Here is a 144,179-nt window from a genome sequence, read left to right on the forward strand (position 1 = left end):
ACTAACTTTTTTTCTTTTTTTGCATTTACCTTAGGTTTCCTAAAGTAGCCCAGCTTGATTCACTAATTGCAATTTAGTGTTTCTTACTTTTGCTAAAACACAGGTAGCTAAGAGTCTACAGGTACACAGCGTTTAGTGTATGATTGGAGGCTGTTGTTCAACAGGTTTGCAATACTTACTTTACAATCTACTCACAAAGAAGCATGAAATGACCTTGAACCCTTAATACCACATTACATGGCGGTGGCACATAAGCTCTTTAAATTATGTGCAGCACCACAGAAACAATACTAATGTAAAGACATTTGGGAGCTTTTCCTGGGGTACACACGCCTTTCCTTTCTCAACAGCATCACACAATTTGCAGCGGTTAATATAATTTTGTAGTTTCATTTTATTGTTATTTCTACGTTCATTCATTCATTTGGCTGAATTTGTTATTGTGGCTCAGTCTGTCTGTGATGTAACTTATTGTGATGTATTGAGGTAGTTCTAAAGGAAGCTTCAGCCATATATATATATATATATATATATATATATATATATATATATATATATATATATATATATATATATATATAATCAGTTTGATATGATATAAAATCATGTGAAAATCAGAGCATCCATATCATCTGTGTTTAATAACTGCAGTTGCCTGTATATCCTTGCCAGATTGATGCACATACATTTGCCCAAATGTATTTTCTTTAAAGTAAAAAAAAAAAAAAAAGCAATGATTCTAAAGACGTCATGGTCATTTCACCTTTTCTGTAAGAACACGATTTCTAGGTTGTGTCCTAGTTTAACATGTCAGCACTGCACATTTGCTAATGAGCGCTGAACACAAAGTACAGCTGAATCTGGTGGGATAAAATGTCATTTTGACCTGACAATGGCTATTCATTTAAAAAAAAAAAAAAAAAAAAAGGTTGTTGAAATGTCTTCAACCTGTGTCGATGGATCATTTGACCAACATATATTACCGGCCTGTCAGCCATCCTTGTTGTGCCTAACGATGCTGCGTTGTGCTCACACAGGAGTACGCAGTTCAATATATTTCTATTTTCACAGATGCAACAGTTCCCACATTCAGTGCCCTAATGAGCATTTCTGGCCTCAGGACAGCGAATGTGGGATTGAGACAAATTAAACTTCATCCTCGTGGTAATGAAGGAACATGTCAGTCACTGCAACACTGTGGCTCGCTGATGTGTTTTTAATAGTTTTTGGACAACAATGGATCTCTGCGGCACAGACGGAACTATCGGGCTTTGGATGCTGGCAATGCTTGGTCTCATTGTTTTTCTGCCAAATGCTGACAAGAAGAATGTGGAAAAAAGATTGCCAGCCTTCTCCTTGAAATTCTGCTACTGAACCCCACCCTGTGTAATGAAAATGTATTTCTGAAATAAAACGCTTCCTTGTGATCTGCTCATATACTGACAGTCCCTGTGCATTTCCTCCTGCTTGTTTTTCAGATCTCGTTAGCTGTGAGCTGATCATGTTGACACACAGGTCAAAACATATTATGACCAGCAGCCATCAGGGAGCCCAATCCCCTCAGTAATGCTATTAGGACAGCATGAGACTCTCAGGGTGCACACATCATTAGCTTCTATGCAAAGGTAAGCAGAGAGCAGGCAGTCGCTCCTCACTTCTCACTCCTGCAATTATTTCATATAAATGATGTTTCTTTATGTTGCTTTCTCAATCTGTTTAGCTGCCAGAAACCTACACAGATTACAAACACACAGTGGCTATCAACAGGAATATTCAAGTGCTTTAACCTCCAATTTCAACAATAAGGTTGAGAAAATGTGACTAAAAAAACTGTGCAAATTGTTTACATGCATGCAAAGGAAGGATATGAATTCAGCAAAAGTGCTTCAGTGTTTGACATTGCTTTATTGCCAAACAAAACAATGGCCATTGTCTGCATAGTATCTGCAGCAACACAGCAATGCCATGATTAAAAGCTGTGCTCAAAGACTTTGCTCGTCATGTTTATTTTCCTAGGAAAATAGCCTATTGGCCATTTTTATTGTTATGCTTGTCCTCCAGAATCAGATGTTCAACATGAGAAATAATGACTATCGGATAAGGCATTAAAGAGTTCAGACGAGGATGTTCTGCTATCATGGACACACTCACAAAACACCCCCACAACAGCCTTGTGTTTCCTTTCACCTATTTCATTTTTCTCATATAACATTCATGATTCATGTTTGACCTTAATCAGCTCTCTTCAATTCCATTTCAGGCGTTGGGCAATTTAGAAATGTAATGCCTACAAATGTGTGTTGTCTGTGCATGATAATTAATGGATCATTAAAGCTGCACTGCTCTATCTTTTAATGTTTACAATCAGACAAATGACAACATGGAAAATGAAAAGTGTTGCTTGTAGAGATGAACCCATAGATTATTATCACACAATTATGCGGTACTCCGTTCCTTTTTTTGTAGCGTTTTAGCATCTTTCAGTGTCTTGTTTTGGTTTTACAGGTGCATCTCATATAATTAGAATACAGTGGAAAATTTTTCATATTATTCATCAGACATTGCTTAAATGAAAATTGTATACATTCTATCAATCAACCAATCTTTATTGGTCATTGCACACTTTCATAAACAACGAAATTTCATTTGAGCTGCCCTGCCAATGACAGCTCCGGCTGCTGCGCAGACTCACTATATGTAATTTGGAATATTTCAGGACTTTTATTTGTTTTAACTTTGATAATGATGGCTTACCTGTAGAACAGGTAATACAATCCTTAATATTTTTCCATCACCAAGACATGCAAACTCTACACGACCCCAGGCCAAGATTTGAACCTCGGACCTTCTAGCTTTGAGGCAACAGTACTAACCATCATTCCACCATGCCACCCCCACGTTAACTAGATAAGGGAAAATGTTGCGTTTACAGCTTGTTTTGATGCAGCTAAGTGTAAATAATGAAACAGTGGTTATGGACCACCCCTTAAACAGGATAGTACAATGATCAATACTTTTTGCTTGTCTGTAACAGAACACAAAGTCTGATATTGTGCATAAATGTTGGGTGCACAACACACCCATCCTCCACCCCAACCTCCATGCCCTTTCATTCAGGAAGCATAAGAATGCTGTACTTCCTGCATTAGCAGCTGGATTCTGGTTGAAAAAGTTGCTAAACAAGGTAAGGATGAAAAACAACTAAGAACTTCAACTTACCAAGCAAATCAAAAATCATCACTATTAAATTGGATATTCACTTTCATATTGCATTGTTAAGGACTTTAACTTGTCATATCTTCAAGCCCTCCACAACCCTTTAGTTTTGTGGTATAAAAACATTATTTTCATTAACATATACACTTTTACAGACATTTATAGCACGAAAATTTCAGAATATGAGTCATTCTGAGTTTCTCTTTTTTCATCCTTTCCCCAATCTTTAGTATGCATCACTACAAACATAGTGTTTAGTGAATTCATTACTCATTCATGCTTATCTCTTGCTTTTAATCCATTTCTTTGCACTTTTCATATTCTAAAGCCCACTTAAGCATATTGTTGTAAATTGAGTGTTGTGACTAATCAATGTGACTGCAAAGACAAAAAGACAAGGCAGATAAACCCTGGCGTGTCATGATGAATTGAAAAGATCTCAAGTGCACTGAGAGGATTGAAAGCCCGTTCTGATGCAGACTTGTCATGTTCTGTGGATGAAGTGCTGAATTAAATTCTGGAAAGACATTCCTTTTTAAAACATACACTGTTGGTGGAAAAACAAAAGCTCACTCTCTCAAAGCCTCTTCCGAATGGAAAGACACTTCAGATTAAAAAGGATGGACACAAACACGGCAGCTGGGACAAAGAGGTGCCTCTAGTATGACAAATGTCAAACACAATGCCAGACAGAGTACTTTAACTGATATGTAGGCCATGAAAGTGTTGTCTCAACACTCCACGTCAGTCACACAGTGCAGTTTATAACCTACAATATATTGTTGGAGCTGTTGTGGCAGAGCTGACACATATTTACAACACATTCACCAATTAGTAAATAGGAAATCACATTGCCAAATGTATTCAGCGCCTTTACTCAGCATTCAGTTTGGCACCTTTGGCAGTAATTACAGTCTCGAGTCTTCTTGGGTGTGACGTGATAAGCTTTGCACACTCCCTGCCTTTTTACTTTGCAGATCATCTCAAGCTCTGTTGGCTTGGATAGGGGCTGCCAGTTGAGAGTCATTTTCAGGTCTTTCCAGAGAGTTGTCACAGAGTTTTCCCGAAGCCACCCTATTGCTGTATAGACCTGTGTGCTTAAGATCATGTTGGAAGGTGTTCCTTTGGTCCAGTCTTAGGTCCTGAAGGCTCTGGAGCATGTTTTCATTTAGGATGGAGCTTTCCTCCATCTTGACCAGTCTCCATGTTCCTGCTGCATGATGCTGCCACCACCATGCTTCATCATTGAGATACTGAGATTTTGAAATCTGAGATCATATTGGGCAGGTTGATAAGCAGTGGTTTCCCTGAGATGTGAGGCTTAGGACTGAGGCAAACGATTTCAGTTCTGCTTGTTTTTTTTCTTTCTTTTTCTTTGTTTTTTTCTGCAAACTTGAAGCAGGCTTTCAAGTGTGTTTCACTGAAGAGAGACTTCTGTCTGGCCAAATTGGAGGAGTGATGGTTGTGCTTTGAGATATTTCTCCCATCCCCTCACAGAATCTCTAGAGCTTTGGCAGAATGATCATCAGATTCGGGGTCACCTCTCTTAATAAGGCCCTTCCCCCTGATTGCTCATTTTGACCAGGCAGACATCTCTAGTTCAGTTCTGGTTGCTGCAAACATCTTCCGTTTATGAATAATGAAGGTCACTGTGCTCAAGGGAACCTTTAGAGCAGCTGACTTGTTTTAAACCTCCTCCCTGTCCATGCTTCGAGCACAGCTCAGTTTCTGAAACTTCATGGCTTGATTTTTACACTGATATTCACTGTCTGCTGTGAGACCTTATATACACAGATGCGTCTTTCCCAATCACATCCAATTTACCAAATTTACCACAAGTGGATTCCAATCAAGGCAGGAACATCTCAAGCATGACCAGGAGAAATATGAGGCACCTGAGTTAAATTTCAGGTATCATAGCAAAGGGTGTTAAGATTTTCTTTACCGGTAATATAAATTTTCAAAAATGTCAAAAGTTCTGTTTTGTCACCATTAGTGGCAACTTTCTATTACATTGATTGGGGAAAATTGAATGTTCAATTGTCGGCTAAGGCTGCACAAGCGAAGGATTCTGAATACTTTCTTAATGCACTGTAATTCAAAGGAGCTCTGTAAGAGTCAGCAAAGTGCGAGTGCCTTTGAATGTTAATAGTGTAGATACACGGTGCTTTTAAGACCCATCCTAAGGTCTCAGCATGAGACACACTCGCTCCCAGTGTAGGCCTCCCGAGTGTACATGTCAAACACACTTTGAAGTTCTTAGCAATCTGGCAAAAGTGCCTGTTAGTACCTCGGCAACACCGCTGCACTCCTGCTGCTAAGAAGTCGAGAAAGGAAAACAGGCAGGGAAGAAAAGAAAGTAAAGACAAAAAGAAAAAAAGGCAGGAGGAAGAGGATTCGGGGGTGGAAGGGATGGAAGATTGTGTGGGCATCTGGTCCCCGAATCCCCACAAAGTTGTTTTGATCCTCAGGTATGAGGGTGGGGGTATAGGGGGCGTCTGTCTGTGTGCATCCCAGCGGGCTTCTTTGTTCTATCGCTGAAGCTTCTTGCATACTACATTCTGTCAAAATAACAGTTGGATAAACTTCCAGGAGGCAGCAGTGTTAATGAGATGATGCTGGTTGTTGATGTAGTCTGGAATCAAGCAATGTGACATGAGCTCTAAAAAAAATTTGCATAATCCTCAAATGTCACTTTGTTTATTCTTTGTTCACTTCATTCTTTGTTTTATTAAATTTCTATTGTGTGTTATACTTCCAATGTAAATCTCAAACAAGCAATGGAATATTTTGAAACATATCAACAAATGCTCCCCCAGCGGTATTACATTTTTTTTTCTGAAGCAACAGTCTTTGTTGTTGGAGTCCATCATTTTGGACTGTAGCAAGTCACCACAACTATTTTACAGATTGTCTTGAAAGTTGTTGTGGATGTAAACAGAACCTGGATCATAATGTTTCTGTTGACCCATGGACCTTTACACTTTTGACATCAAATTTTCCCACTTCTATGGTACACAAGGTTATATAATATGGAGGTGACTCAACCACGACCGGCCACAAAAACACTTGATTTTCAATCAAAACTAGATGGTAAACGTAATTGTAGAAGTTATTCTCATAAACACCAACATCAGTCCCGATAAAACCAACACAGATAAAATGCAAGCACCAATTTAGTCTTACACTCCTTTAACATAATTAGGTTCACAATGGGCAGTTTATTTTTATTTTTTAAGGATTAAAAAATCAATGCAATGGAATCAGAAATGTCTTTTTTATTCATTGCAACTGACACCAGTCAGTGCTGGTTTTCATTAAGATTGAAATTTCATACTTGACCTTGAGAACAGTTTTCTTCTCTTTTTCTCATTTTTCAATCTGAAAAGAAAAACACTCTTGCTTATTAAAAGTAAAGTTTATTCTGTCAATGGAATGTACAAGGTCTGTAACTTCAAAAGCATTTTCACAAGCTCTGCTTTTGAACATACTATTTATCTCTTTCACATAACACAGTACACACATTTGATAAACTGTGGCAAAACTCCTGGCCAGTTGATACGAAAATGTAACTCGGATATCTGTGATCCTCTGAGAATAAATCCTAACTTTAATAATTCCCTGACCTCACCAGTGATGCCACCAGCAGGTCAAAGTTTTCTCAGAACATTTGCTACAGATGTTCGTGTTACCCTGGAGCTGAACTGTAATTTGGACTTGAGAGCCTTCATCAAGGGAAAATGTAGCTTTAGTCACTATTTTGGATCATAACAAAACTGCAAAACTTAAGACATTCACAACAGCCTCAGCTATACTTGGTGTTGAGTAATTACCACCAAATATGAGTATATCACCACAGTGGTTGTGAGTGTATTGGCATAATGGCATTAGCATTTTGCCTAAAGCACCACTGTGACTTTGTATAGCCTCACAGAGCTGCTAGCGTGGCAGCAGACTGTTGGTCTGGTCCTCAGGAGCTGCTATGAGATCAACTCTGTCCACTTCGTTCTCTTCATAATCTTTTAATCTAACACCAAAAAAAAAGCCCCGCTGTAATGCAGTCATAATGTTATAAAAAATATAGGCAACGATGGCAGCGTGTTCAACTCGAAATCTTTAAAAATGTATCAGGTCCACAGTGTTGGCATGAATCGAAGCAGACAGACTCACTAATGAATAGTCATCTTGTAGGTTGTAGTATTGTGGGATAAAAATCCTTCCAAGGTAAGCTGTAATCAGGCTAAAGAAACACATTTCATAATATACAGACATTAACATTGTGAATAGGCTCTGTGTAGAAAACAAATCTTGCAAAGTTTGCTCATGAAAGGTCCAAAATGTTATAACATATCAAAGAGTTATTCATTATTTAACCCAAAGCATTACAAAATATATTCTATAAAATATTCACTTTGACTATATTAAAGAATGATAGTATTTCACTATAATACAATATTTACTAGAATAATAGAGAGTTATTATTTATATCAAATATATATATTAATATAGCAGTGATTCAATATTTCTTTAGCACCCATCTCGTGAGACACTGTTTTTATTTATCTATTTTATTTTTCTCCCTCAATAAACAAGATGACTATTCGAGTGTGGGCTTTCAGTCTGTTTTGATTTGAGTGAAGCCATGGGTGTTTGGTTAAGCTCCATCCTGAGGGACAAAGCTCACATTTCAGTCTCACTACACACAAACCTATACAGACCACTAGGTCGGCTTTTAAAATTAGTTTTATTTTAACACCGCTCTCAAATACGCCTCTGCAAAGTTTCCATGAACTTTGCTCTCCCCTATAATAAACAACCCTGCTCGATCAATTTGGACTCAGAGAGGCCAAGACATGGCAAGTGTCACACAATGTGTCACCCACGCTGCGATCCAATGCTGAGGCGCTTTCACAGATCGACAACAGAGGACTTCAGGAACAAAAACTACTCTGAGATCAAAAGCGAGGGCATCGCTGAATCAATGTTCACCAGACGACACCAAGACACAGCTGCTGTGTCAGATGGACTCTCCGGGCTGCATTTTTGTCCTCATCCCTAGTGCTCTTAATGCTTTTGATTGTGATTTTACATCAGCAAAGCAGATTCCAACAGCGCCTCCATGGAGACCCGGCTTCTCATCTCTCTTTAGAAACCATGTGGCTCTCCAACTATTTCTACTGACTGCAAACACTTACTACTTTTGATTATGTTCCCACTGCGCTGTGTCCTCCTCTCAAGCAGGCCCAATCAACCTGCATGTCTTGTATGTACACACACACACACACACACACACACACACACACACACACACACACACACAAATACACTCACTGCCCCTGCAAGCATAATATAATTGGACAAAGATTTGAAATAACAGCATCTCCCAGTGGAGAGATAGTTTTTCTCCTGGCAGCAGTGAATTGATAATCCGCTCTGTAAAATACTCCTGGGGTCCTCACTCTCATGTGGAGCTGCTGCTGAATTGGTAGAGGCAGCATTCAGGGACGCAACACTCAATTCTCCATATCTCACATCGTCTAATCCTAATTGCCCCTGGCTGCAGAGCCACAAAACAGCAACATGCCAATAACGCAATTAATTACATGACACCAACTCTAATTTATTTGTTACCATATCCACAAATCTTGAGCAGTTTACTGCTGCGAGGCAGACTTGGAACGTTTTCTTTGATAATCTGAGAGTTTCCCTCACTGATGTAATGTGGCACTGTCATGACAGCATGTCACTGCCTCCCCAATAATCTCTGGAAAAGGTTGCCGTCTGGATGCCATTTTTGTCATCCCAGCTTTAAGACTGATGGCTTTATTTGACTGTAGGGTAGAGAAGGTTGAGTGTAAACTATCGGAGGAAGCAATAAATATGAAGCCTGTGCTAACAGTAGCGCTGCCACTGTTGGAGAACCAAAGGAGAAAAGGGATGTGTGGGAGGAGGTGAAAGACCTATCCTTGGAAAAAAGCCAAAAAGCACTCTGGTTCATTTTTCCACAGGTGTAATTAGGTGTGCATCTGGAAAACAGTACGAATGCGAGCACCGCTATACACACACCGAATAACAAAGGGCACACAAGCTCAGTGTCAACAGCACTTGATGATGGAGGGTCTGTTGAAGACGGGCAATAGTGAGGAAGCTTCCCCATCGGAGAGTAGCCCAAGAAACTGGTAATCCTTTTGCATTGTGAGATGAGATACTGTAGTTAGCCAAGTGACCTTGGCTCTATGTGAGAAGGATATTGCCAGAGGGCTGTACGCATCATGCTGGGAGATATTGCTATTTGGCGCACAGATACTGCAGCTGAAGCCCAGCATGCATCACACTCTCTGTGTTAAAAAAAAAAAAAAAAAAAAAAACACATTCTTGTGAGTTTTTGACTGTTTGGTTTCATGTTAGTACAGAACATGTTTGCTTTTTTTCTGCTAAATGTTATTTCAGTGGAAATGATTGTTTTCCGCCTGTTATCTTTCTCTCACAGTGAAAACAGACCAGATTTTCCTGCTCTCTCAGGGTGTTCTAAACAAATGTGAGCCAACCTTTCAGCCCCAGATATTAAAATTAATTAACTTACGCTTCATTTAACGTGCCTGACACTGTACCAACTTCAGACATGGAAAAATCACAGGCAAAATTAAATTAATTCAACATCTTACCCTTTTCCCTAAAATATTCTTAATATATATCCACTTCCCCTAGGGCTTGTCAGACAAGGTGTCAGCACACTGAACTCACTGCTGTACCAATGCATTGCAGGTTTTATAGACTTCTTCAGACACTTCGGAGTGTGTGAGTGGCTCGAGACAAGGAGAAATGAACGTCTTGGCTTCTAATCAATGATGCCTAATGACAAATAAAATGATGAAATTGCTGACTGCAGCCTGTACTGTTTCTCTGACAAACACCCTCCTTTATTCACCACTCATAGCTGTAATAGAAAATAAAGCTCATTTGAAGTAACAAAGTTTGAGACCACAAAATCTATCTTCCATTCATTGTTAATTGAACATCTCCAGGCTAGCATTTGAGGGGACTTGTTAATGCTCACAGTATTGATTGCCCTGTACTGGGGCTTCACAGTAACATTGGCAGCACTGCAGAAAGTGCACAAATCCAATCTTGCCCCCCCTTTTTTTTGTAATTGAAAGCTGACATTATCCCCCACATTAAAATTTCATGACCTGGGGACAAAGGCACGCCTCTGAAAAGTAAATCAGCCAGCATTGTCAATCGAAGCATGAACTAGTCGATCTAATTCCCAAAAACTTTTGGAAAAGTAACCTTCAAAGCAACTTTGCTACATGCAATAGGCCTACATAAAGCTTCAACTGACATTTCACTAAACCCCTCCTTAGAGCAGCGATTGTCCAATCGTAGCTGTGCAATGGTAACTGTCAAGGTTTAGATTTAAAACTGGTTATTTAAAGAGTTTAGAAAATGCTGTCTTTTTGTCCTTTCCAAAATCAAAAAGACAAAACTCAACTGCATCATCATACCAGTTAAAAACAAAGAATATGCACCTGCACAGTCAGTGTGTGAGACGTCAGTGTGGCAGCGTCTGGTGTGTAAACTGCATCAAAGGAATATACATCAGAGGGAGAATCAGCCACAGATGGTGATGTTTGTGTGTCCCAAATCCGATGCCCTGACAAATGTGGTAAAGGCTGAAGTTATGATTTGCAACTTTTTAGGACAACACAACCTGCCGAGATTGAGCAGCAGCCTCCAGAGCTGAGAAATGAAACCAGTAAAGAAGTACCAAAAACTCCAGTTCCTCAAATGGCCACTTGTTGCTGTCTCGAAAAAATGAGTCAATCCCCATAGGCCTCCATGTTAAAATGTCCAACTTTACAGCAGAAATAAACATGTTTACAGCCTGGTATACAAAATGGTTTTGGTCCCATAGTTAAGTACAGCTAGCTTTGTTGTTCATGAGAAGTACAGGTTGATTTTTTTCCATTTGTTTCAATTGTATTAAGGCTTAATTTCTGCATAATTAAGGGTGTGGCCACTTTGAGTGACAGTTGGGTTGTCATCAGGGGATAGTCCTCCTCATGACCTGTTTGCATGACCTGCCTCAGCTCCACTCAAGGTCCATGTCTTAGATCAGTTTTGAATAAGCTAGAAGTTAAGAGCACTGAGCTTCAAAACCTCTCTACAAAAAACCTTAAAGATGCATGGACTGCATTTTTACTGCAATCTGTGGCTGATATCTATTCAGATCACCTGACTAAACTTTTACCACATACATTACTGTTCAAAAGTGTGGGGTCAGTTAGAAATTTTATTTTTGAAAGAAAAACATTTTTTCAATGAAGATAACATTAAATGAATCAGAAATCCAGTCTAGACATTGTTAATGTGGAAAATCACTATTCTAGCTGGAAATGGCTGATTTTTAATGGAATATCTCCATAGGGGTACAGAGGAACATTTCCAGCAACCATCACTCCTGTGTTCTAATGCTACATTGTGTTAGCTAATGGTGTTGAAAGGCTAAAGGTAAGTGTCCACTAGATCCAGCAATGTCCCGCATCCCATTCGTTGTCTATGTGAAACGCACCGAGTTGCATGCTGGTCCACTTAAAGTGCATTTCAAGCTGCATTCCGGTGCATCTCCCCGGAGCAGGCAGCAGCTCATTTGCATAAAGACTCGAGTTCTACCTTATACGAATTCAATGGAGGTTCGATGCATCGCAAAACTTTTGTCAAACGTCTAAACTAGCTGTCGTTTAACTAAAACGAGGCAAGATTCAGCAACTGCACAGGTGATTTCTTGCCTCAGATGCTTTCAGAAATACTTTTCGCTGACGTGTTTTCGAAATAAAAGAGAAAGCTTGCGGCTGAGCGACCATGTTGGTCTGACACATCTACCAGACTGAATGTCTGAAGGCCTGTCATTGTGACCAGCTACCGCCCACCAAGTGTGCGATTTTCAGATGCAGCTTTTACATGCAGGAAAAACAGATCTACTGGACACGTAGCATAATTGATGATTAGAAAACCCTTGTGCAATTATGTTAGCACATGAATAAAATTGTGAATTTTCATGGAAAACATGAAAATGCCCAGGTGACATCAAACTGTTCGATGGTAGTGTATATGTTTATGGTGATTTTTTGCCAATCAATAATAATTTTATGTAAACATCCATAAACAATTCTGAATGGGATAAAATACATAGGCTATCATTTACAGACATTTTGTATGAATTGACATGTATTTTTGCTGCACTTAGCATTTCTGGCTAACATATTTACTGTTGACAGGTGGAACTAAGCACTACTTCCACAGCCAAGGAGCAACCTCAGTTTCTGGGTTAACATTACAAATTATATTAAAAAGTAATAGACGGAAGTCACTGAAGACAAACTGAAGCTTGCTGACCTCAGTAGAGTGAAATTATGGTCTATATCAGTCACACCTGTGCTTTTCCAGCCAAAATCTCTGCTGTCAAAAAGATCTATTGTGGACGTCGGCTGGCATGGCTTCACCGGAATACTTCATGGAGCTGAGCCATTGTAAACAAAATTTCTATCAACTGTGCTTTTCCTGACAGAACTGCCAAGAGGAAGGTCCATTTCCTCAGTGTAGCTCTGCCACGTTCTCTTGGATATTGGGGGAGTTTACACTTCAGCCAGATGTCGAGATTTCAGTGGGAGATGCAGGGAAATTGTTTAATATTTAGAACATGTTGATTCACCCCTCCTCAGTCAAAACAAGAAATGCGTGTAATATCTTTTGAAGATGTTATATATGAGCATTAATCTTGCTGTAACACATGTGAGCTATTAAAGTCCAAGGGTTTATAAATTAATTCATCGTCGTGGAAAGGTGCCACATATGCATTTAAAGAGGTCACTTCCCCAAACAAAACACATTAAAGATAATAAAAGAGTTAAATCCAGCTTATATGTGTGCTGACTCAGCAGTTATTAAGGGGGGGGGGGGGGGGGGGGCTCATATGAGCCTGGTTCTGCTCAAGCTTTCTTCTTGTTGAAAGGGAGTTTTTTCTTGCCACTGTCACGTAAGGGCTTGCTCTGGGGGTTCAGGCATATGGGTTCTGTAAAGCATCTTGAGACAATCTGAATTGTAATTGGCACTATATAAACAATATTGAACTGAACTGAAAATTTAATTATATTTTGAATTGTCACAAGGTGCCTGAACTTTGTATGTTCCTATAGAAAGAATTTCCACTATAAATTGATGCAACAACAACAAAAAAAAATTGGTCTATAAAAATTCCCATGCTCAGAATTTCATGAGGAAAATGAAATAAAATCCACATATCCAATGACTTCAGCCAAATTTGGAATCTGAGGTTTTTCTCATGCACAGCTGGACATTTGCTCTAGTGGTTTACCATCATCCTGATAAGTGTATAAGCCTTCAAACAGAGTTGATGTTAAGTGAGAGTAAATAAAGAGCCTGTTCTTACATTTTTCCTTCCTTCTTTGACTAACTTTGTTGGTCTCCTCAACTGTCTTCCTGTTTTTGCACAAATTCAGCCTCAGCCTAACATGCAGTCACTAAGTGCATACTAGACATCTGTTAGAGATTATACATGTCGAAACAGCTTAAAACAATAAAAATTGCAGTTACGTATGGAGCTAACATTACTTTGATTAGCTAGGTTGCTACAGGTGAAAACACCTGCCAGTGACAGTTGTGATATTATAGCCAAAATCAGTTTTGTGGTGTCTTGACAGCTCCAGATAGCAAAAGTTTCTCCTTTGTATTTTATTATTGGCATAAATGTAGGAATTGAAGGTAGAGGGAATACAAATGAACCATAATGAGCGCCTTTAATATTTTAGGCCCAATTTTATGAGTCAGTTTCTAAATTCGGTGCAAAACGCCATGGCAACAAATGCCACCATATGCACCATCAAAACCACAGATGTTACTATAAGCAGGAAAAAACATGATTTTACAGTGCATCACTCTATTTCTATTGCCCTGCTTCCACTTTACCCAGGCTGTCTGCTCCTCCATGCACACTCCTCATGCACTGCAGCTCTACTCCATCCCCACCAGCCCACTACACACACACACACACACACACACACACACACACACACACACACACACACACACACACACACACACACACACACACACACACACGCGTGCACACACTGCCAGCAGCCGTCATTCCACTGTGTATGTTCAGCTGGCCTGTCAAGTCCCCATCCAGCCAAGTGCCCACCCATCTGTTGAACCTAAGACAGCATGCAAATCTGAAACTAGAGAGGAAATGTTCTATCAAACGATGAACTTATCTGCATGCAAACAGTGGCTTCCAGGGGCCTCTGGGGTCCCAGGCCCACTATGCTGCAGTGTTGGAGGCGAAGCAACACTGATGTAAGATACAGTCCTGGCCTTGATTAAGCAGTTCATTATTACTCCATGTATTGCTTTTTTTTTTTTTTTTTAATCTGAGTACATTATGTTTTTATAGTAATTGATGTTGGTAAAAAATAAAAAATAAAAGTTTATTCATTTGATTTGTTTTAAAAATTTCATGTTTATTTTATAAAGCCAGTCAGCTTCAAACATATTGACTTTAAGCTCCTCTCTGGTCCTTGATTAAACCCCTCACAACTCATCTCTGTGTGAGCTACATATTTGGAAGTGTTTTTGCTTTGAAATTAATCCTTTAAAATAGACGTCTACACTGTTGCCTTCCCCCTGCTGCAGCTCGAGCACACCAGCTCACCTACTCTGTTCAACACTGTAAAATACTCTATGCTGCATAGTGGCAAATTGGAATAATGGAGTAAGTAATTCAAATTGAAAAACTATTCTGAAGAAGAATAATAATAGCTGTCTTTCCACTTCAGGCAAGAGGTGGCACCGTATTTTACAGGAACGCAGTTGACCTTTTCAGACCGAAACCCTGAATGCACCACAATGACAAACATTACTTACTGCAGTTTTATGGGCACGTAGGAAATAGAACAACAGAGATTTGTTACGTTAGCCTACATGGCAATTTTTAGGTTGAAGATGATAATGTTAGACAAAAGAAGAATGATACTCGACGAGGACATCTAGAGGGTACAAATATAGCACCTGTTGTCCTCTCCAGTTAGCGTTTGTCCTCACTGAGTTTAAAGAATCAGATTTGCAACCGGCAGAGCATTATTTCAGGGCTGCTCAGAAGTACTTATCTGGGGAAGGTACTTTCTTTTACCCCAAAAGCAACCCTGAAAGAGGTTCTACACAGTGCTTCTTGCAGTTAGAATACACACACACACACACACACAAAGATTCAGTCTGCCCTAAGACAACAGTTAAGTTCCTACAGTGGAAAACTCAATGATACAGAAAGCCTCACAGTGTAAACTGAAAGGATGGGTCCCTTAGGTTTGTTTTGTATCAAAGTCCAGATGTCTGAAACATGTGAATGCCCAGCCATGGCACTGATTGCTTATTTCACTCGGGATGTCTTTTCCAGATTATCAAAAACACATACAGACATGTTAACAAATTTAAAAACTTGACTTTCACCAGAGGGGGCTTTCAGCTTTGTAATGTGTTTCTATGCACTCAGAACTCCTTTCTTAGGGGACAAGAAGAGAGTTCTCTAAGGCCTAGGAATAGAACAGAATATAATAAAATAGAATAATACTTTATTGATCCTTTACAGGAAATTATTTTGTTACAGCAGCATGTAGACATGCAAACAACCCACAAACCCAACAGAACACCAACACTAATAGTCATCAATATGACCATATACATAGTATATGAGCTAGACAAAATAATAAAAGTTAAAACATATGCACAGCATGTACATCAAGTTAAAATATTAATGTGAATTGAAAAGCCTGATTGCAGCTGGTAGGGGGAGATGAGTCTATGGCTGAAGGTGCTCTGCCTAAACACCTCTGTAGTGGATAAAAAGCATTGCTCAGTAATATAGAGTTCAGTTTCCTGAGAATTCTCACCCCAGCCACCCGTTGTACTGATTCCAGCTCAACACCATTTGTGGAGCTCGCCTTCTTGATCAGCTTATTTAGCTGGTTTCTGTCCCTGGAGCGAGCCCCCTCCCCCCAACACACAAACCCAAAGAATAAAGCCCTGGCTGCCACAGTCTGGTAAAATGTACACAGAAGAGGCCTGCTGATGTTAAAAAAAATCTTAACCTTCGCAGGAAGTAAAGTCTGTTTTGGTTCGTCTTGTGCACTACCTCCATGTGTCTGGACCAGTCCAGCTTGTCGTCCAGCTGCACTCCCAATATATATACAAAAAAAAATAATTACTCTTTGGATTGATAAAAACTGACAGAGAAAATCAGTTGCAGACATTTGATATGAAACTCTTCCTGAGCAGCAACGGCATTATGTTTCAGTGGCATCAGGAGGGAGAAGGTAAGCAGTCACCCAGCTGAGGGCACAAATCAGATCAACAAGTCTCCTCAGGCCTGAGGCTATTATAGCTCAGTGGACTTTAGTTTGGGTGAGTTCACCCTGCTCACTGCAAATAAGTCTCTCTATTATCCTATTAGTCAGTTACACTTATGGAAACACTTGTATTGATCCTGTGGGTGAAAATCTACAAAAACAGATATATGATGGATCAAGGGACACTATAGGAATATTACAGTGGGTGAGTAGAATATTAGGTGTCATCAATCTGGGCTTGTCACTCTTTGCCAGTGTGTGTTTAATAATATAAGACGTGAAATTACAGTAAAAGAGAACGAGGAAAGATATGAAGTTGGTCCATAAATGGATGAGATAAATTCTTTATTACTATATAGGTTATTGTTCATTCTTGCAGCACTAAGCTGCAGGCGAACACCGGGACCTGGTCACGCATGTCAAAAGAAATAAAAAATAAAAAATCCTGATGAGAGTGTGTGTGAGTGAGGATGCTGAGGGGCGTAGCAGTGCTGTGCCCCTCATGGTCAGCGCTCAGGAATTAAAATGCATGCTTCTCATTGCCTGGGAGCGAGGAACGGTGGACCCATACGCCAGCAAACTGTTCCCAGCCATCCGCCTCCTTCGCGGAAAACAAAAAAGAAACCCAAAACGCATGGATGTTCCAGTTCCAAGAGGAGAGTAGCGGACCTCCTCCCGGTGTTTTAATATTCAAACAGGCAGCGGTGCGGGGTTGCCAGTTTGGAGCTTGTTTCCCCCTTAAATTGCACCCTTCAAGCTGTGGCAGGGCTCATTTGCTCGCTCCTTCGCTCTCCGTGGAGCCGCCGCTGCTTCCGCGCTGCAGCGCAAATAACGGGACTTCGCTGGCAGCTCGGGATTGACTTTAGGTGAGTGTGGAGACACAGCCCGTATTTTTTAACTCTGTAGACCGCACCGTATTCACCTTATATTCTAATTATAGCTTTAAAGCTGTGTGCGCTAAACTGAGCGGCGCGCATGCAGGCTTAAAGTCTTAAAGTGCTGCTGACCAGGTGTTGCACTTTAACTTTCTGCTGCAAAAATACAAAGACTTGGATGCTTCATAGAAAGCAGAAGGATGCTTTTGTCTTGTGATTCAAAAAAAAATAAATAAAATCACCTCTGCTTGTTTATAAGAACACTTATTGATGTTTAGAACTGAAAATTGATGCTTTTTATGTGGATATCAGCTAAACTGTGCGTATTTCTTTTCATTGGGAAGAGTCATGTTGAGAAAAGGCAACTTCTTCTCTTTGGAGGGCAGCTTTAGATCTCTTGCATCTGGATTCTTTGATAGGGGGCTGCTGGCTAATTCAGGCAGTGCTTATCTGTTTTACTTGGAAAACTGCTATTTAAACCATCCACTGTGTTAAGCCCAAGCTTGAGCAACTGTTGATTACACAGCAGACGTGCAGAGAGGAGATATCTCTGAGCAGAACACTTCCCAGTAGCTGTCTGGTGTCCTGGAAGCAGCCTCATTAAGTAAAACAACAATCTCCTCTGACAGAAATCTTTCTAATGTGTTGTAAACATTAATCACTCTGTGTTTCATTATCTGTGTAATATCCCGGTGTTGGTAAACTAGAGCGTTTTTTTGTGGGGTTATGAGTTTTGTAATGATCCCCTATGTTATGTGTTTTGTCTGAGGTGTCACCTCATTTACCACTGAAGGTGTGTGCAGCCCACTGGTTAATTCTCCGCTGAAATCTCCTTGCCATTATAAATAATAAGCAAGTAGAATACATTAGCTCAGCCTGTTCCTCATCACGTCTCCAATCAGATTGGATGGCATGACCTTGGGGGACCGTGCTGCAGTATTTAGAAAGGAGGGTGGCAGAGATGGAGATGGGGTGCTTTGGTGGCATCCATTATCAAGGAACTCAATTGCATGTGGGAAATGTAGTTGCCATAAGCAATTGCCATTTGTAGCACTATATAAGATAGAGGAGCTATTTTGAGAGAAATGTGTGTTATCCCGATAATATGCACTTCAGACGGTCCTCTGCGCTTTTTCATCTGTACATACATTGTAATTTAAAAGAAGTGTGATTCCTCTGAAGCAAAGTCCTTTGTGGGCTCCTTTTTAACAATGGTGCATGCAAGAGGCAATGAGTCACAGTGAATCATGGCAACTCTCACCAGCTGCCAGCCAGATGAAGACATGCTGCAAGGAAAAGTCTGATGAAACTGCAGTCACAGTTTTGCTGCCGTTTCCACTTCAAAGCACGCCACGGCGAACAGAAATGTATAGCGCTCCGCGAGGGTGCCGAACAGCTCGCTCAAAGTTTGTGTGAGTTTCCTTAACAGTCCAACTTCCAGTTTTAAGATCTTTCCTGCGAGGTATTTCCTCCAGTCTTTAGCTGCCATGGCGTGGAGGCTGAGTTAAGACAGCGAAGGCTTTACTGTAATCAGTTATTCAGCTCCGGCATTCAGACTCTCAGCTCCAGACAGAGGAATCCCCGTGGCTCACCGCAGACCCAATCAGACCCTTTAAGTACATGGCTTTGCAACAAGGTCTGGGACCAAGACTGCAGCAGCAACGGCAAAAATGTTTCCAGTCCCCGGGGTGGTGGTCTACATGCATCCGCCGCATGTACAAGTATATTTCACTAATAGTTAGTGTCTTTTGTTCAGGCCTTCCGACTCACTCACACACTGTCTTTTCCCTTCAAAGTATTCCCCTTGGACTTCTCCCTGGCTTTGTGATTTGCCCTCTGTTTCCACTTAACAGTCTTGGCTATTTTCCAAGAAACACCTCAGCACCATTCTTTCCCCCCCAAGGCATGAGCAGACTTCTTATACTCTGGGCACATGTGGAGAATACATGGCATTTACTGTATGTGAGCGTTCACAGAGCAACGTTTTACTTCATCTCGGCTACATTTTCCCCACATGGGAGGTTATCACAGACGATTGCAAAATGACAATTTAACCACGGCTCCCTCCACAACAAAGAAAGCCATCCGGTGATTGCAGCCCTAATCTTTCCCAGGCGCAATCAACGACGTCGAGACTACACATCAGTCCTGCAATTAGGCTTGTCAAATTACCGCGTGGCTTTTATCCGCCACTGCTTGTTTGATAATGCTTATTGGCAGGTGTCGTCGGAACAGAGATAGGGAATGCACAGCTGATGCATTATGTAAACCCGTACTGTACCATGCAGCAGATGTTTCATCCCATCTACATAACCATACATCTCCATATCACAAACATCCTCAGGAGTTTTCTTGTCATTTTTTTCTTCATTTTGATGGACACATGCGGCGTCCTTGACTTTCATCATTTTGTTGTCAACCTTTGCGCTTCTCTGCAGATTGTCCTCTTGCTGTCCTAATCGTTTTCTGGTACAATCCGTTAGCCTGAGAGTGTGCATCTCTCCTTTAGTGTCATCATCAATGTAAAGCATCTACAGCACCTTTTATCCTCCTTATAGTCATGTTGACAGGCCTACAGCATCTGCGACCTTGCGAGGGAAAATGCCTTCATTCTTTACTAAAATTGAGACTCACCTATACAATATACAGCACGTAGTGTATACAGTATGGTCTGCATGTGTTTGGCTGCTTCTTTTGTCTTCAGCTGGATTTTATTAGCCAACTGAAAAGGAAAAAATCATTTTGTCAGTGGGCTCCACATGCATCCTTTTTTTGTGGGTTTATTTGAAGGAAAGGCTAATTGTTATGCCTCGGAGGTCCATTGTTAATTAGAAGTTATCTCGGGCAGCTCTCACATGGTCACCGCTCTAATTGGCAGTCAAAGCTGTGTGCCACCTGGCCTAGCCTTTAACTCACCAGGTGCTCCCAGCAAAACCGCTGGCCTTGGCATTATGTGGGTATGGCCCTTTTAAACGAAGACAGACAGCAAAGACGGAGGGAGACGGAGGGAGGGAATGATGGAAACAAGCGCAAAAGATACCGGAGTGTGAGCCACGTGCCGGACAACTCTGCTAAAATGACACATCAGAGAAACAGCAGTAAAAGGTTATTTCATGCTATGTAGCTAAACAGGCTTTTTGAAGGCGACATGAGACAAAGGTTCAGAGAAATTAGTGTAATCTTTTGATTCGCACGTTGTCACACATCACACCTCTTTGTTTCAGATTTCTAGCACCGCAGGGGAAGTGAGGTGGCAGCACATCAACACTCCACACAGCCTGTGAAGGTTTGTTTACCTGTTATTGGGGAAGAATAAGTTTCGCCCGTGAATATGAACAATAGCTGGCATCAGAAAGGTTTGTGTCTGTTTCAACATCTGTCCATGGAGAACTGAACTGATGAGAGCAGTCATGTGATAAAGTCTTTTTTTTCTTGCTAATCACAGAGGAAGATGAATGTGAAAATCAATTCAAGCGAAATGTTTTTCTAAAACAGAATCCACATTAGGTCTGTTTTTCAGTGCAGCTTTAACGCAGAGCTGGAAACATGGAGAAAAAGCAATGATTTAATCAAGAGATAGTGCAGCTGCTTTTCACAATGAATTGGAAACTCACACCAGGAAATCACACCATAAGCTGAATAGTGTCAGACTCCTCCTCATATAATTGAGAGTCATGTTGTGTCTCCACTGTGAGAGAAAATTCATCCATGACCCTCATAAATCTTGACTAACTGGTCCAAGAGCAGGGGAATCATAATGTTTTGTCCTTTCAAAAGGCCAGACAGGTGCGACCTGTGTCTGACACAAACAGACCTCTGATAAAATGTGCCTTGCATCGCTGTGCTCCGGAGGACAAAAGACCTCTTGTCTTTTCGCACCACAAAGTCAATAGCTTTGTTTTGTCTTGTTGCTCCGGCATCTAAAGTTCACACTAATTCCCAAATGTGTCATCCTTTTGTTCTTTGATCACAATGGGAATTTGTGATGTAAAGTGGATTTAGACTAAGCACTGTATCTTGATGGATAAAGCAAGGAGAAGTGCTATAAAAATGTTTTGTAACTGTGTAGTGATAGTCAGCCTCAGGCAGAATGTGTGAACGTCGTACAGCAGAGCAGAGGATGATGTGGATCCGTGTGATTTGTTGTTGTTGCCGTTTATTTTCTCCAGGAGCTGTTGTGTTTAGGCCCAGAGCTTTGGCAGCGTGTGTTTCATGATGTCGGCCTACGTATTCTGCATATACAGTAAATGTACAGTGCATCACCGAAGAGAAAAAGCTTGTGTTTAATCCACATATAAGCATATAAGCAATAATGATTTAGAACTAAGCCGCAAATGTCAATTAAAAAAATATATGTAGAGAAAAAAACAGGCCATAAAGAATAGTTAAGATAGCAACCCACTGCCCTATACAGACTAATCATAATAAACAGGCCTATCACAGTTATAATTACTGGCAGTAGAATCATTACTTTCCCTAATGCTCCACTGCAACTATCGTTAATAACACTTCATTAATTAAACATACCATGGAAAACAGCAGCTCTGCTCAGTGAAAAGGACTTCTCCTTGGATGGACCCACGGAGTTACAGAGTGTAGCTTAATTTTGCTCTGGAGGTCATTTCAGGAATAATGAGCGAGAGAAATGTAAATACTCTTCTTTGCTTCACTGCTGGATCACTTGGAATACCTGAGACAAGTCAAATCTGAAATTTAGGTTCATAATGAGCTGCTTATTTTAATACAAGCTGGACTACTGGACTGAAAATGTGATCTTTATGCTCTGGAAAAAAACAGAATGTCTGAGACAGGTACTGATTGATGATAAGTTTTAGCTATGCCATAATTTTCTAGGTCTTGGGAAAATTGCAAGACAGATTTTAGACAGCTAAACCCTCGGATTTTCTTTGTGTGAAATTGGCAGATTGGTACCATCTTCATGTCTGGAAACTAAATGCAGAGCAGGGTTCTGTTGAGGTAAGCTTAGGAGGTGTGATTAAAAAATGATGACACTGCGCCTGTAAAAAGCAAAAAAATGTTCCTGATTTAAATTTGGCCAGTGTCCCTTTAGAAGGAGTCTTCTTGTGCAGCAATACACTGCTCTCAGTGCTCCTGGCACATTTATAACACCGTCTTGAAGTCCTGTTCTGAACCTTAAACCTCCACAAACATCAGACTGACTCAACCTTCATGTCGAGGAGCATCAGTGGTGACCAGAGGTGGGTCTGTGGCCAAAACAGTCATTTTCAGTGGAAAAATCCACAGTCTCCCAGCCTGGAGAAGAAGCTTAAGGTCAACATACTTGTCATTTTTTCGATATTCTCTGGGTTGTGAACTGTGAATTCCTCTAACAGGGTCGGACTATGAGTTCTACTCTAACTTGCTGAAGAGTCTTAAAGGGAACAATCAGTAAAAAGGAATTTAACTGAGACACATGGCATAGTGCAAATGCACATCTGCTAATGTTCAAAACATGTTGTTTTTTTTGTCTGCACCAACTCAGTTATCATTCGCTCCCAGCCCTAATCACAAACTTGACAGCCTGTGACGTCCTCCTCCTCCCCAAAATGAAAGTCAAGTTGAAGGGTGGCTGTTGCAACACAGTGGGGGGAGATCCAGTTTGGGTTGCAGATGATGCTTGACATACTTACAGAATGGAGCTTCCACAGAGCATTCCCAACGTGGCAGGAGCGCTGGCAGCAAGAGTATCACTCCACAAGGACACTACTTTGAAGAGGGTGGTGCAGGCCTCAACAGTTATTCAGTTTCAAATTGAAATTGCAATTCCAAACAATGCACAAAGGCTGCTAATTGGGATATATAATATGCAGCCCAACTGATCTATGATTTAAGCTGTCATGTTGATGGTTTTAAAAATTCATTTTGTCCTTTTGTCATAGTCGAACTTATGATGGTGTCCCATGTTGTAATGCTTCATTGCATGTTTTAAATCTAAAATAATAATAATAATTTTAGCATTTTAGCATCAAGACTATAAACAGAGGAATTAGCTAGTCTGTCAAAAGAAATGATTTGTTGTATCTGTCTAACTCATGCTCTGTACCTAATCTCAGGGCTTCAGTGGCATTTGTTTTATGATGTTAACATTACCTGAATTTATTTGTTGCTTAGGATCAACAGAAATGAACAGAGCATCACCATAGGCACTAGATGTGGTAAATTTGTTAGAAAATAGCAGCCACATAGCAATATTAGCATTTATTTGCAGTTGTGTTTCTGGTAAGTGGCAACTTCAATATTCTCCCTGCTTTTAGCTCCACCAACACCTGAGGGAAGTATCTGGCTCCTCAGCTGCTAATTGCTGCTCACCATTCACCAGCTAGTGGCTAATTTTGTCCGTTATTTAATTCTGGGTTTTTAGAGCTTTTTCACTCAACACTGGAACATCGTGTGACTGAAAATGGCACAGACAGCAGCAGTGCAACTGAACCAAAACAGTTAAAATTGCAATAGACAGAAATCTAGAAAAGGCAAAACAACAACAACAACAAAAACCCAACAGAACTTAAAAATACAGCCCTTCTCTTGCACCTCCTCCAGTATATGTCTCGGGCCATTCCTCCAGATAAGCATCCACATGCTTCAAACACACAAAAATAGTCAAGTTAAAATTCAACATTCACTAGTCCTGTTTATCCCACTGCAGCACCTCTCCCCATATTTGCCATTTACTTTGTAGCTCTTTATACTCTCTTACCTCCATGTGATTGGCAGAAGTCTCCCGTCTTGGGCTAGATTTTCTACAGCCTGAAATGCAGAGCCAAGATGAGGTGCAGAACTCTAGTTTCCTCTCAGACCACTTGAATTACAATATGCTGAAAGGTTTGTATGGAGTTTTTGCCCAGTGTCACCTAAAAAAGTCAGCAACTGCCTTAGCTTGAAGTTACAGGCCAGATAACCAAAGAAGGAGCTGAAAGATGCTAAAATGTTGTGTTGGGCGGAGGGGACCTGCAGTTGTGTGATAATGGAGAATCAGAATAACTTTAATAATCCTCACAGGGAAGCTTCTTTGCAACAGCTGCTGGATTTGTCTCTTTTTTTGTATGTCTTCTTCTGTCAGTTATCACTACCAGCTAGCGCTCACACATGCACGCAATCCATTATTAAAGTAAGTTATGCTGATTAAAGCGTCTTTAATGAACACACATCAGACTGTTTTTTTAATTTTCCTCTTTTCACTCTTAGAAATATGGGAAACAAGTACATTCCACTAAATGTTGCACGTCTACAAAGCTGCATTTCCATATGCAGTTGTATTTAGATTACTCCTAGTAGGAAGGAGAATTAATCATTGCTGCAAACTACTCATAGCTGTCTAATAACTGCATAACTCTTGCATTTCTGAGAAATGTTTCTTCACACTGTGTAGTGAGTTACTCTGTCTTTCCAAACGTCTTCATCAGAGTCCCACACACATGCTAGTTGGCTTCTACAATGTTATGAATAATTACTGTCTTCAATTTGGTCCTTTAATCAGCATTGGAAGTACATCTGGCTGGCTTCTACGCGGATATACCATGGATATCTAAAGTGCACAGACTCTTTCTAATTTCCAAGTTTTTATTGCCTTGAAGGCTGAAATGAAAACCTATTAAATCAAACTTGATTTTTTTCCATTTTCATTTGGATATGCTGAAGTCACGAGGAAAAGGTAAAAATGAGAAGCAGCTAATTTCTGCCTCTGTATTAAAAATGGAAAACGAAAACTGCACGGTTGTGTAATGCTTAACGCCCTGCACTTTTTGCTTTTTACTTTTTGATAACACCCGTAACCTTTTTGGATATGTTTCTACCATCTCAGTAAGTCTGAAACTAGGAATTTTCCTCTCATTTCTCTCTTCAGACTGAAAGGCGTTTCTCTGTATACACTCCTTTCTGGATCAATCCACAGAGTTTGTACGGCTGTAAAAGTCCAGGATAAAAACCTTCCCTTTGTCTCAGCTGCTTGGTTGGTTTGGCTGTGTGCTTTGGTTTGCTGTCAAGTTGAAAGATGGATTTCTTCTTTGACGTGAGCAGTGTGTTCTGTTCCAGAGCGCAGCACATTTTCCCCTAAAATATCTCGGTATTTGGAGCCATTCATCTTCCCATTTACCCTGAGCAGAGCCCCTGTCCAGCCTTATGGATGCCGCACTTAAAGAAGAATACCTCTGCCATTCATAGTTTGGTTCCTGTTGGCTGGAATTTACTTATCACCATCATTTAACGGTTTATGCTGAGTGTACATGAATGGTGTTCTCTGAGTAGCATTATTTATTTGCCGCCTCATTTATTCAATTTCTTGACTGACCTTAGGGGTCATTATGGAGCATTATAATATCCACAGCTGACACCCTGAGCCAGGGTCAGTCACTGTGTTCAGGGTGTCTCTGGCATGATGTGTCCTTGTTAAACATACATTATTTATATTTAATTCTTAATACACTGTAGTTGAACCTACAGCAGCTTCAGGAAAGAAAATTAATTGTACACTACCGTTCAAAAGTTTGGAGTCACTTAGAAATGTTCTCATTTTTGAAAGAAAAGCAGTTTTTTTTTATGAAGATAACGTTAAATGAATCAGAAATACAGTCCAGACATTGTTAATGTGGTAAATGACTATTCTAGCTGGAAATGGATGATTTTTAATGGAATATCTACATAGAGGTACAGAGGAACATTTCCAGCAACCATCATTCCTGTGTTCTAATAGTATATTGTGTTAGCTAATGGTGTTGAAAGGCTAGTTGATGATTAGAAATTCCTTGTTCAGTTGTGTTAGCACATAAATAAAAGTGTGAATTTTCATGGAAAACATGAAATTGCCTGAGTGACCCCAAACTTTTGAACGGTAGTATATGCACAGGGTGTCCTTAAAGTCCCATTACGGTAATTATAATTTTTTTGCCTCCACAGATTAAATATGGCTTTGTCAAAGAAGAAACAGTTCTACTGGTACTTCTCAGTAGACGTGAAGGATGGACATATCGAAAGATAGGGTTAAGGTTCGGGAAGTGATTTTTTTGGGGCTTGTATGAATTTTAACCCTGACCAATTCTATAGTTTCGGCTGATACATTTAATCTTCCAGAACGGGGTTTGTCCATGACACTGCCCATTTTTAAAAACTTTATAACTACCTGAAGTACCGCTTCAGCTCTTTCTTCTTTCAACAAAGCCATATTTAATCTGTGGAGGTATAAAAATATATATATATAGTTAACAAGATTTCTGATGTGTTCAGACTTTAGGGACACCCTGTATATCAAAAGATTTTAAACAGTGCAATATTGCAAAATTATTAAATTGGGACTTAAATAATTAACAAACTCAGTGTGTCTCAGCAAACTAAAGCAAGCAAAAATTTTAGATGTCAACTGTTGCTTTCACCAGTCGTTGCCTGTAAATTAACTCCGCTTTAAGAAATGCAAAAAAAAAAAAAGACATCTCTGCAGACTAGAAAAAAATGTCCAACACAGTAACCTACAGTTTAAGCTTTTACTTTTATGTAAATGTTATAACATGTAATGCTTAATGTCTTAAATACTAAACTGGAGAGATGCTGGTCAGAGGATTGTCTTTGTCAGAACCAGTCCAACTGTCTTCTCCCACTACCAGTCTGTATGCAAAGCTAAGCTAGCCGGCTGCTGGCTACTGGCTTGATGGACACATATGGGATGAATATTGATTTTTCATCTGACTCTCTGCACGAAAGTGAATGCGGGTATTTTCAAAACTGCCAAAATATTTGCTTTGAGCACATCATATCTTTTTGTGACTTATTACCTTTAAAGTTGAATCGAGACCCCCAGGATCCGGAGCTGTGAAGCAGTTTAACCCTTCATGTTGTTAAGCTGAAGTTCAGAGCTGTCAATAGTACTTTTAGCTTTCAGATCAAAAACTGTTCAGGTGTGACTAAGTAAGTAGTCATTATTTGTACAGAGAGCCAGCTACCTGCTTACTAATGGTACACCACTAATGTGACATCTTAGAAATAAATGTGGGCTAAGTTTGTCTATTATTCTACAGACACTACCCAAAAACATCTTTATTAGATGTCATTGTTTTTCTTTAAAGGCCCCAGTTATCTGCAGCTGCCCAGTATGACTCCAAATCACTGTGATGATCCTAAAAAAACACTGGTTTCTGTAACTTGTGTGTTTTTTAGGCGAAGACCACCACTGGTTCCTTGTAAAACCTTTTGGAATCAAAGGCAAAAAGTTAAAACTTCATTTTCATCCAACCCTGAGGTGCCTTTTCAGATAATTATGAGAATCTGAGTGCATCTTCTTGCATAATTAAGATGAACTGGATGTTATTTTTAGGGGGAAAGTTATGTCTGCTTTGCTACCTGACCGCACAGCCCAGAAACCTTGCAAACATGCAAATGAGCGGGAATATCCATGGAACGGGATTCCAGCACAGGGTATATACTGCAGTTCTTCAAATTGCTGCTGGCCTCTTTGCTTCCCTGGTAGGCTTGTTTCTGCACAGTCATTCATCTCAGAGGAACGTCTTGGTCCTGGTGAGCTCCTGCTGCTGCATTACCTCCAGTCTCTGATTACAGTTTTATTGTGTTACAAGCTGCGTTAATGGGAAACGTCTAATTTACTTCTTTTAATCTTTGGATTAAAAAAAAAAAACAAATGTAGATTGCATCAGTACATCAGTGTTACCGGGGTGCTAGAAATTAGGGAACTGAGAAAGGTGTGATTAAATGCATTGTTTTTTTTTTTTGTTTTTTTTTTAACATGTTATTTTTTCTGTAATTAATTAATCGAAATTAATATGTTAAAGTCCCAGCCCTAAAATATATGCAAATATGTTGTTGCTAAATGTATCAGGACCATGTTCACTGACAAAGAAATATCTTAATGTTTATATTCAAATACACCACAACTACCTCCAACCATGCTGTGATGCAGTTCACGATTATGGCGCACGATTCATTCAAACATGGTTGGTTCACATTGTACCTAAACATACGGTATATAGGAAAACAGCTTAGTTGTATAGATACATTTCTGGTTAAAGTTGAAATTCCAACATAAAACCTGCATCCTGCAAGTGAAGACATGAATGTGCAGCTGGTAGTGTTACTCCAATCTTTGATTCACTGTTGTGCTGGACTCACCCACTGAGCTTCACAACATGACAGGCTTCATCTTATTTCTTGCAATTGGAAGCGCAAGCTAAAATCTTGTGACTTTCAAGCTGTGTGGTTCCCATTTCCATTGATCAAACAGCTAAACTCTTCTGTGTTTGCTATCAAAGCTGAGTTGCAGAAAAGAAAGCAGGGTGAAGAAAATGAAACGGACACATCCTCACCTCCAGTAAATCAAATGACCTGAGTCCCGAGAAAGAAGTTTCTTTCTCTGCTGGATCCAAGGATGTGACTCACACGTATAACTTTCTCATCATCCAAGTAAACACACACAATCTCTTTGTCAGATTAGGTCAATCCATCTCACAGGGGCTAGTAATCAGCTTAAAGGATAATGCCACCATTATTGAGTTTTTTTCCTTATCTGCAGTGGCTACTGATCTCCTGTATCCACCTCTGATGATTTCCCTTTGCTATCTACAGTTTTGAATTAACTTATTTTATTGCCTCCATTGCCTCCTGAGTGCATCAAAAGACTTTGTGGAGATTTCATATTTTGTAGATATCCACCAGAGTGAATGTGATGAAAGTAGGAAAAAATCATTATTACCAGCCACAGTGGAGCATTTCCTGACTGTGCAGGGCAGATATTCTCACCTCCCCTCTCATGAAAGATGTTTTTCCATTTAAACGTGACCTCGGGGTGAGTTACCATTCTACAATTTATAGTAATAACTGTGACAATTAATCCATCGGCATTGATGGAATCAGGCCTGCGTCGACATGCACAGGATCTATGAGGCTCACAGAAAGCTATTCTAGTATATTTTATTATTGCGTAAATAGAGTAGATCTCTCAAAAGGGGTTACATGTTTAACTTGCATAAATATAATAGACAAATAAAAGCCTATAGGTGCGTATCTGTCAGTACCCACATTGTTCCCCTGATTACTACAATCCCCATGTTCAATGAATTAATTTGCTGGTATTGATTTGTTTTTGCTGAGGGGAATGTCATGTTATGTCCACAATCAAAACACAGATAATACAACTACACTGACTACACCAACTGTAAATACAAAACAAAGCTCATTCTTGGGCTCAAAAATATCTGTTTGATCAATCAGTCACACTCAGTGTCCACTAATGTCCACCTTTGTCTGGAGCTTTCGGTCATTTCATGTGGGCAGTATTAGCAGATAGTGTATGTTCATCTGTGTTTTATTAAGCATTGTGATATTATAAACCAACATGGATAAGTCACAAAGATTCTGGGCATCACAACTGCTGAATTTTCCTGTCTGTGCAATATTTTTCCAAAATGACTAAGGCTTGCTGCTGATAAATACCATGAAACATGGCATTAAGCTACTAAAAAAAGCTAGTAATCAGGTGTTTACAGTTACCCGACAAGGACTTCTTGTGCCTGCATGAATTACAAGTGCCTTTTAGAGCCAAATTCAGCAGACTCTGACCAGCTTTAGAAAGTAAAAGTAACATTTTATATAATAGGGTTAACTCACCAGTAATGCATTAATGTTATAATTAGCACCTTGTCATGAAACCATCCTTAGCTCTGCACCACTGCCTGCTCAGCTGTGATGTGTACTCTGCTACATGTGCTGCTGAAAATGGACTCAGAGCTGCACTGTTGCCTCAGCTATGTGACAGAATCTCTAAATCCCCCTCGAGCAACCTTTTCTGCATTATATTCTGTTGAAACAAGACAAAACCTTTTCGTATTTGCGAAAATAGGCCAACATTTATAGGCTACTAATACTGATATATACTACCCTTCAAAAGTTTGGGGTCACCCAGACAATTTCATTTTTTCCATGAAAACTCACATTTTTATTCATGTGCTAACATAATTGCACAAGGGTTTTCTAATCATCAGTTAGCCTTTCAACACCATTAGCTAACACAATGTAGCATTAGAACACAGGAGTGATGGTTGCTGGAAATGTTCCTCTGTACCTCTATGTAGATATTCCAATAAAAATCAGCTGTTTCCAGCTAGAATAGTCATTTACCACATTAACAATGTCTAGATTGTATTTCTGATTAATTTAATGTTATCTTCACAGAAAAAAAAATGCCTTTTTTTTTCAAAAATAAGGACATTTCTAAGTGACCCCAAACTTTTGAACAGTAGTATATGTGTGTCTTCATATATTGATCTAAAGATTAGGGTTGTTTGAATACCAAAATCTGACTTTGACATAAGGTGAATGTTTGCATCTTGCCTTCTACCTATAGTCAATGTTGTTTTCGTTTTACTGTGACTTTAGCCAGATCAGTTGATGCTGTACTGTCATAAGAGCATCAGACCAAACAAACATACACTTGAAACTCAATGTGCATAAGAACGCTGGTCTTTGGTGCCAAATGCTACAGTCAGCATACTAACAGGTTCACAGTCATAATGTTAAAATGCTGATTTTTGATTGGTAGATTTTGCCCATATTCATTGTCATTGTTTAGCTTGTTAGCATCCTAATTTGGTAATTGGCACAAAGTACAGGTAAGGGCTGAGAAGAAAGTAATGGACAGCTGAACCACTTCACCACCAGTTTCTTAGCTTGTTAACTACACAGAGTCCACCTTGAAGCTGCAGTGTACCTTTAAGAAAAACATAGATTCATACTTTCAATTTTCATGAATAAGTAACCAAAGGTGCCAATATTGTCTACTTGCAGGGTGGGGCTTTCTATATCATTATTGGTTCTAACAATATGGCAGAATTACTCCAGTATTACACTTTGCTGTTCTGTAAAGCAGAGTAGTTTTACAGTGTGTGAACAGAGCTGATGTGCTGAGCTGCAGTGAGTGGAGTGAGGGGACCATACTAGAACTGGAGATGGTGGAGGAGGCAACGGTGTAGAGCTACATGCATATCGTTTTAACACAGCAAAGGAATAGTTTCTTGGAAAAAAAACTTTGGAAATATATAAGTTTATTGCACAGAGATTAGTTTTTAAGGGTTTAAATCTTGATCTCGTAGTGGAGCTAGACAAAATTTCATGACAATCCATCTTGTTGAGACATTTCTCTTGAGCCATGCCATTATCATCACTAAAAGGCTAAAAAAAAAAAAAAAAAAAAAAAAAAAAAAAACATTTTCTAAGACAGTAACACAGATTTTGCCATTTAGTTAGAATCAGTCATTAAAAACAACCTTTACTGGTTGCATAATGACAGGCTGACACTTACAGATTAAACATGTTTTGAATCCAAAATACCTGTCTGGTGTTTGCTTCAAAACAGACAGACCAGATTGTTTACTTCTTCCAGCCAGTAAATGAGTCCATATTCTCATTTGCACAAAATATTTCACCCTTTCTCTTTCAGATTTTTTGGAAATGGTTCTATTAAAGTTTGAAATTTACGTTTGATTAGTCACATTGTGACAGCCGATCAAACTGGAGTTTCAGCACAGAAATCCTGCACTTCATAAGCCGGTTTGACCTGCTTTATTTTCAGAATGCAGCGTGGCTTAATTAAAGTGTACATATCAAGTACTGTTAATCAGTCTAATCAACAGAGACGGTGCATGTTGAGGGGAGAGCAAGAAACGTAATCAAGATTCAAGCTATTCAGCTTTGATTTCAGATGGAGCTCAATCTAGAGACTAAAAACAAGTGATACTAATGGATTAATTTACATGGTCAAAAATGAATTGCTTCTGCAGTTGTTTGTTGCTACAGCCTGTGTAACTATTGACGAGTGTTTACATCCATCAAAGTCTATCGAATATTCCTCTTTCCGCTGGCCACCCGTGTTAACAACACAGAGACACACTACTGTTTACGCACACACCGGGCATGATCACAAATATTGTACAATGATCAAAGCCTGTCAAAGGACTGCTGGAACCTCTGACTACATATTGATCATTGGTGCTGGATGTGCATGGTTGCGCATTAGAGGGGTTTGATCAGTGGATGCTTAAAATGAAGCTACATGCTGGCGGCAGGGATACACTATAAACGTAACCCATGTTTTACCTGCAGACCCAGTTTAGCCACCTTTTCTGACTGATTCACTGTATTAAGACCTTGTATGAGTCAGCTTGGTTAATATTTAGGAGAACAGATTCCCTGACAAGATCCTAAAACACAGAGGGGCTGCACATTTCGTAGAAGGCTGCCGTACATTTCATGTGTCAGTGTGAAACTGGGGGCTGTTTGGCCCTGACAACCCAAACAAACAAACCAACTGTAGACTATAGGTTTTAAAAGTAGTTCCGATGCCTTTTGGAGGCGTATTAAAAGTTAATGTGAGTGGAAAGGTAAGCAGAGAGGCAAACTATTCTTCAAACACCTGGAGAGCAGCCTCAGAGGGTTTCTGTTGGAACCTTCATATCCTCATCAAAAAAAAAAACACGCCTTTGAAGCGCCCTAAAAGCACCATACCTATTTAGAGTACACTGAATGTATGAGCTCCAGGAAGGTACAGCATGCCAAATAGAGATTACTGACAGAAAATGAAAAACTACATTTCCTGCTAAATATTAAAACTGCCTTCTCCGGAGGATAGGACTTGCAGTTCGAGCTGATATTTTGTTGCTGAAAGAAATCCCCCAGAAATGCTCCTTTGCAGCTCAAAGGTAGATTATGTAAGATTTATGTAAAACAGCACCCCCTGCAGGCATGGCAAAGAGTGACGAATCAAAATCTAAACAAAGTCGGCCTCCCACTCGGTGCTCGACATGTAACCGGAGGACAGGATGCAGGAGGTAAAATAAATAAACCCCAAACCCAAGTGTTCAGCTGAGAGTTATTCTGCTGAACATAGATGCAGTTAGCATAACAGAGGAGGCACAAACTTTAAGCACAAAGCTACAGTTTGAATATCATTATCCCGACAGTATGGCTGTAGCTACAGTCTGTGAGATGTCTACAGGTGTGTCACTGAATCTATAAACCTTTAAACCATCCTCCGTTCTTTTTACCATATCTTCAATAAAGCCAGACTGATGACTGGCTAAGTTCATATATTAGCTGATATCAGCTTATTGTAGATATTTACTAGTGTTCAAAAGTTTGGGGTCACTTAGAAATGTCCTTATTTTTGAAAGAAAAGCATTTTTTTCAGTGAAGATAACATTAAATGAATCAGAAATACAGTCCAGACATTGTTAATGTGGTAAATGACTATTCCAGCTGGAAATGGCTGATTTTTAATGGAATATCTACATAGAGGTACAGAGGAACATTTCCAGCAACCATCACTCCTGTGTTCTAATGCTACATTGTGTTAGCTAATCGTGTTGAAAGGCTAGTTGATGATTAGAAAACCCTTGTGCAATTATGTTAGCATGTGAATAAAAGTGTGAGTTTTCATGGAAAACATGAAATTGCCTGAGTGACCCCAAACTTTTGGATGGTAGTATATTGGTACCAGTGCTGTGCAAGAGATGGAATGTAAGTCTGGTAGTGGGTCACAGCTTCCAGACCAAAATAACTCAACAGTTACTTATTTGCCATACCTTCTATTTTGTGGCAACATCTCCAGATGCAGTACTTTGGTTTATTGCCTACAAATTTCTTCCAGCCTCAGCTGTATTTTCCATTTAGCAAACATCACGATGCTAACTAGAAACCAAACTACAATAATGGGTTAGTGTGGCATGTTGAGCCTGAAGTCACTTTTCAGTATCACAAAGGTGGTTTAACCTGCTAGATCACCATGGTTCTGATTCTACACAGCTAACCTGCTCCTGTTCAGAGTTTCTGATTGAAATCAGTGTAAGAAGCACCACAGAAGCAGCATGACCCTTTCACTAGTTCTTTAACTGATGATGTATAAGTGAGAAAGTTTCACAACTGAGGTCTTAACTTTAAACCTGTTGAGGAGAATGTTAGTAATCTTGCTTATACTGCTGGTATTGCAACTAATGGAATGCAATATTTATTACAGAGGACAATCTGTCAATGACATCAATTTTACTCTGATGTCTAAAAACATGATTTCCAAACTTCATTATTGTCACACCTAAATGCACTTTTTCAGCAACATGTTTAAATGTACTAAGTTTAATGTTTAAGAGCTCTAATGTATAGCTGTCCCGTTTGAATTAAGCAGCTACAGTGGGTACGGAAAGTATTCAGACCCCTTTAAACTTTTCACTCTTTGTTTCATTGCAGCCATTTGCTAAAATCAAAAAAGTTCATTTTATTTCTCATTAATGTACACTCAGCACCCTATCTTGACAGAAAAAAACAGAAATGTAGAAATTTTTGCAAATTTATTAAAAAATAAAAACTGAAATATCACATGGTCATAAGTATTCAGACCCTTTGCTGTGACACTCATATTTAACTCACCTGTGGTCCATTTCTTCTGATCCTCCTTGAGATGGTTCTACTTCTTCATTGGAGTCCAGCTGTGTTTAATTAAACTGATTGGACTTGATTAGGAAAGGCACACACCTGTCTATATAAGACCTTACATCTCACAGTGCATGTCAGAGCAAATGAGAATCATGAGGTTGAAGGAACTGCCCAAGGAGCTCAGAGACAGAATTGTGGCATGGCACAGATCTGGCCAAGGTTACAAAAGAATTTCTGCAGCACTCAAGGTTCCTAAGAGCACAGTGGCCTCCATAATCCTTAAATGGAAGAAGTTTGGGACGACCAGAACTCTTCCTAGACCTGGCCGTCCAGCCAAACTGAGCAATCGTGGGAGAAGAGCCTTGGTGAGAGAGGTAAAGAAGAACCCAAAGATCACCGTGGCTGAGCTCCAGAGATGCAGCAGGGAGATGGGAGAAAGTTCCACAAAGTCAACTATCACTGCAGCCCTCCACCAGTCGGGCCTTTATGGCAGAGTGGCCCGACGGAAGCCTCAGTGCAAGACATATGAAAGCCCGCATAGAGTTTGCCAAAAAACACATGAAGGACTCCCAGACTATGAGAAATAAGATTCTCTGGTCTGATGAGACCAAGACTGAACTTTTTGGCATTAATTCTAAGCGGTATGTGTGGAGAAAACCAGGCACTGCTCATCACCTGCCCAATACCATCCCAACAGTGAAACATGGTGGTGGCAGCATCTTGCTATGGGGGTGTTTTTCAGCTGTAGGGACAGGACGACTGGTTGCAATTGAAGGAAAGATGAATGCGGTCAAGTACAGAGATATCCTGGAAGAAAACCTCTTCCAGAGTGCTCTGGACCTCAGACTGGGCCGAAGGTTCACCTTCCAACAAGACAATGACCCTAAGCACACAGCTAAAATAACAAAGGAGTGGCTTCGGAACAACTCTGTGACCATTCTTGACTGGCCCAGCCAGAGCCCTGACCTAAACCCAATTGAGCATCTCTGGAGAGATCTGAAAATGGCTGTCCACCAACGTTCACCATCCAACCTGACAGAACTGGAGAGGATCTGCAAGGAAGAATGGCAGAGGATCCCCAAATCCAGGTGTGAAAAACTTGTTGCATCATTCCCAAGAAGACTCATGGCTGTACTAGCTCAAAAGGGTGCTTCTACTCAATACTGAGCAAAGCGTCTGAGTACTTATGACCGTGTGATATTTCAGTTTTTCTTTTTTAATAAATTTGCAAAAATTTCTACATTTCTGTTTCTTTCTGTCAAGATAGGGTGCTGAGTGTACATTAATGAGAAATAAAATGAACTTTTTTGATTTTAGCAAATGGCTGCAATGAAACAAAGAGTGAAAAATTTAAAGTGGTCTGAATACTTTCCGTACCCACTGTACATTTAGAATCATTGACTGATAAAATACATTTCTTAACCTACACCACTATTTCCTACCAGCCTTTCTCTCTTGCCTTAGGCCAGGATCACAAAACAGGACTTTCATGCCAATTTAGCCATTTCATCCCTCGTAGCAATCAGAGCAGAAATCTGGTCTGGGAGCTTGGTTTGAACTGATGTTGGTCCAGGAATATTTGCTAGTGTGAGGAGTTTACAGATCCAGTCTGAAACCTCCTGAACTGCTCACAGAGTCATCGTGGCAGCCATGATAATATCAAATATGTTGGATATTTACCGGGTTATTTATGGTTATCACACTAGCGCCCGGAGCAATGGATGTGGTTGCCAAGCAACGCTATACATTCTAGCCTGTGAGGTCAACGTTAGCTACAGATATTAGAAGTGATAAAACCTCCAGTTCTCACTGATGAATAAACAAACTGTGCTGACCGCATGTTCTATGCATTTTCTCACCCAGACTCATTTAGCCTTCTCCTTTCTTCTTCTAATTGATAAGGTATTAGCATTACAGCAGGTTGTTGCACCACAGTCTCCATTTAGTTTCCATCTGCTTCCCCAAGGGATCGCATGAGGTTCTCTGCCCCCTGACTGCTCCTTCTGGCACCATAATCCTAATAATAATCATAATATCCTGTGGTTTGTGGTGCATCATTATTTTTAAATCTTGCACTGTGCTCAGAGAGAATATCTGGGAAGTTTCTTCTTATGCGCATGATGCAACCACATTTCAATATCTGTCAAGATTTTGTGTGTTGTCCTTACGTGCAGCAACAGTGCTGTTTGTTGGTATAAATTTTTCATATTCTTCTCAGCTCTCCATTGCAACAACCTGTTCCTCTTGACAGAAGAAGAGTCAAATGATGCATCAAGTGCCCTCGTTTATTTGATATCATTATCGTGCCACTATAGCGGATAGCCACAGTCTGTCAGGCTTCACAGAGCCTGATGAAGGAAATCTGGTCAACAAAGACAGTGATTCCATTTTCTAGGAATTTGGTTTTTGTGAGCCAGATAATGCAAAGTAAGCCTGACGATGTTGAGCCTGCTTCATGGTGTGGCTCTCTGACATACTCAAATGGTGAATATTTGTTACTCCGCCAAGAAACACGGCGAAGTTATGTGATGATTGGTGTACGTTTGTCTGTCTGTCTGTTCGTAACATTACTCAAAAATGGATTTGGATGAAATTTTCAGAGAAGGTCAGAAATGACACAAGGATCACCTCATTATATTTTGGCAGTGATGCGGCTTATAGTCTGGATCCATGGATTCGTTAAAGATTGCTGTGTCATTGCAAGATAGCGGCACGGTCACTGTAAATATGACTACAAGTGAACACTACGTCAGCTGCCCGCTACAAATCGGAAATGATACAAGGAACAATTGATCAAATTATGGGGGTGTTTAAGAGTCCCATCAATTCCCGCCGCAAGCTACGTATTTAAGTCATGCGATTCAGTATCCGTACATAACGTACTCATGCATAACACAAACCTGAGCTCAGTACAAGGTCATTTTGTTTGTGGGTACATCTATATTGGAGTAATGCACTCTCTGAGTGCTTTTCTAGTTAGCGCTGTTATTGTGAGAATGTCAGCATGCTGTTATTATATTTAGTATAAGTGTAATCTAACAGTGTAGCATATTCTTGTTTTGAAACCCTGAATATTTCCATTAATATTATTCTTACCTGAATGCGTGTTTCATCAAAATGACTGTTGATCTGGAAAAATCACAAATCATGGGCCAGAATTCAAGACATGACCATGTTCAAATGTCCATAGAAGCTTCTTTAAAGAGCTTCAAAAAATCACCGGGAGAGTCTGCATTCAGAGGCAGCAGGATTCATTGTCGACAAAAAATCCAGGAGCAGTTCTTAGCAGTGATTAACACCACAAGAAATACAGTACTGAAGATACTGAGCTGTGCATCTCCTTTTATGCTGTGAGAGTTGATCATTTCTTCCATGCCTATTTTTGATAGTTTTGGCACCGTTATTCTTTTCTATTGGACCAATAATCTATTGGTCAGATCTTGACATCAGGTTGTCATATTTTACCCCAAGATCACACCCTACAGAGGACCTTCCAGCTGTGTGTGTGTGTGTGTGTGTGTGTGTGTGTGTGTGTGTGTGTGTGTGTGTGTGTGTGTGTGTGTGTCCTCCACATACACACACAATACCATCAAAACCTTAGTCATTAGTAGACTATTCATCATTATGTATTTCACACACATCAAGGCCTGCACAGTGGCTTGGTGGTTCGCACTTTTGTCTTGCAGCAAGAAGATCCCTGGTTCGCGTCCCGGCTTTCCCGGGATCTTTCTGCATGGAGTTTGTAAGTTCTCCCTGTGCATGCGTGGGTTTCCTCTGGGTTCTCCAGCTTCCTCCCACAGTCCAAACACATGCTCAGGTTAATTAGTACCTCTAAATTTTCCTTAGGTGTGAATGTGAGTGTGATTGTTTGTCTCTATATGTAGTCCTGTGATAGACTGGTGACCTGTCCAGGGTGTCCCCTGCCTTCACTCTAAGTCAGCTGGGATAGGCTCCAGCCCCCCATGAACCTAATGAGGATTAAGCGGTGTATAGATAATGGATGGATGGATGTTTTAACTCTATTCTTCATTTTAATTATATAATTTTTTTTACTTTTAGCATATCATACCAAAAATATTACACTACACTATATGATGCACAGCAAATCACGTAGTATTCACAGGAGATCTCTGCAGCTCAAGGAAAAGCATAATGAATCTGTGTAAGTGTTACATTTTTCCTATTAATACCATGAAAAATATACCAAACATCGTTGGTGTCCAAGTTAAGAGGATGCCTTTTATTCATTGCACATCTATGAGTGTGGTTAGCAGAGGTAGACTAGATGCTGGATGTTCCTCAGAGCGTTTTCTATGCTGCTAAATTACAGCTGATCCAAGGTGTTTGATGAGGACTGCACATCCACAGAATCTGGTACACAAGGAGGTAATTATCCAGAGGGATTAGAGCAGAGCTAATACATTGGAAATGTGCTCATTTGCCTTTTTGATAAGATATAGTTGAAAAGCAGTATTATAGTTATTGTAAATTAGAACACCAGTAATTTATACATTTCTGCTTGCTTGTTCGCTTGTTTGTTTATTAGATTTTACACAAGTTATCATATTTGGAGTGCAGTGACTTGAAATGTGTCTGTGTATCGATGTTATTTGGTTCTGATTGATGGATTTTCAAGCCAGTCACAGTGTCAAGTGCCTCAGCACTACTAACACGGTTTTTAATATTCATGTGACTCATTATATTACAGAATTCTTGATGCCATCTGCTTTGTCAGCTTTAATCAGCACACAATACAGAGCAGGCTGACAGCTGGGAGGAGGATTTTGATGCAAGGATTGTAAGAGGAAGAAAACAATTTGGGAGTTTTCTCTGAGTGTAAATGCACTGCGCAGTCATGAAGCGCCGCCGCTGTCGGAGAGTTCAAAGTTTAAAAGAAAATAAAATCCAGGACATTTATGAAAAGGAGGTCAAAACTAAGTCACATGAATGTAAGGGCTGTTCATCATGAATAATTTTGTTAGTCTTAGCAACGGGATATTTGGGTAACGAATAAAAGGAGTGCGTAGCACAGAAATGTCAAAAAGCGTACCAGTCTTGAGCACATTCAGCATTTAAGAGGTCTGCACTTTAAGGTATCATCCTGTCCTGATCCCCCATTTTATGAGACACGTGCCTGCCAAAAAAAGAGCTCTGGAGAAATCAAAAGGGGGGAAATGTATCCTGCAACTTACAGTCCCCATAGCTCAGCCATAAAAACCATTCTGTTTGCACATTCCCTTGTGCTTTGGAGTGAAATACATTTATTTGACTATTGGTTTGACATTTTATGCAAAGTACTTCATCTGAGCTGAGTGGGGGGATTCAAGAAATTGAGGTGAAAGGAGAAATGTGTAGGCAGCAATCCACTCCACAGAGGCTGTGGACAAGTGGCTCACTGGCAAATTGCTTTGTAGCACTTGATGGTCATTCTTCATCATTAGTTGATAACATGTTCTTAGCATCTTTGCAGAATTGCTCCGACCTTCATAGCGCTTCTAAGTGCCACAGCAGCTCCTGTTACATGGGGAAATTTTAGATGGTGGGTGTTCCTGCTTTTGGATTTGCTCAATTTTGAGTGTAATTATTATAATTGTAACTTTTTTTGTAATACATTTGTAATTACATTAGAAGAAAAACAATCAAGCGCATGTGAGGAGGAACCCAGGTAGCTGAATTGTTAACATACATACTTCAAATTAAATTAAAGGGAGGCTTCAGCAGACTGGATGGATGCAGCATGTGGGAGAAGTAGAGATAAATTAAAACAAGGCAAGATAACAAATGCCACAGAGAAGTAGTTAGCTATAGGCTGCATTCCGATTGGTTTTTTGGAAGATGTCGGTCTGAGGAAAGTTCTTAGGATTGCAACGATTGACACATATGAGCCTCAACCTGCATCACTAGCAGGCGACCCATACACAGGGCTGCTATAGTCCCTGATGCAGTGGTCATGGGTTCGAGTCCATCCCACAGCCATTTACTCTTCTCCCCACGTTTCCTGTCACTCTCCACTGTCCTATATATTAAAGTCCTAAAAGGCAAAAAAACAAAAAAAAAAAGGTACAAACATGGACTTCACAGAATAAAAAGTCTTCTGCACAGTCAGTCCCAACATTGACTGTTTCTGCTGCTCCCTGAAAAAAGAAAAATATTTCTGCTGGTACCTGTTCAGAGAAAAATAAGAATACAGATGTATAAATGTTAACTTGCTGTTACTGGGAAGGTTCCTGTTATAATGTTATGATTGTGGCTCTGGACTTTGAGGATAATTGTTTTTTCTATAACAAACCAGATAAAGTTGAGATTTACAAGAAATGTTTAAACTGCTACTGTGTAAAGTGAACACTGCTGTTAAAAAGCACATTATTTGATAGAAGTGTTTGCAAACCAAATGTTGCTTTTTGTTGATATAGCAGTACTTTGAAAATAAAAGGGCAGAATACACTACGTTTAAATTCATTGTTTAATTTTAATCATAACTATGCGGTTAATCATGATTAATCGCAGAAAAACATGCGATCAATCGCAATTAAAAATTTTAATCATTGCCCAACACAAGATATTGAAAAATGTATTGAAAGAGTATTGTCACATTCATTCAGTGGATTTAAATACAATAAAACTAATTTAGTTTATTTTAGGGTCACACATTGTAAAAGATTGAGTCACTGTTTATAGAAACATGCATTTTTCATGTGGACATTATGAACAGTTGTGGCCTGTTTTGTAGAATATGATTCACTATTTTTTACTTCTTAATATACATGCTTTTTTATTTTCAAATACCTGCAAATATCTGTAAATAGGGATTTTTTTCCCTTTTGCTAATTTAAACAAAAAAATATTGTAAAGAATAAATCATTTTTTGTAAATATCCAGATTAATGATGTTAATGATTAGTTACAGTTATGGCCTGTCTTTTTAGGGTTTTGCATGTAATATTTATACTTTTCCCCATTATTTTAGTGCTTTGCCTCCACTGCAATGTTCTTACCTGTATAATCATTGAGGAAAAATGCTGTTTGCAAACATTGACTTTTTAAATGGAAGTCATCATTAATAAAGTTGATATGACTTATGTATGATCGGATGTCTACCTGATAGTTGCATCTTCATAATATTCCACTGTAACTGTTTTGCTTCAACTTGTGCCTTGCATCTTTCATAAAATTCTTTATCGCACCCTGAGGAAAAATAGGTGTTACATACCGCCTCACCATGAAGAGTGATTTTAACAAGCATGTTTTTGAAACCCTCTTTGGTAACTGTGTTCATTTGCATGATGTCTTTGCAAAGTGAAAACTTATCACATCAGTGATTTCTGTCTGCTCTTAGGAACCTTTTTCTTACTGTGTAATGCTGGCCAAAATAGTTGTTATTCTTTGGATGGCTTTCCTACCTGGCTTCACTCTCATCATACCGAACTTTGCGGTGCTGATTGAAATGGTCACACAATTTGTTGCCTCGTGTGGTGGCAACAGTTACAAGACGCAGCAGACAGAGTACCTGTTTTTGATCAGCATCACCCTTTCTGTTGCTGACATATTTTCATACAAGTGATGTTATGTATCTTTTTCCAATCAAGTTTTGCTTTTCAGTGTTTCTCTGCTTATTTCACTGCAAAAAAACTCAACATAAACCAGAGTAAATAATGTTCTATCAGAATTGTGTTGTAGATGTCGTAGAAAATGAGAACTGTATGACTCTTATTTGTATCAAGCAGCAAAAAGGCTTTGTTTTTTTTTTACTTATGTTGTCTTACTTACTACTGCACATTACAGTGTCAAAACAGAAATTACATATCATGCTGCCATAGTTGGAATCCAACCCTAAGATAACTGTTAATAAACTGCCTGATATGAAATAGAGGGCACCATACTTAGTACATTTTTCATTGATTGCTGCTGTAAAGGTGTATTTAAAGAAAACTGAGAAACAAAAGAACCTGTACTGGAAACACAACAGATGGAACCCTTCAGTGTAGACAGACTGCTCTGCAAACAGAGCTATCAAACATTTCCATTTAGTTGCATTGGGTGCTTAAGTACCTTTAAACACAGCATCGGGTTAGTGGGAATCAGTGTGATCAATCAGTTTCTAATCCATTGACTCAGTTTTCCAGTAGGTCTGTGCTATCGATCCAGAGGCCTGGGAGGATGGACATCAAAGTGGACATCAGCATTAAACTTTCCCAGGACTTGCACATCTGTGTTTTTTTCTTTCTTAGTATTTTTGCTGCGCTTTATATATATATATATATATATATATATATATATATATATATATAGATATATATATATATATATATATAGATATATATATAGATATATATAGATATAGATATAGATATAGATATATAGATATATAGATGTACAGAAACAAAAAATTCTAACAAGAAAAGCACTCAGAGAGCACAGTACTCCACCTGAGAGGCTGCTCAGTCGTTGTATGATTTCTGACGAATGAAATCTTTAAAAAAAATCACTGCAACATAGAATGTGTCTATTTAATATAGATGTATCCACAAACAAAAGGACCTTGCGCTGAGCACAGGCGTGTGTGATGCATGTGTACATTATGTACGGATGCTGAATTGCGTGACCTGAATATGTAGTGGGTGGCAGGAATTGATGGGACTCGGAAACACCCCCACAATTGAATCAATTGTTCCTTGTATCATTTCTGACATGTAAGTCCTGATAAGTCCGCAGCAGTGGATTTGTAGTAGGATCACAATCATGTGATCATCATCAGGCAGTTGACGTAGTGTTCACCTGTTGTCATAGTTACAGTGCCGCTATCTTGCAATGATACAGAAATCGTTTACAAATCCATGGATCAATATATTAGCTGTATCACTGCCAAAATCTAATGACTTGGTCCTTGTGTCATTTCTGACCATCCATCCATTATCTATACACCGCTTAATCCTCACTAGGGTCGCGGGGGGGCTGGAGCCTATCCCAGCTGACTCGGGCGAAGGCAGGGGACACCCTAGACAGGTCGCCAGTCTGTCGCAGGGCCACATACAAAGACAAACAATCACTCTCACATTCACACCTACGGGCAATTTAGAGTAATCAATTAACCTCAGCATATTTTTGGACTGTGGGAGGAAGCCGGAGTACCCGGAGAAAACCCACGCATGCACAGGGAGAACATGCAAACTCCATGCAGAAAGATCCCGGGAAAGCCGGGACGCGAACCAGGGATCTTCTCGCTGCAAGGCGAAAGTGCTAACCACTACACCACTGTGCAGACCGTCATTTCTGACCTTCCCTGAAAATTTAATCCAAATCTGTTTTTACTCCGCCAGGGAACACGGTGTGAAGTTATGTGACAAATGGCATAAGTTTGTCTGTCTGATATTACGTCTGTACACAACATTACTCAAAAACAGAATATATAGGATTTGGATGAAATTTTTAGGTAAAGTCAGAGATGACACAAGGACCAAGTGATTAGGTTTTGGCAGTGATGCAACTTATAGTCTGGGTCCACAGATTTGTTCGGATCATTGCGAGATAGCGGCACAGCGTCACTGTAAGTATGACAACAAGCGAATGCTACATCAGCTGCCTTTTGATGATCACATGATTGTGATCCTACTACAAATCGACGGCTGCAGACTTGTCAGGACTTTTCTGTCAGAAATGATACAAGGAACAATTGATTAAATTGTGGGAGTGTCTCTGAGTCCCATCAATTCCCGTTGCCTGCTACATATTTAGATCACGGTATCCGTACATAACATACACATGCCTGTGCTCAGCGCAAGGTCATTTTGTTTGTGGGTACATCTATATTAAATGGCCACATTCTATGTTGCCATGATTTCTGATAATCAATAACTGACAAACAAATGCTGCATTTCTACAAAAAAATGCTGCATTTCTGACAATGTCATATGGGGGAATGAACAGCCTTGGTGGAGTACTGCACACTCTGAGTGCTTTTCTTGTTGAGTAATGTTGCTCACAGACAGACAAACAGGCAGACAGAAAAAAGTATGCCGATCGTCACATAACGCCATTCCTTGCTGTTTCTTGGCGGAGTATTTAAGCTAAGCAGATAAAGACATTAAAATGATAATATTCCAGTCAGACTCTTGATCGGGTTAACATTGATTAGCTGAGTGTATGTAAATTCACTCAGTGACTGTACAACAGTAGTTTCATTTCTCCTGGACCATCCATCCCCACCACCACCACCCAGGACTCTGTGCAGGCCTCTCAGTTCTCCTTCCAGCCTCGTCCCCTGGTAGACGATGCCAACGGCGAGCTGCTCCACAGTTTTTCCTCCCATTTAGATGACTGTGATAGCACTGCGCGGATCATTTCTTTCTTGCCCTTTGCCTTTTACAGCAAAAATCTGCCATGTAGGGAGATAAGCTGTGGGCGATGCAGGTGGATACCCCTGCGGTGTCCTGGATTACAGACTATCTTGCCAAGAGGCTGCAGTTAGTATAATTCCAGGGGCCACCTCAAGGCATCGTCCTGTTATCTCTCATTTGCCTTCATATCTCTCTTTGTGAGATTCCTGCCTCTTCCACCTTGAAAAACCCCAGTTACAGAATTTAGCCTTGATGAGAAGATTGACAGTATTTGGTATCTGTGGTTTAAGACAAGCCAGTGAATGACTTGTTACAGTCTGCTGTCAGGAGGCCTCCAGCTCAGCCTCATGGTGATTGAGGATATGTTTGAGTCACTTCATAGAATCTGACACCTTCCTTTGAGATGGCATTTTTCGAAAAATACCTTGAAAAAGATTTTGCAGAAGCATAATGCAGGCTGCAGACAGCTGTTGTCACAGCTCCGCCTTAATCCTCAAATGAATGGGTTTTTTTGAAAACGATTACTTTCTTTGGTACTTACATGAGGCACAATGCTAGATATCTGTGTTGATGATATGCAGTTACCCCTGAACCTGGACTGAAGCTGGTTTTATATGAACATCTTTGTATGTACACTGTAAAAAGAGTGAGACTACTTCAAAAACTGCAAGATCAGCACTGTCTGGAAAAATTTTAACAAGAAATGATCAACAGATTGAGTTGGTACCTACTTTTAAATATCTAGGATTTTTTCATTGACGTCCATTTGCCTTTTAAGAAGCACATTCAGTATAATGTAAAAAAAAAAAAAAAATAACAACATGAAACTCTTATTAGGATTTTATTAAGTAACAAGCCTCACTTTTCTTTTTGTGTGAACCAGAACTGAGTTTAAACAACCTTTTTGCCTGTTATTGAGTATAGAGATGTGTCGTATATGAAGGCTTCGCTAATTGTCTTATCATGCTGGATAGTGTGTGCCAAGGGGCACTGATATTAATTATCAAATGTGATCCTCTTACTCACCACTGTGTGCTCTATTCCAAAGTTAACTAGACATCTTTAAGTACCCGACGCCCCAGTGTGTTTATTTACAGAACCATTCTAGGTATTGTTTCTTCCTATTTGTCTTGTCTTTTAACGAGGAAACATGGAAGTCACAATCTCTGATCTATGGATACTCTGCAGTTTGTTGTCCCCAAAGTATGATCTGAGCTGGGCAAGGAAGCCTTTACGTTTTTGACACTTAATGCTAGAAATATATTACAATCTCAACTTCAACTTCAAGCCTTTATTACACTGAATGAGTTTAAAGCAGCTCTGGTGAAATCATTACAGTCTAGTCTAGTCTGTCTGTGTGCAAGTGTTACATGTGAGCAACTTTTAATGCTGTTAATTTTATCTGCTGTTTACTGTTTTTAATGTGACTATGCTGCTTTGCTCTTGGCCAGGACTCCCTTGTAAAGGAGATCTCCAATGTCAATGGGACTAGTTCTATGAATGCTAAATTTAAAAAAGTAGTTTAAGTGATATATTTGTGCCACTTAATACAATGTATGGTTGCAAGATAAAAATCCAATTCAGTCATTTAGATAAACCTTTTTAAGTTGCAAACATTATTTTGGTGAGTTGACAATGTTGGAAATTGCACAACATTCATATTGCATGAAATTCAAACACACATTTCTGCATTTGTTCATTTTAAACTAAGGTCAAGTTGAGGTAACTTCATGAAATTGGATTGATAACCGAAGTTTTCTTCGCCTTAAGTTCAAGTCTCCTTCCCTGTCTGTGTAATATTGGAGCAATCTTGTTTTTAATTTACCAACTTAAATACTTGTGCTTATAATGAAGGTAATGAGTAAAATCATTTCAATAACATGTAAATACTTGGAACAACTTAATTTTTATGTGTAATCAATTTAAAGACTTTGCTGCTGCCACACCTAGCACTTTAAGCATTGTACTACGCATTTATTAAGCTTTGATAGATAGTGTTTTGTTCTTTTGTTTTAATCAGGCAATGCTTTCAACTTCTGCTATATTGCACTGCAGTATAACCACAATAACTTCTAATCTAATTTAATCTGAACTTGTGTTTATGCTACCAATCGTGTAAGTGGTAATTGAAAATGCATTTGATTGTAGAGGAAAAGCTAATTCCTCTAACTCAGTGTAGCATTCTGGCTGAACATAGTTTCATTAAAAATTGTCACAATTTACAAAGACTGATGAAAAAGTGTTACACTGATTGTTTTAGTATGCTCCAGAGTAAAAAAAGAAAATAAAATGTCCCTAGATTATGTTCTAAAAATAAATTCAGTGGTTTAAAGTTCAACTCTTAATTGGACAAATTACAGCCCTCAGTAATCACACTCATTAACAAAGGTGATCTTTTAGTGGTGCACTTTTCCAAGCAGCGCACACCTTCATAAGGATGGCTGACTCCACGTTTCATTGGGTGTTAGCTAAAAAAAAAAGTACTTATGCGCTAACTTTATGGATTTTCAGCGAGGAAACAATACTCTAAGCACAATCACTTTTTGTGTCCATTGAAGGCCATTTCTGATGTGACAGTATTTTGAATTTGAGTAACAACTACCTGGAGAGGCTCTCTTGGGATGGATCAGCTATAGCTGGTAGAAGGAGGCAGGGCTTCATTGAAAGTGAAAATGAAAATGAAAACGACCTTGTCAATAACAGTAAAGCAGAGATGCTGGGATTGCTCCCTGCAACAGAACGCTGAAGGGATTTAGACTCAAAGCACTGAAATTGTAAAAGTGGTTATAATACAGGCTCTGGGAGATAAAGCCAGTGTGGCTGTTAAAGTGAAAGCTTTGATTATAAATCAGCAAACTGGCCTTTAGTGATTTCTTGTATTTTTATTGATTTAAATACATTTGAATAAAAATTGTAAAGCTAATGTCTACTCTATGCTTTTATTACATCATGTACACTACTGTTCAAAAGTTTGGAGTCACTTAGAAATTTCCTTATTGTTAAAAGAAAAGCATTTTTTTCAATAAAGATAACATTAAATGAATCAGAAATACAGACTAGACATTGTTAATGTGGTAAATGACTATTCTAGCTGGAAACAGCTGATTTTTAATGGAATACCTACATAGGGATACAGAGGAACATTTCCAGCAACCATCACTCCTGTGTTCTAATGCTACATTGTGTTAGCTAATGGTGTTGAAAGGCTCATTGATGATTAGAAAATCCTTATGCAATTATGTTAGCACATGAAGTGTGAGTTTTCATTGGAAAACTTGAAATTGTCTGGATGACCCCAAACTTTTGGACGGTAGTGTATAAAAAGGAAATACTGCACCTTTTACTCCATTTCACTGATCTGATGTTGAGTTCGTACAGTTTACAATTTTTCATTCAAATTGATTAACGTGCCAGTTATTTTCCTGATGAATCAATCTTTTGGTCAATAATATATTTCCTCTGTTTCCACTGCAACTATCAATAAAGGGGAAATGCCTACCAAAAATTTGTCAGAGCCTAAATGATTTATTCATATTACTCCTTTTGTCCAACAAAAACCCAAAGATATTCATCTGTCAAAGATGACCAAGACAGTCAAAAAAAAATTTTTTTGGCATCCTTTAAACTATTAACGAAATGTCAAAAATGTCATTTTTAATTGATTTACTAAACAATTACTAGACAAGTAGGCTGTTTCCATGATGTATTCACATTTTGATGTAACACATTAGAAAAAGTTAATGGAAAAAGCTAATTTTTTCTTTTTTTTTTTTTTAAAGCAACTTTCCTGATTTCACAAATAGGTTTTTCCACTCACTTAAGGTGGTTTTTGACATTTTTGAAAAAGAGCAAATGCACATAAGGGTGATGGGAAACAGCCTTTTCCACATGACTTCAGTAGGCTGTAAACATGTACCTCACATGGCTGATCATCTGTTTCCACTTATTTTGTTGTCTTCGTCTCCAGACAGCTGACATGAAAGAATAATTACAGCTTTTCTGGTTGAAAACTATTTTTGAAGACTTTACTTCATTTTTATTTTTCAACTTCCCAAAGTTTTCTTCTTCAAGGAGTTTTAGTGGTTGGCAAACAACTGGTTTTGTTTCCAACTCCATCTCCTCTGTGTATTACAACCATGTAGCCTGTAACACCACCTTCTGACCACACTTTGCAGCCTAGTATACTTGCTTTTAAAAATATATATACATATTATTATTATTATTTGTGACATTTCAATAGTCGGTATTAATTTGCTTGACAGACAGACAGGCAGACAAACCACCGCGTTCCTTGGCAGAGTAATCATGAGCTGTAAATGTGCTTAATATGGGTGCTTTAATATCACATAATATTCTATCACAATTTTACATTGCAATAACATTTGCATGCCCATGCATTCTTAAGACATTTCAGGATAAGAAAACACTTCAAAAGGAGAAAGTGTAAGACTATTTCTGATATATGTCCTGGTCTATAATGGCCATTAATGTCCTGTTCATTAGCACCACAGATTTTCCAGCCGGCTGACACAGACAGATTTCACCACTTACTGACCTCGGCGCTGCCATCATGCTGGGGCCGAAACAAACTGGCTGCTGGTGGATTTCTGACACAGCCAGAAGTCTCAGAGTCCATCTAACACTCCACATGGTGGCACCCGTCCTGACTACTTAGAGCAGGGGTTCACATTATTAACAACCTGCAGTGGCCCGATAACACTGTGGCAATAGATTAGACAGGGCAGAGCTGGCTGTTCTTCCTGAGGAGGTTCAGGTTATTTAATGCAGCCCGTCTTAATCCCACACACGGTAACTGAAAAGTCTGCCAACAAAGTCCATCTGTTCCCTGCATATAGGCGCCTTGAATATATAAAGTTCTCTGAGTTTGAAAAAGTTTTGGTGACCTTTGATGTCATTGATTTTATATGCAATTATAAACAGAGCATTTGACAGCTTTCAAAATGATTTTCTGTGTTTTCTTTTGATACCGCTATAATTAGGTGACAACCAATTGACGGTGGAAACAAATACTGGATGTTAAATCAGTGCATAGTCTCTGCTTCTCCTGTGTCAGGGTAAAATTTGTAACAATGCTGATGGAAAATACCTCCTCCTACACAAGCCTCTACACTGCCACCCCGATCCCTCTCTCCTCTGTCACTGGCACACTTAATATGTCACATTTTCATAAAAGTGACGAAGGAGCTAGTCAACAGGAGAGACCCGGCCAAAAGTCCCAGTGAACAGCATGCAAAGTACTGCAAGTGTTTTGGCATTTGCATTTGTGGCTGAATAGCTTTTGAGAGCATGTATATCTACAGAACTGCTACAAATCCGCAGATGACAGAAGGTCGGTTCTTTTCACTGGCAGATGTGAAGACCACCAAAGAGGGCTTTTTGTGGGGAAAATGCCAACACACAGTACACTTCTGTGACACTTGCGGCACTTCTTGAAGCTGTGTTCAGAGCTAAATGTGTCCCACGGTTTACATTGGTCTGCTCTGCCACAACAGTGTGGATGTTGGTTGTACTAGGCTTTTTCCTCATGAGTCAACAGACACGAAGAAGTTAAAGTATACGACATGCTGGATAGATATTATTATTCATGTCCAAACGCTACAGAATTAATTCGGTACGTATCATCTTTTTAGCCATCTGTTCTTGAGAGGACTGATAACCATATTATATCAGGTGTCTGATAGCTGGGCGACGTGACTGAAAGGTTTCTAAAGATAAAATGCTTAATTTCAGTCCATATTGATAACTACTGATCATTTTAATAGCCTGTTTTTGTTAAAGGGTAGCAGAAAAAAAGGCTCAGTTTGAATTTAGCCACTTCAGCCAATTGTGGAGGTAAATTTCAGTGTTAACATAACAACAGAACAGCAACAAACAAATACATTTCTCACATAAATAAGGATAAAATAAGTAACGATACATACACATGATACACATCAAATAAAGAAAGCAGGTGAAACTTGGAGGTGCACGAAGGGCAACTAGTGTGAAGCTGCTTCGCTGCACTGAGGTTTAGGTTCCATCAAGGTTCAGTCAAGGTTCCCTCAGCCCTCTGTGCAGACCAGCAGGAGAGCGTCGCTGAGGTGGAGGTGGTGGAGGACACAGGGTCATCTGAGATTTTAGCTTTAGGTTGAGAAATTATCCAGAGAGGGAGCACATTTATACAAATGAACTTTGCGTCTTCATTACAGACCTTCATAGTAATTTTAAGTGAAACTATTCGATAAGGATGTCCTGGTCTGACCTCAAAGGGTCAAAGCCAGTCAAGATGTTTTTTTAACTGATCCGTTTCAGGATAGCTTCTTGAACTTAAACTCAGTCCTTGGTTTATGGTTTTATGCACTACCTGTGGCAGGCCACTATGGATGCAAATGTTGAGTCATTTTCTAATTAAATATAGCATTATCAATTAATAATTAATAAAACAAATTCAGCACTGTGGCCATTAGTCCTGTGCACATATTGCAGTTTTAGTCAATGGACAATTTAAACAGGCAGCAAAGGCAGCTTTGTTTCATTAAATGCTTTCTTGGTTGATCCCGTCTTCTCTTAAAGACATGAGCTCTGGTGGGAGGCCATTAAGTGTCACAGAAATCTTTGTCATGGTGGCCAGTTGCTAGCTTAACCCACAAAATGCTCTCTGCTTACCAACACAGAACTTCCTGCCTCCTGTGTTTACTACCGTATTAAACAGTCTTTCTGGTGGTAAATCCGTGTTCTACAGCTAATCTACAACACTTAAAATGTGCTTTATCTAGGAAAATGGTATTGGATCGGCATATGCTAAACATTAAATGACTCCTATCAGATTGGATCAAGGAGACAAATTAACTTGATTGGGACACCTCTACTATCAATCATTCAGTTTTGTTATTACTATGGCTGTGTCTGTCACTGCTACAAATCACATTGTTTTAGATCCCAGACCTATTCTATTCTGCAAAATGTTTGGACAAAAAAAATCTATATAATATTGTGTTTAATTTTTTATGTACAGTACCTGTGCTTCACGATTTTTAATTGCATTTGCAAGCACAATCCTCTCTACTGCTAAGAAAGTTCTGTCTCAGGTGACCCTGAACTATCTTTCAGTTCTGCTGCTAGAGGCCCAGACTCCTGGGGGACCTTCTATCATTCACTGAGCACCTTCCTCTCCTCTACTCTCCTCTCTTGGACCTCTATGCATTTATATGCCACAATTGCATGTCATTAACTTTGTGTCTTCTCTCCCCCATAGTTTGTGTTTTGTCCTCTCTGTCCTCTCTCCCTCCCTGTACCTCTCTGCAGGTATCTCTGTTGTGTGCTTACTGGCCTCACCAACCTGTTCACTGTCTATTGTTGTTATTGTCTATTGTTTCTTTCATTGTTTCTCTCCCCGATCTCAACTTCTCCTCTGAATCTGGTTCTGTTGGAGGTGTATTAGTGCTAAAATGGAGTTTACAAGAGTCTGTTCCTCCGCACTGCTTCTGTTCAGTATGGATTTGTGGGGTTTCTCTCCATAAAATTGTATCGTCTTGACCTTGCTCTACAGGGTTAAATAATATATCACTGTTTTTTATTTGTTTCAACTAATCAGCTGAGCCTGATTGTGTCATGTATAGTATTTCTATTTGCTGGTGTGATGAGAGGTCCTTATTCACCCATCTGCATTTCTCAAATTAACCTCCACATGCTTACAGCCTTAACGGCCACTTGCCACAAATGTGTCACAAGCAGCACAGGCAATTGACAAATTGCAAGTAGCGCAATTGTGGGTGTTGGGCCAAATCCATTGTCATTTCAGTGAAAGTCTTTTGTTGTGAAACATCTGCAGCCAGTGCTGCAGTTCAACAGTGACACAGCAAGACAAAATTGAATTGATTGAGTTAACCCATTCACATCCACTTACTTTTTGCTAAAGCAGAGTAAAAGCTTGGAAGCATTTTGTTTGTTGGACTATTTCAGTAAAAAGACAGAGCAGTGCAGAGAGATTCAGCATGGTTTTTTTGTTTGGTTTTTTTTTGCTTCTAGCAGAAAAATTTTTAAAACTGCAGTTTTACTATGTATGCATTTTTCTTACAAAATAATGAGCTGCTGCTGTGCTGCTGCTGCTGCTGCTCTGGTATTAGTGTTTCAAAGTAGGAAAGTTTGAATCATGAAGATTTGTGCTTTTAAACAATAACTCTGAATGAGGGGGTGGTATTAAAAATACAAAGCCAGTTTGGACAAGTGTTCTCCTTCAGTGGTGTTTATTTATTTTATACATTGTAGATTGATACTGAAGACATCATATGGAACAAGGAAAGCACTCAGAGTGCGCAGCACTCCACCAAGGCTGCTTAGTCTTTGTATCATTGTCAGTCAGTCAGTCATACCTGAGCACAATTTACTGAATAAGGTAATAGGAATAAGGTTATATACAGTCTATGAGTGCAGCTTTGCAAAGCTATGAGCATAGGAGACTCTTACTTTTGTTGTTGTGTTGTACTAAGGTGCTATGGTATTGATGTCATCCCTGGAGTCCTTGGGTAGTGATACAACAGTGGAACGACCAGCACAACACCCCAGCTTTTCTGCTGCAATGTTAATGCACCACTGAAGGGAAATTTGTGTCCTAGTTAAAAAAAGACTTCCAATGTGTTAAAAATCACAGTTTTCTAAGTCAAGCAATTTGCACCATCCATGAACACCTGCGTGTGCTTAATTTTCATTCCACTATGCTGTGCCATGATACTGAACATACACACAAGTTCTTGAAAATTTCAACAAACAACCAATGCTTTCAATCTCAAGAGAGGACAGTCTGCTTTTCATGTTCTTCCTGACAGAAGTGGATTTTTTCCAAATGCAGAAGCAAATCTGGAACAAGATCAGAGAAAGACTGAAGTCCTCAGTGGATTTGACTGGCACACTTATAGAGAAATCATTTAATACAAAAAAATTAGAAAAACTCAGTTTTCTTGATGACACATGTACCATCCCACCTGATGTCTGTGTGCTGATCAGAAATCTAACAAAGAGAGTGTCCTTGTACCATGCAGTTGAAAAGGACTCTTTGCACTATTTCTGTGCCAAATCTCTAAAATCCCTGAAGGATTCTTCCTCCCTGTAAGCGAGTTTGCCATGTGTACTCAGTGTTCAGTAAACATGCTGCTTTTGCCCTCTGATCTTCCTTTTGTGGCTCATATTTTCACATCTACATAAAGAGGAAAAAGAATCCCTCTAGTGTAAAAGTGCTGTAAAAAAAAATTCTCTGATCAAAAACCCTGAACATAAAGATTCATCAGCATCACAGGAGACATTTTTATGTTGACAAAAATGCAAATGGACTGTTTTATTCCATTCAGAGCTTCCCACACTTTCCCCGGCGCTCATGATTAATGGGACAGATATCGCCTTTTGGATGGAGAACTTCCTTGACAAAACACATTAATACTGAGGCCTGTTTTACATTCTCTTCCTGGCTGCATCTAGCTATCAGTGGAAATGTAGCAAATAACATTTGTCTGTATGCAAAATGGCCTAATCAAAAATAGGGATGAAAAAAAAAATAAAAAAAAAACAGGAAACCGGGAAAAAAATTTCCCCAGTGCCATGGAAATACATTTTCCGTGTTGGCAAATTTGTAAATTTACGACCCATTTTATTCCATCGTTAGGATCCCATGTCTTCCGCTTTGTTAATGATTAATGGGACAGATGTCTCATTTTGGACACAGAAGGTACTTGACAACACACATCAATATTCGGAGCTGCTTTACATTCTGTCCACCTTTGCATCGGTTGAAGTCACAGGAAAAAAACATTTGACTGCATGCAAAATACTTGCAGATTTTCCATTCGGAGGTAAACATCAAAACCAATTTTCAGGAGGGGGCTGTAACTGCAGCTACTGCTAACTCTGTTAGATTTTACTACACCCGGCGCTTACCCAATCTGAAAATCATCAGATGGCTTCTACTGAGCTGGGAAAAGATATTGTTCTGTACAAACTGTGCCTCTGTACTTCAAATCATGTGTATGTACGTCATCATGGGTACATTTTTTTCTTTCTGTGTCACAAATATACATGACAAAGAAGGGCTGAATGATATGAAGAATATATATCTAACTGTATCGTTTCAGACCAATATTGCAACAATTTTATTGCTCATAGTGATTTTAGAACAACAAACTATACTATACTATATTTCTGACAATAGGATCAGATGCTCCATAACTAATAATCAGATTGACTTTTAATTTAATTTTAAAAATATGCCATTCTAAATATGACTTTCAGAAGTGGTGTCAAACATATTACTGAAAACTACATATTTGTCTCATTCTGATAAAAATAAATTGCTGGTAAGTCACATCAAGACTTTTACCATGGTGTGTACTGATGCGCTTCACTTTTTCATGGAGCTGCACCCAGAAGTTTTCATTGTAAATAATACATTTTAAGCCTTACTTTTCTTGAATCAGTTCCATACACATTGCAGTTTTTTTTAAACTCGTGTAGGTGATTGTAAACAGGAATAAAGGTGCAGATGAATGTCAAGGACAAGTTTCTTGGAGACATTGTGCTTCGGAATGTTGATGTTCTTGACAGCAAAAACTCTGTTTCCAGCACTGATTTGGTTGCACTCCCTGCAATACATGCACATTTGTGACCATTTTGTCATATATCCAGGTTTCCCACTGGTTGAGAATTTAATTAGAGTGATTGGTGACGTGTCGTGACAGATATGCATTTAGACCCCCGTATTTAGATTGGAGAAGGTTGTTTTCTAAAGCTACAACTTACAGAAGTCCCCTGAATGCATCACATGCAGACTACTAGAAGATACTGCAAATCACCAATGCATTGGTAGACACTACTTGGTAACCAGGCCTCTAGTCTCCACGTTGGTTACCTGCTCAAACAGGTTTGTGGCCAAAAATTACTTTGAACAGTGTGTGTAATGTCACATTGCAAATTTCCCCTTGTGGTACTAATATAGGATATTCTATTCTATTTACCAAAGTTGACACTGAGTGGGGCTGCACAGTGGCTCGGTGGTTAGCACTGTTAACTCATAGCTAGAGCATCCCAACCTGGATCTTTCTGTGTAGAGTTTGCATGTTCTCCCTGTGCATGCGTGGGTTTTCTCTGGGTACTCCGGTTTCCTCCCACAGTCCAAAATGTCCTGAGGTTAACTGATGATTCTAAATTGTCCCTGTGTGAATGTGAGTGTGATTGTTTGTCTCTATTTGCAGCCATGTGATAGACTGGTGACCTGTCCAGGGTGTCCCCTGTCTTCACCCTAAGTCAGCTGGGATAGACTTCCTGTGACCCCAATGAAGATTAAGCAGTGTATCAATAATGAATGGATGGATGAAACTGAGTGATTGTATCTGCCACATGTCAGGCATACATGTAGTCACACTTGACAGATTCATGGTTGCTGGAGCTGTTAACATCTGAAAATGTTTTGCTGTCTGTCTGCTTCACAGTTTTGTTACCTAAAGCTCCAGATTTGATCTGCTTCAATTTAACTCTTTTCATGCACATTTTCATTTTGTACATAAAAGCCTTGAGGTGAATTGACAGAACTGCCAAACAAATAATGAACATTTTAAAAGATGTTACACCTTGTTGAAGTGGAAAGTGTGTGTGATAAAAGCAAAATGAAACAAAGTGTAACAAAAACAACTCAGAAAACGAACCATGACATTGATGAAACGTGACTTATTCGCTGAAGCTTCTTCTTTGGATCTGTGTGGAGAGATGAGGTGGCTGTCATCTAAAACAGAAACAAATGCTATATTTCTCCACCAAGGAATGCAGAGTTATGTGATGATTTGCGCTGGTTTGTCTGTCTGTTCTGTCTGTCTGTTTGTGTGTCTTTTACCAACATTACTCAAAAACAGACAAATGAATTTGGATGAAATTTTCAGGGAAGTTCAAAAATGACACATGGACCAAGTGATTAGATTTTGGTAGTGATGCGGCTCATAGTCTAGATGCACTGATTTGTTAAAGATTTCTGTATCATTGCGAGATAGCGGCACAGCGGCACTGTAACTATGACTACAAGTGAAAGCTACGTCAGCTGCCTGCTGATGATCACATGATTGCGATCCTACTACAAGTCGACGGTTGCGGAATTATTGGGACTTATCCGTTGGAAATGATCCAAGGAACAATTGATCAAATTGTGAGGATTGTTTCCAAGCCCCATCATTTCCCGCCACCCGCTACATATTTAGGTCATGTGAGTCGGTATCTCTACATAATGTACACATGCATAACACACGCCTGTGCTCAGCGCAAGGTCATTCTGTTTGTGGGTACATCTATATTGAATGGTCACATTCTATGTTGCCAGGATTTCTGATCTTCAATAACTGATAAACAAATGCTGCATTTCTGACAATGCCATATGGGGAATGAACAGCCTTGACGGAGTACTGCGCTTACTGAGTGTTTTTCTAGTTTCTTCATGTTTTCCACATTATTTTTGTTCATTTGTGGTTTGATTGACAGTCTGTCTATTTCAACATAAAAATTATTAATAGTTCAGCTTTAACAGATATTTTAGTTTCTTTGATGCTTAATACAGATACAATTTCAGGCATACAGTGCATGAATTCAGCTTTCAAACCATGATTTACAAAGATTAATTATGTGAAAGTCTATATGGTAGCTTGCTATTAATACTAAACTCTAAATTTTGGTGTCTTTCCAGTAGGCCAGTGATTGGAAACTCATGCTATAGACATAAACACAAGTTTTGAGTGGAGATACCAAATCATTCAAAGATAACAAACCTGAATGGACTTAGGGTAAAAAGGACTTTCAGATGATGCAGTGGTGAAGCCATAGAAACACTCTGAGTCCTGCTTTTGAATATTTCACTTGTAAACATCATATGGCTGCAGGTGGAACAAGGTGAAACCAAATATATATGACACCGTTGGACAGGAGGCTCAAGATGGTTTATCCAAAACTAGAGCTACTTAAGGGGGGATGTGAGGGGGAAATGTATGTTAAGGCGTTTAAAATGGTAAGCCAGAGCTGAGGGAATTGCTCGGAAACATAGTGTGAAGGTTCATCTCACACTGCACTGCTCTGTGCTTGTACTCATTGACACCAGGCTGAAGTGAATAAGGCAGCCTCACAGGGAGCTAACACACCAGAGAAACTTTATTGCTCCAGGCAACTGCAGGTACAGGGAAGGGTGTGAAGGACGTGACGAATGCGAGTCTGCAGTAATCAGTGGAAATGCAATGAGAGAATGTCTAAGTGGGTGGATAATATAATTTTGCAATAATAAAATTAGATGTATAATCAGCTGCTGAGGCAGGGCAGATGAGCAAAGGTTTATTAGGCTAATGTTATGTTAATAACAGTAAACCTGGCAGCAACAAGCACATAAAAGAAGCAGGCAAGGGCATAAATGGAAGGAGTCGCTGTGGCTTTGTAGCAATGAGGCAATCAACACAATCATTTACACACACAAAAAAAAAAATCCTCAACGGAACAAGGGCACAGACAAAAATTATTTCCACAAATGCCGTCATGCAGTAAGATGCATTATTTATTCCAAATCCAAAAATCAAAGATAAATCCAAGATGTAGTGTGTCGAACACACTGACATGCAGTCAAATGATTTAGCAAACCCTCAGGGGGAGTCATGAAAAATTAGAGAATGTCCTAAAGCAGTTTGGTTTTTCTGCAAAACCCAGTTTGCAAATTCACAATATATATATATATATATATATATATATATATATATATATATATATATATATATATATATATATATATATATATATATATATATATATATATATATATATTAAGAATGGCTTTAAAAGTAAATAAGAATCTAAAACTTGATACTCAACTACAGAAGAGTTTTCCCTCAGGTCTCAGAAGAAGTTTATCTGAAGGTTGTTGATTCACTGCACACTGCTGCTTTTATTGACTCAGTGAAGGAACATTGCTACATGGGTTGTTGTTTCTGATGCAATATATGAGCATAATAGTTGTGCTACCTGCAGACTCTAGACTTAAATAACAAGACCGGTGATGCTGTTATTTTCAACAAATCCCATGATCCAAGCCACAGCAACAGTACTTTCTTACTTAACTGCCCTGCCTGTGGTTCTCAGCTTAAAGAACCCTTATTCTGCATATATACAGGTTTCCAATTTTAGTTTTCGGGTTGACTAGAATATATTTACATGCTTGAATGTTCAAAAAACACAGTATTTTTTTTCATATTGTACATTTCGGGAACACCCCTTCTTAGTAACTGTCTGAAACACTTTATTTTAGCCGGTCAGGTGCCCTGACAAAGCAAAGCAACACTGGTTGTGTACTGTAACCTCAATTACCATAAAACACACAATTTGATACATGCATGATAAGACAGATGATACATGCAAAGTACAACTAACATGGAAACTGATTATAGTTTACTGCTATGGTGTATGGCTCTGGCATTAAATATACTACATATATAGCTGGTGGTAAATACAAAAATATGTAGATGAGCAAATCAAGTATAGTAAGGGCAATGCAGAGTAGATTGGTGGAAATGGGCAGCTGGAAGCAGTGGGCTGGAGGAAGGTCAGCAGCAGCATCCCACAGATGGAGACTAGGCCAGTTGGTGGGAGAACAACCACACATCTGAAGCATCCAGCTCTGGGACCAGGGACAGCAGTGTTCTGTTTTTGAGAAAAGTGTGCAGTCAGTTGGTGGCTGTGTGCAGTGAATGGAATTTAGTGTCTTATCAATTGAGAAAAACTGTAAGAAGGCAAGAAATTCCATGGATTAACCTTGACAAGGCACGCCCGTGAAGTGAAAACCATTTCAGGTGACTACCTCATGAAGCTCATCGGTAGAATGCCAAGAGTGTGCAAAGAAGTAATCAAAGCAAAGGGTGGTTATACATATTTTGATTTATTTCACACTTTTTTGTTTACTACATAATTCCATATGTGTTCAGTCATAGTTTTGATGCCTTCAGTGAGAATCTACAATGTAGATAGTCATCAAAAGAAGAAAAACCATTAAATAAGAAAATGTGTCCAAACTTTTGAATGGTAGTGTATTTAAGTAAAAGAAGAAAAGCCTGGACTTCAAGTGAGGTGTTTCAGGCAAGTAAGGAGCTGTTTTGTTCCTGTTCTTGTTGTTTTCTCCTTTTGGTGTTGGCTTCTGGCTTTCTAAGTTTACATGTTCAAAAAAAGCTGTAACACACCAAAAGAGAAGGAAAACTCCAAAAAGCATAATATGTGCCCTTTAAACCCTCTGATTCCTACTGAAGATGAAGGAACAGGTAAAGGAATAGTTCAGCATTCAAGAGAAACACACTTGTTGACTTTCTGGCAAAGATATAGTTGAGAAGATTGATGCTTCTTTCATATCTGTTCATTAAATATAAAGCCAGTAGTTGATTAGCCTCATAAAAAGTATGTGCTGTCTGTGTTTTATGGTGTGGTTAGTGCTGCAATATCTTGGACTCTGAGCAATTGCCAAACAAACAGAAGAGACTCAAGGAAGTTGCTGTTCGCAGCCAAGAAAACTGGCAAATTGTCATTTTACACTTAGTTTTTGTATGAAATAAATAAATAAGAATGTGTTAATTAGTGAACCTTAAAGGTGTGAGCAGGTTGAATTTGTTCCACTTGGAGAAAGCTGGGCTAGCTCATTTCCGGTTTTTGTGCTAAGCTAAGCAGCTGCTCATATGGACTGTTATTTGAGGATTTGTTATTTGTTCCTTCATTTTGATGCAGGAAGTGGTATCTTAGGTTGTTTTTTTCATCTAATATCCTTTTATTCTATTAGATGAAGCTGCCACCAGGTCGCAGTGCCATGCCTTTCCCATTAAGCATTGATTTGAATGCAACAGTGATACAAAATAGTGCAAAGAAAAGACATACATTAGTGATATCAATCTCCTCATCTAACTTCCCCAAACAGTCAATTTCACCACACAAATATTTAGATTTTTTTTTTGATTTTTTAGATCAGTAAATTCCTTAAAATCTGAGTACTGTGATCTTCAGAAAACCTTACTGGAGAAGGAATTGAAACATTTTTGTTGGGGACTATTTTCAGCTGCGGATTAATATACATTTGGTGATCTCATGAGTATTTAGCACAATGATGTATGTGGGATTAACTCAAATCTACAAAAGTACAGCGCCCATGTGCGTCAAAATGAATGTTTTCCAGGAGGGCTCAGTGGAATTTATCAATTTATCAAACAGATATTGCGATTAGTGACATCATTTTTCAAAGCTGCAGTTCAGTATTTATTGCATAATAGGTTTAAGAAATGTGATGCATCATTACCACACGACACAACACTAAAGTATCATGTATTTATTAGAACTTTCAATGGCACAGGAGATAGAACAAATACAATAAAAAAGGAGAAAAGTTTTCTGTAAACAGTCTGACATTGAAAAAGGCAGTCATGTCTCAGAAGCAACATCTAAGTGTTGCACATTCTGCAATCAAAAGTAAATACAGTTATAATAATAAAAATAAACCCTGCAGCAGAATGTATGTCCTCAATTGGAGTCTTTGCGATTTGCAAATTGTAGAGTTTCAAATTGCAATTTACATGTGAAATCGATTAATTTTTCATCTCTATGTAATAGTTTAAATAAATGAAAACAGCTCTGGGGCACAGGGGAATAACATATATCAGACAGTATTTGTTAGTAGAATCAACTAATTGTTTCATTTTTGTGTGTTAATGGGATTTGAAGATGAGAAACGATTATTCGGTGTTGATTAAAAACAAGAGAAAATGGTAATTTTAGATTCTCATTTGTTTTAATGGTGAACTTAATTGTGTTTGTTTGGATGACCTGTGTGGGAATGCTCATCACGTCCGCAAATCACGGCGTGTCAATAGCTAGAAAAGCACGCATCCCATTCCTGTTTTAAAATGTATAAATAACACATTGCTGGTGGGCAAAGAAAACTCTCACCTTCAAAATGTCAGGAGCCAGATAAACAGCCGCATTTCAAATGTGACCACTTTGCATCTCCTATTTTATCCCCTGAAAACTTCTGGCCCTCTGAGAGCCATAGAAAGTCTCCGTTAAAACACACAAATCAAACAGACTGGCTTTACAGTAAACATGGTTTGAAAAGCAGAAATATTAATGGCGATTATATTGTTTGTTTCTTTCATACAAACCGTTTTCAGTTCAATTAATGGATCTGACAACTGACCTCAGAAATTCCTCTCCGTTTATTCAGAGCTCGTCAGAAGGCTTTGCCCACACCTTTCAGTCCCTCAGTGCTCCTAGAATCCTTTTTATGTGCTTGAGAAGGAAGCATAACCATGCCTCCCTTTTTATTAAAATAAAGCACTGAGCTGAAAGTCAATATCTGTGAAAATGAAATACTCGTCACCAAAGGCACAGACTAGAGCATGAAGACTCCTAGATGTGATGCCATCAAATGTAAAATCTGGAGCTTTTTCCTTTTTTTATTCTCTGAGTGATATTATTAGTTATGGAGCAGAAATTTAATAGAAAATCCCACTGGATTTCTTCTCGGTTGCCTTAAACATCTCTTCTTATTCATCCCGTCTGGTGCACTCTCAGATACCAAATGTTGACGATAGCAGAGAGTCTTACTTCTAGGTTTTCCAAGCTATTGTTCATATTAACAAATTGAGCTGTTAGGCTGCTTTATTTTTACATTAGCTGTTTCTAAAGCCCTGCTCAGACATGCAATATGAAACACTGGCGACTTTATCTGTCTGTTAAAGTAATGGCTTTTTGTCATTCGGACAGACGTTTCCATTATGTAAATTTTTTCTTTTTATGCCCTGTTTAGAGCGGCTCCAGCCTTGCATGAGAAAACACAGCCCCATCATTCAACTGAAAGAGGCCACTGTGGTTACACAGTGGGGACACTAACACCGACTGACGCACAACGCTGCATCAGTCAGCAAAAAAATTGTAACCTTTCTCAGCTGTCATCTGGCAAGGTGCTGTGTTTGTAGCGGAAACGCTGTATGTGTGCTAGAGCCAAAAAGATACAGTTTGATGAAAGATAGAAACTATAACAGCGTGGTAACTTTATCACACTATTATTATTATTATTATTATTGTTGTTACCTGCTGTGCCGCTTTAAAAATCCCAAATCTGTTATTCAAACTGTATTTCCTGGAGACAACATTCCTCCACCAATGCAGCCACAACAAGCGTCCACTTGTGACGGCACTGCAGGACCTCTACAGAACAATAATACTGATACAGTAACACTGTTTTAGTTCAAAACCAATACATCAATAAGGAACGGTGTTTTCTTTCTTATGGCTGCATCAGTGATTTTAAACCTCATTTTCATGTTAAGGCCTTAATTAATGAGCACAGAGGACCTTTTTCTGAACACTTTCTTTGTTTATCAAATACAGAATTTGATTCATTTTTAATAATGTACCACAGTGCACAAAACCAAAACCTTTATACCTGGGACTCTCATTTGAGCACAGATTTTTGCATGATACAAAAAGCTATCCATGTACACTACCGGTCAAAAATTTATCAAAAGATAGCAGATGAATTTAATGCACGTCATCCAAGGAGGATTCCACTTGGCTTTTCCACGGTCGTGAAGGTGGTTAAAAAGTTTAAAGAAACAAGCAGTGTCAAGGACAAACCCCCTTCTAGATGACCAAATGTATCAGCTGAAACTAAAGAATTGGACATGGCTAAAATTCATGCTAGCCCCAAAAAAATCACTTCCCTAACCCTAACCCTATCTTTCAAAATGTCCATCGTTCACTTCCACTGAGAAGTACCAGTTCAACTCTTTCTTCTTTTGACAAAGCCATATGTAATCTGTTGAGGTAAAAAATATATAGTTAATGGGATTTCCTATGTGTCTAGACTTTAGGGACACCCTGTATTGCAGTTAAAAATTAATCCACCGTGAGGAAAAAGTGACATAAACAGCAGAAAATAACAAACAAAAAGAAAATCCATAAACTCCTTTACGTTCAGGGAGTAAAAACATAAGAAGGGAGGCACCTTTTCTGGTTATCGGATTATCTCTTTATCCCTGCATCTGAAGAGAATTTTTTTTATTTTTTTTTGTTAGAATGATCCAACATGAAAAGATTATAAGCAAGGACTTGAAATGTGTTTTGTGATAGTTTTTTTTATGTATGAAATTTCTTTGTTCTGCTGTCATTTTTACTATTTTAATATGACAACACTCAGTTTAAACTTGTGCCACATTGGAAGCATTGTGGAAATAGGTCTGATGTAGTGCTGTGACTTGTATGTAAAAATGTTGCTTATCCAGATGGGATGCTGACATCTTGCCATCTTGCTACTTCTGAGAGTAAACTAAGAAGTTTGTCTCGCCAAGCGCGCTCTCTCCGCTCAGCATGGATACTGTTTCCAAGTATATAATACATAGGATTCTTCAAAACTGCAGAATTTTGATGTCTTAAATTGCTCACAAGTAGCAGAGGTAAGCTGAGGGAGAAAAACAATTTCCACGGAACACAAACCGAAAACACTTTACTGTACCCTGCAAAGTTGATGACTTCTCAAAACTGAAGATTAGGGTGAAAATCACAGCTTGCGCACTTTCTTCCCCTGCTGCTTGCCACCCCCTCCCACTCTCTCTTCCAACCCTCCCCTATCCTCTGAAGAGCGAACAGACGCTTTGCTGTCTCAGCTTGGCAATCTTTGATCAGTGCAGGGTTGCCAGGCTTCAGTCGGACAAGGTCAGTGAAACTAGATGATAGTCGGTGTGTTGTCAAAAGCGTGGAGTCACCACCTGTTTGAGAATGTATTCTGCCTGCACTCCCGTCTACCTGGCCTCTTAATGCCAGAGGGCTTCAAGCTGAGTGGAGTCAACAGCCTGTTTTATAGAAGTAGGCCTCTTTATTGATGTGTCCATTATAAGTGTCCCCAGGTATCCTTGTCAAACTTGCTGCCTTAGACAATAACCAACCTTGGGCTGTATGCAAATCTGTAGTCCATTGTGAGTTGCAGAGCCCCAAACAGCAGACGGGATCACGTCTAAGCCTTCCTGCGCATTGGACTGTGTCAGTTCAGCTGATAAACGGCTGTACAGTTTGTTTTTCTGCTCCGGTAGCAAGAATGAAATCAACAGGCAAGCTGTGCCACTGTGTAGTCTTTCTCAGCCAGTTTTAAACCCAATCCTCTTTGCTTCCCTCCAGGGTGGAATTTGAATGACCTGATCAATTTCTAATCAGTAAAGACCCACAGCCTTTCTCTTGCCGTAATGGAGTTTCCCACAAATCTTCTGTTCAGAGCAAAGGGCAGGTACCATGTTTTCTGGGGTTCATTTTTCAGATATATTTCTCACCCTGTGCGGCGGTGATAGCATTTTATCTCCAATGTGGATCTGCTGTTACCTAAATGTAGAAGTATTTGTGGAATCCTAAACACAGCTGCACATCAGAATGAAACCGGGGCCCTGTATAAAGGCAGAGGTGGCCCTTTCATGTTGAAAATGAAACCCCAGGAGGTCTGCCTGCTTTGTCAGTCATGAAAAGCCAAGGTCTGAAAAAATACCATTCTCTCATTCGATGTTATTCTGGGAATTTTGTCACCACCCTGTTTCTGACTAACTCTATAGATTCTATAGTAGTTCAAACACCATTTATCCCAGTGGTTTCCAAACCTGACATGCTGTCACAGAGAAGTTCAACACATTCACTGACACCACCCGTCATTGTCCAATGTGTCTCTTACATAAACACTTCCAGCAGGATGTTATTTCACTGCATTCATTTTACAACAGGTTGCATTTGTACCTTAGAGGTCGCAGCTGGATGTTTCTTTTAATTCAGTCATGCACTGTATCCACTACTTTCAGGTACATTTATCCATTCCTTGTAGATATTTCAACTTTTGTATATTACTTTTACCTTTTTCCAGTGATTTATCCACTTTTTATCAACCTTTTGTCCATTACTGAAATTTTGTATTTCAACTATTTGCCAGGTCCTCTAGCTATGTGTTGCAGCTAAGTGACTGACTCTATATTTCAACCATTTATCCAATACGTTTACGGTAAAAATAAAATAGTGTTTTTGTGTTTGTATGTCTGCATGAATACTTCTGTCTTAGAGTTTGCGGCTGAATCATTGTTCTTATTCAACCATCTACTGTATCTGTTTCTTTTAGCAGTGTACTGCTACATATTTCAGCTAACTCCGTGTCCATTCCTTTTAGTTATCTGTTTTCCTCATTTATCCATTTACTTTACTACTAGCTACTAGTGACCATTTATATGACCATATTTTTTTTAATTTATTGTCATTGCTCAGAGGATCACATGTACGAAGACAATGAAATGCAGTTCAGCATCTAACCAGATGAGACATATACAGTATGATATATACATTACAGAAACAGCATTAACAGATTGAGGGTACAAACAAAGTGGTATGAACATCCAAGGTATATACACTACCGTTCAAAAGTTTGGGGTCACTCAGATAATTTCATGTTTTCCATGAAAACTGACATTTTTATTCATGCGCTACCATGATTGTACAATTTTTTTTAATCATCAATTAGCCTTTCAACACCATTAGCTAACACAATGTAGCATTAGAACACAGGAGTGATGGTTGCTGGAAATGGGCCTCTGTATCCCTATGTAGATACTCCATTAAAAATCAACCATTACACTGTCAATCTGTCTCTGAGAAAACTGATTTCAAAATTGTATTACTTGTGTATAAGATGGCTCTGTGCCTATACACATCTCTGACTTGTTAGTGACATTTGAACCTTGCAGGACTTCTGGTGCTGGTCTCCTTAAAGTCCCTGTTGATAGAAGAAAACATGGTGAAGCAGCGTTTTGTTGTCATGCAGCACAGATCCGGAATAACCTCCCAGTTGATGTTAGACAAGCCCCGACTTACCGCTTTTAAATCAAAGCTAAAAACATACACTGCCCACTCTACCTTGTAATGACTGCAAAATAATTTACTTAATTTTAAATAATTGTTTGATCTATGCACTTCTACTTTTGCTGTTTATCATTGTGACTTGTGAATCATTTAGTATATTTTAAATTTTAAATGTGTCCTTTAGTGTTTTTTTTATTGTGTCGTAAAGTACTTTGAATTCCCCTGTCTATGACGTGTGCTGTACAAATAAAGCTGCCCTGCCTAGATAAAGGTGAATATAAATATTTACTGACCTGCTACTTTTCACACACTCTGGGTCATAACACATGTCGAGATGTTCAGATGTTCCACTTCACTTGCTTATCTATTGGCATACATTTGTCTGTCTGTCTGTCTGTCTGTCTGTCTGTCTGTCTGTGAGCAACATTACTCAAAAACAGACTAACAGATTTGGATGAAATTTTCAGGGAAGGTCAGAAATGACACAAGGACCAAGTGATTAGATTTTGGCAGTAATGCTGCTTATAGTCTGGATCCATGGCTTTGTTAAAGATTTATGTATCATTGCGAGATGGCAGCACAGCTTCACTATAACTATGACAACAAGTGAACGTCACGTCAGCTGCCTGCTGACAATCACATGATTGTGATCCTACTACAAATCGACCGTTGCGGACTTATCAGAACTTGTCCGTCGGAAATGATACAAGGAACAACTGATTATATTGTGGGAGTGTTTCCGAGTGCCATCAATTCCCGCCACCCGCTACACATTTAGATCACGCGATTCGGTATCCATACATGTACACATGCATAACACATGCCTGTGATCACCACAAGATAATTTTTTATTAAACATCTCATCTGTCAGAAATGATACAATGACTGAGCAGCCTTGGCAGAATACTGCACTCTCTGAGTGCTTTGCTTGTTGTGACTGTAATGCTTGTTTTTCATGTTCGCTTGGCTGCTTCACAGTGTTTCTACACACTGCAATAGCACATCCTGGTTTATAATCACTGCTTTAACTTATATAACCCCATGTCAAACAAACTTCACAGCTTGGACATTTTAATTGGATGCATTGAAAGTGGTATGTTGGGTAAAACTATTTTAAAGATTGCTTCTCTAATGTGTACTTCTTGTATTTGAATTCATGTACATGACTATGGATCAGTGAGTCATTTAGGTATTATCCCAGTGAGTAATCATTCCAGCATTTTTACTTTCATTTTTTCTCAGTTAACAAAAGCTGCTTCCAGGTATTGACATATTCTTGACAGAGGAGTGAAAGGGTGATTAAGGTTGTTGCCTGTTTTGTTCCAGGAGGACTACTTCCTGGAATAGACATTTCTGGTGTTTGATGGTCTTTTTAAGAGCCAAGAGACTGTGATGCATCCTGTGTAATTTGGCAGTCTTGAAAGAAAAAAAAAACAAGCAATAAACCAAACAATGGACATGAAACACTTTTCACAGCCATACAAATAAATTGCACTGTTACAAACTCATCTTGGAACTATTAGTGCTGTGAAATTACAAGAACAATGAGCATTGCAGAATTTACAAGTATTAGAGCTTCACAGGCTGTTTCCCCTGCTTTCTCTCAGTATGTTTGTCACAAAAGTGTCCTTTTATTTGCCTTCCAGGTGGATCATTAAAGAATGGATGACACATCAGTCACTGACCTCGCAGAGTCAACATCTGAGCGCTCAGCAAAAGTGACTAAATCTGATTAACCAGGAGACATCAAGCCGACAGAACCACACAGCGGATTTGCAAAGAAGCCACACTGATGGGTTCCATTAAGGACATTTATGAACCAAATCCTGAGGCGTCTGGAAACTAAGACCAACAGGATATGTTCACTCGACAGCAGCGTTATATCTGAGCCACTTGCACCATGTGGTCAGCAGGGCTGCTCGTTTCCCACACCTTTGGGACTCTAGATTTATCATGATGCTATTTCTGTCCGTTGCACTCGCAGAGTTTCCCACCAACAGATTTTGACTGTGACAACATGTCTCTACCCAAGCGGAGGAAAATCAGGACTTTTGCTCTCCTGTTTTGTGTCATTACATTTACAACGTTCCTGTTCAGTTACACTTTCCGGGACCCCTCGCTCTACTTCTTCAGGTACGCATTCCGCCTGTCAGACAACTTCTTCTCCAAAGGGCTCTGCGCCTGTCGTCAGTGCATAGCAGAGCTGGAGGACGACTCATGGTTCGCTGAGCGCTTCAATCAGTCCATCCACCCTCTGATGACCAGAGAGAACAGCCTCCTCTCCGATGAGACCTTTAAGTGGTGGCAGGTAAGATTCAGGGGATGTGTTCGTGGGATTTGCAGTGAGATCCTACAGAAGATTGGAGGAAAAAAAAAAACATGCACGTTCAGCTTCTGAGAGCAGACATGTTGCTGAAAAGAAAAGATCATGAATAAAGAACAGAGATCACACGCTGCTGTAATGCTCCCAAGAACTGTTTGTTTTCGCTACATTGATTGTTTCAAATCCGAGGGATCTTTACCAGGATCAAGTTGTGAAGCAAACTCCCACACACAATTTGTTCACATTTAACAAGTGAGATGGACGATGTGGAAAAGGCTGTTTTTTTCTCACCGTCTCTAAATCAGCTGATACAGAGTTATTTTCCATCATAACTTGGAGTGATGCCATGACTCTTCAATCACCTAAGATCACTTAATGAAATCTGTCTCTATTATACTTCATGACTGACAGGTACCAGAGATGTGTTGCTCTTAGACTCTATATGACAACAATCATGGTGGTTCTTTCTAAAGCCTCCCTCAGACGTGCACTCCTTTCCATTAATCTGATGGCAACGGAACTGGAGCTGCAACAATTAATCAATTTGTTTTCAGATGTAACTATTAAATTATGTGCCAACTGTTTTAATAGTTGATTAATCGGTTCAAGTAATTTTTTTGGGGAAAAATAATCTAAATCCTCTGATTCCCGCCTAAATTTGAAAAAAAAAAACAAAACTCGACCTTCTGTCCTCTTCCATTGCAGTAAACTAAATATATGCATCAACTTCACCACAAGACTGAAATTCACCAATAATTAAGTTTAGATTAATGTGAAGTTTAGCTTGTTGCTTTCAGCTGTTTGTAGGAAATTATTAAATACCTGGAGCATCAAATAGCAGCAGAATCCATATGAGCATCTTCAAAGTGAGAGAATTTTGCACATCTATGCATGTGTATCATTAACTTCATTAATTACATCATTATTTAGAACTTATCCCTAACATAAAGATAGGACCAATCAGGATCTAACAGCAGATCACACTGTGTACTTTTCTTTACATCAGACAGGTGAGTTGTCAAAAACAGAGGCTAATTTAATCTCCACACTGCAAAAACTCAAAATCTTACCAAGTCTATATGTCTTAATTTTAGTCAAAATGTCTCATCTCACTTGATTTAAGATAAACTCACTTAACAAGAGACATTTAAGCAAGATAGAGGGACTTGTTTTAAGACAATGCATCTTAAATATCTTGTTAAGTCAAACAATCTTGAATTTATCTTGTTTTGAGTTTAATTTTACAAGAAAACTCAAAAAAAGTTGAACCCTCATGTCCTCCTGCGGGTCAAATTAACTTGTTTTAAAGTTTGAAAATGTGGGGGAAAAAATATTTTCGCAGTGAAACTTCTGATTTCCACATTTTCCACATTTTTGGGAAATATTTGAACATTTTTGGTGGAAAAAAATAAATGTTAAAAATGTTTCTTAAGAACATTAGAAGCTTTACTGATTTATATGTAATCACATTAGATCAGCCCTATTCAATTAGCGGCCCGCGGGCCACATGCGGCCCGAAAGCAACCCCCGAGTGGCCCTAAAGCAACTGCCGAGTGATTGGGACTTGGGTCCGAGAAAAACAGGAAAACATCTTTCATAACGCTGACAAGTTCTTACAAAAATTCCAACATTATTGCAAACATTGAATGCAACACTTACCGTAACCTAGCAACTAACCCACAATGCATTGTGTTGAGGAGACGGGTTTGAAAAGTTAACATTAGCAGTTCTATACAGGTGAAAATAGCAGCATGTCTTTTTCTACCCTGAAACGACAAATCGGCGAGGAAAACCGTCGGTTTAATCCTGCGTGGACTGACAAGTATTTATTTATTTACCACCAAGTCCGAACGCCAAACCAATGCGTTTACTCTGCAACGAGTGCTTTGCAGCGCTGAAAGATTATCATGTCCGAAGACACCACATTGAAAAAACATGCCGCGTTTCGGACAAACTTTCCTGAGGGATGTCATGAGAGAGCGGCTATAATTCAGAGTTTGACTGCATCTTACAACCGGAGCTGTACTACAATGAAGCGGACCTGCACAGCTCAGGAAAGGGCCACGAAAAAGAGGCTGTTCACAGACTCAGAAACTGTGAAGGACTGCATGTTGGCTGTCGTGGATGAAGTTTTAACGGACCATAAAGTTAAGACGAGTGTGACATCTGCTATCAAACAGGTCTGACACGTCAAACATTCTCGCCACAGATGTCTTCGAGACATGGTAAGTGCAACAAAGCAGCGTGCTGTAGCAGACACTAAAGGTAGTTTGATGTATTTATGTGACTATTTTCTGGTCACTTGTTAGAAGTTTAATATTTAAGAAAGACATTTTGTTTTGACAGTTATTTCACTTAGTTGCACTTTATTATGCACTTTGATGTCAGCTTTACTTCGTTTCAAAGGGAAAGTATCACTGTGCCTACTGTTTATTTTTTTGATTATATGCACTGAAGATGTGACTGTCTCAGATGAGACCAAATATGGACAGGGACAAACTCTGTTTTTTATTATTTCAAAAGAAGAATAATGTCTCAAGTTCTGTAAAGTTACTGTTAAGCAAGTTACTTTTTAATGCACTTTGAGATGTGACCAAAACAAAAGATGGTGTTTCTAATCTGCACTTAGTTTTTATGTTCATATGCACCTTAACCTGTGCTTATATTTACCTATCAAAATGTGTTGAAGTTGTGTGTTTGAAATGTAAAATTTAAAGAAGCAGTATTTCAGCACAGGTTTAGACTAAGTACTGCTCTTCTATTGTGTTTATGTCCTTTTGGATGTGGCAATACGTTAATAAACATCCAGTGTGTTTGTTATCTTATTTGTTTGTGTTTATTTTAAATGGTTAACTTTGCTCACTGTCTGCTTAAAACGTCCGGCCCAGCTCATGTTCTTAGTCTGAAAATCCGGCCCGAGTCAATTTTTAATTGAATAGCCCTGCTTTACATATTTTTAGGATTTTGTTGGAAAATTCTTACTAAACTTTTAAGGGAAACTTGTAAGGAATTATTGGAGTTTTCTACCTGAAGGTTTTGCAAATTTTCAGAAATTTGGGGAATGTTTTTGCAGATTTTTAAAATTTTTTTCAGACAAGGGAACAAGATTTTTTTGGTGCCCGTAAATGAAGACAACAGGAGGGTTAATACATCTCAAATTTGGAGGTTGCATGAAAGTGAAAATCTATTTTTGAGTGAAAAACCACTTTTTTTTTTAGCATATCTGGCTTATTTTAAGACACCTAAGCTTGACAATCCTGGTAAAATATAGCTTAAAATAAATTTTCCCAGCTAATTTTGAGATCTCAGTATTATAAATATCATATCTTATTTCAAGAAACCTTACCAAGCCATTTTTCACTTGTTCTATTGGCATTTTTTTTCACTTATTTCAAGGTAAAATTTCCTTGAAATAAGTTTTTTTTTCTTGCTTTGAGAGGGGCATTTTTTCCAGTGCAGATAAGTCTGTGAATACTATATATACCAATACTTGATAGACTATAGAATAGTATAGAATAGAATAGAATAGAATAGAATAGAATAGAATAACCACTTTATTGTCAACCAGAACATACACTAGTTGGTGCACATTATGACTGAAATTCTGGTGCAACAAGCTTACTACCATTACACCATATACACCATATACACTACCGTTCAAAAGTTTGGAGTCACCCAAATAATTTCATGTTTTCCATTAAAGCTTACACTTTTATTCATGTGGTAATAGAATTGCACAAGGGTTTTCTAAGCATCAATTGGCCTCTCAACACGATTGGCTAACAAAGTGTACCATTAGAACACAGGAATGATGGTTGCTGGAAATGTTCCTCTGTACCTCTATGTAGATATTCCATTAAAAATCAGCTGTTTCCAGCTAGAATCGTCATTTACCACATTAACAATGTCTAGACTGTATTTCGGATTAATTTAATGCTATCTTTATTGAAAAAAACTGTTTTTTAAAAAAAATAAGGACATTTATTATTAATTTACTTTTGAACGGTAGTGTGCATGTTGGACATTCATAAATCTTGCAAACCTACATGCACTGTTTATACTGCTGTCACTTTAACAGATTTATGAAGCAACAATGATACCTATCCTGTATCTAAAAAGAGCTAAAAAGTTGGATGTCAGTATACTATACAAGGAACTAGATGCAGAGGGTCATTGACTTTGGTTAGCACAAAGACTGGAAACATGCAGCCTGGTTCTGTTCAGAGGACGCCCACTGTGGCCACCAGCAACATCTGAGGACCTCTCACTTGACAAGTTATTGCTCTGTTTAACATAGACAAAAAGTAAAAACAGCTGTGGTTTCATGTCGACCCATTCCTGCAGAATAAACAAGTTTTTGGAGCGATTGCTGCCTTTTATCCTAACAGTGACAACAACACTTCAGGATCAGATTAAAACTGAGATATAACTTGCTAATTAGTTAACGGTGCTGGTAGTTGTTGTTTTGTTTTTTTACCTTTGGAAAGAGTGTTTTTCTCTGACACTTTTAATCCATGTCTCAGAAATAATTAATAAGAATTCACTGGTTCACTGCTTCTTTAATTGTCACCTGGTCATACTGGTATTTGTGGGTGTAGATTTCATCTGAACATTAAGCAGGGAGTTTAGGCATCTTCCCCCAGAGGCTTTTGAGCATTACACACCTAATTTGTGCCTTCTCTGCGCCAATTTATGATGGAAATGCCTTTGCTTACGTAAAGGAAAACACTCATTCAAGCACAATGAGTTCCATGTGTTTTAGATATTGATGGAGACGTATCCTCTGCATCCCACCTGAAATCTACACCTATGTCAACACCAAATTTGTATTACATTCCAATTAAAGGTAATATGCTATGTAAATGCATATGCAGTCTTTGCAAGTTATTGACGCGTAATCGGACAAATACCTAGTGCCAGACTAAATTTACTGCTGTCTCTATTTGAACACAACTATTTGGCACTACTCTCAGTGGAGGAGTTCTTATCTTTGCCTCTTCCAGGATGGATTTTGTCACCTGCATGATTTCTGAGTGTAACCGTTAAATGGCAGCCTGAGGGAGAACTGTTTGCTATGTCTGATTGATTGTGAGTGACATGAAAGATTGTTTCTAGTGTTATTTACTGTTATTTCCTCATGTCAAACTGTTAGCTCCATTTGAAATATGTAACCGCCTACATCAGGCCGCACAGGGTCAGGGTTGCTCGATACTAGAACTGTTTTAAAGATTTTCCCATTTTAATCCAGTTTCTTGTAATTTCAGACTCTTGACAGCTACATAGCTAACTGCATACCTGCCTTAATTTAATTCTATCAAACCAGTATATACTGTACTTTATGTACACCCCATTATTAGAGTGCAGCTCCTTAAATTGGTAAAACCTATTCACAAAATTTATGTCACACAATTATCCTACCTTGTCTGGAAGGCATCCAGTGCCTTAGGTATTCCCACATTCACCTCACACCATGTCCAATTAGAGGCAAGAATAGAAAAATTACTGCAAGGTTGCCTCCTGTCAGTACTCATTTCAGGAAATGCTCCTCACAGAGAGCTTGATGAGGCAAGTGTCGCATATCAACTGTAGCTCGGCCAGATGGTTGGGCCTCACTGCTGTAAGGGAAGGGTATGACCTCCAGGTGTACCCAGGCCCTTTCTCCCAATGAGCTGTCAAAGCCTACATGTTAACGGCTAAATGTAATTTCTGTAAGGGAAAGGTTCCCATTAGATCATTGTCATTGTCTGGTATATCTTGAGTTATCTGGTTTTACTCACAGCTAATATGAATTACAGTTATAATATGATTAAAAAGAAAAAAAAACTGTATTCTGTATGAAATATTCTGTTGGCCGTTGATGCGGTGGAAAAGTATCTATAAAGATATTTACACTATGAGCCACTAAAGCTCTGCATTGGATCTCATGTATCCATTCAGCATCCATTCACTATTTCTGGGTGCCACAGCACAATATGTAACAGCATACACTGCTCAACATATTTCTACATTTATTTTTCTGTCTCTCCGAGTTCAAAGCCGCCAAAAGAAGGCCAGACCAAAAGAGCCCCCCGCAGACGGAGCTAAGCCGCCCCTGAGGTTATTTCAGAAATGTGTTCGGTGTCTCGAGCTCCGCTGCCCTTGTTCAATTAGTTCTGCTTAAAGTGGCCCTGGAGCCGTGGCTCTCTCTGAGGCCTGTCTGTGTTCTGTCACCAGTGGTTGCAGTCAGAGAGGCAGCCGGCCAACTTCACTGAAGTTGTGGAGGAGCTGTTCCAAGTCATCCCTGATGAGGTGCTTTACATGGACGCCAGCCCCGAGCGCTGCAGGACCTGTGCTGTGGTGGGGAACTCTGGGAACCTCAAGGGCTCCCATTACGGAGGCCTCATCGACTCCAGTGATTTCATCATAAGGTCGGTTAGCATTTCAGTCTGTGGTCTCATTTTGAATGTAACACAGCCACGCATGCCTTTTTTTAAATTATATTCACTTATTGTGCCTGACCAGAAAGAGTTTCTTACAGCTCTGCTCAATTTCATATCTTTTGTGAATAATAATAACAGTAATGATCCTCACAATTCATACAGCAAGTGCAACTCAAAGTAACCTTTAAAAAAAAAAAAATATAGTGATATGAAAATGAAACACAATAACCTGAGACACATAGTCTTACTTTTGTTAAAACGGAGAGGATCAACTTTGCATGTGGTTAGAAATTTACTCGAATTTTACTTTGTATTGTTTACTGACACAGAACTCATGTTAAAAGAGCAACTAACTTTACTAGTACTTACGATGCCAGGATGCTTTGTGCTCTTTTAGATTGAAAAATAGTCATCCATACATTATCTGTACACTGTTACATCCTCATTAGGGTCAAAGGGGGGCTGGAGTCTATCCCAGCTGACTTAGGGTGAGGGCAGGGGACACCCTGGACAGGTCTATCACAGGGTGACCTATACAGACAATTTAGAATTATCAGTTAACATTTGCATATTTTTGGACGGTGGGAGGAAGCTGGAGTACCCGGAGAAAACCCACACATGCACAGGGAGAACATGCAAACTCCATGCAGAAAGATCCCAGGCCCAGGTCAGGATGCAAACCGGGGATCTTCTAGCTACAAGGCAACAGTGCTAACCACTGAGCTACTGTGCAGCCCCACAATACAAGAGTTCATAATAAAAAGAATCAAGAGATCTGATACCAATAAATTGCATGAAAATTCTGAAACCTGGAAACATATTGTTTAAAGCTTGCATTAGTTAGTAGTTTTCAGGTTCCCTTTGCTATATACTGAAATAGATGCTCTGATGCCTTATGGAACAGAAAGACTCCAGATGACTCGGAATGCTGCATCTTCATACGTCTTAGTTTCACTCTGGGGAAAAGAGAGCAATGTTTGAGGATCTTAGGGATGAAAAATTGGATAAACAGTCAAGAGCTAGTTTATCAAGAGATTTAAAAACTAGAAGCCAAATCTTAAAATGAAGAGCCTTTAAAACAGGAGCAATGTGCTTTCTATGTTTATTTTTGGTATGAAAATGTTTCTACAATTTGGATCATCTGAGGTTTGTTTAAAGATCCATTTGAAATGGCAGCGAAAAAAAAACAGAACATAACAGTTAAGTCTGCTCAAGGTAAAAGCACAAGTATGTGGTGTTTTCCACAGACAGGAAAGTAGATGGTAAAACACATTTCTAGTGATGCTTCTCAGTTGGAGTCAAAGGATTGGCCACAATCAAAGATGGCACACAGGCTTTGCGTCTTGCTTTTTGTTCAAAGCAAGCTTTTGCAAATGAACACCAAAGTGCTTTTCTCTGATCTTAATGATAAGCGCTTCAGTTTAGTTGCTGTTAAGCTTCAGAACATGTTATGACATCCGCATATTGATGTTAGTCTAGCAACAAGAGAGTTCGTCACTTGGGCAAACATCATCAGGTGACAAAGAAAAGTATAACTGTGTATCATCAACATAGGTATGAACTTGGTGCACTCTGATGATATATCAATCAGGCATAACATTATGACCACCTGCCTAATAATGCAGTGGTCCCCCTTTATGAGTGGGTAGGTTGGGGGGTTGCTTGACCTGCAATGTTTAGGTGGGTACATGTCAAACATCCACACGAATGTCAGGATTCAAGGTTTCCCAGCAGAACATTGCATTATAACAAGATGTTCAATGTTATTCGCTTCACCTGTCATTGATCATAATGTTGTGGCTGATCGACGTATTTCCCAGTGGCAGCATAATCATTAAAAATTGTGGGTCCCAGTTTGGACTCCAGAGGGACGCCACAGCTGACCTCGTTTTTAGATGACGCTAACTCAACCAGAGCCATAACGACACTGTTCCTAAGAAAGAAAATTGTCAGAACTTAGACACACAGTGACATTGATACGAATAGATTCATCAAGAGACTGGAGCATTCAGACATACTAGCCAGAATATCAGACAGCATCAGACAAATGTGTTTATACAAGTATGGCAGCTACAGTAGCTCAAAGTTGGACCAGGAAGCAGGTGAAATGTGTTAGATGTCTGAGGTAATGATTTAACCTTCACCTGTGTTCTTACTTTTATATTTTGTTAACCTGCAGGTTTGTTTGATTTGGCCGACCACTTTTGTTCAAAGAGCTTCTTCTGTCTGGCATAACAATCTAACTAACATAACCCAGTAGCATGCAATTAGCAGTGATAGAAGACTGGGATAGACAGAAGATATTCACATTTCATTAGGCTAGAATTAGGACAGTTGTTTCTTTTATGCTTAGAAAATCACACAGACAATTATCAGAACAGTTTTCTGTTAATATACTGAAATTTTACTGAAAACTGACACTTAATCAGCAGCGGTCATGTCATGAGCTTTTTGAATGAAGGGTTATTTTTACCTTTACTCAGAGTTGAACTGTACAGAGGCAGCAGGGAGTGAGGGCACAGTTTGAATCAAACATGAGTTGTCTGCAGCACAGCGACCTGAAAAGCTCAAATATTTAGCTTTTACTGGACTGAGGACACTGAACTTATTTCATTAATTTCACCCGAAACTTTTAGTCAGTAGTTCTGGGCTCTTTGTGATTGTGTGTGCCTTTATTTTATCTTCCCACTGTAGCCCTCATTAATGCTGTCTCTGACACACTTCTTCCTGGGTTGCACTGAGCTGAAAGGTGTGGCTGGAGATTTCACTTGCCACATCATTGTTCAGCACCCCATGAACATTTGAGAAAATTATCTTAACAAAGCAGCAGATGAAAACAATGGAGCTTGAATATTCAAATGTTTATCTCGTGCCTTAAGGCAGCGAGAAACAAGAGCAGAGTTTGTCGCTCTCTTAATCTGTCACACCAATTGCAGCTCAGCGGACAAAGAATTGGAAAAGATGGAAAACGCGACAAGGAGATTTTCTCGGAGGGGACCGTGGGAGTGTTTTCGTCTGCAAAACTGCTTTATGAAAAAATTAAGCTAATTTGGACGTCAAAGGGTAAACAAACATTCTCACTCAGACATTGTCGACGCAGTGTCTTCAGGCTAGACAAGTCACAGATTTGACTCTGCATTGCAGGATAAGTTAAAAATCAGAATAAGAACCGATGTGTTTATTGAGCTAAAGGCTGCAGGGATGAAATATGCAAATTCCTAAAAAGTTTAGTGTTATTCTCTTGAATTGTTCTGTCCTCTTATATAACAATAATAATAACAATAATAACTTTATTTTTATAGCACCCTTAAGAACAGTGTTCACAAGGTGCTTTGACAGTCAAAATATGCAACACAGACAATCAGGCAAGACATAAGGAGACAAAGCAGAGTATTCAATTAAAATAAGTAGTAAATACGATCATAATTAGCCACATTAGCATGTATATCAAACAAAGGAACTAGGCAGTTTAAAAATTAAAGAATTAGATTGAAGGTTAAAAGTTAGAAATTACAAATTTAAAAGAAAATAGACAAAGAATTATAGATGGCATCACACTAACGAACCAAGCAGCTAAAATTAAATTAAAACAAGAGAGAACATCTAAAATAAACAGGACATAATACAGAATAGAACACTAAAATAAATTAAAGCTAAAAATGAACTTCACATATTATTATTATTAGACAGACTATTAAACTTTGCAGTTTATTATCTACTTCATCAGATGAAAAAACAATCAGTATCCAAAGATTGTTTCTGCACAAAAAAGGACTCCCTTGCAGGTAATGGAAATGGGTGTAGAAGATGCTTACTGTGAGCAACAGCAGATGACACTCAATTTTTATCTAAAAGTTTTAAACCAATGACACTGACATTATATCAGCTCAGAAATGATTTGGGAACATGCAGTCCTATGAGTGTGAGACTGAAAAAACTATGCGTTTGAAATATCCACAATGCAATCCACCCAGATCCTCTAAAGCCTCCTTTATGGATTATTAGGAATATTGAACGACATTGACCGACTAAAGCCTCTTGTTTGCTCAGCAGATTGTAGTAGAAAAATAGATCAGAGTCATAAAGGCAGACTTTCCATCTCTTTCTGACAGACAAAACAAACCTCTGTGGCTTCTGAATAATGAAATTGCACAAAGGGTATGTTTGTGAAACACTATTACATCACTCTGGTTATTGAAATTAGATTGAAATAACATTTTAAAAAAATCTCTTTTAAGAAATAATAATTGATAAGCTTGCACGTGATTGCTAAAAACATATTTTTTTCTGACATTTCATCTCAAGAGAACAAAATTCACACAATGCCCACTTCCGTTCTAGATAAGAAGTAGATTTTAAACAAAAATTCAATACTCTTATCTAGTAAATTTGAAAATACACATAACTGTGTGGAGCCGAAGACTGATATGGTTAAAAAATGCTTTGTCTTTCCTGTAGCTTGGACACAAAACAGAGATAAGGGAGAACATTTTCTACAATAACAAACAAAACAGGCATGGGCAGGGCTTGTCTCAAATCAGGATCAATTGTGTGTAATGGATAGAGCAACATTAGGTTGAGGAACCGTAATTGCAAAGAAAAAGGTACTTCGGGTTATTAAAGTTAGGCTTCAATTGTGCTTTTTGTTCCTCTGAGATAATAATTGATGATTAAATTCTCATTGCAGAAACATGATCATGCTATATCAGATTATCGCTATACTAAATTAGAGTGCAGTGAGAAGCAACATCAAACAGAGTCCCAGATGAAGGTAGTAGATGAGGACAGGATCCCTGGAGTCTAGATGCTGGTTGTGATGGAGTAAAGTTAGCAGATGGCTGATGAATGGAGTCATCCTGGACTTCTCAGACAAAGTGGAGATGTAGAAGAGGGAGGTTCAATCAGAGGTCTGAAAAGGAGGGTGACAGAATTAAAATGGATTCAAAGAAGGGTCTTGAACTGACTGGCGTGAAGAACACGGACAGTGAGATCATTGGACAAGAGTAGGCATGATGAAACTGACAAAAAAGAGATTTTGATAGCGGAACTTCCACACAAGCTTCCTTTTATTTATAACTGTACCTATTTATTCATTTCCCACTCAAAAGGCTTCGTTAGTTGTAACTGGTTGATCTCATCATGGCTCAGGACAGGAGAACAACTCCTCAAGATAACACTCATGCATCTATAGAATAAGTGACGCTGCTTTTAAAACAGCAATTTTCTCTAGACACAGAAGACACATGGTTTGAGAGAGGAGTGAAGGGAAATATCTACACTATTGTTCAAAAATTTGGGGTCACCCAGATAATTTCATGTTTCCCATGAAAACTCACACTTTTATTTATGTGTTAACATGATTGCACAAGGGTTTTCTAATCATCAATTAGCCTTTCAACACTATTAGCTAAAACAATGTAGCATCAGAACACAGCAGTGATGGTTGTTAGAAATGTTCCTCTGTACCCCTGTGTAGGTATTCCATTAAAAATCAGCTGTTTCCAGCTTGAATAGTCATTTACCACATTAACAATGTCTAGACTGTATTTCTGATTAATTTATCTATCCAAAGATCGTTTCACCACCATGAGTCATTCAACACATGGCAGTTTTACAAACTTTCCACACCTCGAGGCACACAAGTCCCATGGTGTATTGGCTATTAGACATGAGTTTTAATGTTGACAATATATACCTGCTACTCTCCATCAGTCAGTTAGAAGCCTCCCAGATGAAGGGAAAACATCTTCAAAATGTGCAGCTGCCTTATGCCAAAGTACAACTTCTGTTTTTGTTGACTAAAACAAACTAAAATGTGAAATATTATTATTAATGCAAATGTATTGTTATTAATTTTCATTAAAAGACGAGTCATGTTCTTCATTAACTCGTGCATTACACTTTATATACGGGAACAGACAGGCAATTGTTTATTCTATAGTGAGCAGTAAATGTAGATTTCTAACACTTTATTATCATTTTGCATCATTTCTGCAGTCACACAGCAGTAATTTTTCACATCTGTGAAATGCACCTGGAGGGTTGTGGGACTGTTAATTAAAATTAATGTACACAGCATGGGAACAACCTTTACATTCCATTGTAGGAACTATACAATGGACCACTCATAGGCCACACAGTCAAACTAAAAATCTGAGGGTAAATTATGGGCACTCTATAGTAAAGACAGTCACAGCTGCTCTCAGGTACCATTTTAAAACTAGACACAGCAATTTGAGCCTCTACAATGAATGTTAGGATGCTTTAAAAGTGACAGAGACAACCACTCGCCCTACTGAGTTTGAAGCTGATGCGAGAATTCTGTTAAGATCGATAGCAAATAGATTTCATGATGATGTGACTGACACGATGATCCCGTCATGAGAGTAACCAGTACCACTTAAATATCCAAAAGCACATTTCATGCAGTATTCTTGCATGGCTCTTAATTTATCACAGCATGGCTGTGTGAACCTGCTGTGACATGTTGCCTCTGTATAAAGCCACATTGCTGCACTTATCTTCTTTTCCAGCCCCCGCTGTGACAGCAGCATGGTATTGTCTACCAATTCAATTATCGGATGACTGGGACAGTACCAAGACAAGACTTATTACTTTGCTATTAGCAGAATAGCTTCATGCAGAAGCATAGTATGGAAATGCGCTGCTTTCTCTTTGTTTACTCTACCCTGAGGATCACATTTGGAGTCATGCTTGGTTGGAAGCTGGGATGCTGAGCCAAAAGGTCACCCTAGTTATTCAGGAACAGGCAGTATAGTGTGGAACAGCGTTTTGTTAAGAGTCAATGTGTTGATTGAGCTGAAGGCTGCAGGGGTGGAAAATGCAAATTCTTAATGAGTGAAGTAGAATTCCCTTGAATGGTTCTTATAATGGCGTTTTGAAATGTGTTATTGAGTTATCTACTATAAGTATTGGTAAGATTGCTTCTGCACAAATGACTGCCTTCTAGATAATCCTGATAGATTTAGAAGATTCTTACTGTGAGCAACAGTGGATGACGCAATTTTTTAACTGAATGTTTTAAACCAATGACTTTGTTGTTATGATTCTCAGAAGTGATATGAGGGGCACAGTCCTGTAAGTGTGACCAGAATAAAAAAGACTATGTTTCATATATCCACAATGCAATTCACCCAGATCCTCTAAAGCCTGCTCCATAGACTATTATGAATATTGAACGACATTGGCCTATCAGCTAAAGCCTCTTGTTTGCTCAGCAGATTGCAGTGGAAAAAAAGATTTGAGTCATAAAAAGAGCCTTTCCATCTGCCTTTAACAGACAATGGTAAGCTCTATAGCTTTTGATTGATGGAATTTTATAAAGGATATGTTTATAAAGCACAGAGAAGTCATTAAATTTGCAAAATTAGATTTAAATTATGCTTTATGTTCTTCTTAGACATTTTAATTGATAAGCTGATGCATGTGATCGCTAAAAACACAGTTCTGGGTATCTTACCTTAGTCAAGTGCACACTATAGCCACTCTCAGTGCAGATAAGAAGTACACTTTAGACACAAAGTCAATGCTTTTATCTAGTAAATGTCAAAATACAGATAACTTTATGGAGCTGAAGACAGAGACAGTGGAATCATACTTCATCTCTCACTTGTAGCTCGGGCAGAAAGCGAAGATAAGGGAGAACGATTTGGACTGAACAACAAACAAAACTGGCCTGGTAAATGCCTGTGTCAAATCACGGGCAATTATAGAAAGTGCAACATAGGGGTGAGGAACTATAATTTCAAATTTATACTTGCATGAATAACACAGTAGAAACAAATGGGATTCAATTAGATAATGCACCTCAGTGGAGAAGGAAGAAGAACAGAGTGAGCCTGTGAGTTACTGTGAAGCTGTGGGGGCTGAGCCAAAAGGTCACCCTTACTATACCGGAACAAGCACCCCAAGGTGTGGAAAATTATTCACAAAACAAGAGCATAACGCTCTATGCAGACTGCAATTTTTCGAATACTTTGCTCTCTCCAAATGTAGACAAATAGGGATTCGTATTTGTCACAAAGCCTAATCCTTCATAGCACTTTTGAACAGAAAATATCTGAAATCCCATTTTCTCAGTACGTCTGTATGCTCCATGCTCCCACTGATAGATTTCATTTGAAAAGAAGAACGCTGTCTTAGATGTATGATTGTCTCATCATTTATATTTACTCTGCTGAATTGAGGATCAGTCAAGCTTATATGCTACACAACAATGTAAGCCCTTGCAAATAACTTCATTAAGATGGATCTTAAAGGCGGCAGACGTAAAAGGTGGGCACATCACATTTGTGACTCACAATCCCTGTTTGAAAGTGCTTTCTGCCTTCAGCTGTCTCTCAACCAGTAATGATGTTCTTTAAACTTGTTTTTAAGGGTCAGAAAATGAAGTTTTTCCTTTCTCAGAGAGGGTGTTATTAGAATGATGATACGTTCCTGGGGAACGATGAACGCACAGAAAGCTCCCCGCAAGTGCCTCTTACCCATCAACAAGCTGTTTCTAAGGGCAGATAAGCTGCACTTTGTGTTGGTAATCAGCGCCCTAAAGCTCACGAAATCAAGCATTGAAAGCTTGTTTTTGCATTACTCCTCCTCCATATTGTTATTATTACAGCACAGTGAGAGCTATACCCTCAAGGAATCATCATCTCTAAAATTTCTAATCAAGGCTTCATTTTCATGGGTGCCCAATCCACTCTGCAATCAGCACTGTCCTTTGCCCAGTGGAACAATTTGTTATGCTTATACAAAGAACAATGGAGGTCAGGGGCTTGTTTGCTGCTTGGGCAACCAGCACTACAAATGGGTGTCACTCAGGCACTGTAAAAAGGTCAGGAACATCCATTAAATGTCTATTTTGTGAAATGAATTACAGTGGAGGGATTTTTTCATACAATCCGAAACATACCTCGATGTTACTGCAACCTAGCAACCTGCAAGAATCCGTCGTTGCGAAGTATTTTGAAAGTGGGTCATCGAGATGAAGAGAAATGTGTGTAAATGCAGGTAGTAAAAAGGAACAGGGGGGCACTTTCACATTCAGTTTCAACTCCTGATACTACATTACCAGGCAGTGTCAAGCTGTAATATTATTCCCACATTAATCATGTTTATATTCTTCTGTTTACTTTGTGCGAAGATGGAAAGGTTTCTCTTTTGTCATTACCGAATAGGAAAGTACTGTTGTGCAGATTCTGAGTTTATATTGTTTTCTTCACTGAGTGGCGATCAGGGTGAGCTGAAGGTTAACAATGGAGGCAGCTTTGCTCGTTGTAAGGCGGCAATAACTGACCTTTACTTTAACCTCCTAACTCTGTTTTTTTCCATCAACAATCTGAAACAGCTTTTCAAACTAGTAGGAGAAAAGCAGTCAGGTACAGCTAGGCCCAGCTATCTCAGTCGCCTTAAGTTATGTAGCTATATCAGCTTTGAGATTACAGAAGTTAAAGTTTTAGAAGAAGAATTAAAGAAAAAAAAAAGCTGCACTACCACCAAAAATGCATAGCTATCCCCGCTGCTTTGCTTGATTATTCTTGGCAGTTGCTGAACAACTGCAAGTCACGGCTAAAGCTAAAGAGCTCAGCGAGCTTACTGTTAAGGTTCATTACCAAAAGAGCACTGTGCATTGTGGCTATTCACAAGACTGAGAAAGGATTTAATGATATATCCAAGTGCTTTCAAGTGCCAGTAGTCACAGTGCAAATCACAATCAAAGACTACAAGGAGTTCTACACTGTGAAAAATCTTAAGGGTCATGGTAACAAGCCAACACTGACCCCTGTGCTACAAAGAAAGAATGGTAGAAACTTGGATGAAACAAAGAATTGCCACTCAGACCATCCTGATGAATGTGAGGAACTCTAGTACCAAAATCTCAATGAGACACTCCAGCAGACCCTGAGCAAAGACATGGACATCAACCAAGGAAGACCCCACTTCTTCAAGACAAACACACAAAAGGTCACCTGGGCAAAGAAGAAAGCTTTTGGTAATGAAATATTTGGTTTGCAGAGATAAAGGGCATTGTTTGGACATAGAGATGTAGCTCTCATTTGACAAGGCACAGACAAGGTTGGTGGTGGGAATGTGATACTTTAAGGGAGTATTTCAGCAGATGGAACAGGCAGCGTTGTCAAAATAAATGTCATCTTAAGAAATGAAGATTAAATCAAGATTCCGGAGGAAAACATCAGGCTTTCTGCAGAAAGAGTCATCCTTGGGCAGAATTGGACCTTCTGACAAAACAATGATTTGAAACCTACATCCATTGTGGTCAAGAAATGGTTACCAGCAAACAATACAACCATTCTGCAGCATCCAGGCAGAGTCCAGACCTGAATCCTGTCAAGAATCTATGGAGGGAACTGAAGACCAGAGTAGATGGCAAGGAAGCCTTAAAAAAACTCAAAGACAGGGAGATCATCACAAAAAGGAGTGGAGCAAATTCCCCGCACAGACATGCAAAAAGATTGTTAGCAAATATAGGAGCCATTTGATTGCTATGGTGGCAAATCAAGGCTTGGCCACTAAGAATGATTTGTCACATGGCCTTTTTTGTATATATAAACATAGAAAAGGGTGAAAGGTAATAATTCACACACAAATTTGGCGTGAGTATGAATAATTTTAGACTAATGAGGAAGCATTCATTAGTGCTCCCTTAGCAAGTCTGAGTGCTCATTATGTGTTTGCACATTCTACAAGCTGAGGGCTTCTTTAACAAGCAGCATGAGGTAAGGCATAGTGAGGGTTGTACAAGTGTGTTTAATCCCACTTGGCAATCTGGCAACGAGCTAAACATTTAAGTTTTGATGAGCCTGCTGTGGGTTTACTCTTCCAGCCCTTCACTGGATAGCTATTAGATGGAGAATCGATTGCAACATCCTGATACTTACCTACAAAGCTCACAGCACATTGGACAACCTTTCATTGGGTCTCCTGGTCCACAGAGCTGGACTGCTGGAATGTCAGACCACACTCAAAAGAAGGGTACTTTACAGCCACTGCTTCACTCAACTGATAAAAATGTACACAGTGTTCAGCCCTCATCATGTTTGTTAGTCAGATGCAGCTGCACAGGCATTTTGAAAATTTACACACACTCAGGCTTACAAAGCAGAGTGGTGGTAACAGCAGCAAACTGGCGAGCATGTGGAGAATTGAGACAGTACTGAAATACCACTGACCTTTAAAGTGTTAGGTGGCTATTACACGCTGCGTGATCTGGTTGCACCTTGAAGCACGGGGGCCGCATTTTGGAACACTGGGGCTCTGTGCTTTGAGCATTTTGAGAACAAATGAATAATAATTAGGCAAATAATGTCCAACAACCTGCCAGCAGGCAAACAGCCCTGACATTAAAGATGTCATTAATCATTCATCGGCATCGTTGTCTCATTTTTCTCACTTTTCCCCCCAAAGAAAGAAAAGAAAAAAGAACGGAGACAGCACAGGTCTGAGGATTCAACCTGAATGGTGACTAAATGTCCCAAATCCAACTGATCTCGATAATGTTTCAATCTCAAAACTAAGAGCTGGTTTGACTGTAAATGTGACATATATGACGAGTAATGTCAATGGGATTAGAGGTAGAGTATGTAATTATAATCTACACTTTGAAGGTGTACTCTGCATGTGCTGTAAAAACACCCAATCCAGATGTTATCATCCATCCATTATACACATTATACACTGCTTAATCCTCATTAGAGTCACGAGGGGCCTTAGTCTATCCCAGCTGACTTAGGGTCAAAGCAGGCGACACCCTGGATGGGTCGCCAGTCTGTCTCAGGGCTACATATAGAGACAAACAATCACACTTGCATTCACACTTACAGACAGTTTAGAATCACCGATTAACCTCAGCATGTTTTTGGACTGTGGGAGGAAGTCAGAGTACCCAGAGAAAACCCACGCATATACAGGGAGAACATGCAAACTCCATGCAGAACGATCCCAGGAAGGCCGGAGATCTTCTAGCTGCAAGGTAAAAATGCTGCGTAGCTCTTTAGACGTTATCTGTCCATTAAATATCGTTACAGATCATTTCCAAACGTATGAGCCAGTAAAGACCTGTTAACATTCATTATATCAGTGACTACAAACATTAAAAGGAGCTTTGGAGGATCTGGTACATGTAGTGACAGATGGTCAAACCATTATCCTTTCCTAAAATTAACCAAGTAATTTTGGTACCTAAACTTAGCGATTTATTGAAACCACAAGAAAAGAGGAATGAGCAAAATGAATGAGCAAACCTTTAACGACTCTTTAAGAGGGGTCTCAATCTCAAATCTCCAGGGTGGAAGTCTGCCGATTTATGATACCTCCACCCACTCAAACCTGAAATTATGGACTTTTGTTAATTTTAATAAATGCTAAATCACTGCCATAGCATCTTATAAATGAGGTGATAATGGAGCTTCATTTGATAGGTGTAATAACGGCCTGCTGAGCCAACTGGAAGGTTTAGGAGCTCCCTGTGTATTATTTGCGGGAATGACTGGCGATGGCAGTGATCATTTAATAGGGTGAAAATATCCAAAACAGGTGGAAAAACATCCGGTCTTAGCACACAGACCTGACTCTATAACTCTATATATAGAAAACAAAGGAAGTGGCTCAGACTGATCCACCCAACACTATCCAAGCAAGTCCTGTGCACATTCAGGCTTGTGCACGTTTGCCAGCACAAGGGTAAAAGAGGGCAGAAAGAAAGACTGGTAGTAAATCTTTCACATGTTAACTATATAAATATGTTAACCATCTAGATATCAACAATCTTGCTCCAAAATCACGTACTGCACCTTTAATAAGACGAGTTATGACAGAGATCAATAACATCAGACTTCAGGGCCTCTTTCATTGATTTCAGACATCCAGCTTGACATTTTGTGTCTAAATTAGCAGATTTCTTATTGCATCTTTTGGTTTATGAATCGGTTGTTTACCCGTTGTTGCTGTGGGCTCTGTGTGAGAGAGGCCGTGCATCACTGCCACCGCTGCTACTGTTGATCATGTTGACACGCAGACCAGACAGTAACTAACTTCTTTTTGATTTGAGGGCGCCGGAATGAACCCGTTTCTTCACCTCACAGTATGTTTGCCTCACATTTCTCCTCCCACGCCTCTTGGACAAATCTCCCACGTCTCCTTTACAGTTTGAAAACCTCAGGAATATAGACCCACCAGCACTAATCTTGAAAGAAATAGGTGCTGAGTAGTGTGAGGAAGACTGTCTCTGCTTTTAATGAGTATTAACAGCCAATAAAAGCAGCCCAATGAACAGTGCTGCATGGGCTGGTACCAGATAAAGCCACTGATCAGTGCTTAAATATTGTCATATTAATTATTAACTATGAACACTATCATTCACTGCAGCTTTAGAAATGCAGTGAAATGATGTTTTTACAGCCTCAAACCTTGAACTTTTGTTGCTTTCTGGGGTGAGTCTGGTCAGGTCCAGTTTCTCTTAAATGGAACTCCGTTTTATTTTTGCTGTAAACAACCAACCACTGAGGTGTGATGTCAGTTGAATAGATAAGCACAGAGGAGCTGATAAGCAACATTGTCAGACGTGCTGCAATATTAGACCCACAGCAGCCTGATGCACGAGAGTGGCATTAAACTAAGCAATAATACACTGATGTAATGAAGCCTAATAAACTATTAAAATATCTGCCTCAGTGATGTTTCATTAATGCGCCTTCTTGGTCTGTCTGGCAAGAAATCATTGATGTTTTCGGTGCTGTCCGGCTGTTCTGAAGCAGAGTCTTGGTAATATTCACACACTGATCTTTAAAGTAAATCTTTGGTCAAGCCGCCTTTGAAAACAGAGCTCCTGTTTGTAATGAAATGCTTCAACTCTCAAAACCATCTGGGGGGGAAAAAATCTCATTTAAATGAACACTGTAGAGATGTGCTCATTTCAACCATCTTTGAGCATTTAAGAGTCACTTGAGTCGAGTGAGGCTGATAGATGCTCAAAATACTGACACTTTATCCTTCCATTTAGCCTCCATACTGTTTAGTTCTGTTCTAAATCACTGGTGAAGACTTCAGTCATCAGTAAAAATGATCACCAATCTGAATTTCATCCCTCTGACTAAGAATGAATCATCTGCCCAGGTTTTGAGTGCTACAGACCTTGTAAGCTTTATGATTCTCCAAATCTATTACAGAGTATGTCAGTCCTAATCATTTAATATCTTTTAAAAATATTCTTTTCTCATTGCAGTGTCCTGTATATCCCAAGTATTTGTGTATTCCCGGTAGAAAGCCTTAGTTTCCTGTGCGTGAGCAAACCATCCTGCTGTTGAGATGGGCTTTTTTAAAAGGCGCTATACATCTGCTTTAGTTTGTTTCAAGTCCATCTGGTATAAATTTCCAATGCCAGGGGGCAGAGGGAGCTTAAGTTGAATATTGATTAGACCATTCTGAAATATTCACCTCCTTAAAGCAGCTGACACCACACGCCCCCTCAAGATTAAGTGAAAAAGAAGCACAGAGAATCAACTTAGGTTAGCTGCTGGAGTGCCCTTACAGATCTGCGTTATTGTAGCGCTGACCCCTGTAGTGAGGATTGTCAGGATGTATGCGGTCTTCAACACATCTGTAGAGGAGCCGATAATAGGGGGAAAAAAGATGTTCAAAGACATGTCCGGTCTTTTATTCAAAATGAATCGCAATTTTGTGCTGTTGATAGATAGAGGGGGAAAAATTGACAGAAAAGTGCCTTGACAGTGCTTTTTCAGCTGTTGTGAAAGATTTTAAATGGGATATAGTTTGTTTTTGAGGGAATTTCTTGGAAGAAGAAGACAGCAGTATCTATTGTTTTCCTTTTGTGTGTTAGTAGAAAGGAACATTTTGAAGCAGTATCAAGTTCCATTGAAGCCTAATCTTGGTTTGCCATTGTCTCCCATACAGCTACATAATAGCTGAGGCGTACTATAAATTAATAGCTAAGAAAAGCTAATGTTACCTTGAAGTACTAACACAGAGTGAGGTGGTGCAAATGAAGAATATCTCCGAATGTACTGCAGGAGTGATGAATTCTTCACATTACATTATTTTATATGTGATATGGTGTTCCTTGGCCCTCATTGCTACACTTTTTCATCTGCTCTCCACTGTGAGTATCCATTTGTTGAGCAGTTTCAAAATTCCCAGATGCTGCAGTTACCATTGAGGAAGAAATCTGCCAATGTAGTTCTGTCAAAAAAAAAAAGTTCTATAGACATATTGCACCATAAAACCTCTCACCAATTCATTTTATTGACACAATGCAGTTTTAGCTCAGTCAGAGCCATGAACCTGGTTTTGTTTAGATGAGTCTCCTCAAAGCAACAAAGAAACATCCAAAAACTGGTGAAATCTGCCTTTACTCTCCTGACAGAAGAAAACTGTATTTATTACTTGTTAATGGAGAGTGAATCAGTTGCTGTTTCTTCTTACACTCTTGGTTTCAGGTGTATGGTGGACTGAACAGTCTGTGCTCTTCGTTTGCACTAAAGTGACTCATCTCTATTGTATGTAGTGCATTTGCTTTTCCCCCAAAATGCTGCAGCCTATGATGCAATATGACAACAAGAAAAGCACTCAGAGAGCGCAGTACTCCGGCAAGGCTGCTCAGTTGCACCATTTCTGACGACTCAAATCTTGAAAAAATTTATGGCAGAAATTATGGCACCATAGAATGTGGCCATTTAAGAAAGATGTACCCACAAACAAAATGACCTTGCACTGAGCACAAGTGTGTGTTATGCATCTGTACGTCATGTACAGATACCGAATCATGTGAGCTAAATATGTAGCGGGCAGCGGAAATGGATGGGACTCAGAAACACCCCCACAATTTAATCACTTGCTCCTTGTATCATTAAGATGGATAAGTCCCAATAAGTCCGCAGCAGTGGATTTATAGTAGGATCACAATCATGTGATCGTCAGCAGGCAGCTGACGTAGTGTTCACTTGTAGTCATAGTTACAGTGACGCCATGTCCCTATCTCACAATGATACAGAAATCTTGAACCAAGCCGTGGATCCAGACTATAAGCCGCATCACTGCCAAAATCTAATCACTTGGTCCTTGTGTCATTTCTACCCTTTCCTGAAAAATTCCTCCAAATCCAAGTCTGTTTTTGAGCAATATTGCTCATAGATAGACAGACAGACAAACAGACGGACAAACATATGCCGATTGTCACATAACTCTGTCGCGTTCCTTGGCGGAGTAAAAATCAGTGCTGTGATGATAAAACTGTAGTTAAGTCTGGTGATGCCACACTCCTCTACCAGTAACTGGCCTTTCTTGCCATTCAACAGCTGCTGTAGTACTCTGTTGCATTGAAGACAGCTGTGCACCACGTCTCCTGTTGATTTTATAGACATTTTTAATTAGGTGCTTAAATTTAGTTGACTTTCCAACCTCTGAACATATTGATATCTTCATCTATCTGCTTTGATGATGTGTGGTTTTAATGGGTATTATGCTTGATTAGTCCTTTTTGACTTGAGCACAAAAGGCTGAAAGAGAAAGTTGGGAAGAAAGGGTGATGGCATTAGTCTGACACTGGACTTTCACACAGGAAATCTAGGTTTTGTGTCCATGGAATGCACACAGTTTTCAAACTTCATTTTCATTCATTGTCACTCACTGTTTGGTTGTTTTATGCACTAAAACTAAATGGTTACATTTTGGAAAACATGATTAAAACACGGCTCTTCTACAGCTTGTTTGAAGCTTTTACTTGTTTTTCGAGGTAGCCAGGGTGACAAGTCCTGGCCCATCTGACATCTGATGGACTGGCTGAACAGGACAGGCAGTTCAAAGCAATACAATGAATGGCAAAGATATGTTGGTTAGTCACACATTTGTGATATATTTCCTTCAAAATGTAATTCAGAATGCAGTTTAGTTGTCTAGAAACATAATTTTTGGGAAACAGGCCACAAGTAGAGGCTAGCTGGTGAACATAATGTAGCATATAAGAGCTAAAGAGCTTGCTATTTCCTTCTAAAGTTGGAGGAGACCAAAATAGAAATGAAATGAGAGTGAACTGGATGTGTAAATCACATATAAGACATTTAACATATCAACTAAAAAAGCATTAATACTGTATTGCAGTGTTATTTCCTTTGCTAGTGGCAAAACAGAAATTAATGCAGATTAAATTACCAATGTAAAGACAGAATGTTAACGATAGGTCAAGGTTTTCTTTCTAAATCTAGTCTAAGAATAGACAATGTTGTAAGTTGAACATTGTATAACTGTCTGAACGTAAATAAAGCAACTCTCTTTTTCGCAGTGTTCATGACAAGTTGGTGACTGATTAATTGTTTAGTTGACTTATTTTTTTATCAAAAAAATTTTGTTCTAGGTGCATTTCCAAATGTACAAGATAATGGTAATTTTTTAACCCGATAGGCTACATCTTCTATGCAAAGTTGTAACATGCCTCAACAAAGAATGCTTCTTGCAGGAAGTCGTTTTGAGCCCTGACAGGCTCTGGCTGAAAATGTCACGTTGTTATACAGCTGTCATCCTAGAGTCAGTAATGAGGAAGATGATATTGCTCAGACCGGAGTGCTCCAAAAGGTGATGCTAGTCACGTGGGGGGTCAGCTTCATGACTTTTCTTCTCTGTCACATTCTACCACTGACCAAAACCAACTGCCACTGTCAAACTATGCCCCCGCCAATTACCGCTCCAGTTTGCGACAGTATTGTTGGACATAATAATGGGAATGCGTCGCCTAGCTTGCCAAGCGGTAATTGTTGAGCTCTAAATGGGCGCTGGATTGTTCTTAACCGCTGTTTGGATGTCCAAAACATGGTGAAGCAGGACAAATGGTGCCTTTTGTTTTTTTCCTTCTTTACATCATTTATTCTTTCTCAAAATAGCAATGATGCGTGTCTAAGCGCCATGTGGTTTGGCTGACTTGAGGGAATCTTGAAAATTAAACACATGGTCCACTACTACAGCCCCTTTGTAGATTAAAGGGATTAGTATAACAAAAGCCAAATGTTTTCCGTCTTCGTAACATGTGGGTGAAATAAAACTCAATTTGAGCTGTCCATGACAAGATAATGATGGTAAAATAACTGTAAACAAAGGGTAACAGGAATATGAGACAAGAAGCTCGGTAACAAAAATCTCATTGTTGTGTCTCTGCAGAATGAACCAGGCTCCCACCACTGGCTTCGAGGAGGATGTGGGAGGCAGAACCACTCATCATGTCATGTATCCAGAAAGTGCCATAGACCTGGACAACACCACCAGTCTGGTCCTGATCCCTTTCAAAACTCTGGACCTGCAGTGGATTATCAGTGCTCTGACCACTGGCACTATTAAACAGTAAGTTATGGAGCGTACAAGCTGCACTAATCAATATTGTTATATTCAGAGTGGATCAAATGATGGTGTGTAATGTGTTGCTCTCAGTGATTAACCTACAGCAAGATATGACCCGACTGCAGTCCTCCTCAGCTGTTTTAATATCCTGCATCTCACTGTTTTGCCTTTTTGGCCCACAATGTGTTCTGGTTCAGTGTCACCACTCCTCATCTCCAGCTGCAGAAGGCCATTGTGTTTAGCAAACAAGCTCTAATAAACCCAATTTATGCTGCCTGCAGTGAATGTATTTAGCACGTCGCAGCAACAGTCAGATATTTTTCTCATAGGTTTGTGGAAGCCAAGACAAGGTTAAAGGGGAGTGAATGTTGCGCTTTAATGCTATTGATGCTCTGTGTCTGCTGGATGTGTGAAAATGCAACTGTTCTCTAACATATTAGAGATAAATGTAATAATGTGATCGTATTTTTAGCACTTTGGTGTTTTCAACCTGTTGCACTGTCCACTTGTAGTCAAAAAAAATGCTGTACTTTAAAATAGAGGTGAAAATGTGATATATATATATATATATATATATATATATATATATATATATATATATATATATATATATATATATATATATATATATATATATTAGAAATGTCCTTATTTTTGAAAGAAAAGCTGTTTTTTTCAATGAAGACAACATTAAATGAATCAGAAATACAGTCTAGACATTGTTAATGTGGTAAATGACTATTCTAACTGGAAACAGCTGATTTTTAATGGAATATCTCCATAGAGGTACAGAGGAACATTTCCAGCAACCATCACTCCTGTGTTCTAATGCTACATTGTTTTAGCTAATTGTATTGAAAGGTTAATTGATGATTAGAAAACCCTTGTGCAATTATGTTAGCACATGAATAAAAGTGTGAGTTTTCATGGAAAACATAAAATTGTCTGAGTGATCCCAAACTTTTGAATGGCAGTATATATAAACATCTAAAAAATGTATATTAAAAAAATATTGTTAGACAACTGATAAACTGAAAAAGAAAAAAGAATATATATATATATATATATATATATATATATATATATATATATATATATATATATATATATATATATATTATAATGTACACTTTAAAAACAGATAAGACATGCTATATCTTTGTCCAGTGAAATCACCACCTTCACTGTCTTTAATGCAATTGTTTCCTCTTAAATGCATTTTTTGTTTCATTTTATGTTTGTTTTTTTTTTCACGGATGCATTGGCATGATGCCAGTTTCCCTAATTTGTTTAATTCTTGTTCTTGTCAGGTCATTGGTGAAACCCATAAAAAGTCCGTGTAAAAGTTGAATATTTAAATGTTTTTAGTTGCAACTTCACACTCTTGCTTCCTCTAGACTCTCTGCATCTGTGAAATCCCTATGTCTCAATCCACCCACCCCTCCCTCCTTATTCGCTGCAGCTCAAGCACACTACAACTCTAGTCAAACATTGTAAAACCTCTCTGTGTTACACAATGGCAAGTTGTAATACTGGAGTTGTAATATTGGAGGAATTCGATAAATGCACAGGACATGATTCTGAAGAAGAATAACAATACAGAAATTCCACCCTGGAGGCTGTCATTGGTACACTGCAGTTAAAGGGTGGATAATACTCAATCATGGTGTTGAATATCAGGGCAAAATAATTGATTTTAAACAGGGAAGGTCTTTACATGAATGTGTATGTATCACTCATCACATGACATTTCTGTTCTACCAATTCAAAGTCCACATTCAAAACATGAGGCCTTCTAATATACATTTCTATTACTGTTTTTCCTAAAATGTCATCGCTGTGCAAAAAATATTAAGGATTATCATATTTTCCCACTTGGATGTGAGGAGCGCATCATTTCCCGTCCCATTTGTCAGTGAAATCTGGGCTCAAAAACTTTTTCCAGCCTTGATATTTAAAAGTTGCGAGCACATTATTATGCACGCTCCATGTGTTGCACTCCCAGATTAATTTACTCTCTTTAAATACCGGATTGTCACTACAATCCCACTCACTCACTGTTATGTGCTATTTGTCACATTGCCATAACAAGGATAATCACTCTGTTGAAATTTTCCAGTAAATTTCACCTTCAGCTGCTTCCCGCTCAGTGACCCGTAATCATTAGCTTGATTACTGGACATCCAGGAAAGAAATGAATCCACTGCCAATTAATGCCACTGCCAATGACTCAATCAAGCCAAAATACTAGATGGTGGAAGTATCCAAACAAATACTGCCTATAAATGTGCAGTTGTCTTCCAACCCTGCCAAAGCAATCATTCTGCATCATTAAATTTCACTTTACTGGCAGTAATGTCAGCATTAGCCCGACAGCCATTAGATGTTAACAGAGTGCTGTGAATTATTTTGTTACATTTTCAGGTCTTGTTAAATAAAATGAGGCTCTATGGAGGGACAGAACTGTGTGAATGCACACGGAACAGGCTATTGTTGGACCACATTCACATTCAACGCTTTGATTAGTAAAAACCTTGAAATGTACGAGTGTTTTTATGCAGAAATGTATCCAGTGTGTGAAAGGCCTTGACATCTGACACACACCAGGTCATTTTCATACTGATTCGCTACAAAACTGAATTATAGCAGACGGTATATTCTTTGAATTTTAAAGAGACATATTGCTGCGGTGCTAATAGCTTTGATAAACCTGTCTTTATTTAGACACATTTGTCTGGACTATAATTGCTTTCCATTATTGGCATTAGTATGCTATCCGTCTGATTTCAACGTCTGCACAGACAAAGCGTCCAATTTACATAGACTTTCAATAGATTGTTTTAGGTTCTTTAGTCATGAAAATGACATACATACCATTTTTACATGCTATGTTGCTTCCATAGATCAGCAAGCTGAAAACCTTGTTCTTGAAATGAAATTAAAATGGACCACTGTGTTCCTTTCTCTATACTTATACGCATTCTCCTGCCATTTAATGTATCCAATCAAATCAAAGATATTGGCTATGAACCTTTTGTTTATACAAATGTAGATGTCTAGTTAATAGGAAGGATAATATTTTACTATTAATGTTCTTATTTATAGAGGAGAAGTTGTGGCAGATTTGCTTCCCTCTTATTATGTTGCAGTCTTGTGTTTTTATTATGTTGTCTGAATGCTTTTCACATACCATCATGGACGTTGCGGTCTTAGGAGTCCTGTAAAGACACTTTACATATGCAAAGTGAACGTAGCCACTTCATGGGTGCTGTGCACACATCTATTTAAAGTCTTCGCTAACAGCTCCACGTGGGATCCTGTAATGACGACTGGTGCAAAATCGGAGAAAAAAAAAAATCTTTATAGTGGCATGTTTCTGTGATGACTTCAAAATCTGCTCATGGTAGTTAATTGGCTTTCCTCATGCAGCTGTAATGAGGAAGGACACTGGGCATTTATTTTTAGACATCATCACTTACATGTGATCTAAATCATGCATGCTTTTAATGTGACTTGCTGGATACAGAATTGTTTTCAGCAAACATTTCAGGGTTTTTTTTTAGACTATTCAAGCTAACATTTTAAGCTCCTGCTACTTTCTGTTGTTACAGAACGTATTTACCTGTTATATCCAGGATAAAGGCAAATAAAGATAAGGTAAGTTTTGTGTGTGTGTGTGTGTGTGTGTGTGTGTGTGTGTGTGTGTGTGTGTGTGTGTGTGTGTGTGTGTGTGTGTGTGTGTGTGTGTGTGTGTGTGTGTGTGTGTGTGTGTGTGTGTGTGTGTGTGTGTGTGTGTGTGTGTGTGTGTGTGTGTGTGTGTGTGTGTGTGTGTGTGTGTGCACTGATACATACCACTACTACCAGGTATGACATTGATTTTATCTGCAACTTTTTACCCTTTTCATGATAACATTAAGAGTAAACAGTTACTGTTGGCTATATTATACCTCAATTGAGACTCCTGCTGTATTAGGTATATTTGGAGATTTAGATCAGGTTCTAATCTTGTGTTTTCTATTTTAATACGGAGACTGCCTTTAGCCTTAAATTTAAACTTCACTTGTATCACTTGTTCAAAGCTAATTTACCTTAATTCTGCATATTAAGCATTCCTGGAACATCTTTTATCACGAAATACAGTTTTACTGTAATCCTTTCTCAAAGTCAGATAACTTTCCACCTTCTAAAAAAGTACAATGTAAGATGGCAAACATCCCACGTATGGATCTATAACTGCACAAGCCATCAAATCCAAGAAAAAAAGCCTACAATAGATGAGCTCAAATAAAAGAAATGTTAAAATCATAAACTTATGAAGGAAAAATATATATAACTGTCCAGGTAAACATTCTTAGTTTCAAATCACATACAACAGCTTCAACAGATGAAAAGTGTTATAAAACAAATACAGAAAAGATCACACAGGACTGAGTTGGATAACAAACCCAGAAATGTTAGGACCAACATAACTAGCAATTAATACAACAAAGCAGGCCTAGTTAAAAGAATATACTTGAGATACTGCTAGAAATGAAAAATATATCAAATAAAAAACAAACACAAAAATGTACCAAAACCTTCATTCGGCCGTTTATAGGTTTTCAACTGAGTTAAATACACCAGATTTATGCTGTAAATGCTGTAAATGCTGACTGGCATCAATGGAATGTCTGAAATGAAAACACCTACAAGTTCACACAACAAGCAACAACATATTTTGGGACATGGCTGTGACGTCAAATAATTTGCTGTCAGAATGGTTTCCAGCATTCGGGTTACAATGAACACTGGAAACCACCACTAACACAAGTAATGTTATAAAATGTTGGCCACTCTAATGCATTGATAGTAGGTTGAGAAAGAGAGCTGAAATATTACTACAACAAGCTCATATGCATGTGATTACTCATAGATTTGCTTATTTGAAGGCGTTACAGTGGGTGTGTTGAAGGGGTAAAGGGGCCCACTGAGGCATATGCATATTTGTGCTGCAACACTGCTGCTGATTATTCTACATTGCTGCTGTGTGCCACATAGAAACGGCATGCCATGTGTCTTCTGCTGACAAGTGCCATTTTCACGGCAATGAACCTTGTGAAGAATGTGGTGTGAGCGCTGTAACATTATACAGAAAGACAACCATTCTCTGTAGGCAGCCGTCACTGATGTGTTGAAGGCTACATTTTTCTGGTAGCTAATAGGCTGTAATTCAATATCACACATTGTTCAGCTATGCACAGACAAGGCAGGCAGAACAAATATGTAAAACATCCACATTTAGACAGTAGCGCGCGTGAATGTGAACAAATAGCTATGTCCTTTGGTTTCAGTCCAACCTGCAAACATCCACACGTTCTAATGCAGATCAACTTAATAATATCTGGCGCTGTTTACCTCATCATCACAATTTAAAGCTTAATGAAGAAGCTGAAGTTTGAAACCATCCATTAAGCATGTAAAATGGACTCTCAAAATGTTGTCAATTTTTTTAATAGACCCTTTGAATCAAATGCAGTGTAATACAGATTCGATTTAATTTATTTATATCTGTTTTTATGTAGTCAAGTACATGCTTAACATTACATTATGTTTTTGGAAGCTAAGCAAATACAGCTAATATACAGCATGCTGATGAAGTAGAAAACAATTTCTACTTCCAACAAACAACAGACAATAAGACAATTTCAAAAGCCATGCCTTCATCTGCTCCTATTCTCATTTCTCAGTTTGTACGTCCTCGATTCCTTTCCTTTCCGTCCATCTTCCCAAAGACAAGCAGTAGAAACTAGAAGAAAGGAGTCGAGGCAACATTTGACAAACTGGGACGTCCTCGTGCCGGAGTTGTCGATTTTAAAGCAATTAAACATGATGTGTGGCACAGCTGCATTATCTGTCCATTGTGTTTTTTTATAGACTTATCTCCTGGATTTAATTATCTCTGTCAGGCGAGCAGAACAGTTTTCATGACAATTTACAGTATAAATTTACTTTCAATTCACAACGTGGCAGAATGTGATGAGAAGGTGCAGATGAGTGCTTTCAAGTGTAAAACACTCACAACATACCAAACAGTACTACACAAATAGAGCGACAGAAATTATTATTTGTTCGTCCTGCTCCCGCCATGGTTTGTCGGTTCCTGCCGTGTGTCGCACCTCTTTTATGCAGGCCAAAAAGACTTCTGCATAGGAGATGACTGTGCATCATCCGCTGGCAAACCTCGGGATGCATTCTAGGAATTGAGACCCTCTTGATTGATTTCCGGGTCACAGGTAGGACGGCAGTGGAGATGAGGAGGCTCAAAGTAGAGAAATAAGATGAGCCTCTGGCTTAATCCAGATCCAGATATTTTTGTGACAAACAGACTGAGATTGCGGCTTTGCATTGCCTAGTATAGTTACTGCTCCAACAAGGAACACAGTGTTTATGTGATGATCGGCATACGTTTGTCCATCTGTTTGTCTGTCTGTCCGTCTGTCTGTCCGCAACATTACTCAAAAATGGACTAACAGATTTGTAGGAAATTTTCAGGGAAGGTTAGAAATGACACAAGGACCAAGTGATTAGATTTTGGCAGTGATGTGGCTTATAGTCTGGATACACAGCTTTGTTAAAGATTTCTGTGTCATTGCGAGATAGCGGCACAGCGTCACTCTAACTATGACTACAAGTGAACGCTTCACATGATTGCGATCCTACTACAAATCAACCACGGCGGACTTACTGGGACTTATCCATCGGAAATCATAGAACTACTGAGCAGCCTTGGCGGAGTACTGTGCTCTCTGAGTGCTTTTCTTGTTTGTTACTGTCATCGCTACTCTTTGACTTAGTCCTGTACCAGTACCAAGCATAGCAGTGGACCATTCACACTCACTATACTCTGTTTATGTCAGTCATTCAGAAATATCTAGTTAAAGTCAAATTAATCTGCTATCACTGACCTACATGAATAAAGGCTGAATGAAAATGCAGCTGTTGTATTTTGAGTTGTACCAGCCTCAATTATACATCATTTGAAAGCACAAAGACGCACTACTCAAACCCTCATTTTTAAGAGTCCTTGTGTACACAACGGTGGTTTCTTACCTTTTCTTTCCTCTTTAGGAACACATTCTTTCTGAGTCACCAGGTGCTGTGTTCATTGTAAGAATCCAACAAACAAAATGCTCCTTTTTCTGCAAAACAACAAATAAAAAGATTGTGAAGTGGATGTTAAGGGGTTAAGGACATCAAACAAAAGTTTGGCCCCAAGTCATGTGTTACATCTCCTTTATTTAGAAGCCAAAGCTCTTTAATTGAGAGCAGTTATTCTTCCTGTGGCCACTGAAGCAGGTCGATTCAGTAATACTGAGGAGGATAACACACCTTGAGAGCTGTGTGATCAAGGTGAAGAAAAAATGGAAGCTTATTTTGCTTTTGTACTGTACAAAGTATGATTTGGGAAAGTTAATTTTCCATGAAATGACTTGACAAAACCCTGAAATATTCTTGGTTCATAGAGTGTTTGTTTCATTTTGATGTGTTTAAGTATACACCATCATTCATTTTCCACTGTACCATAAAGATTTCCCTCAATTTGAACTGGGGCACAGTCCAAACCATTAAAAACTGCCTCAGACCAAAGCTACAAGGTACTACAAGGTATAGCTTGCTAGTCTTTTTATTAGAGAGATGTGTTATTTATGTAACTGTAGCTGTGAATGCAACTCAGAAGACAGAGCTGAATCCTTTTCTATGGTGTCAATAAATCTAGTTCTAAAAGTTTCCACTGACTCTTTTGCAGGTGTTGATTTACAGTCCAACATTTTTCAAATACGTCTACGAGTCTTGGCTTGAGGGTCATGGACGATATCCTTCGACCGGCTTCCTCAGTCTTCTGCTCGCTCTCCACATATGTGATGAGGTAAGTTTAACTAATAAGTAACATAAGTGACCTCAACAAACAAGAGGGGCTCAGATTCCTCAGTCGAGTGGACATGTGGAACTTTGCAAGAGCACCATGTGTGATGTTATGTTACATTCTCAGAATTCCACTGTGATGTGTTTTGAAAAAGAAGGAAACACAAACATGAGACCTGAGCTGAAAACTGAGAAAAACCCACAGCTGAATGAATGTACTAAGCTTGTGTTGGTGATGTTTTACAGTGGTGACGTTGTGCTCTTGTTGACGTTGTCTGCTCCAGGTCAGTGTGTTTGGATTCGGTGCGGATCAGTATGGAAACTGGCACCACTACTGGGAGGAGAACCATCTGGCTGGAGCTTTCCGACACACGGGAGTCCATGATGGAGATTACGAATATAATGTCACCCTGCTGCTGGCGGACAAGCACAAAATCCGAATGTTTAAAGGCAGATGATAGGAAGCCCATATGTGCAGTGGGATGACCACCAAATGAACCTCAGCAGCCTTTTAATGTTTGTTACTGTCCAGTAGAATGCGTTTTTTCATGGTTTCCAAAGACGTGTTCACAGGAGCTACTCTAGTCCATCCTGTTTTCTGCTGTGCGCATAACAAATGTTTAACAAATGTCATTGACAAATCAGCAGAGGTTTTGTCTCTGTGTCCAGACACAGGCCAGGACACACCATCAATACAACACTGCCACTTTCCATAACCTCTGAGCTCAACTCAAATACATCTAGGACTGAGTACAGAGGAGGACAAGAGAAGAAGATGTCTGTTGAGCATGCTATACATAAAAAGCTTTAGTACCATTATATAGTATATGTATACTCCATGTGTTCTTTTATTTCTGTGACTGTGGCCACCTTATGCTTTGTATGTTAATGTTCATGGTTACAAAATAAGTGATGACAGCAGTGATCAGACAAATTGCAAGAACTGAACAGTGGATGTAGGGACATGGTGATGGGGATTTTGTGCAGAACTGATCATTGTCAGTTATGCAAAAAGAGCCTCTAGTGGAAGCTGTTAGAACTTGATTACTAACAAACATAAAAGCATAATGAACCCCTATAGACTGCACTGTAAATATCATATATAAATTTCCACAATATGGCAGTGAAGGTATTTTACACTGTAATAAATGTGAGAGAGAATCGACTCTTTTTTCATCACACTGATCGATTTTGACATAAAGTACCCGCACCACAGAGCTACTTGCATCCTACTTGTCTGATTGCAGCTGTAAAATATAGTTCGACGAGGCTAAAGGGACACTTAAAATCAAGGCCAAAATCAGCCGCAAACAACATATTTTAACAATGTGACATTTATAGAATGCCCACAGGGCTGTAGCCAGTTTTTTTTTTTTTTTTTTTTTTTTTTTTTTTTAGAAATACTGAAGTCATAAGCCCAAGTTTCCTAACACTTTGTCATCCCTTCTTAGAAAGTTTCTATCTCATAGTAAAGATAACATCTCATTATTCATTGATTATTTATTTTGGCTTTATTTGTGTATCCACTGAACTGTTTTTCCTGTAAATTTTATTGCTCAATATATAAATGCCGTTTCAATGCCATTAATGCCAGAAGCAAAATTCAATCAAATCTTGCTGACCTGAAGTCAGCAAGTGAACAGTCATTTTGAAATCTGAGGTCAAAAATTCACATCTTTTGTATGTCTTTTGTACGTCTTTACCCAATCAGCCATCATGACTCCAGGCATGGCAACACTTGACTGTTGGTCAGATGTTGCTACTTTGGCCCAGACTGAAATATCCCAACAACACATTTTGCATATATAAAATTCTGTACAGAGATTTGTGGTCCCTAGAGGATTTGACATAATGACTTTGTTGATCTCTGAATTTTCCTCTAATGCAACAAATAAATCAAGCTTTGGGGTTATGAGTAAATAATTACTAGATGGATTGCCACAAAATTTATGTAGGTGAACTGTAACAGCTTTGGTGACCTCTTAATTTACTGTCTATCTCAAAATTAATGTCCAGTAATTTGGCATCTGACTTATTATCTGTAAATGTCAGATAAATTGTATTATTATTCTCCTGCATAATATTGTTTACGTATTAAGAAGACATTGCAGTCCTGCAGTGCCACCTTGTGGTTTGTTCCGCTTTTATTTTGTTAAGCGAGCGTTTCTTCTTCTTCTGCGGTTTTTGTGACGCCGAACTTCCTGTTTCTTTGTCTAAACAACGCTGTGCTCACGCATCGTCGGAGAAACGGTAAAAAACTGTCTAAAACAGTAGTTATACATCACGTTTATCTATTTGAATTGTATTAAGGAAAGATTTACATTGTGATTTACCTCATTATACTGTATTCGTAGCTCCGAGCAGCGACGTGTGTGTGTGTATATCGAGCTGGAGAGCATGCTAGCTGATGGCTAACACTTAAATTAGCGCCCTTGGAACGGCGGAATGAGGTATGAAAATGTTTAATATGCATTATTATCAGATGAGTTGCGTTTATTTGTATTGGATGTAAACATGATTTATACGTGAATTGTTTGTGATACTACAGTGAAGCATTTTGTATTCTGTTTAATTCTGTAGTTTTCACGGTGCTTATGGTACACGTGCTGGTCGAGAGTGAGAATAGATCAACACCCGTTTGAAATTCTGCGTCTTGCTGAATGAATCCAAGGGGCTGCTACATTATCTGCAGAACTAATTACATCCCTCTTAGCTGTTTTTTGTGAGTTGTGCTCATTAGAACATGTTAGCATGCTAACAAGCTAAACTACTGTTTGGTGGCAGATATGGTAAAAATTCACATGCTGAGCTTCATCATGTCAGTAATGTCACGGTGAGCATTTTGGCATGTTGACATTAACATTTAGACATATACTGTATGTAAGAGATGGACATAGACATTGTAACTTCATTCATTGGTTTGTGTACTACTGTTTTGTAGCCTCCAGTTTAGAAAACGGACATGATGAGCAAGCGGAGGATCTGACAGAAGTTAAGGACACTACACACGCCGATGAGGACGTGACCTGTCAATCACAAGTCAGCCATTACCTAAAGCCATTACCCTGTTTTATCATTTATTTTATTATAGCTGAGAACACAATTTACAAAATGAACATCATCCTGTATTGAAGGGAATTTGAAAGCAGGAATTGAAACCATAAACTCATTTTTAAAATATTCACTGAGATAACAGATTAAGTGAGAAGTAGGATCATTTTCTCATAGGCTTCTATATAAACTGACTCTTTTTTTTCTTTTTTTTAACCAGAGGAGACGTCCCCTGCTGGCTGTTAGAAAGAATGCAGGTCTGAGGCAATTTTGCATTTATTTCAGTTTTCATACCTGGGGACTACGTGCATTTTTTATATACAGGCAATTATCTTAAACCACCTGTTAAAGTCTAGAATGGAGATAGCTTATAGGTTGCTAGTACAGAGCATGTAATGTCTTTGCCCTCTGTGCAGTCCTGATCACCCATGTCTTGGTAAACAGGTTTCGTTGTACAGCTGAACTAAAAGGAAACTGTGTTTTAATCCGTTCATTCATAGTTTCAATGTTTGATGCTTGACTTTTTTCAAAATCCATTGGATCCCGAAGAACTCTACTGGAGGTCTGCAGCACAGTGTGGAATACAAATTGTGTTAAAATTTGACTGATAGTTTTTAATATTAAAGGTGTAACACAAGCGGCAGGTTCTTTACCATTTATAATGGACACCTGACATATGATACAGCTTAAACAGGGGTGCCTTATCATTCGAATCAATGATGTACCGTACATTTTTGATGTACATTGTGACATACATTTTTAAATAAAAGTAGGTGTCAAGTGCCTTTAATGGGAGTTTTCAAACCTTAATTTGACCATCAGATTAGTCTGTATTGTAATTATCATCGTAGTTATTCCTGGATGTATACGTTTATGTTATTGTGTACAGTGTAAATTTTAAGCATTCATATGCATGTACATAGAGCCATCTTAATAGCAGCCATCTTAAGTATTTGTCAGTAAGATGTCAACATATTTGCGGTTTTAAAAAGGCTCCTCCATGTTTTGTCTCTCTTTGCTTTAAACTATGAGCTGCACTTGCTGAAATTGTTTTACGTGTGTGAACACTGAACTGAATGGTTCCCACAAGCACTTGTACTGCTCTCATTTTCATCCAGAAATTTATAATCTGAAACTCTGTAGGTGTTTGTTCAGACTCATCAGGCTTTGAGTTGTTCCATGTGCCTTGAAACATGATGGGGACATTTGCCTGGTCAGTGTCTTCATCTGAGAGCAGGTTGATAAGGCAAAGGAAGACAAACCGCAACATGTGTTCAGTTCAAATTTTGGTCTGCCACCTTGTATACTTACTGTACAGCTGTCACAGAAGACAACAGTTTTGTCTGTTTGTGCTTCAGGGAATACTGTCATCTAGTGGACAAGAACATGTATCAGTATTAACGTTACTCGATTTCTACATTAAAAGATTTAAGTGATGACTTTGTGTTGACTGACACTTTTAAAAATGTTGTTTAATCTGATTACAATGCTGCCACACACCTCTATCTGATTTACTTCTACACTCAGTTACAATCTAAAATCCTAATTATTAAATAATTAGTTAACAATCAAATAATTAGTTAACAATCAAATAAATTACACAGACATATATATGTATGTGTATATATATATGTATGTGTATGTATATATATATATATATATATATATATATATATATATATATATATATATATATATATATATATATATATATATATATATACTAAAGGTCTTAGAAAAGTCCTTATTTTACAAAGAAAAGCAGTTTTTTCAATGACGATAGCATTAAATCAATCATAAATACAGTCAAGACATTTTTATGTGGTAAATGACTATTCTAGGTGGAAACGGCTGATTTTTAATGGAATATCTACATAGAGGTACAGAGGAACATTTCCAGCAACCATCACTCCTGTGTTCTAATGCTACATTGTGTTAGCTAATGGTGTTGAAAGGCTAATTGATGATTAGAAAACTTTTGTGCAATTATGTTAGCACATGAATAAAAGTGTGAGTTTTCATGGAAGACATGAAATTGCCTGAGTGACCCCAAATTTTTAAATAGTTGTGTATATACACATACATACACGCGTGTATTCTTTGGGTATTTTCTATTCTTGTTCAGGTCACAGTGACACTGACTTGTGTGGGAGAGATGGATGATGAAAACCTGAATTATTCAGTTATTCTGGACTCCCACAGTGCAGTAAAATACAACTGGAGCTTTTTTTTTTTGCTGAAATGTGTGAAAAGGACAAGGAGGTTAATTATTTATAAATAATACATTTCATGAATTTTGAGTAGGCAGAGTGTAATTTGGATCGCTAGTAGCTTATAAATGGAGAGGTATACACATTGAAATACGTCAGTCTACAGCGGTGGAGACAAGTTAAATACATCCCAGTGCGCGATTTGAAAAGAAAGATGTCACATTCATTTCATTGTTTCCACACAGTAATATAACTGCTTCTTTTTTTTAAATCTGGTTTTATGCCACAGTAGGATTCTGTTTTTCTTTGTGGATATCAGATCACTTTTAACATGTATTTTATTTCTCTTTTAAAAGATCAGTCAGAAACATGGTCAATAATCTTAATTAGTGAGGGAGTATACAACTGAGTGCCCTTATTGATGTGGTTATTTGTTTTTTCCAACTTTACAGCAAATAGTTCATAGTACTAAAAATGTGTGAATGGGAGCAGGTTTCTGAGGTTGTTGTTTCTTTTTTCTGCTTATTATACAGCAAAACTGTTGCTGCTTTTATATAAGCACTTTGAAGAAATAATCAGTGTGATTAACATAAATACACAATGTGATTCTGCAAGGATGTAGAGTTTGATATAAATAACGAATGGTAAACGGTGTGTGTGTGCGTGCGTGCGTGCGTGCGTGCGTGCGTGCGTGCGTGCGTGCGTGCGTGCGTGTGTGTTTTGCATCATATGCTTAAGTGAGATTGAATCTAAGCTGCAGTTATTCTTAAGAACTGTCCCTCATGCTGTGAAACTGTTTGGTTCTTTTCCTTTTGCTTTGTTATGAGGCAGCTCAGCCTTTCACAGCATGGCTTCACAACAGCTGCTTTCTAGTTTGGCTTTTACAAATTGGTGCGATTGCTGATTCAGAAACGATATTTCATTAATAACTTCATACTTTTTTAATACCCCAGATGTTTTTTGTATACTTGCCTTAAACAGCACAGTTGTTACATGTTGTTGTGAGGTATAGGATGCATTAATGGCAATGAAATCATATTCATCTCCATTGTGTTTGCAGTTCAGTCTTCATGTTTTAAATACATCACATCAAAATTTCAAAATGCTCAGTTTGGCCTATTGATTATCTATATTTAAGCTCATAATAATGACATGGAAAGTTCTAGAGTTTTAGAGCATGCTGCACAGTATGGAGTCTGCTCTGCAGCTATTTTATTTACAGTGCTGTGCAAACATTTATGCACATTAGATTCCTACCCATCATGCAATACCATCAGGGAGGTGTCTGATCTGTGCCAAATTCATTCTGCAGCAGGACAGTGAGTCCAGACATACAGTCTCAGCCATAAAGAACTGTGTTCAGCATCAGAATAAACAGGGAGTCCACTGAGCCCTGATCTCAACATCATAGACTCAGCCTGAGATATACCAAGACACAGAGGAACTGTGGCAAGTTCTCAGAGATGCAGGAACAGGTGTCCTGGTATCCTAATGCTTGAGGCACATACAACATAACTGCAACATCCACAGTTTGACTCCAACTGAAGAACTATGCTGCATGTCGTTCCTCTTTCCTTCTTTTCTGCCTGAAAAAAATAATTGTAAAAAAAAAAAAAAAAGTCCCAGTCTCAATTTCCGTCAGTGTAAAAAGACACAATTCATCCATCCATTCCGTTACCAATTAACCTCTGCATGTTTTTGGACGGTGAAAGGAAGCCGGAGTACCCAGAGAAAACCCACGCATGCACAGGGAGGACATGCAAACTGCAAATTTTTTAAATTCTCAGTATGGCGCTCTTATCAACCACATCTATGATATGATGTTGATTGTTGGTGCTACAAGATATTTTCTGATTCCCAAATGTGCATCATATATCAGATGTAGTGAGGAAGGTGGGGTCGAGGAAACAATGTGACGCTTGGTGGAAGATATGTGTTGAGCGATTAACAAATAGGTGATTTCATGTTAAACAAAACTGATGGACAAGAAAAATATTCATATGGGATAAGCACATTTTTGGATGTTGGTCCAAAAATGTGAGATGTGTATTTCTTTTTTTTTTTCCAATAATGAAAAGCAGAGCATTTGTTTGCTCAGAGAGTTTGTGTTTACTCAAATGACATATGGACTTAACCAAAACTACATACATTTAGGATGACTTCAAATGAATATGGTACGGAAAATGATGTATGTAATTTGCAGAAAGAGCTAGATGTTCAGCAGGACATATGAATAAAAATGAAGCTATGATTAATCATAATGAAAGAAACAGAGTGCTGCACTGGGTCAACAACAATACTGCTGATAGAAAAACATGATAAAAATACAAAATTAGGTGCACATCAAGCATTTTTTTAGTAAAGAAGAAAAAATAATGGCTGTCTCAATTTTATTAATGGAAGTCCTTAGTGTTGCTCAGCAGTCCAAAGAGCATCTGAGGCACTCTGATGTTAAATATAAAAATACCTTAATAATACAGACTCAATGAGTTTTGATCAGTCAGACACTGTGATACTCTTTGGATGGCTTGTCAGTATGAAATAATTTCATCATTAAGAAGTGGGACACATTTTTTTTTCTTTAATAAGATAAATTATAATCCATGAAATAGATCTGGACTTGCTGGACTTTTATTAGATCCAATTGCAAATACTGTATAAAAAATAAAAGTCTTTTAATTCCAAGATTCTTCTTATTGCAGCCAATAGGATCTACTGACTGCAATAAAAAGTGTATAATGAGTGACTTTATAATACACTCATTATCATCAGGCATAGCATTAATGACCACCTGCCTAATATTGTGTTGGTCCCCCTTTTGCTGCCAAAACAGCGCAGACCCATGGAGGTATGAACTCCACTAGACCCCTGAAGGTGTGCTGTGGTATCTGGCACCAAGATGTTAGCAGCAGATCCTTTAACGCCGGGAAGTTGCAAGGTGGTGCCTCGATGGAGCTGACTTGTTTGTCCAGCACATCCTACAGATGCTTGATTGGATTGAGATCTGGGGAATTTGAAGGCCAAGTCAGCACCTCAAACTGGTTGTTCTGCTTCTCAAAGTATTCCTGAACCTTTTTTGCTTTGTGGCACAGCACGTTATCCTGCTGAAAGAGGCCACAGCCATCATGGAATACCGTTTCCATGAAAGGGTGTACATGGTCTGCAACAATGCTTAGATAGGTGGTACACGTCAAAGCAATATCCACATGGATGGCAGGACACAAGGTTTCCCAGCAGAACATTACCCAAAGCATCACACTGCCTCCGCTGGCTTACCTTCTTCCCATAGTGCATCCTGATGCCATGTGTTCCCCAAGTAAGCGACACACCCAGCCATCCACGTGACGTGAAAGAAAACGTCATTCATCAGAGCAGGCCACCTTCTTCCTTCACTTCGTGGTCCAGTTCTGATGCTCACGTGCCCATTGTTGGTGCTTTCAGCATGGGCACCCTGAGTGTGATGTCACTGTGTATTCTGACACCTTTCTAGCAAAACCAGCATTAACTTCTTCAGCAATTTGAGCAACAGCAGCTCATCTGTTGGATCGGATCTCACTGGCCAGCCTTCGCTTCCATGTGTATCACTGAGCCTTGGCCACCCATGACCCTGTCCCTGGTTCACCACTGTTCCTTCCTTGGACCACTTTTGATAGATACTGACCCCTGCAGATCAGGAACACCCCACAAGAGCTGCAGTTTTGGAGATGCTCTGACCCATTCGTCTAGCCATCACAATTTGGCCCTTGTCAAACTCCATCAAATCTTTACGTTTGCCCATTTTTCCTGCTTCACATCAGCTTTGAGGACAAAATGTTCACTTGCTGCCTTATATATCCAACCCATTAACAGTTGCCATGATGAAGAGATAATCAATGTTATTCACTCCACCTGTCAGTGGTCATAATGTTATGCCTGATCAGTATATATACAATACAAAGTCTGGTAAATTTAGCACTAATATGGAAGTGACCAACCATATACACCATAAGCCCATAATGTACTGTATGTTATAGACTATAATGTATGGAAGTCTGCTGGCCTCGCAGTCATTGCATGTAATTAAATTGAAATGCATGGAAATCTTGCAGACCTTGCTGCCATTGTATTCACGTTGTAAATCATCGTGACTGAACAAGACACCGTTTAAAATGCTCAGCATGTCCCTTTGATTATATAAGGACTTTTATACGAGTCATAAAATGGCTCTAAGTGCCAAAGTTTCATTTCCTGCAGCCATTATACAGCACCGATATAGATTTAAAATCCTCTCTATCATATGGTTCTGAAATGTGCTTATGCATAATCCAGCCATGTTCAGTCATACCACAGTGTTAATATACTCCATTACAATTATGGTCTTGTATCCAGAATTTTATGTACCATCAATATTTCTTAGTAATGACAAAAATGAAGTGATCATTATGCAGAAGCAACCCCTCCAGTGTGTGACATTATATGTACATACAGTAGTAAAATATCCATATGTAAGTAACATTTAAATGCTGCACCAGGTTAAGTTCATGGCAACATTAAGTAGCATTAAATAAAAACGACTCAGTAGAATACCTCAAGGTTATTTTCAGTATCCTATTTGAACAAATGGGCCAAGCAGAATGAATAAATAATGAAAATTTGAAGAAATGAATAACACATTCCCCTTATAAACACTGTATTGCAACTGTTTTCTCAACTGTTGCTTCCAAAGTCAAGAATCAACTTTAATCCTGAAAGTACAAAAAGAAAGAAAAAAAATCTGCACTTTTGCAATACTGTGGCAGTAGGGTCATCTCCACTGGTTGATGTGGTATGATCAGAAGCTCCAAAAGTGCTACTGAACACTTTGTGGTGAAATACACTACCTTTCAAAAATTTGGCGTCAATAGGCAATTTCATGTTTTCTATGAAAACTCACACTTTTATTCATGTGCTAACATAATTGCACAAGGGTTTTCTAATCATCAATTAGCCTTTCGACACCATTAGCTAACACAATGTAGCATTAGAACACAGGAGTGATGGTTGCTGGAAATGTTCCTCTGTACCCCTATGTAGATATTCCATTAAAAATCAGCCGTTTCCAGTGAGAATAGTCATTTACCACATTAACATTGTCTAGACTGTATTTCTGATTAATTTCATGTTATCTTCATTGAAAAAACAGCTTTTCTTTCAAAAATAAGGACATTTCTAAGTGACCCCAAACATTTGAACAGTAGTGTAGGTCTGCCAGCTAAAATTATACAATAGATTATCATGAGTGAAAAGCAACAAAGTACAGTTTTGAGGTACTTCTACTTAAGTTTTTTTTTTCTGCTGTTGTACATTTCCAATCCTCTACATTCACAGGTAAACACCGTACCTTTGCACAACTTTGCAAATTGTGATTATTGATGCCAAGTTTGATCCATAAATAACTGCGGTTTTATTTCGACAAGATAAGGTCTGATTTATCCCTGAAGAAAACCAGCTACACAGCTGTATATAAAATAGCAAACAGCCACAACTTTACAGGACCAACTGTAACATTAAATTATTAATTACTTGTGATCCAAACTTAGAGTACACAATATTCTGAAATGGGCCATTTTGCATGATAGGTACTTTTACTGTCTGTAACCTTGAATATGCAGGGTTAACAACACATTGGAGGAAAGACAGAAAAAAAAACCAGACAGATCGGAGATTGAGACTCTGTGTGACATGCAGATACTTTATGGACCTGACAGAGGCAGGCAATTAGAGTCCTCAGCTGTGAAGAGAGAGCAGAGTCAGACTCTGGCCACAGCGCTGTATGAACATACACAGTTTTACTTACCAGCTGTTCATTTTTATGTTGTCTTATTAGATGATTAAAGTTTTTGTCCACTGTCCTTAAAAGCCAAACATTCAAAATGAACAATTTGAGCCTAGTTAGAGAACATGATCATGTACTTTTTTTCCCCTTTAATCTTCCTTTAATGCTCATGCTGTGTTCCATTTGGAGGTGAACTTTGGGTGAGATGCCTTCTGAAATGGTATCTTACCAAATTTAAAGCTTTTAGAAAGTGTCTTTGGATCTTTGTGTGTTGCTCTGGAATGTTTTGCTCCTCAGTACGCTACACAAGTGAGGAATGGTTCAATTCCTCCACCAGCAAGGCATCGACAGACTACCTCCGACGTGTTGCTATTATAGTTTGTAAGACCTGCCTTGGGTTGTTGTCAGCCAAATGGTTCTCCACCTTCCTTTTGTAGTCCATTTTGGCCACTTTGACTCCTCTCCTCACGTTGACCCTGGCCACACTGTACTGGTCTTGGTCATCGGCCTTGAAAGCAGAGTTGCGGGCTCTCAGTAGTGACCTCACCTCAGCTGTCATCCAGGGTTTTTGGTTGTTGTACATCCTGATTTGCTTGTCAACCGTGACATTGTCAGTGCAGGTCTTGATGTAAATGAGCATAGTCTCAATGCATTCATTCAGCTCCAGGTGATCAAAGACAGTCCATTCTGTGTTGGTAAAACAGTCCTGCAGCTGATTGAATGCTCTCTCCCGTCAGGTTTTCACAGTTCTCATGACTGGTTCAATTCTAAATTAGAGAAATTCTAAATTTAGAGAGAATCTAATGTAGTATCTGATGTGTTGCTTATCATATGGAACCTAGGCTGTGTGGCTCATCATAATGGAATTTGTTCTCCTGCTGGAGGAACCCCTATAAGGGTTCCTATGTCCAAAGATACTGATGGACTCTTTAGGAGCTGTGGAGTCTAGGTGGGTTGGTTGAAGATGCTCCCTGCTTCCTTTTATGGTATGTAACAGAGACCCATATGTTGTGACTCCCTAAAACCTATAAAAACTGATCGCTGGCCATTGATCTGGAAGGATCATTCGGCAGAGTCCTTCCAGGCAACTTCTATGTCTGTAACTGATACTGTTCTTTCATATAATAAAAAACTTATTAAGAAAGTCAATGTCAACGGACATTTCTTCTTCACCTGCACATCACGGACATCAGAGAAACTACGACACTAACAAGTAGCAGTTGAGATATTCCACTGCTTAAGTGAAAACAGTGAGGGGAGTTCTTCATTTTATTGGTTTACTGGCCTGTGAATAAATAGTCATGCATGTTTGTCGGAGCTCAGCCAGAGATGGCAACAGAAGCATTTGTGTGGAGTCCCTTTCTGTATGCTTTTTACACATATGACTGCATCCCCTCCCAACATTTTGTCTGCCAATTTAAAGAAAGATGCAACCACACTGATTGGGAGGTCCCCTTTCACCTTGCAGCAAGAAGATCCCTGGTTCGCGTCCCGGCTTTCCCGGGATCTTTCTGCATGGAGTTTGCATGTTCTCCCTGTGCATGCGTGGGTTTTCTCCGGGTACTCCGGCTTCCTCCCACAGTCCAAAAATATGCTGAGGTTGATTGATTATTCTAAATTGCCCGTAGGTGTGAATGTGTGAGTGCTTGTTTGTCTTTGTATGTAGCCCTGTGACAGACTGGTGACCTGTCTAGGGTGTCCCCTGCCTTCGCCCAAGTCAGCTGGGATAGACTCCAGCCCCCCCCCCCCCGCGACCCTAGTGAGGATTAAGCGGTGTATAAATAATGGATGGATGGATGTTCCAATCCTTTTGTTCACCTAAAAACTTGGTGTTCCGTTACGAATAATGCTATCTTGTAAGTTGTGTATCAGATCCAGATGTAAAAACCTGGAAATAAAAGCAAATATGTTGATCTCTTGTCTTGTATTCATCTTTTGATGTGAAACCTAAATGTTTTCAGTCTACAGCAGAAATAAAGGAATTGGCCTCACTGTTCCAATACTTTTGCAGGGGAGTGTACATATACGAAAAAAGGATTGTCTTGGAGTCAGTGAGGATTTGGTTTAACAAAGGCCGGTTATTTATTAATTAAGAGACATGGGCTGCAGTCAGCAGGGCATTGTGACCTTGCTGCTGGTCATGTTGACACAAAGTTAGGGATTTTGTGCAGCATTCGTGTGCGTTCAGATTCAACACGTGCACCTGAATGTACTCAAATGCTGCACAAAATCCCTAACTTTGTGTCACCTTTTTAACTTGACCAAGCAGCAAGGTGACATGGGCTGCAGTCAGCAGGGCATTGTGACCTTGTTGCTGGTCATGTTAGAAAGGTGACACAAAGTTAGGGATTTTGTGCAGCATTTGTGTGCATTCAGATTCAACACGTGCACCTGAATCACATAAAGGGGAGGAGACAGTGCCTCAGGGATAGAATAAAGTGTAAGAACATCACTATTGGAACATAGTAAGAACAAAAATAAGAAAATTTTAACATTAGTAACGGCTGGTGATTAGCTTCACTTAAAAAATTGTTTTGTAATTTGCAGTCAACAACCGACGTTAGTTGTCTTCACATTATCAACATTTTGCTGGTAAGTCAACAAGCTGTCTTACATTATTTTTAGACTGTATTTTAGGAAGAATGATTTTTTTTAGCCTCACGATTTCAATACAGTTGAATTTAAAGACAACAAAAAAAATCCATAAACAGAAGAATTGTGATCATGTTAGACTTGCAGATCAAAAATAAAAATCTAAATACAAATAAATCTGTTCTTTTACAAATGAATGCATCTGAAGATATTTGTTCTTTATCTTTATTTATGTAGTAAAAGTGTCTGTGCACAGAAATCAGCACAGTGCAAGTGGTCATGGCAGGGATAAGCAGGTGAATAAACCCTTCAAACTGCATTCAGGATAAGATACAAATATGTGACATTTTCACATTTCAACCTAAATATTTCACAGAACTTAGTGTGACACCAAAGTGACAAGAAAAGTGAACCCAGAACAAAATCTGAGACAGTGCAGCAACATATATTTGATCTAATAACAACAAGAAAAACAAGAATGATTTCTTGTGTCTCTGCAGTGCCGTTTATACCTGATGGTAAATGCTGATAATTCAGCACAGTCAGTGTGGGGTGTTATCTCATTTGGATGATCAGTTGGCAGCAGCAATGCTGGAGAGGAAACGCTGAGGAAATGACACTTAAAAAAAAACAGAAACTTTTGTTAAACATTTGCATTATGCTGCTGTGACAAACTGCTTTTTTTCTGGAACAGATGAGAAAAGGCATCAGGACTCATTTTGACATGTTTTATTTGGTATAAACTTTTAATTGTAAATAAAGTGTCTGATGTTTTGTTTGTTTTTCTGTTTGTTTCAGCAGAGATGTCCTTACAAGTCAGACTGAGCCTGCTGCCGAGTGTCAGGTGTTTGTATGATGAACCTGTGCAGGTGAAGGTGGCCGGACTGAGGTCGCAGCAGCTGGTCACCATGAGAGGCAGATTGACTGACGATAAAGGAGTGATGTTCAGCTCCTCAGCCACCTACATGGCTGATCGGAGCGGGAAGATCGAACTGGACAGAGACCCCTCACTCGGTGGGAGTTATGTTGGGGTTGAACCCATGGGTCTGTTTTGGTCCATGAAGCCAGACACTTTGCACACAAAGTTGACAAAGACGAATTTGCTTAACCCCCAGACAGTTACACTGTCTGTGCATGACAAGGATGATGACAGGATGCTGGCAGAGGTGACCAATGAGCGGTTTCTGATTGGAGATGGGGTCAAGAGGGTTCCTATCAAAGAAGGGAACATTCGTGGAGTCCTGTTTATGCCCCCAGGTTAGTAAATCTCTGCAATCTGTCTTCTTCATAGTTTCATTACTGCCCAATAGTTTGTACAAATCCAGAAATTTTCTACAATGCCTTGATCTCTGTCACTGTATCAGTTTTAGTCTGCACTGTCACTGTTTCTTTTCTTGTTTGTGACTGTTGACAGCAACCGACATTTGGGTGGATCCCATATAAATATAAAATTTCGGGTCAAAATGCATCCTGTAGTCAAAAATGTTCTATAAAATAATCATGATATCTATTGAGAAGATATTCAGGCTTCACAGTAGAATTTGTTGTCATTCTCTCCATGTGCAATCTTCATAAGATATGGGAAGGAAATTGTGTTTATTCGGTACTGTGGTTTCCAGAATATAAAATAAATGACATTAGAGGACAAAAAGGTAGAAAGAAAGAAAAGTGTAAGGAGCACTAATGTGAGTAAAGGGCAATGACTGATCAGTGCCCTTAAAAAGATGTTCATCAGTTAGCAAGGCAGTCCATATATTTAATATGACATGGAGAAGACGCGTGTTTATGGAATCACAGCAGTGCCACAATAAAATATAAATAAATAAATAAATAAATAAGGAAATGAATGTGTAAATATAAAGAGAAATAAATAAATGTGGAAATAAATGTGGAAATATAAAGAGAAATAAATAAATAAATTTTGAACCCGCTTCTTTTTGTGACGGTAAAATTTTGGTTTCATTAAATATGCTGAAGTTCTGAGGAGTTCAGGTGAAAACTATTTCAAAAAACAACCAAAGAGCTAAAAATGTCAGTAGGACTTTCAGTGACCAACAACTGATACTAACCCAAATGTGGAAAATTCTAGGTGGCGGTCCGTTTCCTGCTGTGTTGGATCTGAGCAGCAGCAGGTCTGAGAATAGAGCTTGTCTGCTGGCCAACAAAGGGTTTGTGGTTCTCTCAATAACCTTGTATCAGAACAACTTTGCCAAAGTCAAAGAGATGCATTTGGACTATTTTGAAGAAGCAATTGATTTCTTAAAACATTCTAAGGTGAGTTGTGTAACAGGTCATTTTAAAATGGTTGTTTGGTTATTTGAATTGTCTAAGCTGGATACTATTATATGTCCTCTTGTTTAACTAGGTCTCCACAGAGACAACACTTTTTTTCCAAGTATACAGGTATTAAGGATGGTTCTTTTTCTTTTGATCGACTTCGCTCATTTATATGTTTTGGTTTTCTTTAACAGGTGGGCAGTAAAAGAATTGGTGTAATATCAAGATCAATAGGAGGAGCTATTGCACTTTCAATTGCTGCTTTTGTGCCAGGTGTTGAAGCTGTAGTGTGTATCAATGGCTGCAACGCCAATGTAGCTTTTCCTCTCTATTACAAGAAACATCTGATACTCTCGCCATTATCGTTTGAGTTCAAGATGCTCTTTCCCACTGAGTCAGGGGCTGTCATTGCCACGCATGTTCTTGATAATCCCCTGGCAGAAGAGAACAATGACACCCTGATCCCCATTGAACAAGCCAAGGGGCATTTCCTCTTTGTGGCCTCAGAGGACGACCTCACCTGGGACAGCAAGGCTTACATAGACCAGATGGTGGAGAGACTGAAGCGTCATGCGAAGGACAACTTTGAGAGTGTGTCTTACCCTGGAGCTGGACACCTACTGCAGCCACCTTATGAACCCCACTGCAGATCCTGCGCCAGTTACATAACAACCAAACCAGTGATGTGGGGGGGTGAGGCCAGGGCCCATGCAGCAGCTGAGGTCCACTTGTGGAAAAAGATCCAGGAGTTCTTCAGAACTCACCTGAGCTGTGAGACTGCACAGTAAAAATAAATAAATAAACAAGTTTTTGGTACAAATCATCTGACCAAGCAATCCTCTCCTGTTCAAATAGCTCAACAACTAAATATAACACTTTTTAAATTCTCATTATAACTCTTTCAGATCAACAACTGATGAGAACACTGTTCTCTTCATGTACAATCGCACCATGTTCACACTGGTCTTTTCTCTCCATAAGATTCTGACTGCAGTAACAGAAATGTAGCACTGATAATCTATCCAAATGTAGGTACAATTCAGTTGGGTATATTATACGTCTTCCATGCCTCATTTGTATTTAGCTGCTGTAACGTATCTCATTTCAGCTTGTCTTATTATACTTTATTCTATCATGTATATGCTTGAAGATATTATTTTGTTTGATTAGCAGTTATATAAGAGTGTCACTGAGGGTTGAAATAAACTTAAGTTGCACAATTAACTTTTTTCTACCAGTTTCCCTCTCTTGTATCATTGATCCAACTGGTGCTTTCTGTTGTAGATGTTTCACTTAAGTAGAACGACTTGTTCCTCTTGCCTAAAGTAGGTGGCTCCTTTTCAAGGCATTTTGCCAACCAAAGAGTCAAGAGGAACGTGGTCATGTTTTTGTTCACTTGATTACAGAGCAAAGTCAGAAAGTGTTTTTTTCTTTCAGTAGAGATGTCTTCCCAAGTCTGTTTGAGGCTGCTGCCGAATGCCAGGTGTTTGTATGATGAACCGGTTCAGGTGAAGTTGGCCGGACTGAGGTCGAAGCAGCTGGTCACCATGAGAGGCAGATCGACTGACGATAAAGGAGTGATGTTCAGCTCCTTCGGCCACCTACAGAGCTGATGGGAGCGGGAAGCTGTACCTGGCCAGCGAACACAAATTACAGCAGTTGAGATCTGGTCACGGCGTCTGTACCATTGTGATTAGAGTACACAAATAGATGGAGATGAAAAAATCGCGTCCGAGGGTGAAAGAATTTCTGAAAGAACTCGATCATTCCAAACCTCTCTCCCCTCGGCAGGCTCTCTATGGGGGTAGAATGAGCACCGTGAGGCTAAGGTACACAGTGGGGCCTGACGAGTCTGTACACTATATAGACGTGACATCACTTGTCCTCTATGTGAACTTTAGCTTTTCTTACCCTCTAGGTTCACCCTATCATCATCCACAAAGATTTCGGTATGCCCCAAAACTACTTTGGTTTGATCAAGGCGGTTGTCTTGCCACTTTGTGGGCTCTATTTCCCTGTTTTATTGTTTAAAACAGCTCAAGGGAAATTGGTGTTTACTCTCTGCTGGGCCTGCATTGAAATCAACAATGAGGAGGGTCTTTGCCATCACGACAATAAAGCCAGAGCATTGACAGGGGTCTGGGTCACTGTCGAGTTCAACAAGGCCTTAGAGCTGGGTGCCCTGGTACAGGGTTGGCAAAATCACAGAGGTGTGGCACTTTGACAGGTGTAGTGACACGGTCTTTGCAGACTACATCCGTACTTTCTTAAAAGGCAAGCAGGAAGCTTCGGGCTACCTCCCTGTGGCAACCGATAAGCAGAGCAGGGAAATGTACATCAGAGAATACAAGGCCAATCAAAATGTCCAACTGGACCCTGACAAAATAGAGCTGAACCCAGCTAAGAGACAAGTGTCTAAGCTGTGTCTGAACAGCTTCTGGGGGAAATTTGCACAGTGAACAAATCTGGTTCAAACCACTTTAATCACTGAGGCTGAAGAATTTTTCAATGTCATGTTTTCAGGGAAATGTAAAATCCAGTACTTCACCTTTCTCTTTTTTTTTTTTTTTTTTTTTTTTTTTGTCTGCATTTGTTCTCATTGTTTAACTCCACAAAAGGGGAGTCAACATTATATGAGATTGATGCATATTTTAGTCTTGCAACCAAATATTTTAATATTTAGTGCATGTGTGTGACCATCACCAGCCCTCCCTGAAAGCTAAGCAGACCTTTTTTATTAGAATTCCCTATTATAAGCCAGGGAGGGCAGTGCTACACCTCAGTGATGTGTGGGGGAAACAAAGACTGGACAGGACGAACAGGACGAACAGGATGAACAGGGATAGAAAATAACAGGCGTTGCTATTGCAATTAAAGATTGTAAGGTGGTGTGTTATGCCCAACTACTAACTGTCCATCAATAGAAAAAAAAAGAATAAAAATTTGAAAAAAGAAAAGAAAACCAAACCAACACAAAAGAAAAAGAGATTCAATAATAAATGAACAAACGGTACTGAGCACCATAATTGTGTGTGTCTTGATAGTATAGAATAGAATAGAATAGGCCAGAAGAGGATGCTAGTGCGAGAGAGAATGAGTTTAGGGTAGAGACTGGAGAGATTCTCAGCACATTCTGGCGGGACCCATCATTTGCTGAAATGGGACTCGGCAGTAGCTGGCGAGACCTGATCAAACATGCAAGTGTGAAGAACCCCGAAGCCCAGAACAGCAATCACGGCAAGGCAGGGCCAAGCCAACAGGGCATCCCTCCCCCCAGGCAGTAGGAGCCACAGGGCGGCACCCCCAGAGAGCCACCGGGGCCACCGTGAACGACGAGGACCCAGAAAACAAGAGGGAGCAGCTACCGACACCCCCAGCGCGCCCAGACCGACCCAGGCGGCCCGGGGCACGAGGACCCACCAGCCACCCAAACCCCAACCCCGCCCACCCCAGCCCCCACCGAACCCCCCACCCCACCACCCGACCCGCCCACCCCCATCCCCTCTCCCTCCCCCGAGGGGGCCAACGGCCCCACACAGCCAGGAAGCCAGACACAGGGGCCGAGCGGCCCACCGAAGGGATGGCAACCAGCCCATCACAAGGCAGGCCACCACCGGGAGCCGGCCAGAGGAAATCGGAGCCGGGACCCGATGTGAGTCCAGAGGGTAAAAATGGACAGTGTGGTGGGGCCCGGCGACGCCGACAGGGAGGCACCCCGCATACCCCCCGCACCAGGCCCCAGGTGAGCGCAGTACACCCAGGGCCCCCACTCCCCGCAATGCGCCCTGACAACCCACCAGGACAGAGCCACCACATGCCACCAGCCCGCAGTACAGCCACAGCGCCCACCAGGACGGCCAATCCAGCCCCCGCAGCCCACCAAGAGCCATCGCACCTGCCCGGACCCGTCGGGCACGCAGGAGAACCCCCCCCCGACCACAGCCCCCAGGTCCCGGGGACCCCCCAGCCACAGCAACACGGATGATGGTCCACCCCCGCCACACCATAGCTATAAGGGGGCCGGGTCCCACCAGTGAGGCCATATTAGTGAGATCCCCCCATTACTCCCTGTTAATATGTCTCCCGATCCCAGACTGGAGACATTATCCCTGCACCGTGATAGTGTAACCCTGAGTGTCATGTGGTGCATTAAAAGTGGGGAGGCTGGGCGAGGCGTCCAGGGGGCGGGCCAGAGGACCACAGAGGATGGCTACTCTGCAGCCTACCCTGGCCCAAGTTCCCCGAGCCGTCCCAGACCTACCCCCAAGGTGTGAGTGTATGTGGTGCATTAAAAAGAAATTAGAGAGCAGGGGAGGCAAGCAAGAGGGTGATGGGGAAGAGACAAGGCCGTAGAGCCCTGCCATCCGCCCCACCACAGAGCCCATCGTTCCTGCCCCCACCTGCTCTCGGGGCCCTAACTGTCATGTCCCTATATGTGCCTAAGAGTAACTATATACAGTGATGTGTGAAGTATGTGAAGTGCACAGTAAGAGGCAGTCTGGTGTGGATCCGGCCCATGAGGAGAGAGCAGCGGGGGAGACAGGTAGTAAGACCACCGGTACTGATGCAGAGGGCCCCCAGAGCCCGGAGGCAAGAGGCCGAGGTGGGCCCACCCGAACCCGACCGGCCCGGCCAGCACCGAAACCCCCAGAAGTCGCAGCGCTAGACCAGCGCCCCGGCAGACGCCGTAGCCCCACCACGGGCCAGCCGCATGCAGCACCCTGCCCCGGAGGGAGGACCAGGCCGCACCACTAGGAAGCAAGGGCCATGAGCCCCCACGCCCACCCCGGAGCCGGCACGTCCAGGATGCAGGGCACCCACCCCGCAGCACCACCGAGACCCCATCCACCCCACCACACCCAAGGACAGCACCGGGCCCGGACAGAAGCCCCCAGCCAGCAGAAACTTATCTCCAGTGGCGGCACACAGGCAAGTACCAGGGCCTGTGCCCGGATGAGCCAGAGCCACCCCCCCAGAGAGACCACCCGGCCCCCATGCCAGACCCCCAGGCAGCGGAGGGCCCCCAGCCCCCCCAGGGGAGGGAGAGGGATGAGGACGAGCGGCCAGGCAGGAGAGGAGGGAGGAGGAGGGAAGCAGAGCAGGAAGGGACAGGGGAGCGACCGGAGGGCCGACCCACCCCAAACCCCAGGGCCAGCCAGGGCGCCCCAGAAGAGACCAGCCGCCGCCACCCCCAAGGCCCCGGGAGAGCGCACAGACCCAGCAGACCCAGGGCTCGAAGGGAGAGACACCGGGGACACCCACCCCCAGGCAGAGGGGCCCGAGCCACGCTGGCCCCGCAGAGCCAGAGAGCGACCCCAAGAGCAATAGGAAAAGGACACCATTAGTGCATGCACACAGCCTTAAAGTCCATGGTGCCATCCTACTTAAAAAGGTAGAGGGTTAATAAACTGAAATAAAGCAGACAGAAGTCAGACCATACACACAGACAGAATAATAATTACAATTTTATGAGGGAAGTGGCATACGCCCACATACAAGCGGAGGCTATAGGTTAATATTTATTGATTTAATAAATGGAGACCATTTTTCTTTGAAGGAATCCAATTGGTTTTTTCTGATAGCAGATATTCTCTCAAGTGAAATGTGTTCTGTGAGGAGGTTCAGCCAATGGATGATGTTGAGGGCTTTCTTATCTTTCCAGTTAACTAAAATAGTTTTTTTGGCAATGGCGATAGCTGCAAGTGTGGGTTGGATATGAATGTCTGGAAGGGCTGTTTGCGTTAGATCACCAATTAGGCAAACGGTCGGGGAATGTGGAATCCCACAGTCCAAAATATTGGAGAGTTTCTGTGTGATTGTTACCCAGAATTGATAGACGGGTGTACAAAGCCACAGAGCGTGAAAGTAAGTGTCCGTCATGTTTTGGGTGCATTGCGTACATGTGTCTGAGCGTGAGAAGCCCATTTTATACAGTTTATATTGTGTTATATGTGTTCTGTGAAGCACCTTAAATTGGATCAATTGTAAGTTGGTGTTTTTAGTCATTTTAAATGTGTTTTCACAGATTTGGGTCCAAAAATCAGAGTCAAAAGATTTGGATACGTCTTTTTCCCATTTTTGAGTTGGTAGGTGTATAGAGTGTGTCTTTGAGAGTAAACTATAAATTTTTGAGAGATTCTTCTTATTTCTTGGAGAGAGTTTCACAATGTAGTCGACAAATTCAGGTGGCTGTAAATCCGTTGGCTGTAAAGTAGTCTGAAGCGATGGAATTCTACTTGTAATAGTCTTCTTTACCTGTAGGTACTGAAGAAAATTTCCATTTCTTATTTCAAATATTTGGAATAAGTTTATATATGTCCTAAATGTGTTATCATCCAGAAGGTGATGGAGGTGAGTGACTCCTCTCTCTGCCCATGTGCTGAAATAAAGAGCTATTTTGTTGTTTGCAAAATCAGGGTTGTGCCAGATTGGGGAGAGTATACTGGGTTTTAATTGAGAGCCTGTGATTTCCAGTGCTTTCCACCAAGCAGACAAGGTGGAAGCGATCATAGGGTTCTTGAAGCAGGAGTGATGTTTAAGAGCAGAAGAGATAAAGGGAAGGTCAGAGATTTTGATCTGGTTACAATCTAACTGTTCTAGTTCTAGCCAGGAGTTATATTCTTCATGTGGATGTATCCATTTGGTGAGATATTGTATTTGGTTGGATAAATAATAATACATGAAGTTGGGAGCCTCCAGTCCCCCTTCGGATTTATTCTTCTGGAGGGTAGTCAAGCTGATTTTAGCCTTTTTATTCTTTGAGTAGAATTTACCAATAGCGGAGTCTAACGATTGGAACCACTTTGATGTGGGTTTAAATGGAATCATGGAGAAAAGATAGTTGATTTTAGGTAATATTTTCATTTTGACTGTAGCTATTCGTCCCAAAAGGGAGATGGGGAGGTTGTTCCAACGCCTCAGATCATCACAGACTTTGTCCAAAAGTGGAGTGAAGTTCAGGTGAACTAATTCTGAGAGTTTGGAGGAAATATTTATGCCCAGATATCTGATGTTGCCAGTAGGAAAAGAATAATGCGAGTTTTGGGCTGCGGGCTTCCACGAGTTTTCTGTTAAAGGTAATATAATTGATTTTGTACTTCACCTTTCTCAATGACAAAACAGGTCTGATTCAATGGTGTTACAACGACTGCTGCCTAGTGCCCCCGGGCCGCGCCAATAACATCTTTATCGCTGCATTCACCACCGCTTATGCGCGTCTGAAATTGTACAGTTATTTAGAGAACGAGAAAGAGAACATTCTTTACATTGACACAGACAGTGTGATCTATGTGGTCAAAGACGGTGAGACTCCCCTTGAGCTGGGTAATTATTATTTAGGTGATTTGACGGACGAGCTAGGGGGTGACAGCATTCAAGACTTTTGTGGCTCAAGAGTTATGCCTACCTGATCAAAACACAAAGAAAAGCAGTGCTGCATGTCTAAGGTATTATACAGACTCGGGAGTGCTGCGAGCGGGTCAGCTTTGACAGCATCAAACAGTTGGTGGAAGGCTACCTGCGTGGTTCAAAAGGGGATGTGGTTCAAACCCCTCAATCCAGTGTTATGCATGATAAAAAGGGCTTTCTACTGAAAAACTCAACATTCCAGAAAAAGTTCAGGGTGGTATTTGCAAGAGATGTCTCTTTCATGACGGTCCAACCCTGCCTTTTGGTTATTAGAGAAAAAAAAATGTCACACCTTGCTGATATGGAGGAGATTCAGTTTGCTGCCAGACTAAAAGTGTCATTTTCCTGTCTGGTGGTGGAATGTAGTGGATCTGGTAGTCTTTCCTCCAATGCTTAACCTTGCATTTTCAATCATTTATGACAGTGGAAAAAATGGATCCATGGCCCAGTCTGTTGGTCTGTTGGTTAGCTTAACTTCCGGTCATTTACGAACATGGTGGAAATCGATCCAATGCCAGAGATTATAGGTATCGCAGTGTCCTCAGCAGCTGAATGCACTTCAACTGTGGCCTCAGTGAAAAAATATACACAGTTTGAAAAAAAAACATTGTTAATTCAGGTTTTTCTTGAATGAATAAATGAAGCTGAGCCTACCCTGTCCGTCCATCGTGTTTACATGATAGCAATACTCAGTTTTGGGAAAAAATGAGTAAAGATGCATTTAAGTGACTGTTTGTTTTTGTTTTTTATCCTAAAGCTCGAGGGTGTTGCTGTTTGTTTTTTTGTTTGTTTGTTTGTTTTGTTTTCTTCTGAGTCTGTCCTCAAGGATCAGTCAGATTTGTCATGAGTTAAATCCGGACTTGGATATTTTGGTGAACTCGCTACACTCTGTACTCAAATAACTTTATGATTTCTGACTTTTATCTTCCTCATGAAAATTTTCAAATGAGACAAAACATCACATTTTTCTACCTTTATCAGTTGTCAGGATATATGTCACTGAATGAAACATGTAGTAACTTGAAATGTCTTTAAAAAATGTAAAAGTAGGGATGCTTAAATGCAATTGCGTATGGTCGTACAGCACTGCGCGCGAAGTCTGACCCTGCTCTCGCTTCATTGTTTAGGAGCCTAATTTTTCTGCCTCTGTCAGGTCCATAAAGTATCTGCATGTCACACTGATACAAATACAAAGACGTTTCATCATCATGCTTGAGGACGTGGTAGTTATGGTACCCTAATTTTAATTGTCCCTGTAAGGATAATTAAAGTTTTCTGAATCTGAATCTAAAGTCTTTGTTGTTCTGAACAGCTTCCAAAATGGTACCGGTATGTGTGTTTGTGTGCCATTGTGTAGCTGGACCTCATGGCATTCTGCTTCTTGTAGCCAGTCATTTACAACCGTGGTGGCATGTATGCTCATGGTGGAAATGGATGCATGGCCTGGTCTGTTGTTTAGCTTAACTCGACCACTCCTTTTCTTCTCCTTTCTTGACTTGTGAGTGGGGAGAAGGAGATGCACATTCTGTCTTCAGCACTTAACAGGAGCACATGTAACCATCCTCAGCTTTGCCATCACTCGCTCGAGGAACTGCATATCCCATGACATCCAACATTTTCTGAGCCATGGTTTGTTCTATTTGTCATTGCGGCCTATGTAGTGGCCTATTCCATGTCCATGTACTCCTCTTCTCATTGGTTCTCAGTAACCCTTCCCCTCACACCACATTGGATGAACGTACCACGGGAATTTTGTTTATATATATTTTTTTAAATGATCATTTCCAGCATTTTTAAATTCATCATTTCCTTTTTTAAAAAATAAAAACTTTAAATATTGCAGATGGGTTGTGGATAAGGAAGGGCCTCTATGACGTGGCAGCCTCTCATTGGACCATATACTATAGCCCACTCTATGATATGGCAGCCTCTTGGACCCCATAGTCCATTAGACTCTCTTTTACCTGTTTGTGCACAAAATTACTCAAAAACGGAATAACAGATTTGGATAAAATTTTTGTTGAAGGCTAGAAATGACACAAGGACCACCTCATTAGAGTTTGGCATTGATGCGACTTATAGTTCAGATCCACGGATTTGTTAAAGATTTCTGTGTCATTGCAAGATAGCGGCACGGCATCACTGTAACTATGACAACAAGTGAACACTACATGATTGCGATCGTACTACAAATCCACCACTGCGGACTTATCAGAAATGATACAAGGAGCAATTGAATAATTGTGGGGCTGTTTCTGAGTCCCATCAATTCCTCCTGCCTGCTACATATTTAGGTCAAGTGATTCGGTATTCGTACATAACGTACACATGCATAATGCACGCCTGTGCTCAGCACAAGGTAACTTTTTTATCAAAGATTTTATCCATCTGAAATGATACGACTGAGCAGCCTTGGCGGAGTATTGCACTCTCTGCTTTTCTTGTTATTATTGTTGTTGTTGTTATATTATTATTATTATTATTATTATTATTATTATTATTATTATTATTATTATTATTATTATTATTATTATTATTATTATTATTATTATTATTATTATTATTATTATTATTATTATTATTATTATTATTATTATTAGTATTATTATTATTATTATTATTATTATTAATAATAATAATAATAAGAAGAAGAAGAAGAAGAAGAAGAACTTTATTTATATAGCCCCTTTAAAATAAAAAAGGACAATATTACAACAAAAAGCTTGTCAAGAGATAAAAACAAAATGAAAAGAATAATTAGAAATAATGAATACTGAAATAAATAAAACAGTGAAAGCAAGGGTGAGATGGAAAAAATGGTTCAAGACAATAAATAAAAGAAACAACATCACATAAAAGCAAGTCTATATTTGCTAAACATATACGTTTTCATGTCAATGAAATTATTATAATATAATGTAATATAATATTCTAAGCGATACTATTTGAGCGGAAACTACAGTTCCCGTGATGACACTTTTTGTAGGCTTTCCAACAGAAAGATATATCAGTCCTACAAGAACAAACTTTGGACAGTTCGTTTAAGTCCATGAAATTTGTTCATTGACGTTCATTATTAAAGTTCAAATGAAACCATATTCACTAAAAACAGAACTTTGTTAGTGTTGTCTTCTTCGTGTCTTGAACAGAGCTGCTGTTGCAGTTTGAGCTCCGCTATGAAAACTACAAACTCCAAAAAGAGACTCTAGCCCTTTAACGTTGCAGCCGCTGACGCCACCTGACGTTCAACAATCAGCACAACAAGGAAGTGGAGACTTCAACCCGCCCGGAGAGCTACTGAGCAGATGTTGTCGCGGTAGCTCAGGTAAGCAGAGCTCCAAAAAGCCTGTAAGTTCGTTACGAAACTGTAATTATCTTATTCCATCGCTGAAATAAATCGTTTTCTTGTCGTAAGCCGTTTCTTGTTGGTGTAAACATGGCCACTGCAGCGGCTGGTTTCACTTTCTGGTTGGCAGAATGACAGCGCTGACTCGTGCTGTTGTTGAACTTCAGGTAAACTACGCAGTAAATAAAAAGGCTGCAGTGTCAGTGTTTGTGAAACTACTGCTAATATGTCTTCTGTGGTAAATTTCAACAGCAGCGTGCTTCTGTAGTCCTAAAGCCTGTACTGATATAAAGGCCTGTAAGGTAGCAGGAAGCTCTACGGTGTTGTGTAGGCCAGAAACACTGACAGGCTCATTCCCAAACTCTTCCATATTACACCTGAACAAATCCTGGAATTAGCCCCTTTAAATTCATCTCGAGCTTTAGTTTGAAGTTCTTTGTGCATAAAATGTTCTTTAGTAGACTTATCGCTAGTTTCACATTTACTTTAAAAGAATATTAATCTGAAGTATCAGTGAAAACGACAGTCTGAGACATAGTCTTACCTTTGTTACAAAGGAGTGTCAACTTTTCAAATGGTTAGGAATAGGAGTGCTACTTTAAAATGCTTTTAATTTTCATTAAACACATACAATGTACATGAAATTAAAGCTATTATAATTTGTAATGTTTGCTGACAAAGAACTCATATTAAAATAACTTACTATACTAGCACTTACAGTGCTAGGATGCTTTGTACTCTTACTGATATTAAAATTTTGAAGAAAAATAATCAGCCATCCATCCATTATCTATATACCACTTAATCCTCATCAATTGACTTAGGGTGAAGGCAGGGGACACTTTGGACAGGTCACCAGTCTATCACAGGGCTACATAAAGAGACAAACAGGCACACTCACGTTCGCACCTACGAATAATTTACAATGACCATGTAACCTCAGGATGTTTTTGGACTGTGGGAGGAAGCCGGAGAACCCGGAGAAAAGTCACGCATGCACAGGGAGAACATGCAAACTCCACGCAGAAAGATCTCTGGTCCAGGCCGGGACGTGAACTGACGATTTTCTAGCTGCATGCCAACAATGCTAACTGCCGATCCACTGTGCAGTTTAAAAATAATCAATAATACAAATCCAAAATTGATATTGCAGTAATGATAACAGCATTATCTTGTTCTTGATATATACAGCTATCCACGATTGTACTCTTTATTTATTGGTCCAATAAGTTTCTAAATTACAAAGATTTGATAAGTATTGCATATCTCATACTGTCACAACTTATGGAACCTAAGTTAAAGTATCATTTATGGAGATATGAAAAACTGAATGAACAATGTCAAAATGCCAAATTTTTGTTTATAGGGAATTTTGAAGTGACAACTTTTTATTTCTGATTGGAAATTACTTAACAAGTGTCAAAATTTGGTAAGTCATTGTGTTAGATATGTTAACAATACATTGTATAAAAGTATTTCCGTGTTTGTTTTTTGCTTTTACTAAAAGTGACATGTCCAAAACTATCCCTACCCTTTTTCAGTGATCAGTGGCAAAGCCTTTATTTGCCAGCCCACTAATCAAATTGTTCTTAAAATTGCTAACAATCTTTCTTGTATGTCTCCACTGGGAGCTCCAGGTCTTTGAATTTAGAGGGCTTCCTTGCCATCACTTTGGGCTTTTGTTCCCTCCCATGATTCTCAGTGAGATTCAGGTCTGGACTTTGCCTGGGCTGCTCCAAAATGGTCATATTGTTTTCTATTAACCATTTTTTTACCACTTTGGCTGTAAGTTTCACATCAACTTCTCGTCAGAAGATCCAGTTCTGCCCAAGGCCAAGTTTTTTCTGCAGACTATCTGATGTTTTCATCCAGGATGTTAAAGTCATTCTCTTTTCTCACGAAACAGTTTACTTTGACTAGTTTGCCTTGCCCATTGACTGAAAAACTCCCATAAAGCATCACTTTCCCACCATTGTACTCTACTGTGAGGGTGGTGTTCTTGGGATTAAATGCTTCTCCTTTACTTCAGCAGATATTAGCCTCGTCCCTGTGTTTAAACAACTCTATTTTCATCTCATCCATACACAGAATTAATGGCCAAAACTTTACATTTATGTGTACATAGACATTATGTTTTGTATTACAGCACTTTAGAACATGGTAGAAATGACCAAAACCATTTGGACTGGTAGCAAAACTATTATGGTCTCAAAAATTGACTACCATTTTAAGAGATATGATTAATTAACATCAAAACAGTTCATCAATAATACCTATAACACAATTTCTTACTATTTTTTCATCACATGAATGCCATTTCCAACTGGTGAAATAAAAATTCATTTCAAGTCTGTAAATTAGATGAATATGAATAACTTTTGGCAAAACTGGCAAATCTGTACTGAATTATTCACGCTCTGGAAAAATCTGTAGTGTTATCCTACCTATATGATTAACTGAGTAACTGTTTGATGTATATAAGCTATTTCTAAAGCCAAAGATCTTTAATTTACTGTGATATTAAACAGAAAAAGTAAATCCTTACACTTGAAAAAGCTGGAATAAGCAAATGTTTTGTGCTTTTTGTTTCAAATAATTGTCGCTAAATGATAATATTGAATCACTGTCCAGACCCTTCAGCAGTTACATGCTTTGACCCTTTAAAGAGTGGCATCCCCTGGTATCTTATGCTACAGCTTTCACACTAGCCAAAAGGCTGTAATCAAATGATTTAAATGTTTTAAAGTGGCATGTACGCTTCTGTATTTTTTAGGATGCCTGTTGAAAGCCCAGAGGAGAGGACGGTGGAGGTGCTGCAGCTGCCTGAGGATGTGGATGAGGAGCTGCTGTGCCTGTACTTTGAGAATAAGCGGCGCTCAGGGGGAGGTCCACTTATATCCGTGGAGAAGAATGGTAACCGTGCTGTACTGGTGTTTGAAGAGGCACAAGGCAAGTCACATAAGTATACGTGTCTGGGACATTTTGGAAGTGCGGTCATATACACCTGTGATTTGTTAGCCTATGGACTTTCCTGTTCCTGATCCAATTAACTTAAAAACACTCACATACACACACATAGCTGTGACTGTAACAGCAAATCTGAAAATTATACAAGTAGTCTGCACTCATTAAGCTTAGAATGTGTTTAATATCTTATTCAGACATAACTCTAGACAGCCTCTGTCTCCCTACAATTTATTGAGATCCCCTCTTGATTTTCATGCTTGCAAACGCCTCATTTTTTTTTCGTTCCAAAACAAGGAGAAAGAAATCATTGCTGTGCTCCAAAGCAAATTCTAACCCCAGATGATGAATGCAGATTGTGCATTAATTTGTCATTTGTATACTGGATGCTAATTCTTTTGTTTCCGCTCCGATCATTTTGACAGCTGCAGCCCGAGTGCTGTCTAAAGGGCACCATGTTCTGCATAACGTCGAGCTGAGTGTGAGAAAACCTGCCACAAAGGACCGATGCAGACTGCTGCTGCGGGGGATCAACCCCAGCACCGTCACAGAGATGATAGAGCTCTACGTGGAGAACATGATGGGGCTGAATGTGAATGACTACATGCTGCACCCCTCACCGGAGAGAGATTTAATCCTCATTCATCTCAGCCAACCCCTCTCAAAAGGTCAGTTAAATGCATATATTTTATATTTCTATAAAAGATGCTCATGTTGGTTTTTTTTTAGCCATGCTTAGATTGGCTCCCAGGGTGGTAATGTTGGTCTGTCAGTTGTCCACCACTTTGGTCCAAACAAAAACTTACTGTTTTGAAGTTGTAGGAAGTGTGTGGTCACGGATGGATGATCCCCGGTAAATTTGATCCTAAGAGGTTTTACTTTGTTGCCATAGCAGGCCAATTAATGAATATTTTAACGTCCACTGATGGATTGGTGCAAAATTTTGTACAGTCAGTTCCCTGACAATGTGTACAAATAATGTTGGTAATTGTCCCTCTCTTACAGTCCGGTTATTCCCAAGATTTTCACACACACAGTGCACATGTCCACTTCAAGATTAACAGCGGTAACTTTCGTGAACTTTTAATTTTGCACCATCATTGTTAAATCCAGGTTTTGTCCATGTTATTACTATCAACCCCAGCTTTACATTGTGGTTATTAAGATTGCCACTTAGCAAATGTTAGCATAGTAATAAAGAGGTAACACAGTGAACAGTATACCTGCTAAATGTCAGTGTGGGAGTGTTAGCAGGCCAATGTTAGCATTTAGCTCAAAGCAGCACTGTGCCTAAATATACACTAATCAGCCACAACTTTAAAACACACCTGTACATATTGAGTGGGTCTCCCTTGTGCCACCAAAACAGCTCTAACATTGAGGTATGGACCTCTGTGGGTATCGTGGTGTCTGACACCAGGACGTCTGCAGCAACTCCTTGGGGTCATGTTGTTTACACGGAGAGGCTGCAATTGATCAGGCTTGTTCTGTAGATGCTCTATTAGATGTGGGGAGTTTGAAGGTCAACACGTTGGGCACTCTATTGTGTTCCTTGAGACTTTCCTAACAAGTTTTGGTGATACAGGCTGACATTGTCATGCTGGGGAGCACTCCCCAATGGCATAGAGCTCCCCCAGTGTGACTTTCAGAACAAGTTTTGGGGAAACAGCGGGAGGCATTGTCCCGCTGGGGGAGCTCTGTGCTGTTGGGGAGTGCTGTTGGCAGGGGGGTGGTGTGCTTGGTGTGAACAAAGTTTAAGTGAATAGTATGTGTCAAAGTCACTTGCACATGAATGCCTAGACTCAAGGTTTCCCAGCAGAACATTGCATAGTATTTAGATGGTCAGTTCTGGTCAGTGTACCTTCACAGAGCTTCTAACCTATTCAAGTTGTCACTTGGTTCATAGTGTATTTACTTTTATTTTATATTTTTTTGTTTAACAGATTTCCAAACTCTTAGCACAAATATCTCCAGGAGGACACTTGACAGAGCCAAGGTATCTCTTGAACAGATTGAGGAAACTGACTCGGTGTTAGTGGAGAACCTGCACCCCGGCACCACTCCAGACGTGCTCACTTTGTACTTTCAGAGTGAACGAGGTGGGAATCAGAAAGTGAGGGAGGTCACCATGCTATCAGAGGGTACCGCAAAGGTGTCCTTTGCTAACTGTGAATGTAAGTTTTGTACTGCACAAACTTTAAAAGTCTTGTTGTTCTTTTGCAGTTTTCTTAATAAACAACATGTCTGGATCTCTTTTGACAGCTGTAAACCCTGTCCTGGATCGCACACACAAGCTGGACGCTGCAGACCTAGTAGTGAAGCCTTTCTTTGACTTTCTTCAAAAAAATTCAGCATCACAAAACCCTGACACTAAAAGCCAAGATATCACTGTGGGGACTTCTGAGGATATGAATGATGTTCAGATGCAGACCAGTCCTGCCGTTGTTGCCAGTTCCAGCAGTCACTCCTCCTGTCAGACAGACATGGAGCCACTTGTTGCCCATGAAACAGCAAAAGAGATGGCAGACGAACTCATGGAGGATCAAAATGCAGATCCACTATCTAGCCATATTGCTGTTACAGACCCAGTAAAACTTGCTTTGTTTCAACGCAGCACCTTTCAGGAGGATTTAAAGAAGGCTACCCCAAATTTTACCATTCAAGTTAAAGATGATGGTGTGCACATTGCAGGACATGACAGACTACAAGTGCAGCAACTGAAACAAACCATTTGGGAATTTTTTGGCAACATAACAAAGACTCATATCACCCTAGAGCCAGAAATTGCTCAGTTCCTTGCGAGAAAAGATGTAAAAAAACAGCTCCTAGAAACCTTGAATCAAACCGGCTCACCTACTGTGTACACTGTAACAAACTGTAAAGTTACGGTTATATCTATATCGCAAAACTCAGCCAACCAGGCATGTAGCCTTTTAAAATCACAAGTGTGTCACTTCAGCATACCTGTGGACATAGAATACGAGTGCATGCTGTATTGCAGAGAGTGGTCTGAGTTCCTGGAGGCTCTGGATTTCTGTTCTGCAAAGGTGTCAGAACGAGGACAGAATATTGATGTTTTGACTCTGAAAGGGATGGAGAATGAGAAACAGACTGCAATTCTGGAGTTTTTGACTACGCCCATTGAAAGGGAGACGGTCATCTCTATGGAGCCAGGCATGCTGAAGTACATTCAGAACCATTGCCATCAGCTGTTGGCTGACATGGATCAAGTGTCTATTTTTCCACTAGAGGGTGAAGATGTGTGTGGTTTAAAGGTATGTGGTACATCAGGTTAAAGCTGAGATTTATGACTGTAGTGGTATAAAAGTCAGTCTATTCTTTTCTGCTAAGGGTTTGTGTAATGTTAAGTCTCATCGGACATAGTGTCTTTAATGTGTTTCTTATATTTGTGATTGTACCTGATAGATTCATGGCCATGCCGTTGCTTGCCAAATGGCAGAGGAGGTGCTGCAAGGTGTGGTCTCCTCTATCTGCACCAGAACCATCACAGTAAACGCTCCAGGAGTGGCCCGCTTTTTAGATGATGAGGAGTGCAAAAGCATTCTGAAAGAGATGGAGACTAAGTTTCAAGTGTACATCAGCACGAAGCATGTACCTTGGCAGCCCCTGTCCTACGAGGTAGTGTAATGAAACAAAGCAATTGTTTTTTTGTTTTTTTATCTTCTGTGTACTTGTGCACTTTTAAAACTGCAATGTGGTTCTTCATTCTTCCACACTCCCTCTCAGCTGGCTAGTCATACCAGCGGTAATTCATCTTGACTGGCTGTCTACCTGCAGGTCTCATGCAGTCTAGCCTGAGGCTGAGTTTACCAGCGTGACACTAGAGCTCTTTTGTTCACTTTTTTTCTGAACAAGTCTTGCCTGCTAAATTTTTTTAGCTTAGCTCATTTTAGACTGATTGCTTTGAACAGGAGCACACACAAATCATGAAAAACAGTGAATATGTTCCCAAATGCTACAAACATCATGCACAGTTTAACAAAACACACTAGTATCTTTTTCTGTTTGAAACAGTTATTGACGTGGTTATTTTCCAAAGTCTTCCCAGTTTGTTTCATTCACTTATCGAAGTTAATTTACCAAAACGATATCGTCCATTCATGTTAAAAGTGTCAATATTGAAGTTGTAGTTGTTTTACTATTAAGTTAGAATCTGCTGTTTAACATGAAAACTGCAGCGGGAGCCTTTGGTGTTCACAAAATCATTGTCTTTATTACTCCAGGACTTTTTAGTAACTGGATGGAAGATGATGTCCCACCACAACTTCCCGAGAGTGTCGATGGATGGTTCTTTACAAGAGTTAAAAACAGATTCAGTGCAAACTGATCATGATGGAACTGCAGACAAAGGTAGTGTCTTCTTTCCTCACTAATTTATCAGCTTTCTGTGCAGTTTCAAACAATGTGTTTTCTTCTTTGTAGGTCTGTTAGAGGAGGCAAAGAGAATCGTCTCAGCTATTGATGAAGGAATGGAGGAGGGTGTGTCCGCTTCAGACCAGGTCGAAGACATGGACAATGTTGACCTATACACTGCAGAGGAACTAACTGACCAGGCCTCTGATGTGACAGCTGTCAATGCTTCTGAATTGAGTGCTACGAGACCTCAACCTAGTGATAGTACTGCAGGCCTTTCTACCGATCTGGAAGAAGAGGCTCAACTGTCTTTAGCCATCCAGTACTCTATGGAATCAAGCCATTGGTCCCAGGAGAATGAAGAGGAAGAGCTGCAAAAAGCATTAGAGTTGTCTAAGAAAATGATCCAAAATACAAGATCATCTACTGAGACTGAGAGGAGCCCTCAGGTGAACCAGCTGCAGCACAGCAGTATGCACACTGCCTTTCGGAAAGCAGTCCAGGCAGCCAACACCGTCCAGATTGAAGTGTTTGCCGGTTATAGTTGTGACTTAATTCGGGTCGACATAGCTTTTGGAAAGAAGGTCAGCCAGAGACAGGCAGAGGAGAAAGTGGAGCACAGGACCTTAAGAAACCTGTCCACGTACCACAAGAAGTGTCTGGAGGTGATCGAGAGGAAGCATGCGGTCCAGGTTCAGATTCAGGGTAGCATAGTTACCATTTCTGGATTCAAGATTTTTGTGTATGGAGCAATGTGCGATTTGAAGCTGCTGATGGACAAAATCTCCAATTCCATCTCTGACCGCGAAATCCTGAAGACTGTCCAGTGGGTGCAGCACGATCCAGCGTCCTCAGACACAGTTCCTTACTGTGCCGAGGCTATAGTATTCATTGAGAATGCTTTTAGAATGAAGCTGGAAAAGGTGGACATATTACTCGACAATCAGCCCCACATTATCAACTTTGAAAAGATGCACGAATACAACATAGCTTCGGGGAAATCTGTAAAAATCTCCAGGAAGATGCTTGAATTAGATGAACTCAATGAAGAATTACCAGGTAAAGTAAAATTTAGGGTGTTCTAGTGCTTGGCATTTTCTGAGTGGTGTTCATGTGTATTGAGGCACAAAACCGGCAAACTGTTGCAAAAGACAAAGAGACCAATCAATAATGCAAATGAATATAGCCTCTTGGATAGCCATGTAATGCTAAAATGTTAAAAATCTTTTAAATAGCTTTAGGTTAGAAGTCTGTAGCTACATTTACTATAGCATATACTGCTCATAGATTCTACAGCAGTATGCAGTACAGTCTGTGGATGATGAACGTAGCATGCACTGGCTGTTGTAGTTTAGAATATTGTTAGCTGTCATTCGCCATCAGGCCAAAAAGGTTGGTCATCTGTGTTGTTTTCAGATAAGGTAGCAGAGCGAGTTATTCACTAATTGCAGGGTTGGCTGTTTGATTGTGATTCCTCCTGTCCATGAGTGTCGCCAAACAAGCAACTCTACAAATGTGTTATAAATAACCACAACCATGAGCAGCTGAGGTGCTGTCAGTTACAGATACACTTCATAAATCATATTTCATGCCCTCCATGCTTGGCTTGAATTTATCCTGTGACACCCATGTCTATACATCACCAATTTTCATCTGAACTGTGGGCCAGGAAAGAGTACAGATAAACAGATTTACACAAGGAGCGCTTTATAGGGTTTGAATGTGTGCATTAGAGCCCCCATGCTCTTGATGATGATAACATTTAGGAGGCAGGAAAAATATATCACCAAACATTTTTCATGCACGTATTTCAATGCTTTTGTTGTTACATGAGTTTCACCTGAAAAATCTAAACACAGCTCAGGCTTGACCTGTTGTCTGAACACTGCAGATAGGGTGAATAACATATTGTATTCAACAAAACACAGCTGAACCCTCGTGTTTGGGTTCACCTACACTCAAAATAAGCTTGCTGACCACTTCCACAAACCTTTACCTGAACTACACAAGCTTTTCATTTAGATAGAAATGTTCTTTCATTCCTCTGTGAACAGCTCAAAGGTCACAAGTCACGTCTGTTGTGTTTTCTTTTTCTGACTCCATTCAGTGAGTTCAAGAGTACAGGTTCCTCCACATTTCTTTACTTCTGAGGTCACTGCAACACACTGAGTAGTTTTATGTGGCCTACAGTCCCTCTCAAGCCAGTGAAAAATAAAAATAAATTATTATTATATAATTATTGTATTCACTATAAAAGCGAGGACGAGCTAATAGGAAATGTATTGGCATTTCTATATAAATTCTGCATTTTAGTAATATAAATAACTTTTAATAATAGATGTATTTAGGCATATTTTGAACTGTCGGATAGTTTTTGATGGCCAGTTTTAGTGCTCCGTATCCATGTTGATAAAAGAAAAAATGAGCTGATACTAACTGAATCGTTTGTTAACAGAAGAGGAATACTCTCTGCTGTCCAACATGCCCGAAGCGACAAAGGTCGACGAGGAATCTGATGAATTTCAGAATGTGGTGAAGAGGTTCTATGAGAGCATACAGGAATACCACAGCAAAATCAGAATCATACAGGTGAAAAAAAAAATTACATAGTGTCCTGCAACAAACTGTTGTGGTGTGTTCTGTAATAACGATGAGTCTTTTTCCCAGGTGGAGAAGCTCATGAACCGACTGCTGTACAACCAGTACAAGTTGAAGAAGGCCAGTGTGCTGCAGCGGGCCACATACCCGGACATTGAACGGACTCTCTACCATGGCACAAGTGACACGAGCGTAAAGGAGATCTGCATTCATGGATTCAACAGAAGCTTCTGTGGAAAGAATGGTATGTTTTTAATACCGCTTTCACTTACTGTCACTCTGTCTCATTTTCTGCCATCTCTTCCTAATGTTCTGCTGTTCCTTCACAGCCACCGTCTACGGCCAGGGCGTGTATTTTGCCGTCAACTCCGCTCTGTCCGTCCAGGATCAGTATTCACCCCCGAACGCAGATGGATACAAGTATATTTTTGTGTCCAAGGTTCTGACAGGAGACTTCACCAAAGGCTGCCATTCAATGAAGACAGCCCCGCTGAAGGAGACCGGTGATATTCCCCTGAGATATGACAGCGTCACCGATGACATTACTAAGCCGTCGATGTTCGTCATCTTCAACGACACACAAGCTTTCCCAGAATATCTCATTACCTGTCAGAGGATCCACCGCTGAGGGAATGGATTAGTCACAACATCATAAACCAAATATTTGGAGAAAGACTGCTTTTGTTTTAGTGTTTCTACCTTGATTTGTAAAGGGCTAAAGCGTTATCATCAATCATGAACAAACTTTCATGAAGTACTTCTTTGTTTAGTGTTTCTCCCGCTGAGTTCTTCACTTCAGTCGGTTCTGATTTGGAAACAAACCTACTAGCTGATCCTAAAAAGCCCACTTTAATTACGCAACTTTGGAGATGCACAATACAGCCTTCACGGTTTTTCCATCGTGTGGCTCAGCAATTATCGCATGATTGTATTAGCCAGTGTGGTTCTTGTTGGCAATGCTTACGTACAGCCGTGCTTAAACTTTCAAGCATCCAAATTATGTTGTATGTATGATTTAAAAGTCAACCACAATTAATCTGACCTACGTAGTACGTGCATTTCCTGAATATATGTAATTGTATTGATGTAAATATGACAGGCAGTTTTAATTTGTAAATCCTTACTTGGCTGGCAGCGCTAAAGTCTGCGGTCTGACTGCCTTGACCAGTGGTACCAGTTATGTTTGTGTACCAGCTGCAAAACATGCCATGGTTCTTGATTGTCATCTTCCACTTCTTGTTCTTTACATAGTGTAAGCACAGGTGGCAGAATTTGTGTATATCATGATTGATTCATAGTGCCTGTTTCATTTTTTTTCCAAGTGTTCTGATCTCTACGGCAATGCTTTTGATTTGTTTAAATCTGTGACTACTTACCAGGAATGTGTGGATCATAGATCTTTTTTGTTTTTCATTTTGATTTTATTACAAATTCTACAAAAAGCAATGGTTTTGTAGCATTACTCTTTGTCTCACTTGTTTTATTTTGTTGTTTTGTAAGAAAACATGAATTAAGAGAGATCACAGTGTTTTTTTTGTTTTTTTTGTTTTTTTTTTTTTACAAGAAATAAAGCTTAAAATAAGAAACCTTTAGATGTTCTTTGGAGAAAATGTATGTCAGGCTCATCACCTATTTTTCTCTTGGCTTGTCCTCTGAGAATATGCAGGTTGTGTACAGAATATTCACTCAGGAAGCTGTAGAGTAAAATTCTTGCTCACAGCAAGTTGCAAAAAGAGGATGAAAGTAAGTGATGTTGGAGTTCTAATGGTCATACCACTGTAAATGTAAACGCTGCTGCTCTAGCGACATCCAGACGTTCTGAATGCTGAACCGAAAACCCTTCAGTGAAACAGAGCTTTTATTTTTGCATCACATTGATTTCAGAGTCAGCAGAATATTGCTTTAAATAACACATAAACTCTTTATTGAATTGCTCTACATTCTAAATAAAGTTCTGTGTAACTGCATCTAATAGTTAAATCAGTTGTCGATTTACTGGAGATTGTTTTCTTGATTAAATGATTAATTGTTTGGTCTTTAAAAATGGTCATCACATTATCATCTTCGAATATCTTGTTTTCTCTGCAACCCTGAATGAAAGAAACCAGAAAATACTCACATTTAAGAAGCTGGAATCATAGAACTTGACTTTTAAATAATAAGAAATAAAAATAGTCAAACCAATTAATCACTTACTAAAATAGTAATGGCCATGTCAGAGTGGAAAATCACATTTCTTTCTGTTCTGTAATTTTACCCTCAGCAATACAAGGTGTTTTATTTCACCTTTGATTTATCAGGTTGCAAATGATTAACCATCGTATCATTTCACTGGTTTATATTGTGTAATAAAAATGTTGCATCAATTTATTTGTTAATTCTCGAAATTTCTGTATTTTTTCAAAACTAGAAGGAAAATAACATTAATCTTGTTCATGAACATGCTATCATTTAGCTTTCTTTCATTCTTTAAAGGCTCAGTAACAACTGAGAAACTATCATGACATCGACCAAACTACACAAATCTCTCATTTTTGGTTTGTTGTCATTTTAGGGTTTGGGAACATTGTCAGCTATACTGATCAAAAGGAAATTTATACTAGAAATACCAACAGATAAATATTTTCTGAAGACAGTATGATCACACTTACATACAAGTATCACTTATAAACATACCTTTTATACTTGGGGTGTGTAGCACTGTTAGGAATCAAATGATTGTAGCAGAACATGAGACCAATTAGTGTTAATGTTTGATAATAATGATCTGCATTCAACCTTATTATTGTGTTGGTACACATAAGCAGTAATATAGTGCTATCACATATTTTCTAAATCTAGACTTGTACACCTTGCAACAAAACTTAACAATTACTCGCTCCAAATGCTACCGACCAACCCTACTGTCCGTTTGACTATATATTATGGTGAAACAAGGTGGATCTAGCTTTATGTACCTCAGTACTTCAGACAAGAGTTAACATTTTTAAGTAAAGGATTAAAGGTGTAGACAGTTTAAACGAGCTGCAGACCACTTTTAGAACATGCATTGTTTTTGTGCTGCTATGCAGCTCCAAACACAGATAAACAAAATGGAAATCTCCAGGAGTTAGATAAGGCACTTGTAAACCTCATACAAAAGAGAAAGCAGGCACCTTGACAAAAACTGGTATGACAACTTTACAATCGCTGGATTGACTATGGTTATACAATCACTGACAGTTTGAATTGCAGATATTTGCTTAATAATAATAATAATAATAATAATAATAATAATAATAATAATAATAATAATAATAATAATAATAATAATAATAATAGTAATAATAATAATAATAATAATAATAATAATAATAATAATAATAATAATAATAATAATAATAATAATAATAATAATAATAATAATAAAAAGAAGAAAAATAATGTCTTTAAACATACGGGACATGTCAAGTTATACATTTATGTTTCAAATTTTAAGATTCAAAAATACACTACGGTTCAAAAGTTTGGGGTCATCCTGACAATTTCATGTTTTCCATGAAAACTTATACTTTTATTCATGTGCTAACATAATTGCACAAGGGTTTTCTAATCATCAATTAGAGAACAGACAATGCATAAGAGAAACATAAACACTCTGGAGGTCATTTAGGCCAGTGATCTGAAATGGTAGCTCCACAGCGAGATATCTAGGACAAGACACAAACTATCAGAGAGAAGACACAAAGGTATAGTGACCTGCAATGGTGTCATGTAAATGTATAATAAAAGAGAGGTGCAAAGTGACGAGAAGAAAAAGAGACAAAAGCAGTGGCACAGACGTTATTTTTTTTGGTTGTTTGCCACCAAATCCCTCACACAGAAACAGGCTGGAGGGAAAAGTGATGTCTGAGAAAGAAGGGAAACGAAAGAAGGATGAAAAAATACCCTTGATCTTCAATTCTTCCATGTGTGAAGGCCAGAAAGTGTGGAGAACAAATTAACAAAAAAATGAACAAGATGATGGACAGCTAGACAAAGGAAAGATAATAAGAGAGAGACAAAAGAGTGTATCATCACAGCCAGAAGAAAAAACAAGACGGAGAAGGATGGAGATGAGGACGACAGTGAGGTAGAAGAGGATGGAGAGGAAGAAGTGAGAGAAAACAGGAAGGCAAAAATGTGAGCTACAGATGATGAAGAGTGGAAGGGAAAGGAAGGAAAATAAAAAGCAAAGGAGCATTATTAAAAGATGAAGGATAAAGGGTGGAGAAGTAAAAGGTAAAGGCTGAAAGGATGAAAAAGAAAAAAGAGGGAGAAGGTGAATGAGAGGACAAGTTAAAGGTTGTAGAACAGTTGAGGATGAAGGAGATGATAGATAAAGGTGGAAGTTAAAAGGAGATGAAAAAGGGAGGGAAAGTTCTGAGCGAGGAAAATGGGGAGTTGTAGAAAGGTAAATGCAGGTGAGTTAAAGACAGGAGAGGAAGCTGAAAGAAAGATGAAGGGAAAATGAAGATGAGCAGATGAAAGATAGAAAACAATGTGAAAGTGGAGGAAGATGAAAAATAAGTGGAGAATGGGAGATATATAGAAAGACAGAGGTCAGTGTTTCAGTGGAAAGTGAAATGGATGGAAATGTAAAGGAACAAGGGTGGAAGATAAAACATGGGGAGAGACAGGGATGAAAATGAAAGAAAACATGATAGATGGATTCTTGATTAGAAAATGAAAGATGCATAGTCAAAGCAGGGATGATAAATATGGAAGGTGGAGGTGTAAAGGAGGGCAGCTGGAGAGAATTATGAGGAATTATGAAGAAAAATATTTAGAGAAAAAGAGGACTATGAAAAGATGAAAGATGAAGGGTGGAGAAGTAAAGGATGGAAGTTACAAGAGCCTCAAAAGAAGGAGAAGGTGAATTGAAGCTACAGGAAGGAGAGACAAGTTGACGGTTGCAGGAAAGAAGATGAGGATGCAGGAGATCTAGACAAAGAAGGTACAGAGAAAAAGAGATGAAAGAGAGGAAGGAAATTGCTGATGGAAGACAGTGGAAAGATGTAGAAAGATCAATGGAGGTGGAAATAAATTAGAGGGGAAGAGAAGCAAATGAAAGAAAGAGGGAGAATGAAGATGGAGAAAGTAAAGAAATGGAGATGAAGAGGAGGAATTTGGAGGGGCTAAAAGGACAAGAAAGGGAAGGATAAGGAGGGACATGAAAGACATAAAGATAGAGAGAGAAAGGTAGTGATGGAATCGGGGATGGGGGGGAAAACTGAGGAAGATGATGGAGACAAGTATGTTCAAATGTTCAATCTGAGAAGGATAGACAGTTGAGAAGAACGACAGATTGAAAGAAACTGAATGAAAAAAGAGGGAAGTAA

The 144,179-nt window shown here is 39.4% G+C and overlaps 3 protein-coding genes across 15 annotated transcripts; all 3 read left to right on the plus strand.

The window, feature by feature from the left end:
- Nucleotides 1-17,173: 17,173 nt before the first annotated feature.
- Nucleotides 17,174-106,701, plus strand: LOC111564276 (CMP-N-acetylneuraminate-beta-galactosamide-alpha-2,3-sialyltransferase 1-like). 10 transcript variants are annotated; one of them, XR_008604180.1, is made up of 9 exons: nt 17,174-17,503; nt 68,834-69,495; nt 75,724-75,917; nt 94,128-94,307; nt 97,916-97,961; nt 102,091-102,210; nt 102,491-104,656; nt 105,148-105,245; nt 105,478-106,701. XR_008604180.1 is itself a non-coding variant. In XM_055018015.1 (8 exons), the coding sequence occupies exons 3-8, from the start codon at nt 69,205-69,207 to the stop codon at nt 102,662-102,664; spliced, it is 1,005 nt and encodes a 334-aa protein (XP_054873990.1). In that variant the 5' UTR covers nt 17,174-17,503; nt 20,737-20,798; nt 68,834-69,204; the 3' UTR covers nt 102,665-106,701. The 10 variants fall into 10 exon arrangements, 2 of the variants coding, with proteins under 2 accessions (XP_054873990.1, XP_023119517.2); XR_004846818.2 differs by having other exon boundaries at nt 102,491-104,456; nt 104,561-104,656; nt 104,787-106,701; XR_004846821.2 differs by having other exon boundaries at nt 102,491-104,456; nt 104,561-104,656; nt 105,148-106,701.
- Nucleotides 106,702-115,643: 8,942 nt separating this feature from the next.
- LOC111564278 (acyl-coenzyme A thioesterase 1-like) lies at nt 115,644-119,348 on the plus strand. Of its 2 annotated transcripts, none has more exons than XM_023263753.2 (4): nt 115,644-115,853; nt 116,655-117,110; nt 117,943-118,127; nt 118,325-119,348. In XM_023263753.2, exons 2-4 carry the CDS (start codon nt 116,657-116,659, stop codon nt 118,916-118,918), a joined length of 1,233 nt encoding a protein of 410 aa, XP_023119521.1. In that variant the 5' UTR covers nt 115,644-115,853; nt 116,655-116,656; the 3' UTR covers nt 118,919-119,348. The 2 variants fall into 2 exon arrangements, with proteins under 2 accessions (XP_023119521.1, XP_023119520.1); XM_023263752.2 differs by having other exon boundaries at nt 115,646-115,853; nt 116,652-117,110.
- Nucleotides 119,349-128,744: 9,396 nt separating this feature from the next.
- parp10 (poly(ADP-ribose) polymerase family member 10) lies at nt 128,745-141,185 on the plus strand. 3 transcript variants are annotated; one of them, XM_023263761.3, is made up of 11 exons: nt 128,745-128,862; nt 131,657-131,832; nt 132,273-132,515; nt 133,791-134,021; nt 134,110-135,122; nt 135,274-135,486; nt 136,092-136,218; nt 136,291-137,280; nt 138,677-138,810; nt 138,889-139,063; nt 139,149-141,185. In XM_023263761.3, the coding sequence occupies exons 2-11, from the start codon at nt 131,658-131,660 to the stop codon at nt 139,445-139,447; spliced, it is 3,600 nt and encodes a 1,199-aa protein (XP_023119529.1). In that variant the 5' UTR covers nt 128,745-128,862; nt 131,657; the 3' UTR covers nt 139,448-141,185. The 3 variants fall into 3 exon arrangements, with proteins under 3 accessions (XP_023119529.1, XP_023119530.1, XP_054874122.1); XM_023263762.3 differs by having other exon boundaries at nt 128,813-128,885; XM_055018147.1 differs by lacking the exon at nt 128,745-128,862 and adding an exon at nt 128,925-129,050.
- Nucleotides 141,186-144,179: the final 2,994 nt, after the last annotated feature.

Source organism: Amphiprion ocellaris, chromosome 15, assembly GCF_022539595.1.
Source record: "Amphiprion ocellaris isolate individual 3 ecotype Okinawa chromosome 15, ASM2253959v1, whole genome shotgun sequence".
Taxonomy (NCBI): Eukaryota; Metazoa; Chordata; class Actinopteri; family Pomacentridae; genus Amphiprion; species Amphiprion ocellaris.

What these genes read in the sequence shown, in the direction of transcription:
- LOC111564276 (XM_055018015.1), top strand. Translation starts at nt 69,205, where the DNA reads ATGTCTCTACCCAAGCGGAGGAAAATCAGGACTTTTGCTCTCCTGTTT. An exon ending in TAAAGGCAAATAAAGATAAG is followed by an intron (nt 97,962 to 102,090) that starts GTAAGTTTTGTG and finishes ACTCTTTTGCAG; the next exon opens with GTGTTGATTTACAGTCCAAC. An exon ending in CTCTCCACATATGTGATGAG is followed by an intron (nt 102,211 to 102,490) that starts GTAAGTTTAACT and finishes TGTCTGCTCCAG; the next exon opens with GTCAGTGTGTTTGGATTCGG.
- LOC111564278 (XM_023263753.2), top strand. Translation starts at nt 116,657, where the DNA reads ATGTCCTTACAAGTCAGACTGAGCCTGCTGCCGAGTGTCAGGTGTTTG. An exon ending in AGTCCTGTTTATGCCCCCAG is followed by an intron (nt 117,111 to 117,942) that starts GTTAGTAAATCT and finishes GGAAAATTCTAG; the next exon opens with GTGGCGGTCCGTTTCCTGCT. An exon ending in ATTTCTTAAAACATTCTAAG is followed by an intron (nt 118,128 to 118,324) that starts GTGAGTTGTGTA and finishes TTTCTTTAACAG; the next exon opens with GTGGGCAGTAAAAGAATTGG.
- parp10 (XM_023263761.3), top strand. Translation starts at nt 131,658, where the DNA reads ATGCCTGTTGAAAGCCCAGAGGAGAGGACGGTGGAGGTGCTGCAGCTG. An exon ending in CAGCCAACCCCTCTCAAAAG is followed by an intron (nt 132,516 to 133,790) that starts GTCAGTTAAATG and finishes TTTGTTTAACAG; the next exon opens with ATTTCCAAACTCTTAGCACA. An exon ending in AAGATGTGTGTGGTTTAAAG is followed by an intron (nt 135,123 to 135,273) that starts GTATGTGGTACA and finishes TGTACCTGATAG; the next exon opens with ATTCATGGCCATGCCGTTGC.